This window comes from Phyllostomus hastatus, unplaced genomic scaffold, assembly GCF_019186645.2.
Source record: "Phyllostomus hastatus isolate PE091 unplaced genomic scaffold, TTU_PhHast_1.1 phas_scaffold_442, whole genome shotgun sequence".
NCBI lineage: Eukaryota > Metazoa > Chordata > Mammalia > Chiroptera > Phyllostomidae > Phyllostomus > Phyllostomus hastatus.
The window spans coordinates 4,853,552-4,973,320 of NW_025334030.1; the positions used below are offsets into that span (position 1 = coordinate 4,853,552).

The 119,769-nt window shown below is 50.2% G+C and overlaps 6 protein-coding genes, 2 non-coding genes and 1 pseudogene across 21 annotated transcripts; 2 read left to right on the forward strand and 7 right to left on the reverse strand.

The window, feature by feature from the left end:
- The window catches only part of LOC123807203, a 2,763-nt pseudogene extending 1,892 nt beyond the window's left edge, over nucleotides 1–871 (forward strand).
- A 34,560-nt stretch (nucleotides 872–35,431) lies between these two features.
- Nucleotides 35,432–35,504, reverse strand: TRNAR-CCU. Its single transcript has one exon. It is a non-coding gene; the product is annotated as a tRNA-Arg (tRNA).
- Nucleotides 35,505–36,555: 1,051 nt separating this feature from the next.
- Nucleotides 36,556–42,830, reverse strand: LOC123807205 (caspase-2-like). Its single transcript, XM_045820840.1, has 12 exons — nucleotides 42,696–42,830; nucleotides 42,470–42,610; nucleotides 42,188–42,383; nucleotides 41,992–42,080; nucleotides 41,066–41,176; nucleotides 40,760–40,927; nucleotides 39,986–40,208; nucleotides 39,546–39,662; nucleotides 39,067–39,141; nucleotides 38,462–38,565; nucleotides 37,684–37,941; nucleotides 36,556–36,890 (listed from the first exon to the last, which is right to left on the reverse strand). The coding sequence occupies exons 1-11, from the start codon at nucleotides 42,768–42,770 to the stop codon at nucleotides 37,816–37,818; spliced, it is 1,425 nt and encodes a 474-aa protein (XP_045676796.1). The 5' UTR covers nucleotides 42,771–42,830; the 3' UTR covers nucleotides 36,556–36,890; nucleotides 37,684–37,815.
- Nucleotides 36,945–37,017, reverse strand: TRNAR-CCG. The gene has a single exon. It is a non-coding gene; the product is annotated as a tRNA-Arg (tRNA).
- A 1,017-nt stretch (nucleotides 42,831–43,847) lies between the features above and the next one.
- Nucleotides 43,848–58,662, reverse strand: ZNF213 (zinc finger protein 213). Of its 5 annotated transcripts, XM_045820576.1 has the most exons (7): nucleotides 55,724–58,662; nucleotides 50,103–50,977; nucleotides 47,914–48,414; nucleotides 47,134–47,257; nucleotides 46,863–46,933; nucleotides 46,550–46,673; nucleotides 43,848–45,448 (listed from the first exon to the last, which is right to left on the reverse strand). In XM_045820576.1, the coding sequence occupies exons 3-7, from the start codon at nucleotides 48,310–48,312 to the stop codon at nucleotides 44,790–44,792; spliced, it is 1,377 nt and encodes a 458-aa protein (XP_045676532.1). In that variant the 5' UTR covers nucleotides 48,313–48,414; nucleotides 50,103–50,977; nucleotides 55,724–58,662; the 3' UTR covers nucleotides 43,848–44,789. The 5 variants fall into 5 exon arrangements, with proteins under 5 accessions (XP_045676532.1, XP_045676534.1, XP_045676533.1 ...); XM_045820578.1 differs by lacking the exon at nucleotides 50,103–50,977; XM_045820577.1 differs by lacking the exon at nucleotides 55,724–58,662 and having other exon boundaries at nucleotides 50,356–53,154.
- Nucleotides 58,663–58,737: 75 nt separating this feature from the next.
- ZNF205 (zinc finger protein 205) lies at nucleotides 58,738–69,841 on the reverse strand. Of its 9 annotated transcripts, XM_045820574.1 has the most exons (8): nucleotides 68,734–69,466; nucleotides 65,395–65,532; nucleotides 62,892–63,105; nucleotides 62,499–62,590; nucleotides 62,008–62,128; nucleotides 61,114–61,116; nucleotides 60,208–60,303; nucleotides 58,738–59,955 (listed from the first exon to the last, which is right to left on the reverse strand). In XM_045820574.1, the coding sequence occupies exons 2-8, from the start codon at nucleotides 65,449–65,451 to the stop codon at nucleotides 58,913–58,915; spliced, it is 1,626 nt and encodes a 541-aa protein (XP_045676530.1). In that variant the 5' UTR covers nucleotides 65,452–65,532; nucleotides 68,734–69,466; the 3' UTR covers nucleotides 58,738–58,912. The 9 variants fall into 9 exon arrangements, with proteins under 9 accessions (XP_045676530.1, XP_045676523.1, XP_045676524.1 ...); XM_045820567.1 differs by lacking the exons at nucleotides 60,208–60,303; nucleotides 61,114–61,116 and adding an exon at nucleotides 69,585–69,841 and having other exon boundaries at nucleotides 65,377–65,532; nucleotides 68,734–68,839; XM_045820568.1 differs by lacking the exons at nucleotides 60,208–60,303; nucleotides 61,114–61,116 and having other exon boundaries at nucleotides 65,377–65,532; nucleotides 68,734–68,839; nucleotides 69,338–69,472.
- A 6,211-nt stretch (nucleotides 69,842–76,052) lies between these two features.
- Nucleotides 76,053–86,521, forward strand: ZSCAN10 (zinc finger and SCAN domain containing 10). Its single transcript, XM_045820878.1, has 6 exons — nucleotides 76,053–76,347; nucleotides 81,940–82,412; nucleotides 82,636–82,903; nucleotides 83,093–83,163; nucleotides 83,321–83,378; nucleotides 84,755–86,521. Exons 2-6 carry the CDS (start codon nucleotides 82,011–82,013, stop codon nucleotides 86,314–86,316), a joined length of 2,361 nt encoding a protein of 786 aa, XP_045676834.1. The 5' UTR covers nucleotides 76,053–76,347; nucleotides 81,940–82,010; the 3' UTR covers nucleotides 86,317–86,521.
- On the reverse strand, nucleotides 86,513–86,875 carry LOC123807224 (pterin-4-alpha-carbinolamine dehydratase 2-like). Its single transcript, XM_045820881.1, has one exon. The coding sequence runs from the start codon at nucleotides 86,849–86,851 to the stop codon at nucleotides 86,669–86,671; it is 183 nt and encodes a 60-aa protein (XP_045676837.1). The 5' UTR covers nucleotides 86,852–86,875; the 3' UTR covers nucleotides 86,513–86,668.
- A 5,344-nt stretch (nucleotides 86,876–92,219) lies between these two features.
- Nucleotides 92,220–103,952, reverse strand: MMP25 (matrix metallopeptidase 25). Of its 2 annotated transcripts, none has more exons than XM_045820879.1 (10): nucleotides 103,276–103,952; nucleotides 102,761–102,893; nucleotides 100,815–100,950; nucleotides 100,428–100,720; nucleotides 95,077–95,253; nucleotides 94,909–94,993; nucleotides 94,661–94,743; nucleotides 93,918–94,070; nucleotides 93,572–93,829; nucleotides 92,220–93,409 (listed from the first exon to the last, which is right to left on the reverse strand). In XM_045820879.1, exons 1-10 carry the CDS (start codon nucleotides 103,363–103,365, stop codon nucleotides 93,138–93,140), a joined length of 1,680 nt encoding a protein of 559 aa, XP_045676835.1. In that variant the 5' UTR covers nucleotides 103,366–103,952; the 3' UTR covers nucleotides 92,220–93,137. The 2 variants fall into 2 exon arrangements, with proteins under 2 accessions (XP_045676835.1, XP_045676836.1); XM_045820880.1 differs by lacking the exon at nucleotides 103,276–103,952 and adding an exon at nucleotides 102,979–103,065.
- Nucleotides 103,953–119,769: the final 15,817 nt, after the last annotated feature.

The window sequence follows — 119,769 nt, forward strand, 5'->3', positions numbered from 1 at the left end:
ATCCCAAGTCAGGGCACGTAAAGGAGGCAACCAATTGATGCTTCCTTCTCTCTCTCTGCCCCTTCTTCTCTCTCCAAAATCAATAAACATATCTTCAGGTAAGAATTTTTTAAAAAGCAAATGTGCCCTTCTGGTGTCAAATGTCCTGATTATAGCGGCATTCACAGACAGGTACATATTTGTTTCTTTATTCTCCAAAGATTCATCTTACAAACTATTAAAATCTATATGTGGACACCTAGAAAATACGTGTTGGTAACTGTCCCTATCAATCTTCTCTTGAAAATAGTTTCCAGTTCTGGGAAGTCCACCCTTCATCTCTGCCTTTGAATTTCATCCATGAATTCTTAGGTCTGGATGGAGTGGTTCAACAAAGTAGGCAAGATAGTTCTGGTTCTCAGACTCCCAAATCCAAGAACTCTAGAGATTTCCATGTGACAAAATCCCAGACAGTTCTGAATGTCTCCAAGGGAAAAGCAAAACCAACTAGGGCAGAGGGCTATGTGAACAGAACACCTGACGGAAAAGCCAAGAGTCTCCCTGCACATGGCCAGTCAGAAACCACTGGGATCTTACACAGTCTCAGAAATGTCCGACTCTTAGCCATATTCTTATATTCTACACAAATGTCATCTGTGCATTAGTCATCTCGAACTTCTACATGAGATACAGAATTAATGCTCTGGCAGAGCAGCTACGGTCACTAATCTCCATTGTGGACATCCATCATGCGGAACAGGCAGCACCATGCAGTGTGGCGTCACAAGAACAATTAAATGTGGAGGTCCTCTACTGAAAGTTCACAGCTAACATAATGAAATTAGAAAAGATACAGAACAACTTACAAAACTTGTTTGAGAACGGTGACTGACCCAACTAATTGGTTGGGCCAACTTGAAACCTCACTCTTCCGTTTGAAGGTGCTGCCAGAGGCGGCGTTCTGATGGAGCGCTCCCTGCTGGCCGGAGGAACAAGCAGCAAGGCATCCACAGCCATGTTTGCGCTTGGTGGTCTCCAGCTCAGGAAAGCGGGAGGGGGATAATTTTGGTTCCTGTGCAATAAAAGTTGACCTTGACTCTCTGAGGAAATTTTCAGCGCTGCTGCCTGAAGAAAAGAGACCCATCTCGGGCGGTCTCAGGAAGAACTTGGTGAACTGGATGACTGTGGTTCAGTGGTCATTATGAGTGTGTCAGCAAACACCCTCCACAACATGCCTTTTAGTCCTTCCCACCCTCCCTTACACCCCAGCCCTCAGACAAAGGCATATATCATGTACCAACAAACCTGATGAGGTCCTTTAAAGAATCAGCCGTAACTCTCCAAAGGTAATAAAAAGCCCTGATGGACAGGCTTGCTTCAAAGAAATAACACCAGCATTTTGTCTCTCTTTTTTTTCCCCTCTTCTACTATTATGTCCTGGTTTAAATCATCTGTGTATCTTAACTTCTCAATTGAATATTGGTAAGAATATCAGGCAAAGCAGATAAATCATCCCATTCACTGTGTTGTGTTTTGTTTTGCTCCTCTAACTAATACTCAACTGAGCTGATTGTCACCCACCGCAAGTCAAGAATCTGTGAGACACGGGACTGAAGCACTAAATAAATTTAGTCTGAAAACAAAACTAATCTTTAAACCAAAAGTATAATGTGATTTGATACAGGATGAACAACACTGAATTGTTAAAGATTATAGGTGGATTACACAACTTTTGAAAAAGGATGCCTGTATTAAATGTTGAAACCCATTGCAGCATAATAGCATGCTCTTTATCTTTTGCTGACTAAAATAAAGAAATAACTGGTGGTTCCTAGCCTCTGTTTGCCATATGGGTTGCCTGGTTTTTATTAATAATTATTTAGGTACCGTAAGTTCTGTAATATAAAAGATATTCTGTTTTTATCTGCAACGTACTTTATAATTTTTTAAAGATTTTATTTATTTACTTTCAGAAAGAGGGGAAGGGAGGAAGAGAGACAGAGAGAGAAAAATCAATGTGTAAGAGATACATCAATCAGTTGCCTCTTGCACACCCCCAACTGGGGACATGTCCCGCAACCCAGGCATGTGCCCTGACTGGGAACTGAACCTGTGACCTTTCATTTTGCAGGCCAGCACTCAATCCACTGAGCCACATCAGCCAAGGCACATTTTATAATCATTCCTATGAGATGTATTTTGCATAATTAGATAAGCTAATAACTAAATTGGTTACATCATTTGTATTATTTAGCCAAATGGACAAGAATTGTGCCTGATATACCTGGCTTTTAATAAATACTCACTGGTTAAAAAAAAAAAAACACTTGTCAATTGGATTCTTACAAAAATAACTATTGAAGTATGGAATTTCCTCAGGAAACTAAAAATGTAACTGCCTTTTGACCCAGCAATTCCACTGCTGGGCTTATACCCTAAGAATCCTGAAACACCAATTCAACAGAATCTATGCATCACAAAGTTCATAGCAGCACAATTTACAATAGCCAAATGTTGGAAGCAACCTAAGTGCCCATCAGTAAATGAGAGGATGAAAAAACTGGCACATTTACACAATGGAATACTATGTAGCAGAAAGAAAGAAGGAGCTCCTACCCTTTGCTACATCATGGATGGAACTAGAGAGCATTATGCTAAGTGAAATAAGCCAGGCAGTGAAAGACAAATATCGTATGGTCTCACCTATAAGTGGAAACTAATCAACAAAACAAACAAGGAAGTAAAATATAACCAGAGACATTGAAATAAAGAACAAACTGACAGTGACCACAGGGACTGGGGTAGAGGGATAATGGGAGAAAATAGGGGAAGGGTCGTCAAGGAACATGCATAAAGGACACATGGACAAAGCCAAAGGAGATAGGATCGAGGGTGGGAGGTAGGGATAGATGGGGTGGGGAAGGGAGGGTGGCGAGGGGGTGGGAGGAATGGAGACAACTATACCTGAACAACAATTTCAAAAAGTATTTAAAAAATCACTGTTGACATATAAACATGTGACAGTGTTACCAAATGATATTTTTTCAAGGCCTAGAGGACTTGGTTGTTGTCATATGTTGGGTTATTTTTTTTAACTTATTGGGGTAACGCTGGTTAACAAAATTATACAGGTTTCAGGTGCGGAGTCCTACAACATATCATCTGTACACTATATTGTGTGTTCACCACCCAAAGTCAAGTTCCGTCCATCACCATTTATCCCCCATACCCTCCTCCACCTACCCACCACCCACCCTCCACCCAGGCAATCACCACACTGTTGTCCATGTCTATGATCAGTTCTTTCTCTTTTCTTTTTTAGCCCTCAACCCCCTCAAGCCTCCCACAGTTGTCAGCCTGCTCTTTATTTATGAATCTGTCTCTATTTTGCTTGTTAGTTCATTTTGTTCATTAGATTCCACATATAAGTAAAATCATATGGTACTTGTCTTTCTCTGACTGCCTTATTTCACTTAGCATAATGTTCTCCAGGTCCACCCATGCTGTCTCAAGGAGTAAAATTTCCTTCTTTCCTCTTTTTTCAAGTCCAAGTAATATCCATTATGTAAATGTACCATACCTGTTTTATCCACTCATGTACACTTGGCTTCCAAATCTTGGCTACTGTAAATGGCAATGCAACGAACATACAGTTAACAAGTGATATTTATTCAGAACACAGATGATTCAGCAGAGAATAAAGGATGTAAATATCATTTAATACCTTTAGCTTCCATGCAATGGACATGGTCCTAGCCCAGTGCATTAATGAGGTTAGGGATCACAAGGTTTTCAACACAAATTACCTTATTTAATCTGCACAACTCTATAAGGTGAATATTATTTCTCCACTTTACAGATGGTGAAACTTTGTCATTCTGTGAAGGTTGGTAGCTTTCTCAAGGTCACCCAATTCTCAGTGGTAGATTGGGGAATTGTGTACAGATCTGTGAGAACCCAAAGGTTATTCTCTCAATCCCTATAGAGCATCGTGTATATTTTCCAGCTAGGACACCATCCCCGCTCAGGTGGAGGATAAAACACAGGATCGTGAGTTTTCTCTAACAGAAGGGTTGCTGCTAATAATTATCCTTGCATCATTTCCAAAGTTGTCAAGTCTTGAAAAAGCGATTACATAATTCTGATGACAGGCTCTTTATTATCAATGTTGGGTCCAAAATTGCCCAAGAAGAAGGGACAGTTACTCTCTGCTTGTCTCTAGTGGGGCCCTCATGGCTACAGGATTCCTGTGAAGCCCCGGACCTGTGATTCCCCCAAACACCCTTCCTGCACTGAGGGCTGAGTCCATGCACTACAACCTGTTCACGCAGACTTAGCCTGAAAACCCAGTGAGAGTTCCTCTCCCTCAGACCAATAATCTCTGGCCAGGTCCAGAAAAGTGAATTAAGCCTGGGACTTCTCATGACCGTGAAGATTGCCATTCTTCTTGGGTAGATCAGTGGGACTTCATCAATAACTGCTTGTTAAGGTGCAAACAAATAAATACAAGTTTAACAAAATAACATTAGGACAGGGATGGCTCCTTCAAGGAAACGTAAGTTGACAGTCAGCCTCAAGATCTGCAGTGGTCTCTGGAACAAAGAGAAGATTCGTCCTGGGCTGTGACCCCGGCCCGTGGATGCCTGGAAAGCAGGAAACTTTCTCCTTCTGTGCAAAGCAGCTCTCTGTGACTGAAACTCCTTAAGGGCCAAAGTCAGCCAACCAAAAAGGGGCCTCTCACAACTGGACATTCAGAGGGGGCACAGGACCCCTGTTCCAATGGCATGGATCCCAGGACGAGGTCCCTGCCCTTGCTCTGGGAAACTTTTCCCTGTCTGGGGCAGTGGGACCAGGGCAGACCTGGGAGCATCTAGGTGAAGGATTGCAAGAAAATGGAAAGAGGAGGAGGAAGAAGAAAGGGGGAAGACAGAAAGGGGAGGCAGCGCCAACTCTAAGTGCTGCCTCCCCATCCCAGCTGGGTAATCATGGCATGTAAATGACTGGACACGTAGCAGGGGGCTGTGAGTCTCTCTGAAGTACATAACTGATGGCCTTGAGCCCTCAAAGGTGTGTGACTAGGGGAGAGTGTTTCCCCTCACGGATTTTCTCCCCTTCAGGCCTTAAACTGGCCATAGTTGGGGGCAGAGTGCCCTGTCCTGTGGTGTCCACAGCCTCAGGACCCCCAGGGCTCCAATTAAAGTGTATAAGCATTAGGAACCATTTTGATACTTTTAAAGATTTTCTTTTAATTCCTCCTTGCAGCGTTGGGTTTGATGCTAAATGACTGAGGCCTCTGGGCAGTTCCCAGATCTCTAAGAGGAAGGATTTTGTTTTAAAAGGGGGACTTTCAGAATTTGAACCTAGGACCTTTTACACCCTAAGCGAGACCCTTATCCCAGACCACCAAGCTACCCAAAGTTCTGCTTTATAATTACATGGCTCCCTAGGGATGGGGTGGGCGGGGCCAGTGGCAGGAAGACTCCGATTTCACACTCACCGGAAAGGGTTCTGTTCTGGGGCCCAGGGGCCCTTGCACGCCTCCGCCCCCACCACCCCCCTCCCCGGCCCAATCTAGGGACTCCAGTGCTGGCAACAATGAACCCTTGCCCCCACCCCTAGCTAGAAAGGACAGCCGGTGGGGTTAGTGATCTATGCATCCCCGTGTCCTTGGGTCAGCCGCAAGGGCTCTGGGAACTCAGTGGGGCAATACCAGCAGGAGCTCTGGTCCCACAGGCAGCGCCGGTGTCTTTTGACCTTCGGTCCCTGCGAGGCCTTGAAAAGGCTGCACCCCTTTCGATCCTCACTAAACGCCCTGGCGGAGCTTCTCTGGACTTCAGGGTCCAAGCCAAGAAAAAGAACCACCTAAAGTGAGACTTGAACCCATGACCCTGAGATTAACGGTCGCATGCTCTACCAACTGGGCTAGCCAAAAGTCCCTAGGGATGTATTGTCATATCTAAATGTTTCCAAGTGCTTGAAGGTGGTGGGAACTAGGTTAGGTAATGAATTGGACCTAGGTACACCGGGCAGGTCAACAGCTACAGCTTCCCCCACTACAACAAGGGTGCCCCAAGTCCAAGACTTCACTCACCACCCGGTGGCCTCCAGCTGAGAAACCGGCCTGGTCCCGTGCCCACCACCATGGAGCTGGTATCAGGCACTGGGAGGAGCAGCCCCAGCAGCTCGGAGAAGCAAGAGGAAGGAAGAAGGGATCTGCGAGTGAAAACTTAGGCTAAAATATATCACAGTTACACAACTGATCCCTTGAAGGATGTCTAGATTATTTCCAGGGTTGTTTTTTTTTAACTGTTACAATATTACAGCTATAAACATTCGTGTACAGTTCTGTGTGTATGAGAATAAGTCATAAATCTTCATTTTTCTAGGATAAACACCCAAGTGTCTGTACCATTTTATATTCCCACCAACAGTATTTGAGTGACCCAGTTTCTCCTGTAAAATGTTCAGTAAAAAGAGAGTGTCAGCATCCTCGCTGCATTTCCGACCTCAAGAGAATGTCTTCAAGGTTTCATCAAGTATGAAACTTGCTATAGTATTTTGTAGATAATTTTGGCAATTTATGAATATTACCTGCTTTTCTAGTTTACTAAGAAATTTTAAAATCATGAGTGAAAGTTGGATTATAGCAAATACATTCCCTTGAACTTACTGAATACATTACTAAATTATCTGATGTCAAATCAACTCTATATTTCCCAGGATAAACTCAACTTGGCCGTGGTATATTGTTCATTTTCTGTATAAGTTTTGGTTTTTGGCCTTGTCTAGTGTGGCTCAGTGGATTGAATGCAAGCCTGAGAACTGAAAGGTTGTGGGTTGGATTCCTGGTCAGGACACAAGCCTGGATTGTGGGCCAGGTCCCCAGGAGGGTGGGTGTGCAAGGCAACCAATGGATGTTTTTCTTGGATATCGATGTCTCCTTCTCTTTCTCCCTCCCTTCTCCTCTCTCTAAAAATAAATAAATAAAATCTTTAAATTTTCTTATGGTTTGTTAGTATTTTGTTTAAAAGTTTACATCTATTTTCATGAGATTGTGATTTTTAAACTCTTTTTTATGATCTTCATGTTTAGCTGTTTGGGGGTTCAACCCACAATTCAGGCATGCACCCTGAACCAAGAATTGGGAATCAAATCCGTGACCTTCCAGTTTGCAGGACATCACCCAAACAACTGAGCTGTACAGCCCAGACAGCTCTCATAGTTTTATCAATAACATTATGTTTCTTTAAGATCTGTCTTTGAACCAAGGCATCGCAGGTTCAATTCCCAGTCAAGGCACATGCCTGGGTTGCAGGCCATGGCCCCCAGCAACCGCACATTGATGTTTCTCTCCCTCTCTCTCTCTCTCTCTCTCTCTCTCTCTCTCTCCCTCCCTTCCCTCTCTAAAATAAAAATAAAATCTTTAAAAAAAAGATCTGTCTTCAGGATTTGTCACTAATCTCTATTGTATGCTTCTTTTCTACTTCACAAATTTAATCTTTTCTCATTATTTTTCCCTTGTTCTAACTTCTTCGTATTTATTATTGCTGTCCTTTTTCTAACCTCCTGTCATCAGTTTTCAACATTTCTATTATGCACATTTGAAGCTGTCAGTTTCCCCTCACTGCTGCTTCAGCTCTGTCCGAGAGTTTTCAGTATGTAGTATTTTATCATCGTTTTCACAGTGTTTTCTTTTTTAACATTTGAGATAGTTTTTATTAAATATACAAAAGCAAAATAGATCAAGCAAGCTCTAAGAAGATAGGACTACTTAAGAGCATCTTCTGTGGACCGTGGTACCGCATTGATCAACGTGCTTTCTAAATCCCATTGTAATTTCTTTCTCAACTCATAAAAATTTTAGAAGTGTGCTGTTTAATTTGCAATCATATTGGGATATTTTAGGGTTTTCTTTATTTTTGCATTTATTTTGACTTATTTTTAGTTTACTATTTCTCTCTACTTTTTAATTGATGGTTACATACATCTATTGAGTTTTGTTTTGCTTTTTGTGTGTTTTTCTTTTTAGAAGACCATTATTTTTTATTTTTAGAGCATTTTACATAGTTCCTATTCTCAGAGATATTTTTTCATTATTGTCTTTCATGTTTTTATACATAATAAAGATAGTTGTATTGTAGTCTACATCTGGTAATCTTGGCATCTGAAATCTTTGCAATTTTATTTCCATTGCCTTCCTTGGTTCTTTTATGGTGTTTTGTTTGCACTGGAGTGCCTTGTTTTTTATTGTGAGTTGCCCATTTTCCTTGTAAACATTTTTCATGTGGGGAATTTTGTGAGATCTAGAACAAAAGTGTATTTCACCACAGAAAAGTGTTTATACCAGGAAGAGGCTCAAGAACTTATCAGTCACGGGTCAGTTTAAACCGAATCATTTTGAGCCCCCTCACCCCAATTGGCTGTCTGGTACACAGAATTGGTACACAGAATTGGAGTATTCATAATCTTTGGTTCATGGCACACTCTCAAACTCACCATCCCAAACAAAGGGAAGACCCTGCCAACAGTATTAGTCCAATCTTATGGTCCTCTCCAGTGTAGCCCCCTGCCCCGCCCCTGGTCCTGCCCGAGGCAGATGCTCTTGCTACCGCTTGGCACTCTTTTTTCCATCACATGCTAAAGGAATCAGCCGGCAAGCACTTGGGACTTCATGGAGGACTTTCCCTGAGCCAAGCAGGAAAGGCTGGAGGAGTTAATCCCTCTCCCCTGAGGCCCACCCTCCTCCCACCCCCAGGTACTGCGGGGTAAGATGCCTTCCCAATGAGGGAGTGTTTTGTAAGATTTGGCGCCGGGAGGCGTCCCTGCTTAGGGTTCTGCAGAGTAAATATTCACCCCTGTAGAGCTCTTGGATGTGATCTGTTCAACTTAGTCACAGGTAGAAGATATTGTGGCAAAGTGTGTGGTCTCGTGAATCCGCTGCTTGAAGTTATTTACTAGTGGGTCATGAAGTGGGGCTGTAACCACATGGGATTGTGTAGCCTTGGAAAAACAACACGTCAGCTACTATTGCTCAAATGCTTGGATTTTCTAACTGTTCCATGAAAGCGGGATCAGGCGTTCAGCAGGTGTTCGTGTCTGGGCTCCTCCCACCCACGCACAGTCGGAGCCCCAGAACAGAGGGGACCGGGCTCCTGGTGGGTGCTGGGGCTCAGGGCCTCAGTACCCCGCGCAGGAGCTCCCGGGATCCTTCCCGAGCTCAGGCAGGGAAACCGGGGAGCACCGCGAGGCCACGCCTAGATGAGGGGTGAGGGGTGACGCGCTGGGGGCTGAGGGAGGCTGCCTCAGAGGCCTGCTGCAAAGGAGCCCATCGCCCGTTTCCCCTTCCCAAACTCCCAGTCCCTTTCGCCGAGGCCCTGGCTTCTTGAACTCGGGACTGTGCGGCAAGCCCCAGGCTGGACGTTTAAAAGGTGTCCAGCGCCTGACTAGGGAAGAATGGGTTCCTGATGCACACGAGAACGAACACCCAACTCGGACTAAACAGAATGTCGGGAGGCAAGGTCTCGCGCTTTAGAAATTTTATTTTATTTTTTTAAGGGTAGCGAGAGGCACTTAGTCAGACTTACATAAATTACCTCCCAGGGAGCCAAGCTTCGCGATCCTGCACTGAGATCTCAAGACCGACCCCAGATCTCTGATCGCCGTCTGGAGAGTTAAAGAGGGCCGTCCGGGATCTCTCGCACCCCTCGACCACCCGGTGGCTCCTTGTGGCTGGTGTGGCGCCTGGAGCAGGACCCGCAGAGATGGTGGATCTGCGCCGGGGGGAGACTCGGATTTCAGGCCCGCCTGGAAGGCAGCCCAGCGTTCCCAGGGCCCACAAAGTAGGGAACAGCCCCCGCGCGCCCCACACGGCCAGCGCCGACCCGCACTCCTCCGCCGGCTGCCAGCTCTGCTCTGCGCCGGGACAGCAGAGATCCTCCGGCCGCGAAGCCCGCGAGTCCCTCCGCCGCCCTTGGCTTACTCAGCACGCCGGTTCGCGCGGGGCAGGGGGCGCTCCAGCGCGGCAAAGGTGCGTGGAGGGCCTGGAGCCCCGATCACTCGGGACCCTCGCTTTGAAAAAGACCGCACCTCCACGGTGTGGCACCCCGTGGGTGCTGGCCACAAGCCGGCGGAGCGCGTGCAGAAAACAGCCACCGCCGCCCCTGCTCTCCGCCCCGCACCCCGCGCCAGCTTCTGCAGGCCCCGCGTCCGGCTCCCGCCCCAGACAAGATCCAAACCAAGAAAACGAGGTGCTGGTGTGGGCCCTCCAGTCCCGGAGGCTGGAGGCTGACGCCGAGGGTCGCTTTGTTCAACGGACCAAACCAGCCGGCCAGCAATGGCCCTGGCCTCCGGTGCCCTGCGATGGTCTGACACCGGGAGGGGCTCGTGGAGGGAGGTGGGACGGGCCACCAAGACCCCGCGCCCAGGCGGGCCGACGGTGCCCTCCCCCGGCTCACCAGGGCGAGGAGGTCCTCCGGTCCCCACATGGAGCGCGAAGTCCCACCACCCCTCCGGATCCACGCTGCTGACTCTCCTCCCTCTCCCATCCAGAATGGCCTTTCGCCTGAGTGCGCGCGGTACGGACCGCTGAAGCTCTGCGGCTGGAAGCCCGACCCCCAACTCAAACGCAACTTGTAGGGTTTAACGCGGGACTTGAGCGGCGGTCATTTCTACCTCTGAGAGATCTGTACGCCTAGAGCAATCCACGAAGCACTTCCCCTCACTCAAAACAACCTCCTTTTCCCCCGGGATCGTCTCCTCTCGCCCCGGTCGGTCGCTAGTTGGGGGTCCCCGCGGAAGGAATGCTGTCTGCGTCGCTAGGCCCCCCACCCGCTTGTGCCTACCGTCTCCCGTCTTCCGTTGAAGACACAGAGGGGGAAAGAGGGGCTCATTCGGGATCTGAACCTGGACCACTTGCGCCCAAAGCGAACCAGACCCCCTAGGCCAGGGACTTTCAACCAGTGTGCCACAGCAGACACGCCGATGTGCCACAAGAATTTTTAAAACATGAAACGCCTATTGAATCAGGGGCACTGACCTTGGTTCCCTTAGATTGTCACATTTTAAAAAAATGACAACAGCCAACACAAAAGTTGTTCAGTGTGAATGAACAAAAATTATACCTACTTTTTATCATGTCAGCAGAAAAAATATGTTTGGACATGCTGCAGAATTCTAGTCACTAGTTTACATATGCCATGAGATGGAAAAGGTGGGAAATCGCTGCGCTAGACCAACAAGCCACATTTGCTTTGCCCCGCCCCCTTCTTTTTTCTTTCTCCTTCTCCTGCAGCTGACGCTGGAAAATTTACAGCGATCAGCCCGACTGCTCAGTTGTTAGGGTGCGCACAGTGGGTCCACAGCTACCCGCTCCTTCCTCAGGTGAGCAGCTGAGCTGCTGCAACTCTCAGAAGTCCCCCTGAAACCACCCTCTTATGCCTCCTGCAGGGTGGAGGCCTCCCCCTGGGCTGCCGGTGGGGAAAGGAGAGTCTGAGGGTTGCAGACAGGCCCACAGTCAGGCTGCTCCCACACCAGGGCCAATCCTCTGTCTCCAGTGGGCATCCACCCTCCTGGGCCTGAGGCCTCTAGTTCTTAGTGGGGAGGGAGGGACAAAACAGACACTGGAATTCCCAAACTGCTAAACGTTAGGGTCCCTGTACCCATCTACCTGATCAGATATCTGAATCAGAATCCCCCAAAATTACCTCACGGAGACCACGGAAATGAGTCTGGACAGTGTTGCTGAGCAAGAGGTTAGCAGCAAAAGGAGTCTGCATCAGTCCAAGGGATTATTTTGCTTAGTGTGTAGAGAGTCAAATCCCGGAAGGGTCCAGTTTTCAGCCTTTCTAGTCTTTTAACTCCCTGTGGAGTCAAACCCTTGTGGGACTCCTTCCCAGGGCCTTTGCTAACGAGGAGCAAGAAAGCCCTCTGGTTGGCCTTACAGAGCTCATTCGTCTTTGCTTTGCCCTGGGACTGGGTGGCTGAACTGCTACTCTCTTGGCCCTCCAGAAATGTCCAGAAGGCAGATCCTGGTTCAAGGGGCAGACATCTCAGAAGGTTGGAACCCAGAACAGCTTCCTGGGGTGAGTGGGCCTATGCTTTTATTATAACTTTTTATTATAACTGATTTTATTTTAACTCTCATTGTGCCCCAACAGGGAGCTTTTTAGGCCAAGGTGGAAAATCCAGAGCAGAAAAACAACCTACAAGCATGAAAACCACCTATGAGGAACCAGGAACCCAAATGCTATCACAGCCCACAACTGGTGAATTTTTTTTTTTTAATGCCCACACTGGGGCTCAAACCCATGGCCCTGAGATTACAAGTCTCACACTCCCCTGAATGAGCTGGTGGGGAACCCACACAGCTACACCTTATTGCATCTTTCAGTTAAAGCCGGGTCTCAGATCAGTGTGATGTCAGAGTCAAAACCAGACTGTGGACAATATTTTCAGTCATACACATCGCTTTCAACCCAGACCACAAAGGTCACACGTAGCCTGAGACCTGCAGTGGTGCTGGGTGCCAAGTTGGGTCCTGGTCATTGTCTTTGCCCGGAGTCCCTGGGTTCTGGAAACACCCTGAAGCCACAGGAAGTGGGTGAGTCAGCTTAAGGCCACTCCAGGCATGGGGGAACCTGGGACAGCTTCCACAGGGTAACGGAAAGCAAGTGGATTCCTTCTCCCCTTGAAATATTTTGCTGAACTCAGACTCAAATCCATCTGAGTTACCTAGTGGGAGCAGGCCCTCAGGATCCAGCTTTTGCAGAAGGAGTGGACAGAGCCAGGAACTGATGATTTGGGACAAGAGACTGTTCAGTTTCCTGCCCAAAGGGGTCAGGAGGAGTGTGAGGTGGGGAGGTGGGAGATGCTCAGCGAATTGAAAGGGGCCTCAGAGAGAAAACCCGGCTTCCACTAGACCAGCTGTAAGAGTGGGGCTGGGATGGATGAACAGGCTGGAAACTCAGAAAGGAGTTTATGTTACAGTCTTAAGGCACTGTTCTAAATGCTTTGCAAAAAAAAAAAAAAAGTGTTAATATCCCAAATAAATCTTTGAGGCATGAGGTGCTAATATCCTCACTATACAGATGAGTAAACTGAGGCCCTTGAGAGCCCAAGTATTATAGGTCCAGATTTATGGAGTCCAGATGGGGATTGAGGAGCCTGGTCCTGTAACCCTCCCCTACCCCTGAAGGAACTGCCCAGGATTTGTGTCCTGGGTGTTTCACTCCGAAGGGGAGGCTCCAGACCCCAGACCACAAGCTAATTGGCCATGAAACTTTCCCAATGCAAGATTTCTCAAGGGAGCACAGAGTTCTCCAGAGACTGAGATTCAGGAATGGAACCATATTATAAAAATATTCTTTGTGCAAGGCAAGGGCTTGCCAGGTATTTGAATCCAGGGCTTCTCACTCTCAGAGCCTATAGAGTATCCCTAGATTAACATATTCATCAAGGTCAGTCTCTTTACCAGCCTCTTCCTTTCTTTGAAGAAAGTGGTTTTGCCCCGCTGGTTCTGTGGGGCCTGTAGCCATCCATTCTTCTGTAAATTACTGGCTGAGACGGGCCTTGAGCTGGGGTTACAGTGAGTCTTATACCTGCCCAGGGGACTTCAGGGACGGTCGAGCTGTGATCAGGGACACGGTTTCCTAGGTGCTGGAAGGGGTCATTGGGAAGAAGCACTGCCAGGCTGGAGCAGGGGAGGTGAGCACAGAGGGAGTGGGACTGCCTGCATTTGGGAAGGCAGGACAGAAAGCCCCAGAAATTGACCCTGGCTGGTGTGGCTCAGTGGATAGAGGGCCAGCCTGTGAACCAAAGGTTTGCAGGTTTCATTCCCAGTCAGGGCACATGTTTGGGTTTCGGGCCAGGTCCCCAGTAGGGGGCATGCGAGAGGCAACCACACATTGATATTTCTCTCCCTCTCTTTCTCCTTCTCTTCCCCTCTCTCTAAAAATAAATAAATAAAATTTAAAACCAAAAAAAAAAAAAAAAAAAAGAAGAAGGCCCCAGAAATTGGAGTCAGGTTTAATTTTAAACACATTTTTTTTCTTATTCCCTGTACTATCCTCACTGTCACTGGGGCTCCTGACTTCCTCCTGAGAGTGCAGGGGAGGGAGGAGGGGCATTGCTTCCATGGGTCTGAAGACAACATGTCTGGAAAAGGCTAAGAGGCCACATCTTGGGGTGTCATTTGGGCCCTTTAATTTTGTGGGATCCAGTTTGGTCTGATCCCTGCAATGGGATGGTATGATCTGTTCAAGCTGGGGACCCAGAGCAGATGGAGGCCTCAGTTAAAGCCACAGACCCAGGGCCATAGAAGGAGGCCCAAGGTGGGGTGTGGGGCGAGTCCCTGCGATAAGAGCCTCAGCTCAGCAGGCCCCTTCCCCACACAACCATGTAGGGCCCTGCACTCCAGGTCTGACTCTGCCTTTCTATGTTTAAACCACCTCCCCCCAAATTAACCCTCCAAACGCAGGGAAGGAATCCTATCCAAGTACAGTATTACCTCCTCCTCATAGAAAGAAGATCCTGGAAGATTTTCTCTGGAAGATCTCAAAACAGAATTAGTTGTTGAAAAGCCTGAGAAAGCCCAAGGGGGATCAAACCCACGAATCATATTAAAAGAACTCTCTGGCCTTTGATCTGAGACCTCAGGTGACTTGGTTGCTGATGTTCCAATGCTGCAGCGGGAGAAAACGCAGGGAACGCGGCAGCGGCTTCAGTCTCGGGATAGTGGCTGACTTACCAGAGCTGCCGCAGCTGTGGAGACGGGTCCACTTCTCTTTCAATCTCGAACAGGCCTCCACTCTGCGTGTTCGGTTGGGATGGTTCGAGGTCTGGGGTCGCTGAGCGCGCAGCCCCAGCGCCCGGAGTGTGACGAGTGCGGCTGCCTGACTCTTTGTTGGCTGGCGTGGTCCTGGGCCCAGCCCCAAGGGCATCATCCTGGGACAAGGCGACAGGCGGAGCTGGGTTGAGGGCAAGGAGGGATCTGACAGGACAGGGCACGGCAGAGAGAGGTGGGGCGATGCCCGTACTCCTCGCCTGCGCTGAGCCCTAAACACAGAAACGAGCACAGCAAAACGCTGGAACGGTCGTTGCCGTGAACGCGGGTCCCCTTCAACACCGCGGGCCGCTGCGCCTCGAGGTACCCACCAGCTCTGGGCGCCGCCAGCGTGGAAAGGGTGGGGGTTCCTGGAAAGGAAGCTGGCACCCGGCGGCCTAACGGAGGAGGCACTGGCCTCCTAAACCAGGAATTATGGGGCCCATCCAGGTACAGAACGTTGGGGCAGCCTTGTGCTGGGGTGGTTCCCCTGCCAAAGATTGTCAGCTGCCACTGAAAGCTGCACCTTCATGATCCGGGACGGGTTTTCTTTACAGCAGCGAAGACCAGAAAAGAAACAGGCGGCAGGCAAGAGTGACCCACGCTGTTCAACATCCCCAACCATTAGACCTGCCTAACTCTGAAATGGCCAGAATTTTTACCAAACACTCACAAGCACCTACTATGTGCCAGGATGCTGTGTTAAGCATTTTTTTTCAAACCTAACTCATAAATGTTTGCTGTATATGCTGTTATCACTCTCGTTTAACAGATGATGAAAATAAATAAGGCCTAGATGGCTAAACTTCGCATCCAGAGCCTGGGGTGGGAGAAATGAAATGCCCCACTCTGTGTACCTGAACTAGAAGGAAGCGTTTTTACAGTTAGGGTCCGTGTCAGCATGTGGTCCCGGGACCTGTGCCCCGCCAGGGAGAGTCAAGCCTCAGGCCCAGCTCAGTCCTTTCCTGCGGCCGCAGACATGGACCGCGCCTGCCACGTAACATTTTCTGGTAGCACATTAAAAAAAAAAAAGTAAAAAGAAACAGTTAAGATTAATTGTGATGATATATTTTACTTAATCCAATATATCCAAGACATTCCAAGACATAATAAGATATCTTACTGTTTTTGTACCAAGTCTTCAAAATCTCATGCATATTTTACACCTAGAACAGCATCGTCTCAATCAGACTGGCCATATTTCAAGGGCTCCGAAGCTACACGTGGCTGTCGGCTACTGGTCTGGAGAGCGCAGCCCTAGGCCAGAGAGCCACACAGACTTTTGCCTAGTCCAGCTTCAGCTGCAGCTTGGGACTTGTTATCATCCCCGTGTAAAGTAATAGAAAGCAAAGGCCCACAACTTGGGCTCAGACTGGGACTTAAACCTGGAATCTCTTACACTCAAAGCCAAGAATCATACATAACCCTGGTGCAACGAGCCTCCCACCTGAGTTGCCCAGGTCTCCCCGCGCTGGGCGCTGGGCCTGAGGTTGAGAGTAGAGACTCAGCCATCTTTGGAATGAACCTGAGCCATGGGGAGATGGGGACAGTTGTGGGGAAAGCCCTGGAACTGGGTCTCCTGGGGAAGGGTAAGACGTTCTGCTGCTGAAAGAAGCAGGTGGAGGTTTCTTCTCCCAGTCCGGAGGTGAGCAGGCAGACTGTCCTGGGTGCTCCAACTCCTGTTCCTTTTCCCCACAGACTCTGTTCTACTAATAGGACACTGAGGGTGAGGGCTGGTGTGTCTGCTCTACCACACTGCCCCTCTTTTATCCCTCTCCTCATTCTTGGAGTCTCCCAATCTCCAGAGCCTTGTCCTGGGTCCCAGCTGGGAAGGAAGGTCCTGATGTCAGGCTCTCCTCCATCTAGTGATATAATCGTCATTCAAGGAAAGCATCACAAGATTGAATTGTGAGAGAATGGGAGGGGAGGTGTCCAATCATATGCCTTGGGTCTCAAAGAACTCAGAGGTCCAGGGTCAGGAGGCAGAGGACCCCACTCCTGTTTATTTAATTCACATCTGCATGCCCTCCGGGAAGGTTCAGAGGGGTAGATCCAAGGGCCACCTCTACCCCAGGAGTCCTGACAACCAGCCTCCTCAAAATAGGTTGGAAACCTGCCCTTCCATCGGGGAGGGAGGCCATCCGAGCACGTTGTGTGAGGTTGTGCAACTGCAGGCCTGACTCTGGCCCGCTGTGGATGACAGGAGGCCACCTAAACCCCAACAGGCAAATAAATAAATGCAACCTGGGACTTAAGTCTGCTGTCCACCTCACCTCACCCTGTCAGAGGCCACCCAACCGCCTGAGGAGGGAGGCCCTTCCCTTCTCCACCAGGGCACCCCCTCGTGCCTGGTTCACGGCTGCCTGTAACCCTGCCCAGAAGGTGCTAAGTGTCAAGGTGAACCTGGTTCCAGAGAATCCTGTTCACAGGCTCTCTCCAAACAGGGAGCTGTGGCCCTGAGACTAAAAGTCCACATCTTACCAACTGACTTGGCCATTGGCTCTGTTTCAAGAGGAGAAGGAAGTAATCCTGAGGCACAATAGGACCACCCCCACCCCACCCACTCCCCAGGCCAGTGCTGACCCCAGCTTGACTCCACTGTTCCTCCCCAGCGCTGCCCAGGAGGCTCATACTGGAAGCTGCGAGGGAAGAGAGAGGGACGGGACCACCTGGTCTGAAATCCAGGGATGTGGCAGGGCTGGCACACAGACGCAGACAAACACTGGGAGGCCAGTCCCTAATGGCACCAAGCACCCCACCCCCACCCCCACCCCCACCATCCAACTCTACACTCAGGTCCCCGGTCCACAGGTGGGGGCAGCGGCGCTAAACTGCCTCCTTCCCTCCCATTTCTGGTACCAGAACTGAAGCCTCCTCCCACCTGTCCCTGCCTCCAGGGAGGGAAGCTGGGACCCGTCTTGGAGAATGGAGGGCGGAATCATAGGAGTCAAGGGTACAAGAGACAGATGGAACGAGGCATCCTTCTCCACAGTGGCCCCTAGGGGATGAGTCTCCCTGGGCCTGCAGCAGCTCCTGGGACTCAACCCCTGATGAGTCTCACTTCCATACCCTCAACTTCCTCCCCCTGCACTCTGCCACACACACCCAACCCTAGCTCACCCCCACCCTGCTTTGGGCAGATAGCATGACATGAATGGGAAAGATACAGGGGACCCACTACAGGCCTGGAGGGAGGACCTGTACTCCGGAGATGCTTCCTTTCCAGTAGATTCTTGTAACCTTTGACGAATTCAAGGGAGGACACGCACAGTGCCCCAGCCCTGCGCATTGGTCCAGCCCAGGATGCTCCTGTGGGAAAAGGGTTGCCAGGCCAAGGAAAGGAACTTCGAGGGACCCAGATCCCACGGGGGCTTTGGACACTGAGCCCAGGGGATGGCGGCTTGGCTGAGGACAGGAGACCCTGGGTCTGCCCAGACCCTAGTCGCCTTCCTATAGACAGGTGAGGCAGCTTTGACCTGGGCCCACGGCCCCAGCCGGCCAGGTGGGATGGCAGGAACGCCTTAGTTCCAGGTTTGGGTCACACAGGGAACTCGTGTGCAGTCTTGGAGCTGCATGCAGCTCAGCAGTAGCCCAAGGCCCCTGGATCAGCCTGTGCTGGAGGGAGGTCCTGGTGGCAGGTGGGGGGCGGGCAGTGGATGGAACTGCCTCTGGAACTTTGGGACCTGCAGTGTTGAACCTCACCCCTATCTAGAAGCCGAGCCAAATACTCCCACCGCATCCCTCTTCCCTCCAGGCAGGCATCTGGGACATTGCCCAATCTGAGCAAGGGGGAGAGAATAGACAGAATCAAAACACCTACAAAAGACAGTCTGGTTTGCTGATGCAGGGGTGTGACTCTTGCTTTCGATAGAAGTGGTCCCAGGTTCAAGTTCTATATGAGCTCTATAATTCAGCTATGTTTCTTCCCAGGATGATCAGTTGCTATAACCAAAAAGGGCCAAGGTCCACTCAGGGCCAGCGTGGGCCTGAGCTCACTTCTGCTGGCCAGAAGTTGCCGTCATTTTAGCAGGGGGTGGAGCAAGGGCACGTAGTGTTTCCCTGAACTGCAGACTCCAGTATTCCGGGGCGGAGGGAAGCAGCAGGGTGCCCAGACTTCAGATATGACCCAGTTGGCATCCCAAATCCGAGAGATGGGGGCACCACCTCTCCGTCCAAGCCCTGTCTCACGCTCAAAGGGAAATCCAGACTGCGTCAGGCAAGTGAGAAAGCAGAAGTTAGAGTCACCAAGGACCACAAGCCAAAGGGGATCTTTTGCCCACGAATATTGTTCTTGCTTTAGATGTGAGAGGTCCTGAATTCAATCCCAAGAAGCCTCCTGTTCTAAAGCAGGCAGTGTGGGGCCTGGCTGTAATGTCGTTTGGAACCAAGAGAGAGGGACAACTTCAGCAGGCCCGGGGTCTTGACTCCTTAGTGTTGGGGACAGCCAAGAGCTTGGGTTTGCTAGATCAGGTGCTACTCAGACACAGACAGGGCCTTCCGGGTGGGAGTGGGCTCAGGGTGCAACTGCCTCCAGAACAATCGCCCTCCGGCCCCCTCCCAAGGAGCCACCAGCAGGAGCTCCCTCTGATGCCAGGTACTTCTCTTCCTCAAGCACGTGACCGCTACACTCAGGGTGATGTTTTGGACCTGGTTTGTGGTTCAAACCACACTCTGTTTCAACCACACTCTGCGAAACTACTAACTCAAGGCAGTTCAGTTCCAATTTTTGATTAGGCTATATTTTTGCAAAGCTAGGTTCTTTATGGTTTCTGTAATTAAGAGCAAGCAGTGCAGGAAAATCAGTGTGGAGCAGGACCTAAGAGCAGCAATAACCAATCTGGTTCCAAGGTTGGAGAAGCTCTACAGGGCCCATCAAGTGCACAAATCCCATCAGAAAATAATTACGGTTATTTTAAAGGAATGTAAAAATTTTTCTCAGAAAGATACTGTACTGGGTTAGATGGTGTCCTCCCAATACTGCTGGCCACCCGGAATTTCAGAAGGTAGGGTCTTTGCACATATAATGAACTAAAATGAGATCATACCGGAGGAGGATGGGTCCTAACCAATGATTTGTGTCTTTTTTTTTAATCTTCATCCAATGTTTTATTGTATGTTTATTGATTTTAGAAAGAGGGAGGAGAGCGAGAGAAACATCGATGTGAGAGAGAAACATCGGATCAGTTGTCTCCCATATATGCCCTGATGAGGGATTGAACCTGCAACCTAGGTATGTGCCCTGACTGGGAATCGAACCTACAACCATTTTTTTTTTTTTTTTGGTGTATGGGACAGTGCTCCAACAAACTGAGCCACCCAGCCACAATCAATAACTGGTGTCTTTATAAAAAGACTATATGAAAATACAGCGGCTCATAGAGGAAGAGGCTGGAGTGATGGGTCTAGAAGCCAAAATGCTAGGAGCCACCAGAAGCTAGAAGGCAAGGAAGGATTCCTCTCCAGACCTTTGAAGAAGAGGGTGGTTGTTGGTCCATGGGCCTCCTTCTCATCTCAGGTGTGAGAAAGCCCAGAGGAGTCTAGACTTGAAGCCTTGAATATTTTCAGATGTAGACTGGGATGTACAGGGAAGAGCAGGCGGGAGACCCTCTCCAGAGCTCTGGGGGGACAGCGCCTCCAGGGCCAGAAGAAGTGGGGGCTGCAGATGAGGACACCAACCCAGGAACAGAGCCTCCTGAGGGAGAGCAAGGAAAGCCCCAGGCCACTCTGGAGTAACCTGTGCACCTATCCCTCAGCCTCAAAGAGACCTACACTTCTAGTCCAAATATGCTGCCAGGCTGAGCAGAGTGGCAGCTGCAGTGCACACAGACTCCTCTGGACAGAGGGATCTGGGGACCATGGCTCTACCCTATACCTTGGGCAACAGAGAGAGAAAAGGACCCACAAGTTCAGCTGCGGTGAAGGTCTCAGTTTGCTGGGTGTGGAAAGGCCAAACAAACCCAGAACGAGGGGAGGCAGAACAGAGCTCCAGACCCCCAGAGCTGCAGCTGGTGCCAGGTCTGGAGACACTAAACCACCCTCCCCCTCAGGGCTATGAACATACCCCAACCTCCTGTGGGGCCATTTGGGAGCAGGAAAGGCCAACGATATGGTGGGACAAGGAAATGGACAGGTGCAGGACAAGTTCAGGTGTGTGATTCAAACCTCAGGTGCTAGAGGTCTCAGGTTCGAGTCCCACCCTTTCTACTCCTTTCCACAGTATCCATCTGGAATACGTCTGTAGCTCCTGAGCCCCCAGAGAGAGCACCCAGCCAGCCACACTGAGCCGATAATGCCAGGGCCCTGGTCCAGGATGCCCTGAACCATGTTCATGGTGAGCCAGGCTCTGGCCAGAGGCCTTACACTACTACTTATTGTCAGTGATGACCAGTGCAGTGTCAGGATGCCCTGAGCATTCACTTCACGAAATACACCCCTGCACTTTGTCCCCAGTTTTTCCTCTTTTCCCCTTTCCCTTCCTAGGATCTGAGCAGAAACTGCAGGCCTATTTCAGCCTGTGGCCCAGTGTCCTAGCAGCAGTTTCCATATCCTGCCCCGCGTTTATCTGGCCCCTAATGATGAACGTCGTCATTGCCCCAACCTTCTGCTGTCCACTTGGAACAAGAAGCGATCATCCTCTCCTCCTGCCAGAAGGTGTCAGTGGAGGCCTAGTAGAGATCAACTTCCTGCCAGCAGTAAAGGAGGCCCCACCCGCTGTGAACTACCTACGCAACAACGGGGCGGCTCCGTCTTTCCCCACCAGAGGGCGCTTTGTCAGACGAGACTGGTAAACCAAAAGACAACAAGTAAGATCTATCTCATAATACCGAAAATATCCAAGATGCAGTGAAAATCACTGGTCATGCTAAGAACCAGGAAAATCTCAACTCGAAGGAGAAAAGATAATCGAGAAATATCAACTCGGAAGTTGAAACCACCTGACGGGGGGTAAAGGCGGTAAAGCAGCCACCATAAACACACTTCGATGAGCAATTACAAGCGACTTGAGACAAACTCAAAAGTAGAAAGTCTCAAAGAAATATAAGATATAAAGAATAACCAAATGAAAAACTTAGAACCGAAAAATACAATAACCAAAATAAAAAACTTAATGGATAGGCAACAGCAGAATGAACAAAGAAGTAAGAATTAGTTGGCTTAATGATACAATGATAGAAATTATCTGGTCTAGAAAAAAAAAGAAAACAGATTTTTTTTAAAAGCAGAGCCTCAGGGATTTGGGGGCTTTAACAAAATATCCAATATTTGAGCTATTGGACATCCAAGAGAGGAGAAAGATGGAGCTAATAGTATTAGAAGAAATAGTAGCTGAATTTTTTCCCGTGTTTTTAAGAGAAGTTTTAGGTACACAGCAAAATCGAGCAGAAATACAGAGTTCTCATAAACCCTCTGCACAGCCTCCCCTGAACCTGCATATTCTGAAAATGTCTGCCCCGGCTGGGTAGCACTCAGCTGGCTGGAGCATGGCCCCCAGGAATCGACAGATGAATGTATGAATGGGTGGGGTAACAAATCGATGTCTGTCTGTCTGTCTATCTCTCTCTCTCTCAAAAATCAATAAATTTTAAAAAACCACTTATCTCCCTCTACATTTTTAACATATTTTAAAGAATATATAGTATTGCTTTACCCATCAAAGCATTTTGCTTTTTTTTTGCAAACATCTCTACAAATAACGTCCTTTTGTTTTTAAATATCCCCAATGCCATGCGCATATCCAGCAACATTAACTGGAGTGTTCTCTCACCCCCAGTCCCTGTACGGGTTTCAGCTGCTCACACCTGCTGTGCAAGGACTGACCTGCTTCTTCCAGGGCTGCCTCACTTCAGCCCCTGAAGCCTGAAAGACTGGATCCCGAAGCAGAGACCTGGTGGCAGGTAACTAGCTGGGCACCCCGGAGTCTCCAACCTTCTCTCAATCAGGTCCAGGTGGCAGGTTCCAGCAGCTCAGAATTACCCAAAGGGCAGACCAAGAACGGTTGGGGCAAAATAATTTTTAATTTTTTTAATAAGATAAATTGTTTGCAGCCCTGGCCAGTGTGGCTCAGTTGATTGGAGTGTTGACCTGTACACCAAAAGGCTGGGGGTTCAATTCCCAGTCAGGGAACAACACCTAGGTTGCAGGTTAGGTCCCCAGTAGGGGGTACATGAGAGGCAACCACACATTGATGTTTCTCTCCTCTTCCTCCCTCTTTTCCCATCTCTCTAAATAAATAAATGAAATTTTTAATTAACAAATAAATAAATATCAGGAACTGTTAAAAAAAAAAACAAGTTCAATATTTGACTGTTCCAAAAGCAAACACAAGTAAAAATAACATTTAGAAATTATGTTTAACCTTAGAGAAACATGTTTTAAAATACCAAATTTGGGTGGGAGAGTTGTGGTGGGAAATGGAGACAACTGTATTCAAACAGCAATTTAAAAAAGATTAAAAAGATAAATAAATAAAATAAAATACCAAATTTAACACTCTTTCCTCCATAGAGCAAAGCCAGTGTACTAAACCACAACACTGAGGTGGACTTTTTAAACTGATACAATTTTTAAAAATGAAATTCAAAGAAAAAAAGCATTCTATTCTAACCCTGGAATCTCATCATTTATAAAATTATGTGCTCAAATGTCAGTGAAAAGAAACAATTGGCAAACTTGAAAACAAATCTTTCACTGAACAAATTCAGATTCCAACAGAATACAGCACTTTATACCCAGGGAGGTATCCTTTTGACAGCAAAAACGCACAAATTGCATGGACCTCTGAGCAATTCCTGGCATACTTGGTTTGGGTACAATCTCTTAAATGCACCGACAACACATCGTCTGGCCGGCAGAGTGTGTGCCCCGCCACTGCACCCTGCCGCTGCGCTCCGCCGCCACGTGGTGACGCTGCCTCCTCTCCTTGAACCTGCTTCCCTCCTCAACTTCCTCTCTGGGCAAAGCCGGTTCACTGGAATCTGAAACCAGCTACCAGAGAAATGCCATCCAGTTTTTCCTTTGGTTTAGTCAACAGAGCAAGCCACTACTATTATCTCCTCATCTACAGTTATAAGAAGTTAAGTTTCACTAAACACTACTCAACATGGGACGGCCCCTCAGGGCAGAGGAGACCAGACCACTAGCAGAAAGGATGAAGGGGTCACCCTGGGTGGGCATGCCATGTGGTGAACACAAACGAAAACGCTCAGGGACCCTGGGTTCCAACAAACGCAACCACCAGCTGCTCTTCAAAGGGGGGCTAAGTGGGGCTTTGAACCCCGGGCCTCTCACACTCTAAGTGAAAACCATATTCTTAGAGCAACAGGCCACAGACAGTCCTGTGGTTAATCCTTGTCCTCCTTGGTGAGCTCAACCCAGCTGCGCCCTCGAAGATCTAAAACTGGCCTCGTTTTCTTGCCCACAATCCGCCCCTCTCCATTCCAGTGGGTGTCCACGAAGGATTTGATTCAGATCCCCATGCACAAGAGAGGAACGAACGAGGTTCAGCATTGCCACGTGCTGAGACTCCAAGCTGATAAGTCTGATAAGTCTGCAACCAGGTTTTGGGGTGTCCTTGCTCCCCTGTTCTCCCCCCACCCATGGAAAACTGAAACTATCAGTTTGGGAAAGTGCCCTGAGGTCCTCCTTTGTTCCGCTAAGGGATGGGCTGTGGAGTGAGGCTGGGAACGGATTTCTCCCCTTCCCCCACACCCACACCCACACCCCTAGGCTCCCAGAAGTTCCCAGGACCCCACCACCTCCCACGACACAGACACTGAAAGGACTGTGCACTGATCCCGAGTTTCCCACTTACTCCTGACCCGGGATCGGACTTCTAGAGTCCAATACCAGCCTCCCAGCACAAGCTGCAGCCAGGAAGGCACACAGGACAGAGGGATGTGTAAGTGGGGAGCGAAAGGATGAGTAAGGATGAGGAGGAAATTCACAGACCCCTCAGGACAGACATCCCACATTACCAGTGCCCCTGACCTGGGGCAAGGTGTTGGGAACCGCCCTGACTGGTATCAGAGGCTGAAACCCCCGCCTAAGCTAAGGCTAAGGGAACGCCCTTGGAACTGTAAGCCAGCAAGGAGACAAAAGCTTATCTCCCTGGCAGGAATGCTGCTTCTGCTGCTTTATTCATGACTGAACCCCCAAAAAGCTTGGTCGGTTAGCCAAAGACGGGTAAGATTCCCACGGGGGAACGACCCAAGCCAGGCACGATCACTTTTGGGAGGCCCCCCAAAAGAAGGACTTGGGGGGGCTGCAGCAAAAGGGGGTGATGGACCCTCACTCCTCGGCTTTGACAAAGTCTGAGTTCTCAGCCTCCGGAAGAAAATCTCCTTATCTCTCGGTGGCCTTAGTTCCCGCGCTCCACCTAAGCCTGAAACAATGACGGGGTAATACAGCTCAGTACTGGGAAGTGCGGATTTCCCGGGGTGATCAGGCCTAAGAAAGAACATGTAAATTACTGTGAAACCTTCTTTGTTTAGAACGCTCTCAGTTGAATGAGAAGGGTCTTAGGAGGAAGTTATTTTGTTCCTCAGCCTTACAGCTCTTTGACCCCCAACTCAATAGACCGGCAGAGTTCTTTGTTTTCTATAGTTCCTTACTTCCCCTGGTGAGTGCTGTACTTTACCTGAATTATTATGCAGGATGAGCCTAATAAAAGCAGGTATGGACGGTAAATCAGCGCGCTCCCCACTAGGGGGGGTGGCCATTCTGTCCCTACTTCCCCACAGAAACTAGTTTGTCTCTGTGCATGTGTTGTTATTTCTCGCGTGTTTATTGTCGAGCCATCCACAGCGTTCCGTGGTCACTGCTAGCCGGTGACCCACGCGCAACAGCAAGGTGTCTCCTTGTCCACTGAGCACACCTAGATACCTAGACCCAGTCTGGCTACTGGGGTCCAGCTGGGATCTGCGCCCACCACGTGGCCTGTCTCCCATCTATCCCCACAATCCCAGACCCCACTCCGCACTGCTGGGGGCTCCATTTATGCCCTAAAATAACCAGAAACAACAAACTATGGGTTCCTCTGGAATCTGAAGCTGAATCAAGAATTAGACCTGCTGCACAGGGACCTTCCTTTGCAGCATGCATTTGCTGTCCTAGACTGCCCTCTCCCCATTCATTGGACAAATGACAGCTGAGCCCAGCTCAAGCCAGGCCCTGGACTGAGGCTAGGTGTAGAGGGAAGCAGACCCTGGTGAAGAAGTGGGAAGGGGGCCCTGAGCGAGAATCAACACAGAAGAGGTCTTTGCAGAGGAACTCTCCTGCTTGTGGAGGCAGTAGTCATTTCCCCTTCAGGACTTGGAGTCTTAAAGGGTTCTAGCCACCAGAGAGGAAAGCCTTGGCCAGGGAGCCTGGTTTCCCCTTGACACCATGGACCTCAGGGTTGGGAGAGGCCTCCCTGCACATCGAAGTGGGCCCTGGGTTCTGTGCAGAACTCACTCAGGAACTCAGTAGTCAGAAGGCTTGAAAGAGGCACCCAGATCACCACCCCAAGGCCTAAGTAGGGAAACCCAGGGAGGTTTAGATCAGAAAGACAGGCCCACTGGCCTGCCTGCCAGTCTACAGACTCCAGGAGGGGGGTATAGGGTGGGAGAACTCTGGCCCTGAAGCAGCCTGCAGGGAAGGGGGCTGGGCACCTCGGAGGTAATCCTGGGCCAGACTTGGCTTGTGATTGGGATCAGGAAATTCTCCCCAGATTGGAAAACCCCAGAAATTCCCTCAGTCTGTATTAGCCATATCTTTTATTTTCTGTACTCTGATGCTCCGATTGCCGCCCCGGAGTTAGCAAATTTGTGGAGATAGCAAACAACTCCTCCCAGAGCAGGCATTTTGCGTGCAAGCCAACCAATCCACAGCCCCAACCAGCTCTTCTATCTGACTCTCGCACTCAGGGCCACTGTGCACCTTCCAGAATGACCCAGAGGCGGGGAAGCATGCAGCCCAGGACGCACCTGCGCCCCACACCCTGTGGATATCATCAAACTAGCCCATCTAAACCCGCTTCACCTGTTTCACCTTCTGTGGAACCACAATAAAGGCTCTGGCCCAGGTTTTCCCCTCATTCACTCTGCTTCTTGACCAACCTTGGTGCTTCTCCTGCGGCTCCCTGGTGAGGCCTGTCCTCCTGCTCCTGGGACCTATGAGTAACAAGCCATCTTTTCACTGGACAGATGTGTGGTCTCACCACACCTGAATAACGACATAGCGCTGTAGTTCGTCCAGCATGAAGAAAAGATACCCATGTCTGCAGCACACCTTCAGGAGCGTCGTGGGGACCCCAGGCCCTTGGCAGCCCCAACACTGAGGCACAGACCCTCCCTCCCCATGTTCAGTCTCCCGCTGCAGTTTTCTCCTTTCCCGTGGCTGTGGAAGGCCCTTCGGACAGCCCCTCAAAAAGGAAAGACACTTTTGGAAACATGGGCTCCTCCAGAATTCGAATTTATAGCCTTTCACATCCAAAGTAAAAATGTATTCCCAGTCCAAGTTACACGGTCACCCCGGATCCTGAGACTGTCTGGCACACACTGACCGGGTCTCCCTCTTGCGGAGAAAGGCATGGCTGCGGGGGCTTTGCCCTCCTCTCAGTCCCTAGAAGCAGGGTCCTGCACCTGACCCAGGAGGAGCAAGAAACTGTTGGAGCACAGGGGGCCGGGGCACTGGTGGCGGGGACCAAGCTTCCCTTCCCTCTCTCGGTAGGGGGAAGGGGGTGGTGAGAAAAGAAATCAAGTGTCACAGGTTCGATTCCCAGCCAGGGTACATGCTTGGGTTACATGCTTGGGTTGCTGGGGAGCAACCGCACATTGATGTTTCTCTCTCTCTCTCTCTCTCTCTCTCTCTCTCAAAGTGAATAAATAAATTAAAAATCTAAAAAAAAAAAAAGAAATCAGCCCTGGCTGGTGTGGCTCAGTGGACTCAGTACCAGCTGAGAACCAAAGGAACCGAAAGATCGCTGGGCCAGGTCCCAGTTAGGGGCGTGTAAGAGGTAACCAGTTGATGTATCTCCTGCACATTACTTTACCCTTCCTTCCTTCCTTCCTTCCTTCCTTCCTTCCTTCCTTCCCCTCTCTCTAAAAGTAAAATAAATAAAAAATTCAAGATGGCACTCTTTGAGATTTGAACCCAAGATCTTTCACACCCAAAGCAAGAACCATCCCCCTAGACCAAGAACCCAACGAAAGAAATGGTCCTGACACTTGTTATTGGAAACCTGAGCCCCAGGCTCCGCCCTCCTGGTTTCCCAGTTGCAGGAGAGGTGAGAAAGGGGCACTGACACACTTGGCTTGGTTTCCATTCCAGAAGCAGGGGAGGAGGAGATGCGGTGGGCTGGAACCTGCCCGGATGGAGAGCTGAGGCCCACCCTTGCCCCCAGACCCGCGGAACCTGACTCCCCCAGGAGCCTGCCCATGGCCACCAGCTCCAAGCAACTGGAGGAAGGTGCAGGTGTTGAAGGAGGTTGTGTGGCCTGGGTGAGCATGGGGGGCTTTCATGGTGGACTCCAGGCCAGAAATTTCACTCAACGTGGGACACAATTTCAGAACCCTGAAAATAACCCTCTGTCGCCCGCCCCCCAAACAGTCTGCCCAGATGATCATCATCTCGGGGTCCCACACAGACTCCAGGGCTCCTGTCCTCAGCTGAACTCCCTCTTGGCCTGGCCTCAGCCCCAGAAGACCCTCACAGCTCTGGGGTCTATGTGGGACCCCCATGCAGGGGTCAGAGATGAATTCGGGGCACAGTGCTTCCCCAAAGGGCAGCTGCTCCAACGCCCCCAACTTTTCTTCCCTCTTGCACTGGCAAGGGACCCAGCGTCCACCCTGGGGTGGAAGGTCTTCCTGGCTTTTTCCCATGGCAAAGCCCTGAGCCTTCCTGATTTGCTCCACGTCCTAAAAAGCCCAAGAGTGTGAAAATAGAGTCCGTGATTGGAATCAAGTAGTTCCCACACCCTAAGTGAAGACCCCCCAGCGTTCCTTACTGGCCATCTTTAGTGACACTCATCCCGGTTCCCTTTCCTGCCCTCCACTTCCGGCTCTCTGGAGGTCCTGGGGCACAAAGGCCCACGAGGGACAGCAGAAGGGGGCCTGACAGCTCCCTGGCTTCCTGCGGAAAGCACCAGCAAATTCAACACTCCAAGCCCGGAATGCAGCGTGCCCAGAATCCTTTGGACACTCTAGGCAGCTTCAACTAGCTTACGGGGTGATGAACCCTTACAACTACCTGCCCAGCTTCCTTAGTAAAGCATGAGAACCTTAAGTTCCAGGTCGTGGGTTTGAGCCCTGCCTTGGGTGTGACTTTTGCCCCCATGGTTTTACAACTGAGCAGAGGTGACTGGGTCTGTAGAAACTAAACCTCTTCCAAAGAAAAACCTGTTGCTGCTCCACAGAGGCCCACACGCAGGAGCCGACCTCCACCCTCACCAGGACGACTTGCTTCTGAGTCCTTAATGTTTTGTTATATATTTTTTGTAACTTAAAAAATTGAAATTGACACAAAAGTGTCTGGGAGCCTCTCAGAGGGGTTTTCCTTCGAGGAACTTTGAAATTCCCACCATTCTGGCGGGAGCTAACCAGGCCAAGAATTACTGCCAAAGTACTTGGACTCTCGCTCACTTACGAGGTTGAGTCTCAGCTCTGCGGCTGAGCGAGAACGACATTAAAGGACTTGGAAGTGGATTTTCAGCTAAAGGTAGAATCAATCTAACTCGGGCCTGAGCCGTTACCTGGTGCGGTGCCCTCGGTCTCCGCAGGTGCCCCCTGACCCAGAACTCTCACCCCCTCCGCCGTATTGTGTGTCGTCCCCCGCCCCCTGCAGCTGCCTCGGTTTTCTTCCCTTGCCGGACAGAGACGCGGCTGTGAAGGGAATCCTTCACGGGGGTTAAACAGCCCTGTCCCAGCCCCTCTTCCCTTCTCAAGTAGAAAGGAAATGGGAAATCGTGGGATACTCGGAGTAGAGGTAGGTGGCGCTGCTCCCGCGAGAAACAAGCAGCGAGGAAAGTGCGGGGGGCCTTTCTGGGGATGGGGTAGGGGCGCTGCTGGCCCTGAGGCTGCGTATCAGTGAGTCAGATGTCACGTCTTCCTCTGAGTAGCAGGTTCCCAGAGGCCCATTCCTCCCGGGTCCCCTGCACCTCTGGCACCTCTGGCGCCAACTCTGGGTCCTGGCTCTATGCCAGAAAAACGAGGCTTTCATATCCTGGGGTGCAATGGGGTGCGGGGAGAGGGCTGGGGAGTGGAGAGGTGCCAGCCGGGTCCTTGGTGTCTGGTCTAAGGCATCCTACAGGTCCCCCAAAGAGACTGTATTTATCGGATTTCTCAGAGAGAACAGAGATTATACACACACAGCAGTCTTGCTTCCCATTTTGAGTTGGGAGATAGAGGCAAAATTCCTTCCTCTCCAGGGGAGCCTCAGTCTTTTTCCTTAAGACCTTCAACTGATCGGACAAGGCCTACCCACACATGGAAGGTAACCTGCTTTTCACTCAAGTCTACTGATTTAAATGTTAATAGCATCTAAAAAATACCTTCACAGCAACATCTAGGCTGGTGTTTGACTAAACATCTGTGCACCACAGCCTGGCCAACTTGACACAGAAAATTAACTATCACTGGGTCCTATCAAATGCTGGGTTTCTTTCTTAATAATAGGAGATGCAAGGGACAAAAGCACACCTTCTACTTTGATGTGTCCCAGTCGCTCCTAAGCTCCTCAGAGATGCTGGTGCCCCACCTCCCCCCACACCACCACCACCTGTGCCTGATTTCTCGCCTTGGTAAATCCAAGATGCGTACTCAGCGGGTGAGTTTGTGCTCCGATACTGTAGGCGTCCTAGCAGGCCTGTATCACTGTCTCTTCTGAATCCTTCCTTCACAGTTTGCCGTGGTATTGCTGACACCTCCACTTCATGTAACGTAGGCCATTGCTTTTTCCACATTTCCAAGAACCATGGCAGCAGTGTGTCACAACCAGTTTGAGGGACCTTGCCAGGATGCTAAGTCTTGTGCCACGGAAGAGTGTCTCATACTGATAATCTCTCCCTTTTCCAGTTTTGTATTCTCCCTGCCCCAATCCAGAACCCTCAGGATCCACTCCAGGTAAACTCTCCTCATTACCTCTGACATGTTATCCAGATCCTCCGGCTCCTTTGCAGTCCCAAGATTTTCCCAACTGGGTCATGCTGAGATGTGACCCTAGTATTTGGTCCTGTGACCTGGAAGGGAAATAGGAGCAGGTCCTGAAGAAAGCCAACATTGTCCTATGAGGTACCTGCCTCATTTGAGGTTCTTCGTAGTCTTCAGACAAGGGGTTGGAGGCCCGAGCTACTTTAGCAGGCCCAGAGAGCTCAAGGTTCTCGATGCATCTACCCAGCGAGGCCCATTCCAAGTCTGAGGGTCCCTTGTTCACTATTGACACCCTGACACGGGCATAAGAGACACACTGAGGTTGAGAATTCCACTTCTTCTCAAGTTCTACTTTCACACTGAGGCCTTGAGCCTGGTGTTCAGCTTTCCTGGCCTTTCAGATAGAAGAGATGTGGGTGGACTTCAATGCTGCCAAAGAGGCCTCAGACTTTCACACTGCTTTGAAGTGGTGATTAGTCACCCTGAGCCTGTTATTTCTTTGTTTCAATTCATTGAAGACACTCACCAGGAGCTACATAATTCCAGTCCTTACAGTTACCATTTCTACTGTATCACTGACACGTCACTCCATCCTAGTCAGACACAGGCAACAGCCTTTATAATTGCACAGCTTCAGCATGCCAGGGTCTCTCTAAACTCTACCCACCATCAGTGATGTGGTCCTTGGTGCCAGGCAGTCAGCAAGTGATTCAGCTTCAGAAACTCATTCTTAGAGTCTGGCTCCAACTGTTTTAGGACAAGTTTCCTGGAAGCAAGCCTGAAATAGGGACTTTTGTGTAGTGAGTTTATGAAGGGGACACAGGACACATCTGTAAGGATGTGGGAGAAGCGGGATAGGCCAGGTTACACTCTTACCTCTCCACTTCAAACTCACCCTTCTTGACTCTGTTTAGGGAGACTCTGCGTTGCCAGCTGGTCTTTGTAGGTTTTCCAAGAGGAGGAACTAGAGAGACTGAAAGGCTGGAGGAGGGAGAAAGGACTCACTACCTCCTCTTTCCTGTTCCTATTGCCCCCCACTTTTTTTATCCATGCAGCAACAATTCATTCCAGAAACCACAGCTGAACCCAGTTTGAGGTTATCCCAGCACTCACAGAATTGGCCTCATCACAGCTCATCCGAGACTGCAGCGCAAGCTGACTGAGGTCCCCTCCTCAGAGGACTGCGTTACAGCTCTTTTCTGAGCTCAAAGACACCCACGCTAGTGGAGTGGCATCTCTTTTTTGGAGATCTGCTTTCAAGCTCCCTAAATCCTCTCCAAACTTCTAACTTCTAATAATCGTACCTCACCCTGGCTGGGTAGTTCAGTTGGTTTGTGTGGTACCAAGGCACCAAGGCTGCGGTTTGATCCCAGGTCAGGGCACAGGCAAGAGGCAATAAATGCATAGGTGGAGAAGCAACTGATTAATGCCTCCCTCTCCTTTCCTCTCTCTCTAAAATCAATTAAAGAAAAAAATCTTACCTCTTCCCTTGGTCCCCCAGCCCTGTAGGTGGTAGCTACTTTCTCTGAGTCCCCTTTCTGCCTCAACAACAACTCTTTATATCCACTTAATAATTTTTTCATTAATAATCTGTTAAAATAATGAGTGGGTTTTCTTTACCCCCAGCTTTCTTGAGATGTAACTAACAAACAAAAATCATATATATTGAAGGTACACAATATGATGATTTGATACAACCATACATTGTGAAATAATTATGACAACCAAGCTAATTAAAATATTCATCACCTCACATGGTTACTGTCCATGCGTTGAGAACACAAGACCTACTCTCTCAGAAAATCTCATGTGCACAATATGTTATTACTAACTGTAGCTGCCGTTCTATCCATTAGATCCCCATGACTTATAACTAGAAGTTTATACCTTTTACCAACCTTTCCCCATTTCCCTTACCCCCCAATGGCTGGTATTCTGCCTGCTGATGGACCATGGCTCAGTAATGAACCTGGACTTGAACACAGTATTGAGACCCTTGCCAACATGAAATGGCATACTGCCAGTTACGGCGCACAGTGATCAAGCCGAGTATCACCTGGCAGATAATGATGAAGTGCTGACTGAAACCAGTACCTTGGGGGACCACGTGGCTGCCACACTTGACCGTTACGGCAGTAAAGGTGACTACAAGGACTGGCACAGAAAGGGTTCTGAGTGTACTGGCTAGCTTACAGAAAGAAAATGACAAGACCAGGCCTTTAAATTTCCAGCCTCAGTCATGTTCAGATACAGGGACATTTTACGGCAGTCATATAATAATCTTATAGCTATAAAGGCTAATCTATAAACTGCAGGGCTAATATTGTTAAAATTTAATACATGATTGAATGATGCATATTACAGAATGACAATGTAAGTGGAGTGCATAGCCTCAGCAAAGCTTTCATGTGGAAGAAATGACACGGATTATGGAGGAGTAGAGCCAAAGTCTTGGGGACATCTGGGTGAGCTCAGACAAAGTTGGGAATCTTTAGTCATGGTTTTAAACCTCTAAAGCAGCCCGTCCTCTGCTATCTGAAGAGGGTAGCTTTCCTGAGTTTGCATATCCTACAATAATCTCACCTGGAGCAGGTGTCTTGCAAAGGGATGCCAGTTCTTCTAAAAGCCCACACCAACCACCCTAGTTCCCACTTGCCTCATAACTAGCCAGATCAGCATGCTGCAGGCAGCGAGTACAAATGCTAACCCAAGAGAAAATAGCTTATATGCCAAAAGTATTGCAAGTTTTGCTCAGTCGTGCCAGCAAAGACCTGGAGAATATGTGTGGAAATGGATCTAAGGGTGTTAGAGAAAGGTGGATGGGATATAATTTTTTTAAAAGATTTTATTTATTTATTTTTAGAGAGGGAAGGGAGGGAGAGAGAGAGAGAGAGAGAGAGAGAGAGAGAGAGAGAGAGAGAGAGAGAGAGAGAGAGAAACATCAATGTGCAGTTGCTGGCATGTACCCTGACTGGGAATTGAACCTGTGACACTGGGATATAATTTTGCACGTAGTGAATTTATTGATTTGGGTGCGGTTTCCAGAAAGCCTGTATTTAGCATGTTATCTCATGCAGCTGAATGTGGTTCCACCAGGTTTCTTAGTTGGTTGGCTGAGCACTGAACTCAGTGGTAGCCCGTGTTTAATGAGATTAAGATGCACCCTGGCTGGTGTGGCTCAGTAGATTGAGTGCTGACCTGTGAATCAAAAGGTCACTGGTTTGATTCCCAGTCAGGGCACATGCCTGGGTTGCAGGCCAGGTCCCCAGTGTGGGCCATGGGAGAGGCAACCACACACTGATGTTTCTCTTCCTTCTCTTTCTCCCACCCCCTCTCTCTAAAAATAAATAAATAAATATTTAAAAAAACAAAAAAGCAAAAAATACACTTCATCATGAACTATTTCAAACATGCACTAAAGCACAGACAATTTTATAGTGTGCCCTCATGTCCCCCAGCCTAAGCCATCGTCAATGGTGGATAAGCTTGCTTTGTTTGTGCCTCCATTCAGCCCATTACATTTTTTCCAGCTTTACTGAGGTTTAATTGACAAATAAAATGTATATATCTTAAAGGTGTGCAAGGTAACAATTTGATATACGTATACATTGTGAAATATTCATCACAGTTAACAAACATGTCTATCAGCTCACAGTTACCTTTTTTCTTTTTTCTTTTCTTTTTTTTATCCATATACCTACTGTTTAAACCAGGGCTTTCAAACTTTGTTGACCATGACGCACAGTAAACCACACACTGAACATCATAACTCAGTACACAAACATCCTCAGACACACAACTGACAAGACAGTTTCAAGAAATGGTATTTATCTTCATTATGTACTTACCTTTTCTCGTGTGTGAGAATGCTTAAGGTCTACTCTTGTAGCAAATATCAAATATACAATACAGTATTTTTTTAATAAAGGAACTTCCTTTTTTAAGATTTTTAAAAATTTTTACTTATTTATTTTTAGAAAGAGGGGAAGGGAGGGAGAAAGAGAGAGAGAAACATCAACGTGTGGTTGCCTCCTACTGAAAATCTGGCCCATAACCCAGGCACATGCCCTGACTGGGAATTGAACCAATAACCTTTTGGTTTATAGGCCAGTACTCAATCCACTGAGCTATACCAGCCAGGGCTATAGTACACTATTATTAACTATAGTTACCACCTAGCCCATTATTTTAAGGCAATCCAGTTGTTGTATAACTTAATCTCTAAATGAGTGTTTATAAAATATGAGGACTTTTAAGTATATATGCAACCACAATACAATTAACACATCTAGAAAAATAAATGACTGCTGTATCATCAAGTAGAACATATGGTTATTAAAATAGTATAAAGGAAACCAGTACTTCCTCTGAAACTGTACAACCTTTATGAGAGGGTAAGAATGTACAAAGTTCAGGTGGAAGGTGTGTCTGGGCTCATTTTTTTAAATCCTTGATTTCTTTTACTAGTCACACTTGGAAAGGGTTTAAAACTCGACTGTTTTTAATCCTTTACCCCGGGTGGGACTCGAGCCCACAATCCCTGGCTTAGGAGGCCAATGCCTTATCCATTAGGCCACCAGGGCTGACAAGTGGTATCCTGCAGTGATATTAGGCTATTATCTTTTTCATCTCTCCTCGTGTTTCCTGTAAGTTATATATCGTTTTCTGGTTTTATCCCAACCTTCCTCGTGCCCCTCTATTTCCACATTCGATCCACACTCCCTCTCAGATCTTTTGCAACATCCTTGGGCTAAAAGAAACTGCGCACGTGCGGACGGAGCCCATGCCGGCGTTAACTCGGCTGGCTCATTGAATTGGGATACGATCCTCACTTACAGTGCTACAAGTGAGGGGATTAATTTCTGAAGAACCCTTTCCCGCTCCTTGTAGGAGAATCCGGGGCCCGGAATAACTAGCAGCAGGAAGACATTTGTTAATGCAGCATGTAGCAGCCGGAGGAGAGGGGGACCAGTCAGACACTTGGAAAAAGTGCAGGTCTTTGTCTCCATCTTACACCCCACATTGCCCTTAGACCCAAAGTGTTATCTGGGCCCAGGTCTCCATGGTTTTTAGCAGAGCCCAATAGCCTTAGGTCATTGTCCTTAGGACTCTCCGTAACAGCTCTGTATCTTCCTGGCTAGCCCAGTGGCAGAACATGAGACTCAAATATCACCAGAGAACCCTGCGTTTACTTTCCTACCATAAGATGGGTGTTCTTTCCCATCTTTAAAATGCTTATCTTCATGATGTTTTTCTTCTTTATATTTATGAGCCCTCAATAAACCACAGAAACTTCACCAAGACGGAAAAGGAAAGTGATATTCCACAGGACCCCAGATCAGCTGCACCGAGCATCCGGGGTACCATTCTCCTAGCTTTCTCCTCACGTTCTCTTGCGGGGGGAAGTTCTCATCCACCTCTGTCATTGGCTTAGCCAGAATCCCTTGGAGAGAATTCGGTTCCGCGGGTAGGGACATTTTTCCAGGGTAAAATGATGACTCAATCCTGGGCATACTCTTGATATTTAAATTTTAATATATATATACATTCACATAGTAATTTAAGGGTACACTCTCAGTGCAAGAAATAGGAATAATGTATTCAATTTTTTTAACATACTTTTATTGTGGTAAATATATATAGTATTAAATTTGCCATTTTAACCATGTTTAAATGTACAATTCAGTGGCATCAATTACAGTCACAATATTGCGCAACCATTACCACTATTTCCAAAGCTTTTTCATGACAATAATCTCTTACATTTTATAATGCACCCGACCCCAACAGTCCAAACCCTCATCTAACGCAGTTTTCCTCGTCTGAACTATGTGTCATGTAAACAATTTCCAGCGGACTCCTGGGTCCCTGGGCCGGTGGCTTCAGGGTCTGTAGTTGTCTGGCTTCTTCCACCAACGTGAGTCCCCGCAGCGGTGCTGTCAGAGTAGGTCCTAGACCCGCGTGGGGAGCTGTCCAGAGAGGGAGAAAACATTAAGCAGATGGAGAAAAACCAACCTCCACAGCGACCACGAAGGGACTTGAACCCTCAATCTTCTGATCCGGAATCAGACGCCTTATCCATTAGGCCACGCGGCCCTGTGAAAAAAATGCTCCACAGCTTTTTCCATGAAGCTTTTTGTCTAGGCGCCTGCGCGGCAGGCATTAGTGTGGATTCTCAGAGTGGATAGGAGCTCTGCTCCCCCTACCCCCTTCGAGCTCCATGTGGGCGGGGCTCCGAGCTGGGTTCCTCCGCTCAATTTAGTTTAGCCCCGGGTCCTGTTGTGAATTTGAGACCCGGTCTGGCCTCCACTGCCCCTCCTACCTGAGAAGGTCCTTTCCGATATCTTTCCCTACGTGCTCCCAGCCCGCGTTGGGTCAGAAGGTGCCCCCTGCTCCCGCCATCACTGCTTTCCCCATCACAGCACCGCTAAATCTGCAGTGCTTTGCTCCAGGACTGTGGCCCCAAACTGGAGTCTGACAGTCGTGAAGGCAGAGCACAGGTCTTCTGCTTTTCTACCGTTTGGTGTGCAGGTGGGCTGGGAGAGTGGTATGTACCCAAAGCTGCCCTTTCCCAGGACATCCAGCCCAGCCTAGCCCATTCTGGGTTTGTCTCAGATGCTGCCCACCCTCCCCGCACCCGCATTTCCCCCAGGCCCAGCATCTGGTTTCCAGGGGCACAAATGTGCCTTTACAAAGTGACGGGCACATTGCATATATTATTTTACTTACTGTCCCACCCCCCTGAAAGCAGGCACTACTCACGTATGCAGTGATCAACAGAGGTTTATTGCATGCCAGCTGTGCCCAGCACCCTGCTGTGATGCCCCATTTGTAGGTAAAGTAACTGAGAAGTGGGTGGGGTCTATGGTGGCACTGGGGTATGGCCACCCACTGTCAGCACCGGCTGGGAAGCTGCAGGCAGAGCCGGTGCCTCAGCGAGCTGCGGATCTCCAGGCAGGCTTTGCGGTGCTCATCGCAGTCAGGACCCAGCACATCCAGCTCACACACCTGACGATTGACCTGCGAGGACCACACTCAGCCTGTGCCGGGTTTTCTGGTGCCCAGCCTGACACCCAGTGCATTGTAAGGAGAGCTGTCTTGGTATCTTTGGGCCACATAGGGCCCAAAAGGACTAGCCATGAGTCCCCTGGCTCTTGTCAGATATGCCCCACACCCAGCATGAAAGGCTCCCCACCCAGTTACCTCCCCCTCCAGCCAGATGGACTGCATTCCACACCGGCCTGAATCTGAGGAGCTTCAATTCCCTGCCAACTGCAAAACTATTCAAACAAGCCAATCACCTCCTCCTGCAGGAGCCAAGGGACACAACACCCCCTTACTACAAGCCTGCACCCCGCAGCCCCTGCTGGGGCACTCTGTGTTTTAGTGCAATCCTGAGTGTCCCTGCCTGGCATGCAGGGCACCCTCCCCAGGCTGTGAGTGCGTGACTAACAACTGCTGTGGGCGTTGTGTATTCGGCTGAGGAGAAGGATGCATCTAGCCTCTCCTCCCGGTGGCCAGCCCGCCTCCCCCAACACACCTCCGTCAGCAGCTCCAGAAGGTCTCCCCCAGGGGCAGCTCTGAGGACCTCCACCAGCGTCTGGATGAAGTCGGAACCCTTCTCATCCCGATAAGCTACACAGCCTAGGCCAGGGGACCAGGGCCAGGGAGTCAGACTGGCCCACCAGCTGCCCACCAACCCCCAGGGGCTGACTGATAGTGGAAGTGGGGGCAAGTAGACAGGACCCCAGGGCAAGGGAATGGGGCAGGGAGCGGGAACTTCTTGTTTCTAAAAGAAGTCGTTGCTTGATATTTATGCAGTGAATACACATTCACTGTGAACACACCATGTGCTGGGCACCGGGCAGGGCCCTGTACAGGCAGAAGTACCCTGTCCTCATGAAATTTTCAGCCTGGAGGGAAAGATGCAGGTACAGGGCTTGGCATAGTTGGCCCGCAATGCATGCTCACTGGCATTACTGTTATTATAAATAATAAACATAACAGGAAAATGGCCTAATTGCAACCAGATGGGTACTCTTGTGCCACAAATGCCAAACCCCAGTTGCCACCAAAGCCACTCCAGATCTCCAGCCAGGATGCTGGGCCCTGTCTAACGGGGCTTCTGGATGGCCATCCCCTTACCCTCAGCAGCTGCATAGACCGTTAGGATGTCTGCTTGGTCACGGCTCCCTGGAGTGCGGCCCCTGGAGCTGCTACCTGAAAGAGGGATCGAGCCCATTTACCCCGCATCCCAGGACTCCACCAGCCCCAGGTTCTCCCTGAGTCCAGGGCAAGGGCAGCACAAGGCGTGGAAAGAGTGCAGAGTGGGGAAGAGATATCAGAGTTCAAATTTCAGCCCTGCCACTTACCAGCTGTGTGGCCTCAGAAAAGCTATTTCGCCTTCCTGACTCTAGGGTTGTTTCAAGGTTCAGTTAGGGGAGAAGCCCTTGATTTCAAAGTCCCTTGTGATTTAAGATGGTTTTTCTTCCCATCCTCTTGGCAAAGAGGGGACAGATGTGGCAGCAGGGCCCCAGCTCAGAGCCCTGGAAATGTGCTCTGGATAGACAGCTCTGCCCAGCCGGCCCTGCCCAAGCCATGCTCCAGAAGGAAGACAGACCCACCTTGGACATCGGCATAAATCTGGAGGACATCGGCGTGGGACGGGGTGGCTGGTGCTGCCCACAGCCAGCGCCAGAACCAGGGGAGAGCAGTGGGCCCCATGCCAGCATCCCTGTGTCCTGGGAAAGGAGGGCACAGGCAGGTCCTTTCATTCAGCAGATATGTGGGGAGGCTTCCGGGGGTCCAGTCCCCAGCCCCCAGAACTCTAGGCAGGCCTACCAAGTTGGAAACATTCTGAGCACAAAATGAAAAGTGCTGAGAGTGAAATGCTCAAGTTCATGGACTTGACCTCTAGGAGACACTGGAAGAAGGGGCAGGAAAAGGGCTAGTACTCAGGCTTCTGAGAGGAGGTGGGCCAGCTGAGGAAATTTAGGGCAGGATGAGCCAGGCTGGAGGCCAGGACCTGGCTGAGACTCCAGAGAGGGCCCCAGACACCACTCACTCCCACGGCAAGCCTGAATCAGGAAGATCTTGGGGCAGCCCCGCAGGGCCCTGCAGCGGCTCAGCTCCTGTACAAATGCCTCTGGCTGTACCTCTTGCCCATCAGCCCCCAGCAGCTGCCCCTGAGGCCCCCCATGAGCCATCAGGGCCACGAGGGCACAGCTCACGGGGCTCCTGCGGGTGTCCAGCCGCTCCTGGAATTGGGCCAGCTCCTCCTGGAAAGCCTGACATGGGAACAAGATTCAGGCCTGGGCCATAGCCACTGCCTCTCCAGTTCCTGGAGGCCCTCCAGGTAGGCTTCTCCAGCCCCTGCTGCCCTTCTTGCCACCTCCTGCCAGCCTCAGGACCAGGAAGGAAGTCCTTCTAACCCCTGCCGCGAGGCCTGGCGTGGCCTCACTGGAGGTAACATGTGGTTGGTTCTGCAGCTGGTTCTGTGGCACCAAAAAGTTAAGAGGCATGAGGGGAGGGCCATGAGTTGGTGGGTTTTGGGGAAGGATACTGAGATCCTTCCAGGAAAAGCCTGAGGGTCCAACCGGGGCCTTGAGCAGGATGGCAGAGGAACAGTCAGCCTGAGAAGCCACAGGAGCCATGGAGACTGGGCTTCCAGAGGCAGCGAAGTGGATTCCCAATGCATGTAGCAGGGAGGATGGAGGTTAGACTTGGGGCTGCACTTCCTGCCCACCATGGCAAGAGGCCTACTAGAGAGTCCCCAGGATCCTGGGCTGGGGGATGCCTTCTTTTAGAGCACCACCAGAAGTTCAGGGCTGCTGCTCACCTGAGCTGTAGGGTCTATCCTCAGGGTGGTCTCAAAGCCCAGGGCCCGGCATAGGCCCCCCAGTGCGTCCACATCGTGCTGGGCCCCAGGCCGGTCCCGGATGACAGCTAGCAGGAGGGCAGCCCTGTCCCCAGACTGGTCGTACTGAGCGCTGGGGCTGGGTTCTGCCTACAAACAAGTTAAGGTGCATCGAAAGTGGTCTGAGGACCTTTCCTCTCGTTGCCTCCCCCACCTAGGATCTCCCTGAGCCTCTGTCCCACTTGCCACTGCTGCCACATGGTTGGACACTCTCTCCTGCCCCCTTACCTCAGGCCGCCAGGGCTCCGCCTTCCCCAGGCACAGTGCCCCCCGCAAGGAGCTCCGAAGGACTGGGCAGTAGATGGCCCCTGAGGACTCTTCAGCTGTCCTGCCGAAGACCTGTGGAGGATGGGGCCAGAGGACCCTCACGGGGCTGTCCCAGGGGAGCGTGGTAGGGAGAGAACCAGGACCCAGGCTCCAAGGAATGACCAGGCCAGACTCGTAGCTACTACGGTCTCTTCGGGGTCCCCTGCCATTGGAGGGACGAGGAAACAAATGAAGGAGGAGGAGGGTACAAGGGGGCTTCTATTTCAGGTTCAAGGTCATAGGCCCTCTGGACATGGACTATACAGTGGCCATACTATTGACCGCCACCTTTCAGGGGAAGGCACCAGTCTGGGCAGAGCTGAGGAGCAGAGCTGAGGTCCAGCTCTCACCTGCAGGATTACCCAGGGCCACTCAACCATCCAGTGAGAACTTGGGGTGTTGAAACCAGACCCGAATCACTCCCAACCCTGCCCTCCAAAGACCTGCAGTCTGATGGAACAGTCAGTGCCTGGAGGAGGGGACCCGGTCTGGGAGAGGTATGAGCATTGACTCAGGGAGCGTAAGGAAGGCTGTCGCTGCCACTCTGGGACCGCACAAGGCCGGCAAGGACAACAAGGAGGCATGGCCAACAGAGTGGGGCTGGGGCAAAGGCATGGAGATGGGAAGATGTTGGAGTTTCTGGGGAATCCTGGGTGGGTGTAAGGAGGGGCGTGGGCAGGGGGTGAAAGGCAAGGCCACAAGTCTGACACCACTGGCGTAGACAATGAATGGCAGAATGGTGTTGTAGAATAAATGGATGGGAAGCACGTGAATGAATCTGTGTAACAGGCTCAGGGGAGGCAACTGGCACAGCCCCTTCCCTGGGACGCCCCATCTGGGGCCCCCACCTCCGTCAGCAGCTGCAGCAGCGACCAGTGAGGGCAGCGGCCACAGAGTTCACACAGGCTAGTGAGGAAGGCTCCGGGCTCGGGGGCGGCTGGGTGGAAAAAAACAGCGTTGGCCTGAAGGCAGAGGCTCGGCCTCCTGCCCACACACCCTTGATCTGCCCTGCCCCACAGTGGGGGTCCCAGCCCAGCCACTCACCCCTAGGAGCACTCGAGAGCAAGAGGAAGACTTTGGGGCAGCCCCGCAGGGCCCCACAACCACTCAGCTCCCAAACCAACTTCTGTGGCTGCCTCAGCTGCCCACTGGGGGCCACCAAGGCCACTAGGACACAGCCCACAGGGGCCCCATGGGCAACCAGCTGTTTCCGGAACCCAGTCAGCTCCTCAAGGAAGTCCTAGGGCAAAAATGAAGGGCAGGCCTGGGTCTGGGGAGGCCACACATGGGGCTGAGAGTGCAGGTGGTAGGAAAGCTAGGACTCACCTGAACCAAAGCCTCCCTCCTCCAGCAGCTCTCAAAGCCCAGGGTCTGGAACACACCCTCCAGGAAAGCCACTGTAGAGGCTGACACCTCAGGGCTGCTGAGTGTCAGGGCCACCCTTGGACCCTGCACACGGTACTTCCCCTGGGGAGAGGCAAGGCCAGAGATGTGCTTGTGGGGCTCAGTTGGGAGCCAGGCGTGGGCTGGGCCAGGCGGTACCTCCCATTACCTTTCTTCCCAGGCTGTCTTGAGCATCTGCCACTTGCGCAGCCACCCGCAGTGTCCCAGACACCAGGAAGGCCATTGGTGCCAGGCGGATGCTTCCTCTGAGCACAGAGCTCACCCGGTGCCTTGGATCCCAATCCTTGCCTTCTCCCTGATCTCTGACCTATCAGCTGCATATGAGCTGAGCCGGACTCTGCCCCCTTCCTTGGAACCTTGGGTCCTGAGCCCCACTCCTTGCTCTGTTCCTTGGGTGCAGCAGTCTGCTTCCTGGCTGGTACTGACATGCCCCTGCCTGACTAGGAGCCTGTGCCCAATCCTATTCTTAGTTCCTGGGCCACCTCTTATCTGATTTCATTACGCCCAGCGTCTCCCTTCTGAGCCAGCAATCAGCATCCAAAAAAGTTTGCACTGTTCCTGCCACCTGTCACCCCTACTCACTCATGCAAGGTGCTCAGACATGCACACAGCAGCCTCAAGCATAAAGTACAGGGAGTGAAGGGTACTGTCCCAGAGGCAGAAACCCTAACTGGACCCAGCTGTCCATGGTAAGACCCCAGTTGCTTCATCTGAGAAGTGGGGTCTGTCCCAGCAACCTCAGGAGGTAGCAAGTATTTAACTGGGGGCAGTGGGGCTGGCTGAGGAAAGGCCCAGGGGGCAGAGAGGGTGGCACACAGACCAGGGAACAGAACGTTTTGTCTCCGCCAGCCCCACCATTCCTCAAGTGAGTGCTGAGGCCACCACCGGTAGGGGTGGAAGAAGCTCTGACACGAGTGGTCAGTGGGCAGTGTGGGGAACGGGGGCCGCTTTGACTCAGCAGCCCCCTTCCTATGGATTTGAGCACACCACCACCACCCTGACCAGTCGCCCTGCCTCTGAGCCTGTTTCCTCATTCACCCACAGGGAGAGAGGGAGTGGCCTGGCGAAGACCCCTGCCCAGCTCTTTTGGGATAGGGAGGAATGCCACCAGCTGTCATCCTGAGCTGCCCCTGGCTAACACAGGACTAGAGTCCCGAGGCTCATGGCTGCCCTTTGGGGCCCAGCCCACCTGGAAGTCAGGAATGTGGCCCCATCTGGTAGCTGCCCCAGGACGACCAGGTCAGGAGACCAAGGGGTACGAAGTCTAGGTTCCTCCACCAGCTAAGAGAACAGCCTGGAGGAAGTTTTAAATTTTTTTATTTTTGAGAGGGGAAGGGAGGGAGAAAGATATTATTGTATGCCCAACTGAGCCACACCGGCCAGGGCAGTGTTCCATGTTTATTCAAATCCTTTTGCTACCCTTTTGAGGCAGGCTGGGCCAGCGCCTTTGGAGAGCCCGTGGTTGTCCCTGTGATCTGCCCACGACGCAGACGTGGGATGCACTGCCTGAGGGGTCAGTGCCACAGCACTGACGGAGCGCTAGTGTGAAGTGCCACAACTCCACGTCTCTGGAGGTGAGTGTGGGAGCAGTGGGTTTCCACTGGCCTGTTCATTCTGCACAGTAGACCTCCAGTCTCTCAAGGGGGAAATCAGTGGAGATCAGTGCTGGCAACTTCCATGTCACCAGGACAGGACAGAGTGGTCACGGAAACAGGCGGGGGTAGAGGCCAGAAAGCCCTTTTGGCCCCACCCAGGACCTAGATCCACAGGTCTGGGACAGCCTCCTAGAGCCTGTCAGCACCTTAGTGGTCAAAACTTGTCCTCCACCCCTGCAGGAAGGCACAGGTTATTAGGGCAGAGGGCCTGGCCCATGGACCCAGCCAAGAAGTGGGGGAACAAAGAGCCACGGGCAAGGCTGAGGGGAGTCTCTTGGATAGAGGACCCCAGGCCCTGAGGGGGTTCCCACACTTCCCTGCTGCCTCAGCCTTTCTCCCATACTGAGGCCACTTGCCAGGAATGTATGTGCTGGGGCTTTAGGAGGCCAAACAGCAAGAGAAACCCCCAGGGCGGAAGAATGGCTACGAGGTCACAGGGGATTTCCATTACATGGAGGTGATCACCAGGTCTTGGGGCAGTGTGGGGCAGGCAGTGGGGGTTGTGACTGCAGGAGGTGGCAGCAGAGAGAAGTGGCTATCCTGCTGCTCCGCCTCCCGCGAGATCCCTCTAGCCCTTACCCCAACCCTCACCCCACGGGTTGGGCCATTTTGGCATGCAGGCTCTGGTGGGCGATGAGGTGGGCGCGCTGCTTGAAGCTCTTGTCACACTCGCCGCAGCCGAAGGGCCGCTCACCGGTGTGCACGCGCCGGTGGTCCAGCAGGTAGGAGCGCAGCGAGAAGCTCTTGCCGCAGTCACTGCAGCCGAAGGGCTTCTCACCCGTATGGATGCGCTGGTGGTCCGCCAGGTAGGCGCTGCGGCTGAAGCTCTTGCCGCACACGGAGCAGGAAAAGGGCTTCTGGCCGGTGTGGACGCCCTGGTGGCGCACCAGGTCTGAGGAGCTGCGGAAGCTCTTTTCGCACTCCTGGCACTTGTGCGGCTTCTCGCCTGTGTGCGTGCGCTGGTGGCGCGCCAGGTCTGAGCCCCAGCGGAAGCGCTTGCCACACTGGCCACAGCTGTGTGGCTTCTCCGCTGCCAGGTCCCGAAACTGGCGCCTGCGTGTGGGCGGCCGCCCCCGCCTTGAACCAGCCACGGGCTCCAAGGGCACCCCTGGCCGGGCCTCACTCTCCCAGGACTCAGCCTCCTCAGGGCTCCAGGCCACAGCCACATCGTTATCGGCCTGGCCTGGGAGCACCCTCACCGCCTCCTCCAGCCGGGATGGTCCCCTTTGTCTCTTGAGCCCCAAACCTGCAAGTGGAGAGGAGGTGGCCTCTTCAGTCCCATCTGGTCTGGGCTCAGAGCTGAGGCAAGGCAGAAACAGACGCAGTGACAAGCACTTTGGCTGTCAGGTTCAGAAAGTCCTAGGTGGGACAGACCTGAGCCTCGGTTTCCTCATCCATAAAATGGGACATAATAAAAGGCTGGCAGAGAAACAGTGCAGAGGCAAGAGGCAGAGGCAAGGAGTCTGCTTATCCTGCCCCAGTGGCATTAATTATACCACTAACCAATCTATGCCTCCCTTCAACACTGGGGTCCAACACTCCACTCTCTGAACCCGGCTATTCAAACTCCAAAACTGAGCAGATGAAGGTAAAGTTCGTAAATATTCCAAACTCTCACTACTTATTACCAGAAACTGAGGAACCACATGGGTTCAGCTACTGTGGTTCCTCTCACTACACAAACTTTTGGCTCGTTGACTCAAGAACAGAGTTGGATCCACAGGGATCCCAGCCCACACCCTTGACTTGTGTGAACTAAATGAGATGACCCCCAGTGCTCAGAACGGCCCTGGCTTGAAGAGGGACCCGGCAGTGAGGCCTCTACTGCACTGGGCCCAGGCCTCGGTGCACGGCATGTGTTTTCACTGCTGGCACCCCCTCACAAGGCAGCCTGGGGGGCCTTGTGACCACCATTTGGACTGAGTCCCAACTCTGTCCCTTTGGTGTCTATTGATCGGAGTCTCAGGTCTCTTGTCTATAAAACAAGGACAACACTTATGCACCGGTCTGTGAGAATCACCTGACAAATTGTCCATACAGATGCTCAGCAGAGCGCTAGCTTGTTGTAAGCACCCATCATATTTCAATATATGTTCACAGCCAGAGAAAAATGAATATTAACACACAAAAAAGAAATTAGCCAGGGCTCTTGGAGAGAGCTGGCGAAAGCCCACTTTGGAGCCAGCAGAGAGGGAGTGAGGAGGAAGACTGAGGATTCCAGCAGGATGTGCAGAGGAATGTGGCCTGCCTGGCCCCCCCTCAGCTACTAGGACTCCCCTAGGAGGCTGCTGCCTCCAGCTCAAAGGAGCTAAGGATCCCAAGGGTCCTGGCTGCACCTACTGCTTACCCAGGGCAATGTTCCGGGAGTTTTCCCGCTTTATGTCCCAGAAAAGATCCCGCTGAGCATGGTCCAGGGACCCCCATTCTTCCTGGGAGAAATAGAAGGGAATATCTCCAAATGTCACAGGTCCCTGAAAAGAGGAGAGAAACCCTACTCAGGGATACCTTGCTCAGGACTCCCCAGGCAGCTACGGGTGGGGAGAGGAAGAGGGTTGGGATGTGGAACAGGATGGGCCCAGGAGGCAGCAGGGTGGATTGAAGAGGTTTCGAGAAGGAAAGTACCAATGGCCTCAAAGGGAATGAAGGGACTGGTAACTCACACGGATCTCAGAGGCAAGGCAGGCATTTGTTTTCTGTTTGGTTCTCCCCTCTTTAAGAGCAGGAAGCTGGACTGAAAGAAAACAAGCCTGAGAGGGGCCAGCTGAAGCCAGGAATGAGAATCCCCACAGGCTTCTGTGCACGTGCAGGCACACACATGCACGCACATGCCTAAGCTTCATGGAATAAGTACCTTCCTGCTACTCCTGGGGCGATGCCCGGGAAGGAGCCAGACCCCTGCCCAGCTGCTCTGCAGCCTACAAGCTTACTCACCACCATGGCTGTGCTGCTCCCAAGGTACAGGTGGCTGGTTTTGTGCTCCCACCTTTGGGGGAGGTCCCTTGGCCTGGGATCCCTGGACTGCAGCCTCAGGTTCTACCTCCTCTGAGGGCACGTCCTGTGCAGGAACCACAATACGCTCATCAGCACTGAGACCAGACAGAGGAGACAGAATTTAATCCCTGGGAAGGAGACACAGGACATATCCCTCAGGAGGCTGGGGTTTGGGGCGAGATCAATACGGGACCCCAGGAAAGTCCAGCGGAGAATGTGATACCAGGCACTGCCATGTGCCCTGATCAAGCACAAGGCAAGAACCAGCACCCAAAGGATAGAATCACAGAGCCATTTAGCAAGGGAGTGTGAGGGGAGACCTTCCTGTGAAGGGCAGAACCCCACACCCCAGTCACTCATTAGCACATCCCCAGATGCTGCCAGGGTCAAGGACCCAACACCCCATAAGACAGCAGGGTTCACATGGACAGCTCTACCTTCTCATGCCCCCTCTGGTGCTCTCACTATGCATAGCACTATATTCCCAGTGCCTGGCCTAGAGGAGAACATGAATAAACATTTGCAGAGCCTATGTGGAGCTAAAACCTGCCTTCCTGGAACATGCCCACTTTGATCTTGCTCTGCCCTCCAAAGTCACCAAAAAGAAACGAGGCTTATTTGGACAGTGTCTTTCAGACAGGCAGCACCTGCCTGTGAACATTCCCTCTGGCTCTGAGTGCCCACCATCCCTGGCAGACTCATGTGAGAGGCGCCCCTCACCTGTGGCCACGCTTTCACTGGCTGCTTCCGCAGGTCCTCCACCAAGGCAACAGCTTCCTCGCCACTCCCTGGGCACCGCTCTCGCACCCAGTCCTGGACACTCCCAGGTAGCACACTCAGGAACTGCTCCAGCACAAGCAGCTCCAAGATTTGCTCCTTGGTACGCAGCTCAGGTCGCAGCCAGCGGCAGCAGAGCTCCCATAGCTGGCTGAAGGCCTCATGGGGCCCACCCACATCCCTGTAGCAGAACTGCCGGAAGCGCTGGCGGCAGGCCTCAGAATCCCTGCCATCCTCTTGCTGGGCAGAGTCCTGATCCCAGGAGGAATCTTCCACCTTCACAATGAGAAGCCCTTCTCCCTCCCCTGGGGCCTGGTCCTGAGGCTCCGAGGGGGCTGCCATTCCCCTGGCCTAAGGCTCAGGGTTGGTGGGCCTCCACCCAGGAGCCTGCCCTTCAGTGTCCCAGAGGGATTTCCTGTGGCAGCTGGGCCAGCATCTGGACTCCTAGGGAAAGAGCAAAATAGCAGGAGCAGGGGAGGTACAGAAGCAAACACCAGCCTGGAGGGACATCCAAGGACTTTGGCTTCTATCCTTTACCAGCCCTGAGGCCTTTTTTAGGCTCTCCAGTAATGTCTTGCTCCTGTCACAGTCTCCTACCGATACAGGTCCACAGCCCCTTATCCTCAGCTCTGAAATCCCAAACTCCCAGGTTTTTACCATCTGGCCTACTGATAGGAGCAAGTGTGTAATCTCCATTTATCACACTTAACGTAAATGTTTATATGTTTTATGGCATAAATATTAATGTATTTGTTCAGTTTGTAAAAATTTATCAAGCTGTCCTTACTATGCATATTTCTGTGTATTACACTTCAATAAAAAAAATAATTAACACGTTTGATTGTTGAGTGTTGCCCTAGATTCTGCTGGCAAGGGTTACCCAACATACCACATGTACTGTATTATCTTTCTAAAATTTGAAAACATTTTTTAATTGAATAAATTGTGGTGACATTGGTTACTAAAATTATACAAGTTTCAGCTATACAATTCTACATAATCTGTATGGTGTTCACCCCAAGTCAAGTCTCCTGCCATCACCATTTATTCCCCCCTTTACCTTCTTCTACCCCTTCCACCACTCCCCTCCCCCCTCTCCAGCATTCCTCCTCATACTGCAGTCTAGTCCAGGAGTCTTCCTTTTTTATCTTTGCTTAATCCCTTCACCCTTCTTACCCAGCTCCCAACCCCCTCCCCTCTGACAGCTGTCAGTTTGTTCTCTGTATCCTTGAGTCTCAAATTTAAAAACCTTTGAATTCCAATTACATGTGGCCCAGGGGTGTCAGCGATGGGTTCACAGGCACCAGGCACCTTCCTAAGCCATTTATCCTTGGGTGCATGTGAATGTATGACATATATTTATACCTTATATTGCCACTCTTCACAAAAGTCCTGAAACGTGTATTTTGGAACTTTGTTTTTTTGATTCTATAAAGAAGTGATACAAACCACTGTAATAAAAATGGGGGGATTTACACAATACAGAAATACATAAAAGAGAAACTCTCCATTCCACAACACTGTGCACCCTCCCATTAACAATCTGACATTTGAACTCCCAGGCCTTTCCTTGTGCATTTACTAAAAGTGTACCTACAGAAATGAAAAAGTGTTTTTGTGTTTTCACGTAACTGAGGTCTTATTGCACAAACTATTTTGAAATATGCTTTCCCACTTAACAATGCTTCTTCATTAGCTGCTCTAGATTTGGCGGTTTGGATGTATTCCAGTTTCTGAACCAATACCCGAGTAAGGCATTCAGGTTGGTTCCAGTCCTTTTCTCGACTACACACTAAGCACTTTGTTCTTTCTTTTTTTAATTTTTATTGATTTTAGAGAGGAAGGGAGAGGGGGAGAGGGGAGGGAGGAGGTAGAGAGATAGAGATATATAGAGAAAGAAACATATTTGTTGTTCCACTTATTTATGCATTCATTGGTTGCTTATTTGTGCCTTAACTGGGGATCAAACCTGCAACCGCCGGGTATCCGGACGACGCTCTAACCAACTGAGCTACCCGGCCAGGGAAAGCACTTTATTTTTGTACTCTTCACAACATCCCTCAAAGGTACTCGCTCCATTCTCATCCTCTAGTGACCGAGGACGGTCCGCTCGGAGAGGGCGAGGGACTCACCAGGGTCGCTTGGCAGGACGCGGCGGGCGGAAACGCGGACCGGGCCGGAGCCCCGTGCTCGGTCCCCAGCAGCCTCGCCTGCGCGGAGCTGAGAGGCGGCGGGGCAGGGAAGGGGTACATACGCCCGGGCTCCCCGCAGCACTTCCCCCACTTCAGCCTCTGCCTGAGGGCGCGGACCCCACCCACCCGGAGACCCGCGCTCGACCTCGGAGTCCGGAGGCCGTGTCAACGGTCCCGCCCCCGAGCCACACACCTCCCACAGCCGCCCAGGCGTTCCCTGTTCAGCCTCCAGATCCCGGTACCGGAAGTTCGCGCAGAGCTCTCCGGGAAAAGGCACAGCGCATGCGCGACTCTAAGTACTTGGAACTACACTCCCCAGGAGGCTGTTCTCCCATTGAGCTTGTCATAAGCCGTGATAGATGACCAATGAACTTGGGAGAATTTACAGGGCTGACCAATTAGAAGGCAGCGGTACCAGACACGACAACACCCCTGACGGTGGGTTATGATCTACTTTTAGACTCCTGCTGTAATCGCTCTTGGTTTATCCTTCAGATTTTTCTGCTGCTGTGACTCTCGGTGAGCATGGGAAATGCAGCCCAGGAAGGAGCACGGAGCCTTCTGTGGCTATTCTCCATACCCGAGCGTCGGCCGGGGTCGCTCGGCAGGGTTTTCTTCAGGCGGGGACTCTGACCCCAGGCAGTCCCGTGCTCTTCCACCGGCAACCCGAGCGGAGGGAGTCCCCGGGCCAGACTGAATCTAGAGCCGGCGAGCTGTGTCCGGAAGTTCTGGGTTCAACTGCCCACTTATTTGGGCCTGCTCCTACTCTTTCTACTTACTCCTCTACTTGGAGATCTGAGGCTCCAGATACTTTTCTGAAATAGAAAAAGCTTTATGTTGATTATGCAAGCACTGCATGCTTAGTGTGGAAAATTAATAAAATATGGGAAATTATAAAGGTATCGATATTCCCAAGGCTAGGTTCCTCACACTGCTCAAATGTCACTCCCTCAAAGTGGCTTTTCCTAACTAAGCAGCACATACACACCCGCCATGGTTCTGCCCTTATTTTTCTTTCTTTTATCAGTACCTGGCATATTTGTGTAATATTCATCTCTTACTACTCAACTATGAGCTCCATGAAGTCACACTGTTTTCATTGCCCTACTCCCAATACCTAGAATTGTTTCTGGCACAATATTTGTTGAATAACTGAAAGTTTAAAATACTTCTAATGAGGCCATTCAGAAATAAGCACTCAGTATTTTAGTCTGTTCTACATCTATGAATATTTCCTCTTTAAAAAATTATTTATTTTTAGAGAGGAAGGAAGGGAGAAAGAGGGAGAAAAATGTTTCTCTCCACCAGCTGCCTCCGGCACCTCCAACTGGCGGCTTGGCCCACGACCCAGTCATGTGCCCATACCAGGAATCCAACTGATAACTCCTGGGTTTGCAGGACGCCCAACCCACTGAGCCACACCAGCCAGGACATGAATATTTCTGACAAATCTGGAATCATTCTATATAAGTAACATTTCCTTCCTTTTTATTGAATCTATTGGGGTGACACTGGTTAACAAAATCAAGTCTCCTTCCATCACCATTTATCTCCCTTACACCCTCCTCCACCTAGTAGAGTTTTGTTGACTCAAGTCTATCAGGGATATTTTTCCATATCAACATTTATAAATAAAAGAATTCATCTGTTTCAAGAGCTGCACACTAAAGCTCCCATAGATGGGAGTTCAATATTTTATGTAAAGCCCCTTACTCTTAGACATTTAGTTTCCATTTTTTCTACATTTCTACATACCCTTTGTTGCATTTGCTTGAGGAACTTGCTGGAGAACATGAGCCAAGAATGGTCTATGAAGACTGCTTAAGTGGATGCTACTGGGCTCCCCCTCCCTTTAATGGCCTCAATAGAAAGCCACATGGGGAAGAAGGAACTTGAAAGTCCCCTTTCACAGGTGTGGGCCCTACAGTGTTCTTCCAAATCCCTCTATTGGCAAAAACCAACATCAAATTGTCTAACAAAAGAGAAATGTCTATAGGACCTGGCCAGCTTCAGTATCACAAAGAGCAGGACAAAAAGAGTGTTTTGGGGGCTGAGACAAATTAGTAACAAACACATACCATATATTCTATTGGGAATTATTGGTTGATGATAATTGCACACAAATATATTGAAATTGACAACCTAATTGCAGCTTCTTTTCCTCTGATAGTGTTTTAGTTTATTTTTCTAGCTAGAAAATATAATCTATAATTTTAAACATAAAATTTCTGCCATAAGTGTATACTCATTTCCAGAATTTATATTCATTATGGCCTTAGTCTAATAGTATTGTCCAGAACTCCCTAAACAATGTTAGGACAGCAGACAGCATTGCCTTGGTTAATGAAAATACTTTTAATGATTTATGATTGTTTATTGTTTGTCTCTGATATATAGCCATGATCATATTAAGAAGCACCTATTCTCATTTGTAGCAAAAGACTACTAGTTGTTCCCCAGCATCAGTTTTCCCCTTCTATAGTAAGAATTTTTGGATGGGTACATGTCTATTCAGAATAAAGAACATATTTTACCAGCCTCTCCTGCAGCTAAGTATGGCCATGTAATTAAATAGAAGCCAATGGGATGTGAGCAGACATGACACATAAGTCTTAATGGAAAGGGATGGGTCATGTCTTTCTAGTTTGTTTTCCCCAACTGCTTGTAGGAATTTGGATGTAGCGGCATGGATCATGCAGATGAGAGTAACACCCAGGGGTGTCAAAGCAATGAGATGGAAGGTTCCTGAGCTCCTGGATGACTGTGCAGCCACCAAACTAGCCCTGGATTTATACCCAGGCAGGTGATGTTAGAGAGAAAGAGATATCATGTTTCAGCCACTGTTATTTTGGATTTCTATTACAACCAGAATGTATACCCTGTCTATCACTACTGCCTACTAAGAGTTCTTTCATTCAAAATGGAAATAGAGCCCTGGCTGGTGTGGCTCAGTGGATTGAGTGCCAGCCTGTAAAGCAAGGGGTCACTGGTTCAATTCCCAGTCAAGGCACATGCCTGAGTTTTGGGCCAGGTCCCTAGTAGGGGGTACACAAAAGGCAACCACACATTGATGTTTCTTTCCCTCTTTCTTCCTCCCTTCCCCTCTCTCTAAAATAAATAAATAAAATCTTTTTTAAAAAATAGAGCCCTGACCAGGTGACTCAGTTGGATGGAGAGTTGCCCTGTGCACCAAAAGTTTGCAGGTTCGATCCCCAATTGGGATGTGTATGGGAGGCAACTGATTGATGTTTCTCTCTCACATTGAGTTTTTTCTCTCTCTCGCTCCCTTCTTCCCTCTTTAAAATCAGTAAACATATCTTTGGGTGAGGATTTAAAAAAACAGAAATAGAAAAAGTAGATATTTTTATAATTCTGTGGGATATTGAATATTCAGAATTTCTGTCTTCTTAACTAAATTTTTTTTGTTTGAATAAATGTCGATAGTTATTTTTTCTAGGAAATCATCATTTTCATCTATAATTTGAAAATTATTAATATAAAGTCGTACATAGTATTCCCATTTGATTAAAAAATTTAAGGCTTTGGCCAGGTAGTTCAGTTAGTTAGGGCATTGCCTTGAAAAGTCAAAGTTATAAGTTTGACCCTCAGTCAGGGCACATACAAGAATCAACCAAAGAGCCCTGGCTAGTGTGGCTTAGTGGATTGAGTGCTGGTCTGTGAAACAAAGGGTCGCTGGTTTGATTCCCAGTCAGGGCACATGTCTAGGCTTCAGGCCTGTTCTTCAGTTGGGGGCATGCAAGAGACAACCACACATCGATGTTTCTCTCCTTCTCTCTCTCTTCCCTTCTCTCTATAAATAAATAAAATCTTTGTAAAAAAGAATCAACCAGTGAATACATAAATAAGTGGAAAAACAAATCAATGTGTGTCTCTCCCTTCTTCTAAAACTGATAAATTTTTAAAACTTTTAATTTAAGCCCTGGCTGGTGTGGCTTAGTCAGTTGGGCATTGTCCTGTGAACCGAAAGGTTGCCAGTTCGATTCCTGGTCAGGGCACATGCCAGTCAGATTTGGTCCCCTGAGGTGTGTATGGAAGGAAACCAATCGATGTTTTCTGCCCTCTCTTTTTCCCTCCCTTACTTTCTCTCTGAAATCCAAAATAAAATATATATAAAATTTTTAATTTAAAATCAGCATGTATAAATCCTTGGTTTGGGATCCTGAAATGGCACTTTTAATAGTGGTGGAGCAGCAAGCAGGCTAGGAGCCTGGGTTTCTGTTGACTGTGTAGATTAGGGCTCCCACACCGGTTCTGCCATAGGCTGCCTACCTCTGGCTCACCGCCACACAATATCGTGAAAAATACACTTCAGTCTTGTTTTAAGACCCTGTTATTTTGGATCTCTGTTATCTGGAGTTGAGCTGAATCCTGACTCACTACCTCACAGGGTTGTTACAAGGATTAAATAAATGAGAGAACACAAGTAGACCACTTAGCCCAGTTATTAACTCTTAACATACAGTAAGTGCTCGATAAAGAGTGGTCAGCCCCAGAGAATTATCATCACCAGGAATCTGTCATGGGTGTGACCATAGGAACACAAGAGCATATGAGAGGCTGCAGGAATTAGGCCCTCTGGGCATTTTTCCACTTTCCCTTCTAGATTTTAGTTCAACTTTGGTCTGGTCAGTGGCCTGTTCACTTGTATTAACCTTCACGGCCGGCCTAGAGATTTATTAGTTGAAAACAGAAAAACTGGAGTGCTCCTGGAGTTTCAGGTCAGAGAGTAGTGCATTTGGAGCCCAGGCAGGAAGCCTGCCTGACCACATGTCACAGGCTGGATCAGGAGCATGAGCATGAAGGTTGGACCATCCTCATAACCTCCCATTCTCCACTCTCCATGAGAGGGTTCCCCAACCCCGGGCAGTGGATCGGTACTGCTCGGTGCCGGTTTAGGAACCAGCAGTGAGCAGACAGCAGGCAGGCAGCGTGTGAAGCTCGCCGGGGCACCCTCTGACCCGCCTGCCCCCTCCCCCACCTTCGTCCTTGGAAAAATCGGCCCCTGGTGCCCAAAAAGTTGGGGGACCGCTGCTCCATGAGACACCAGGGAGAAACCTCAGGCCACTGCCCCTCACAAGTCTCACCTCTCTAGCTTACCTTCCCTCCCACCAGGGTTGCAATTTCAACTCATGGAACATCTCTCTCTTCCTGTCAGGGCCTTTATTCATTTCGTTTTCATAGCTTAGAAGGTTCTGCCCCCAAATTCTTGTAAAACGGCATGTTGTCATTCTTTTAAGTCTCAGCTTAAATGTCCCCCTCTTGCCTTCTCTATTGGTTCCTAGAATCCTCCATTACTTCACCCGTTCTTTCTTTCTGGCATTTGTCACTTCAAATTAATGTATGTGTCATTTATCTGCTTGCCCGTCTCCCCCACTACAGCCAACCCCATGAGGGCAAGGCTTTTGTCTGGCTTTTTCATCAGTTATTCCTCAACATTTAGCAAAGAACCTGAAACGCGTTCATTTTATATTTGAAAAATGAATGAGTGAATGCAGCAAAGACCCTGTCTAACGTTTCCATGCCTTTTACCACCCCCTCACCTTGCACTGGCCTCCTCAGTTTACCCGGCTCCCCCTGAAGAGGATCGCAGTCTCCCAGGCCATTGTCGCACTCGCGCCCGACTCTCACTGGCAGCACCGTCAGGCCCTGCTCCGGGCTTGGAGCGTGCTCGAGTGCCAGCGGAGGCGTCCGGGCTGGGGCCAGGTGCACAGGTCGGGACTCTCCCTGCCCTGCGTACGAGATGGTCACCACTGGGGCCAAAAGTGGCTGCCAGGCTCAGTCTCCCGGGGTCTCTGGGACAGCAACGGGATGCTGGGGCTCACAAGAGAAGCCGGTAGTGGCTCTGTCCCTCCATCCGCAACCCGTCTAGGACGGCAGGAGGCTCGGCATTTCTGTGGTAGACCCAGGGAAGGCTCTAAAGGCTCAAGGGTTGGCAGCGAATCCCAGGAGTCCTATCATGGGTGGTTGGTTCTTTCTGCAACTGACGCGCGGAATGAAGGAGGAAAAGGGAAAGTCATGAGTTTAGGGACAATAGCGCTGTCAGTCACGCGGCTTGGGGGCATAGGGGGTGGGGGCCAAAACTGTCCTCAGAGGTTGTCAGCGGTGATTGGCCAATTTTAATAGTGCCCGCCTCTCTCTTCGTCTGGACCCTTGATTGGCTAAAGGCGGGGCCTTCCAGAATTGGCTCTCCGAGCAGTGAGACCACCGGGTGTAGGGGGCTCTGGAGACCCCAAGGGGTTTTCAGACTCACTGCCTGGTGTGGTTACTCAAGCTCGAGAGGAGCTGTCCCAGGAAAACTCTGCGCTGAAGCCGACGCCTCCGCAAGGCAAGGGCTGCGTGACCAGCTGGCCCCTGAGTGTCCTCAGCCAGCACCTGGGCTGAGTCTAGGGCTGCATAGAGGGTGGAGGAAATATTCTATCGCCCTCCTCCTGACTGCGTGGAGGTCAACGGTAAGTATTCAGGTCGGGTTCCGCAGTGCCCTGAAACTGGTATGTCAGGTGTGAGAAGCAAGGAGGAAGCAGGCTACACCTCTAAGCTTTCCTCTCAACCGATACCCAGAAATACCAAGACCCCCAGCCTGCTATCTCTCAGTGGTGGTCCGTCAGTCACCAAATCAAGAACACCCTTCATCCTGACATTCTAGGCCCTTCCACGATGCCCCAGATACATCCTTAGTCTTAGTGGCTCTTCTCAAAATATTTTCCAAACTGCCAAGTTCCACTCTTAAATGCTCTCTCCTGGTCTGTGCCAGGATGGTGACCTCTGGACAGACATCCAGGAAGGAATGGACAGAAACCTGTGGGGTTCTTGAAATCACACTCCTCTGCACCCTGCTATGAAAAGGGAAAACCGTTTCTCCTGGATGCTGTGGTCTCTGAGCTCTTCATAGGCCAGAGTGGAGCCTTTATATGACTCCTTCACTCACCTGAGAGACCTCTAAGTGGTTCAAGTCCTGACATGCTAGCTGTGAAGCCCAAGAAAGCAAATAGCCACTGTGCGAATGAATATTCTTTGCTAAGCTTGTGCCAAGTGATGGCAGCTCCCAGTGTTAAGTCTCCTTCCCACCTCCGTCTCCTTCATTAGAAAACCAGCTCCTGGGGGTAGCAAGCCTGCTTTTGTGTGTGAGCCCTATCAGCCCTCACCCTGAGCCAAGCAGAGAAATCCCATTTCTGGCTGTGAGCAGAGCCATGAAAACAAGCAGAAGGGAGGAAACTGCTTTCTTTCTTACCAGCAACTTAACCCTAGATCCCACTGAGACCTCCCAGATGCCACCGAGTCCTGCCTTGGCTCCCACTGGTCAGCAGCTTCCTGGCATCCCAATGATTATATGCTCCTTCCTCTCCCCATCTCCAGCTGAGTCCAGCATGCCAGGTCAAGTCTGCTGTCTGTCTACTCTTTTTAGACAGCCCTGCCTCATAATATCATGCGTTAATTACAGTCAATAGCTGTTGGGGTGTGTGGAAATAGGGGTATTCTTTACAGGGTAAAATCCTTGGCTCTGAACCTCAGCTTCCAGCTTTCTGGTTGTATGGCTTTGCGAAAGTTAATGGACTTCTTTCCCAGCCTGTTTCCTCATCTATAAAACTAGAATAAAACCCACTGCTCGGCACTGTAGGTGACATATATAGGGTGCTTGGCCCCAAGCCTGGCAGGGTGGCTGCCCAACAACTGGCAGCTATTATTACTATTCTCAGTCTGCCATCCTGTTCAAGCCACTTCGTCCCTTAGGAGCCGGGAGCCAACCAGGGCTGCAGCCACCCTGGTGGCTCCATGATCCAAAGAGATAGGTGGGATTTCAATGACCTCCATGATGCAGACATCAAGGTCAGAACTGCATGTTATCCCACAAGCTAAGCTGTGAATCTTGGATAATAAGCAGGCTGAGCCCACCCCTCCCAGGAAAAATAGTAGAGAATAGGAAATAGAAACTACAGAAGTCTAAAACCAGAAGGCCAGGAGTAAAACCACCAGGCACAGCTGAGTAGGGCAAATTATAAAGGACATGTGCGAAGAGGCCAAGGAGGGACACTGGTCCCCAACAAGTGTGGAATTCTCGCTGGATCACCAATGGGCCCCAGTAGCAGATGCAAAATGTCCAGCCATAAAACTTGGCCTTGGTGCCTGAACCAAGAGACAGGGCAGGCAGGAGACAATAAGTATGAACTCCCAAGCTGGCTCTGTTCCACCCCTGGCTCCCAAAAAGCCAAGGGAGCCAGGGCTCAATGGGCAATGCCCCTGGGATGAAAGTGAGGCAGCTGCAGGGCACCCAGCAGGGGGTCCACAATTCCAGAAGTGGCTGGTTAGATTCAGGTCTTAAAACCTCTATGCTAAGAAGCTTCTACCTGGAGAATTATGGTCCCAACCATCTGGATTGGGCTCCAAGCCAAGTCAAGGATGGGGGAAGAGGCCCCTAAAAGCAATGACTCCGCGATGCCTTTTTGAGGACATGTCGTGGACACAGGAGCCTCCCAGTCTGGGGTCAGCCACCAGCTCCCCCAACCACCCCATACCTCCCTACCCCAACCCACCCCAAGACGGAGCAGTAGGCCATGGCTTGAATTCCAAGGCCTTTAATTTACAGCTAGCCTGCCTGCTTTTCACCCTAACTCGTTCCCATGTTGCCGTGCCCCACCCCGTGCCAGCACCTCCCAAACTCCCTTCGCTCCCTCTCACTGCCATTATAGCTGCCCTCACTCCTCCCCAGGGCCTGGTGCCTCCTTCTCGGCCTCCTAGGTGGGAGTAGATGGGGGCGCTGCAAGAGCGCCCGCTGCCCCCAGCATCAGCATGGCCAGGGCCTTGGGCCCTGTGGTATGGATCTTTTCATGCCGGTGCAGGTTGGAGCGCCTGCTGAAGCTCTTGCCGCAGAGAGGGCAGGAGTAGGGCCGCACACCACGGTGGGTGCGCTGGTGGGCGGTGAGGTGTGAGCTGTGGCTGAAGCTCTTGCCACAGTCAAGGCAGTGATAGGGCTTCTCCCCGGTGTGCGTACGGTTGTGTGCAATGAGGTTGGAGCGCTGGCTGAAGCACTTGCCGCACTCGGGGCATGGGTAGGGCTTGACCCCCGTGTGAGTGCGCTGATGGGTGACCAGGGCTGAGCTCTGTGTGAAGCACTTACTGCAGATGGGACACTTGTGGGGCTTGGCACCCGTGTGCGTGCCCTGGTGGGTGACCAGGTCCGAGCGGCGGGTGAAGCGCTTGGCACAGCGGTCGCACACATAGGGCTTTTCACCTGTGTGGATGCGCTGGTGCTGGATCAGTGTAGAGTGGTGGCTGAAGCTCTTCCAGCAGGAGGGGCAGGTGTAGGGCTTCTCACCAGTGTGAATGATCTGGTGCTGGATGAGGTGCGAGCTGCGGCCAAAGCGCTTGCCGCAGTCTGTGCAGGCATAGGGCTTCTCTCCCGTGTGGGTGCGCCGGTGCGTCACCAGGTGTGAGTGCCAGCTGAAGCCCTTGCCACACTGCTCACACTTGTAGGTCTTCTTGCAGGCATCACCATCAGGGACCAGGGCCTCCTTGCTGCTCTCGGGAGTATCTGTATCCCCCTTGCTGGGTTGTTCTGGGAGGCCTGTGCCAGACAGGACTGGTTCCAGCTGTGTCTCCTCTTGGGGACCTGGCTGCTTGTCGTCTTTGGCTGGCCCCAATCTCTGGCCACTGGCTGCTTGTCGCCCACGCTGCAGGACATCCTCCTGGGCTCTCCCTGCCCTGGCCTTGAAGGACTTCCCATCCCCAGGGACTGCTGGGGATGAGGTCGGCTCTTCCTTTCTCACGTCTGCCATTCCTGGAAAAAGAGTTTCCAACCAGAGAGAAGCTTTTGTGAGGGACTCAAGGGAATTCTGGAGGTGGAGAAAACTGCAAGGACCTCAGGGGAACCTGGGAAATGAGAGCCACCCTCTGCAGAGGAGGGAAGGCTAGCCCCTGCCCCAGGTAGGGCCATGTGTCCGCACCCCACAGGAAGCAGAGCCTGCACTGACAAGGGGCACCTAGGAGTGACAGTGACAACCCACTGCCTACCCACTACCTCTGAATGCACCTCTCTTCTCTTCCTCTCCCATCTGCAGGCACGAACTTGAGGCCTCACCCTTGCCCTGTACTCGGGAGGCCCAGAAAGTTCTGCTTAAAGGAAACCCTGGCCAAAAAGAAATGCAGTGCTCAGTGACAGAGCTCCTGGGCTGCCCAGCAGGAGACACCGCCCCCTTAGAATTGACAGAGCAAAAGGGGAACGGGTGCAACTGTGGAAATACCAGGTAACACCACATGACCTCTAACACTGCTTGGGGTCACATGGCCATCCTCTCTAGGAAGCACGTTCCAGGGTCACTACTAGACATACTCTCTTCAGGGCTGAGGCAGGGCTCTGCTTTGTTTCCCTGAAGGAGCACCAGCAGTAATGGGGAAGGGGCTGGGTCAGGTCAGCTGCTGGCAACCCCCTTCTTCACACAGCCCTGGCTGTGGGCCCAGCAATGTCTCCCACTCCTGCACCCACCCCTTCCCAGAACGATCAACAGTAAGGGCTCCTGGGGAGGGCCTGGGGCAAAGAAAGGGCCTGGGACATGAGGGGCCAGGAATGCCACCCAGAAGTCAGGGACTAAAGGTCCATTTGCCAAGTCCCTGGATGAGGGCCCGAGAATTCTGGTCAACTCAATAAGAGAGCAGAGAGCCTGCCTCCATGTCCTGATCCAAGCCCCATGGAAGGAAGAGAATGTGTTGGACAAACTGGGTGGTTTAGGTCAGCGGTCCCCAAGCACCGTTTCTTCCATGCACTGGTAAGGGGGAGCTCAGGCAAGTTTCCCTCAGGGACGGTTCCTAACAGGCCAAGGACCGGTACTAGTCTGTATCCCAGGGGTTGGGGACCCTTGGTTTAGGTTGTTGGTGAGATCTGTCATGAGGCCACAAATGGGTGCTAGGTTCCCTCTGATCTCCCAGGACTTGCCCAGACCTGCTGATCGGGGCCCTGTGGGTGTTAACAACAGGTGGTAGACACACCTCAGATAATTAAAGGAGGGAGCAGGGTGGCTGTGATGTTGGGGCCCAACAGGGACAAGGGAGGGTCTCGACCCACCACTGAAGTCAAGGGGTGGCATGACCAAGCCCCAAGCTGTGCTTGCACTAGCAGTTGTGCAACAGGTGTGTGCTGACAGAAAGACTAACTGAATGGATGGGTAACAATGAACGCACACTGAGGTTTCCATAAGATCTCATTAAAGTTTGCCAAGAAAACGATAGTCTGAAAGTGAGGAGTCAAGCCTGGGGACATAACTATTTACTGTGAGAAACACCAAGAGAGCCCAGGCCCCTCAGAGACGAGGACATGCCCCTCAGCGCAGACGTTACTGACGCTATGTCCCCCTACCTCGGACACACAGCCCTGAGCCCAAAGCCCGGTTTTCTGCTCAAACACATCTAACACTGGGCTTCGAGGGAGCTAACACTGGGCTTCGAGGGAGAGGGGTGAAACCTCGGAGAAAGCACCACAGAAGAACCAAAGAGAAGTGGAATCTCTAGGCTGGCACTGTCTCATACAGCAGCCAACTAGTCACATGTATCTATTTCAGTTCAAATTTGAGCTGATTAAAATGAAATAAAATTAAATACTCAGTTACTCTAGCCACACTTCTAGAGCTCAACAGCCACTATCTGACTCATGGCTACCGTTGCAGCCCGTACACAAAGCATGCCCATCACTAGGAAGGTTCTGTGGAAAAATACCACCTACGTGAACAATGAGCAGTTTTTAAGCCTTGGAAAGCTGGGAGATGATGGCAGGACAGACCCCACCTCTGACATCCAGGGCCTCAGGAAGTGGCTACCCCACACAAATGCCAGCCCTTACCCAAGGCCAGCCCATTTCGCTTCTGTAGGACATCCCGGTAGAAACTCTGCTGCGGGTGGTCCAGCCGCCCCCACTCCTCCCGGGAGAGGTACAGAGCCACGTCCTCAAAGGTCACTGGCATCTGAAACAACACAAAATTCCTACCCTGCAGGACAAGCCACAACATGGTGGAGGGGCCTGTTGGTGCCACGTTGAGGCCAAGATGAGATCCTGACTCCTAACCTGCTGCCCAGGTCTATGGGTGAAGCAGGAGTTGCCCAAGGATGGCTTTTTAGGACAAGAATAAGGTGACTGTGTACAGCAGAAGACAGGAGACAAAGATAAAAGACGCCTTCTTTTCTGACACCACGGCCAAAGCTCGGGATCTCCAGCGCATTCCCCTCTGGCCCTGACCCTCGGGTCCAGCGCTGAGATCCAGAGGATGATCCAGTCAGAGACACCGTCCCTCTGTGCCTTTCTATTTCCCTCCCAACCTTGGACGGGGCACTCACCTGGGACCAGGCAGTGAGGAGCGCTGCAGCCATCTGCCGGTCTCTGGTCCTCCCCTCGTGGGAAAGCACAGGGATCTGGGGGGAAGGGAGGGCTGAGAGAGGAGAGAGGTCCTCAGAGAGGCCACCTCATCCTCGGGTCCTGCTGCTCCCTGAGCAAGCTCATGCCTGGCAAACCCACAGCTTCCTCAAACCCCACCTTCGACCCCACCCAAGAAGAGGGTCAGTAGGCTCTGAGACTGCGCCAGGGTGACCTCTGAGAGCAAGTGGGCAGACATCCAGGCATCTCTCCTAAACATGGCAGAAACCTCTTCCCCTTCCCACCTGGGCTGTGAGCCTCCACCTCTCCCCACAGCTGCTGCCCAGGAAAGCACCTCTCCACATCCCTCTCCTCACCTCCACCAGGTAGAAAAAGAGCTTTCTCCTTACAGCCCTGGCTCAGGCGCCTCCAACTCCAAGCTCCTTGAGCCCTGTCCTCCTGTGATGCCCCTTCAGGGTGCAGCTCTTGCATCTCTGTCTTAATGTAGGGTGACTCCTGAGTGGCTCCAAAAGGCACCATGTCCTTTGACTCGGAAGGTTCTTCTTGACAAGGATGCCCATGACCTGGAACCTAGGAATGGCAGCCCTCATTAACACTGGGATGGAGACTGGAAAAGTGCCATGTCCTCCACACCCAGGGGTCCCTACAGAGACAGACACCTAATGTGGCCGAACACACAACCACATATAAGACACACTTGAAGGACCGGCCTCACTTCCTTCTCACAACCCCAGGGACCTGTGCATACCCTGCTCACCCCCAAAAGGGAAGGAAGGCAGGCCTATAAAGACCCTGCAAGGTGTGGTCTGGCCAAGTGCCCACAGGGCAGCTGCATGTTTCAGTTCAAGCCTTGTACCTCTAACAGTAGTGTGGTTATTATTTTTAATATACAAGGAAACTGAGTGCAGTGGGTTGAAAATCTGATAACTGGTATTCTTATAAAAAGAGGACACAGAACATGAAGGAGGCCATGCATCTCTTGGTGCTGTCATAAGCCAAGGACACCTGGAGCCCCAGCAGCTGGAGAGGCAGGAACAATCCTACCTACAGCCTTGGGAGGGAGCCCTGCCAATGCCTTGATTTTGGGTTTCTGTGAGAATAAATTCTGGTTGGTTTAAGCCAAGTTTGTGACCCTTTGTTATGGTGGCCCCAGGAAACTAATACACCCAGGCTCAGAGCTCAGACAAGAGTCCAAGATCATGGAGTGGCCCAGCCAGGGTTTGAACTCAAGTGTATCTGACTCCCAAGTCATCCCTAGGGCCACCATGTCTTTAAGGTGACAGGGAGGCATCATGTGGCCTTGGGCATATCTGGCCTGACTCAGTTTGGTTGGAGCAGTTGGAGTATTTTAGTTTGGAGAAAAAAGCCCAATGGTGCCACAGGTGTGCCGAAGCCCGGTGCCCACCTTGGTCAGAAAGAAGGAGAGCTCCTCTCCAGCTCACCCCCTTCAGCGCTGCCCCACCCAGTGGGACTTCAGGGTCCTCTCAACTCCTCCCCCCTTCATCACACCAACGTCAGCCCAGTGCTCTGGAAAAGGAAGGAGCAGGCTTTAGTCAGGTGACCGGGGCTCAAATTCACAGCCGCTCCTCACTAGCCATTGAAACTGGAGCAGGCCTGCTCTTCCCTTCTACTTCCACTTCCACTTCCCTTCTACTGGGAGGCCCTTGGTGAAACCTCATTGTCATTCACTGCAATGGAGACTGGCCAGCCTTCTACAGGGAATTCATGCCTATCCCTCTTGCCCCATCCCTCCCACCTCCATCTGTGTTAGGGTCTCAAAGGGAAAGACCACAGGGCAGGAGTCAGGGTTCCTGAGAGCCACGTGGATAAGGCAGGCTCCAAGACCCAGCTGTTCCACGTTCTGCACAGACAATGCATGACAGAGCTGCCTGCTCCAGAAAGTTCTGGGTAAACACAGAACAGTGCCTGTAGTTATTGTTATTACTCTACTGTGTGAGCTGATAAAACCCAACATCAGCAGGGTTTTACAATGGCATTTTGGAAAGGAAACCAAACAGTGGTAACAATTCTTTGTGCTTCTATGGTAGGAAAAACAAAAACTAATACTTGATTTGTGTGTGGGCTTACAACCACTGGAATTACTGGGTGAGGGGATACAGGTCTCTCTGACCTGGGTTCCAGTTGTCATGGGTGTTCTTGTATTATGTGTCACAGTAATGATCTCCTGCAGGTGATGAACTGCTTACAGAGGACTCTTGTGCCTATAATTTCCTCTGAGCCTCCCAACCACATGGGTGATACGGTTGGAACAACACGTACATGATCCACATTTTATAGATCATACTCCTGGTTCCCAGAGGCCAGGGTACTTGCCCAAAGTCACACACCCAGCTGCAATGGACTCATTCTTCTGATTCCAAGTCTGGTGACTCCGGTCTCCCCACAGGTTGTAATTAAACACACATACACACAGAGACAACATGCACAGGAAGGCCCAGATGCTCAGACCCAGAGAGAAGGGGCCCCAGGCCACGGACAATATATGCATGTGGGGATGAGGGGAGACTGAGGCTTCTCTGTGTGTTCTGGGTGCTGTTCAGAGAGCTACCCTCACCAGTGGGACCCCTACAGAGCCTACTGCTACCTCATGTGGCCTGTGGTCTGCTGACTACAGAATGCACCAGGCCAAGCAATGCGGTTCCGCAGAAGTCAATTCCCAGGTAGAAGGTATTTCCCATTATACCTTCCCTCTCTTCATTTCCCCTTTCACAACCAACCACCAGCCCTGCGCCCCAGTGAGTCTAACTCTTCATTGGTCCAGATGCCTTGCTGTGACAATCCCATCCAACTCCAGTGTTTTCCAGAGCACACCTCCCTTACCTGGCACCATGTCCATACCTCTTGGACTCTCTCTTTGTCCTGGGGAGCCTGCGTGCCTCCACAGTCTGCAGACATTTTCTATCTCAGAGCTACAAAGCACAGCTGAGTTGTTTCCCCTTCTGTTGGCCAAACCCCCTCCAGCTTCTGGCCAGGAGCCTGGAAGAGCAGAAGAAAATCAGCTAGCGTCTCCTGGACACCTCTGAAGTACTCCCAAAATCCCCTGGAGGGCCAGATTCATCCCTATTCCCAATCAAAAATAGGGTCTCCTGTCCGGCTGGTGTGGCTCAGTGGACTATGCACAGGCTTGTGAATCAAAGAGTTGCTGGTTCGAGGGCACATGCCTGGGTTGTGAGCCAGGTCCCCAGTGAGGGGAGCTGCAAGAAGCAGCCACACACTGCTGTTTCTCGCCCTCTCTTCCCCCTTCTCTAAAAATAAATAAATGAAAAAAAATTTTTAAAGCCTCCTTGATGCCTCCCTCTCTGTTTTTTGGGGTCCTCGCTTCTACAGAATGCTATTTTGTATTGTTCCTTTTATCACTGAAACAATAGCCCTGCATCTGAGAGCGATCAGCTCAGGGAAAGCCAGGACTGACTAGGAATCTGTATCTCCTGTCATTAGAAGCCGAAAGATCTGCAGAGATCTTACAAAACAGGTGCTGTGTGGGGCCCCAACTGCCACAGCCAGCTCAGCTGAGGAATCCAGGCCCTGCCATCTCCCTGGTCCAGGACACACATACACCCTGTGCTCCACCTGACTCAGCCCTGCCTGGGGTCCAGAAATTGAGCTGCCCACTCTCAACGACCTCCCAGAGGCTGTAACCTCCCGCCTGGGTTCGGGAGTCCACCTGCCTCAAGGTCCTGGACAAAGAATGTCCCTCCCATCCTTCCCCTTCCTCAATCTGGGTCCAGGCCACCTTTTCTCCAAGCCCTCCACCTTTGACCCCGTTCCCTCCTGCCAGCTGGCTGCCTGCGCTGCTCTCTGGATCCATGTCCCCTCCCCAGCCCCCCATCCTCACTGAGTTGGAGGTGGATGGGACACCTCAGCCAGCGGAAAGAGGGCCCCTCCCCTGGGAAGGGATTCTCAGCAGCTTGCACCGGGGAAAGGGAGACGGGTGGAGACTGGGATTAAGGACAACAGGAAGTCCCTCCCAGATCCCGTTCCCCACGTAGCTACAGTCCTAGAGGGTTCCTGGTTTCCAGCGTTCCGGGGTTTAGGGCCCGGAGCCCAGCTGCACCTGCTCTTGGCCAGGTCACTCCAGATCCACGCTGGCAGCTCCCAATCACTTTTCCGGACACATACTACTCATAATGCCAGCCAAACAGGAGCGTCAATATGGGAAAATACATTTTATGGGAGGATTTTGATATTTGACGTTTCAGAGAGAGCACTGCAGCTGCCCTCACAGGAAAAAGGGCACTTTGCTGGGTGGAGACTTATGATGATCCTTTTCAGCACCCTTCCGGGCTTCTGAAGATCCATAGAGTTTCTGAAGGTCCATGAAGACATCCCTGGATTTTATTTAAAGCCCCCAGGCTGGTCAGCAGGTCCTCTGGTTCCCCACACAAGACTGGCACAGAGTTCTCTCTCCATAAGAGGAAACTTAAGAGAGGCCTAGGATCTCCCCCCTACCTCCATTCACTACACCTGCAAAAGATGTGGGATCAGTCTGATTTTTCTAAAGGTTCCCTACCCCCAGCTCACTCTCAAGACTAGTATTAGCAAGAATAAAGGGGTCTTAACCACTATCATGGGGTCCTAGACCCTCAGACATCCCTGGTGGCTTCATATTCTACCTCCCAGTCAGGAAGCAGGTGGGGGTCAGCCCTGCGGTCAAATCCAGGAAGGCCCGTTCCTCCAGAAAAACATTCCCAAGCCCACTGCCTTCAGCCCATAGGAGACCTGTGAGATGTGTCCACTTCACCCAGTAAGACAGGCATGACTGGCCACTATACCAGCCCACAGGTCACAAGGGCTTAATTTTTTAAAAACTTAGTTTCCAACATTTAAAAAATTAGAAGAATTAAAATAAAAATGGATTTTCTTGAAAAATTAACCCTGGACCCAAATTCCCTACATTTGAGACCTGCTTTCAGATTGCCACTGCAGCATTTTGAGATTGCAATTCAACTTTTGGAGTTAAACATGTTTCAGGAGTCCTAAGATTCTGATCCATTCTATTGTCACTCTAATGAAGTGACAAACCCCTAGGGGTTTCCAGGTGTTTTAATCCTCAAGGTAAAGAGAGATGTACAAAGGTACAGCAAACATCAATATTATTTTCAAGCCAGAGAGAGCTACAAAATGAGAAAAAGCCACAGGGAGCCCTGGAAAAGATGAATTGCATCGTCTGTGAGAATTTTTCCATCTGGGAGGAGCACAACTGTGTCCAGAGAAGGGGCCTTGCTCCTGAGATGGATCATTTTAACCCAAGGCAGTCCCAGGAGTGCACCAAGTCCAAAAACAAGTGGGTGTGTCCTGATTCCTGGGCAAAAGTTTCTCTACCAGACAAAAGAGACACTTCAGGGATACTGGGGAAGCCCAGAGATTTGGATCCCACCAGGGAATTGCCTACACTAGACCAAATGAAGTCTTAATATTTATTTAACTGTCCAAAACCTATTTATTGAGCACCTGCTATATGACCGACATTAGCCCCTTCTTCGAAATGAGAGGAAACCCTTCCAGGGCTGGCTCTAGGACTGAGCAGGTATAGGAGGAAAAGCTCTCACATTTGCTGTGTGATAATTTCTATCCCTGAAAGAGTTCATAAAGTCACCCAGGCAGGGTGATTAAATAAGTAATACAGAGATCAGAACCTAAATGCATCCAGCACAAATGGCCATAGCACAAATGGCCGGTTCCTTGGGTTTAAGACCAGAGTAGGGAGGGACTTCAGAGGCCTCAAGAAACCATATTTTTGGCCTGGCTGGCATAGCTCAGCGGATTGAATGTGGGCTGCAAACCAAAGCATTGCAGGTTTGATTCCCAGTCAGGGCACATGCCTGGATTGCAGGCCACATCTCCAGTGGGAAGCCATGTGAGAGGCAATCACACATTGATGTTTCTCTCTCTCTCTCTTTCCCCCTCCCTTCCACTCTCTAAAAATAAATAAAAATAAAATCTTTAAAAAAGAAAAAAAGAAACCATATTTTGTTTAAATGGGGCAGCTGGGGGCCTAGTATCGCCAAAGCTTGAGGCCTTTTCAAGAGAAGCCAAAAAGAATTAGATTTCTATGTGAAATTTCCTGACTTTTAAATGTTGATGACTAATTTTTTTTTAAAAAAAGAGCTCCATACAACTCCAGCAGAAAACACCTGCTGCACAGCTCACAAGCCACCAGTTAAGGGATGTACTCACCTCAGGAGCCTGTCACAAGGATATCGATCATGGATGAAGGCGCTTATCCGAGCTTCAGGCACGGGAAACACAAATGCCAACTCTGATATCAGGCAGCTTCACTGAGCTTGAGTAAGGAGAAATGCTACCTTCAGGAAATAAATCATGATCTACCCTCGGAGACTGGCTTGCGAGCTAACTCAGGTCTTAAAGAGGGCTTCACACACACACACACACACACACACACACACAAAACCACCACCCAGACTAATAAAAAGCAGAAAAAAGAATAATCTGAAGTAATAAAAAACAATCTTGCACTGATTAAGGCGGCCCAGGATGAAGACAGGGCAATGCAGATGATCTAACCTTAGGAAAGAGAGACCACAGGAGGGAAATAAAGGAATGCGGGAGAGGCCATGAAAAACAGGAATAATCGAATAAACAGTAGAGAAAATGTTAACCATCGAAACAGAAAAAAGAGAAAACCAGTGTAAGTATTAGATAGGAGGGGTTCCAGGAAAAAAAAAAAAACAAAAAAACGTTTTCAAAGATGAAAAATAAGAAACCCCAAGGCTACTGGAGACCAGGCTGTGAGAGCTCACGCGGCCCGCAGCCCTCTCACCCCCAGAGGCACGGAGACTCCGCGGTGCGGCCCCCTAATGCGAGGCGACTGGAGGGCACGCATTCGGAGCCTCTGAAGGCCCCTCAAGGCCGGTTCTCACAGCCGGTGCCTCCCAGCTGCCCAGTGCAGAGCACGGATGCTGGGAGCGTGTCGCCCAGGCAACGACGCTGCCCCGCCCCTCGGAGACGTCGGTTATTGGCGGACGCCCCTACCCCGCCTCTCCACGATACTATCTAGCCACTCTTACCTGCGCGCTCCCGCCCCCGCCCCCGCCCCCGAGGGGACTGCACGGCTGAGTGGGGTCAACTTGGTGCCTTCTGACTGTGTAAGGTGTGCCGACTTTTTCCGTCCCCCATTCCAACTTCCGGTTTTCCCGGCTGTCTCACGGCGCCAGCTGTCGATCCCGGGTGCATCACCCGAAGCGGTGTTGACCGCGAGGCGGACACTCCTAAACTCTCGAGTCGGCTGGGGAAATTGAGGCTGTCTGCGCGAGGGCGTCCGCCCGAGAGTGCGAGCGTGAGCGCGGGGCTACCATGCTAAAGACCTGGAGCACAAATTCCGCCCAGCCTCCCAGGACTAGAGTCTCCTCCCACACTCGCCTATTCTGAATTTTGTTTCAAAAATGAGAGTATACCATATGTCGCTGACCTGCCCCCACTCTGTGTGTCTGTGTGACACATCTTAGAGGTTGCTCAATATAAAAAAAAAAAAAAATGGAGGGAAAAAACATGCATCGTGTCAAAGACAAATACAGCAGAACATCAGTTAAAGCGGCGGAAAGATTTTACTCGATAACTACTGATAGCAGGGGGAAGAACTGCGCGCCATCCAATTTGGGCGTTTGGGAAAAGGGAGAATGAGGGAGTGAGAGAACCGGATTCAGTAGAATCAGAGAAGTGAAAAATCACAAAAAGCCAGTCAGTGTAGATGTGATTAGGCCTGGTGTGTCTGTCTGCTAGCTATGAGATACAGAAGTCAGTAGTCTATCCCACGGAGCAGGAAGACAGAAGACCTGTCTTTCCTGGCGAATGCACTTCAAAGGAATGACTCTCGGGTCCGAGACAGATGGCATCTGCGTTGTAAGAGACATATATTCACAATTATAAGCTCTTTTTAGTAAATGCTCTAAGAAAGGGAGGTCAGGGGCCAATCATCAATCATTTGGCTAGAACAAACAATAAATTCTGGCAGCAGTGCAGTGTTGAGGTTTTTTCAGGCAGGAATATTATTGGCGGGGGGGGGGGGGGGGAGGAATGAGGAGGGGCGGGGCTAGGGTCGTCCTGGCCTTATGCTGTTAGGAGCCCGGCAAGAGTTTGATTAAGTCTCTTAGTACAGGTTTGGACGCAGTGGTTGTGTGTCAAGAGTTCGGCACTTCTCCAGTGGTGCCCTGCTGTTTTTTAACTATGGCTTATTCCATCGTAAAAGGTCTATCAGTTTCTTTAACCAGGTCCCTATTCACAATCCTATTCTTGTTGTCCTTGTCTTGCAACGGGAACTACCCAGCAGTTATGATCATGGGGGCTTTGTTCCTTCCTAGTGAGTGAGCAAGACTGACATCTGATCTTGCAAACAGGGCAGGCAGAGAGGCTGCCAACCCCAAGCTTGGCTCCTGATATCAGCCATGATGCTGGCCTGGCAGACACATTTTCCTGCCCTGGGTAAGCTCCAGGAGGACAGAAGTCTCTTTCCTAGAGAGCAACACCGAATGTTTCCTTTCACAGTTTTCAAGGCTGGCATTTCAGCTTCAGCCAAGCAAGCCACTAAACTTGACAGAGTAGACTGGATGTGTTCCCCAAACACCCTCATCCCACCTTCTGGAACACTCTCTACCTGGAAGCAAAAACAGCTTACAGTACAGGAAGGACAGGGACACTGTGGAAACTAAGCTCAGCAGTCACTCTGGTTGGCCTTTTGAGAATAAATTGTTACCTTTCCTTAGAGGTTGGTACATTTTTAGAAAACTATCCCCAAAATACCTGTAGCTGCTGCTACCACCACTAATACTATCTGATACCTAGTGTTCCTCAAGCTTGGGTGGAGTTTCAGGCTATATTCACTCATATAAAACACTGAAGCAGGTGGAAATGGGGACACTCAGAAGGCTTTCTGACCAGCTCAGCATCGGGAGGCCCCTAATGGAGGTTCCTCACAGGAGTAGATGGCAATGGCACCTAGGAACCAACTCTGTTGTCCTTTTCGGCTGATGTCTTCAGCCCTTCATCCTGCTGCAGCTCTGACCCCCACCCCCCAGCCCTCAGGCTCATTCCTCTACACATGATGTAGTCTTTCACAAGAATCTTTTATATTCCATTTACTCCACTGAGTATGAAAGAAGAGTGGATTTCCATTTGTTTTTACTTTATTTCATCCTTTTAAAAATTCCATTTATGTGACTTTTACAATGTGAAAAAAAATCAGCTAATGATAAAAATCTGGACTCCTTGGAGAAATGGCTGATCCTGAGCCTGAGGCAACAAATGTACTAGATGATCCCTGGCTAGCTAGGCTCAGTGGGTTGAGCACTGGCCTGCGAACCAAAAGGTCGCTGGTTCAATTCCCAGACAGGGCACATGCCTGCATCCTGAGCCAGGTCCCTGTTGTGGGGTGTGTGAGAGGCAACCGGTTGATGTTTCTCTTCCTCTCTTTCTCCTTCCCTTCCCCTCTCTCTAAGAAAGAAAGAGAGAGAGAGAAGAGGGAAGGAAGGAAGGAAGGAAGGAAGGAAGGAAGGAAGGAAGGAAGGAAGGAAAAGAAAGAAGAGAAAGAGAGACAGAAAGAGAGAAAGAAAGAAGGAAAAGAAAGAAAGAAAGAAAGAAAGAAAGAAAGAAAGAAAGAAAGAAAGAAAGAAAGAAAGAAAGAAAGAAAGAAAAGAAAAGAAACTGTATGAGTTTGCAGATGGTGATAGGGGAAATGGTTTAAGTTCTCTAGACAACGGTGTGGCAGTCTTCTAAAGATGAACATCTACATACCCTGTGACACAGGGATTCACTCCCAGGTACAAACCCAGTAGTGACTCACATGTGTGGTCACCAGAGACATATAAGAACTACTTGAAGTAGCTCCAAACTAAAAACCACTCACTGTCTAGCCACAATAGAATAAATAAATAATGCAATGGGGTATGCAACACATGGATGAGCCCCCTGCTGTGGAATGAGTAAGACCAGAAGAAGAGTTCCAATTGTGTGACTTCATTTACATGAAGTTCAAAAACAGATCAAACAAATTGGTTGTGGATGGAAGAATAGTGATGATGGGGGAGGGGAAGTGAAGAGAAGGGGGCACCAGAGGAGCCCCAGAAGTGTTGGTAAGTTTTTATTTGATCCCCATGCTGGCTAAAAGGCTGTTTTCACTTGGTAGAAATCCAGCATGCTCTTACTTTATTTTAGCTTCATGTACATTTCTGTATGCTACATTTAAAATGTTTAAAAAAATAAATGAGGAGAAACCAGTTCAGTCATTGCTATGGTCCAGGCAGGAGATAATGGTGATCTGGACTTGGGTGATGGCAGTGGAGGTAGAGAAACAGGCATATTTGAAAAATATTCAGGATGTCAGACGTATAGAACTTGGAGACTGGTAAGATGTAAGAATGAAGTAAAGTGAAGAGGTCAAGAATAAATCCAGATTTCTGGTTTGAGTGACTACATGGACTGTACTACATTTACCAAAATAGAAAATACCAGAAAAGAAGCACATATGATGTGAAACATTAATTCATCTACACTCAGTGAGGATTTACTATGTGCTGGGCATTAGGGATACATCAATGAACAGCAACAAAGCCACTCACATGGAATTTGCATTTATTTATTTGGCTGGACAAGTCAGTTTTGAACATGAAGTCTTAGAGACTTTTATGAGACAACCAAGTAGCAATGTCAAGTGGACAGAATTGAGAGGTAAAATATGAATATAGGGATACTGCTACAGAGAATGGTTTCTGAGGCCACAGAGGCTATGAAACCTCCAAGGGAGGTTATTAGTTATCTCTTGCTATGCAACAAATGATCCCAAAACACTATATCTTAAAACAAATACTTGTGCCCTGGCTGGTGTGGCTCAGTGAATTGAGTGCCAGCCTATGAACCAGAGGGTCACTGGTTTGATTCCCAGTCAGGGCACATGCCTGAGTTGCAGGCCATATCCCAGTGGGGGGCAAGTGAGAGGCAACAACACATTGATGTTTTGATGTTTCTGTTCTTCTCTTCCTCTCTCTCTAAAAATAAGTAAATATAAAAATTAAAAAATAAACCAAATATGGTACTTGTTATCTTAAGGTTTCTGCACCCAATGGGACTTAGCTAGGTGCCTCCAGCTCAGGGTCAAGTTATACTCAAGTTGTCAGCTGGGGCTGTAGTCTCATCTTAAGGCTTGACTGGGGGAGGAGAACCCACATTCACTGGCCTTGATTTCTCAAAACATAGGCTCCCCACAGACATGACTCCCCCTGGGGAGGAAGCAAGAGAATGAAAGTATGCATATGAAGGCCCCCAAGAAAACCACAGTCTGTTTACAACCTAATCTCAGAAGTGACACTCAACACTAACCAGACTGGATTCCATTTATTAGAAGCAATAACTAAATCCAGCCCACTCTCAAGTGGAGTGGATTCCACTAGGGTGTAAATAACAACAGGTAGGAACCAATAGAGGCTGGGAAGAAATGGAGTGAGAAGAGGCCCCTTAGGCCAGCGCTTTTGTAGGATGTCAATAGTTAATGGTCAGGCAAAGAAAGAAAGATTGGTGGAGAAGAAGAGACACTGGAAAGGTGGAAAAAAAATAAATAAAATAAAATAAAATAAAATAATAAAATAAAATAAAATAAAATAAAATAGTGTGGCTCCTAAAAATCAGGAAAGTTCTAAGGAAGATGGAAGTTCAAATCCACTGAGAGGTCAAACTGGGAACCAATGAACCATAAAGACATGGTCCTTGGCTTAAAGTCCAACGGTCAGGGTAGACAAAAGCCAAATAGACAAAAAAGAAGCAACTGAATTACAGACTATTAAGTGCTATGAAAGAAATTAGAGTGCAAAGAGAGAATGCTTTTTAAAGAGCAAACAGAAGCAGTCTTCCCAAGGAGACTGAAATTTAAGAATGAAGAGGAACTGGCAAAGTGGGGTTGGAAGTGAAAGCACCCATTCCAGGCTGAGACGGCGAGGTGGGATCAGATAGGCATGTTCAGGGATTGAAAGGTGGTGACTGAAATGTGGCAGGTAAAGGAAAAGAAGTTAGATGAGATCCATGGTAGGAGAGGCCTTGGATGGGCCCTAGGGTGAGCATTTGGGAAGAGCCTGGAGCAGCAGAGTGAAAGGAGTCAAATGTCTTGCCAGAGCTACACAGCAGCAAATGTCAAGCTGAGGCCTTTGAATCTTCAGACTTCCTGCCAATGAGAGACAAGGAGATGGGAAACTTGGGGGACGGCAAATCTGCAGACACCGAAGAAAGGTTGGCACATGCCAAGGCTCACCTTGTGTTCTTCTCAATATCCCTAGCACTTCTGTACCAAGGCCAGTCCCCTTGAGGGGACTTGGTGTTTCCTCAGTGAGGTGTCTGGCTGTGCCATAAACACCCTGCAATGACTCCTTCATGATTGAGACTGCCCAGAGGGAAATGTTGGGGGTACAGCTGCAGGAGAAGGTGTTATTAATGCAGTTTAGAGACATACACTTAGACCACTGAATTAACCAGAGGCTATTCAAGGGATTATAGCACTTTTTAAAGTTTATTTTTAATTTTTAAAAATCTTTTTATTTATTTTTATAGAGAGAGGAAGGGAGGGAGGAAGAGAGGGAGAGAAACATCAATGTGTGGTTGTCTCTCATGTGGCCCCCACTGGCGACCTGACCTGCAACCCAAGCATGTGCCCTGACTGGGAATTGAACTGGCCACCCTTTGGTTCACAGCCCATGTTCAATCCACTGAGCTACACCAGCCAGGGCTCGGATTATAGCACTTTTAATAGGAATTTTTCCTAGAGTTGGAGGAGTTTTCCCTTTGCCCTGAACTATTCTAAATGGAAAAATCCTATAGAAGTTGAAAATACAGGGAAATTTGTTTTTCCTTTGAAATTTCTGAAGATGAAGACACCATCAGTCAGCACTGTCGGGCACTTTTGCTGACCTACCTGATACAAAAAAAATTCTAAGGTAACAAGGAGAATAGTTGAAGTTTACATTTTCGAAATAATTTTAGGAGATATTGAAACATATCCCAAGTAGGTAGATGAATATTAAAAGTTCCTTGGGAACGTGTTTATCATTTACTAGAGATAAAGCAACAATCCAGCAACTTAACAGGCATTTTTGTCCGTTCGTGGATAATACTCTGGGAGAAGGGAATGTATTTTCAAAGATCAGGAAGAATGTGAAAGGAATTAAATGTTCATTAAGCCCCTTTTTTTCTGCAAAGCAACTTCAGTTAATGAGAAGTCAAAAGGAATCTCTTCCACAGGGACCTAGTCCCGCCCAGACTGTACGCCCCGTGGCGGTAGCACCTGCCCGTTCCACTCAGCCCGCGGCCCTGGGGTCGGGGACAGTGCGGAACACACATTAGGGACGCAATTTTCCGAGTGAATGACTGGTGCAAGCACGTGGTGAGCCGTGAGCGGCAATACTAGTCAAAGCCCTTCTGCAGGCGGGCGGGCGGAGGTTTACAGACGAAGAAGGCCAAAGGTTAAGTGTTGGTTTTCTCTCACTCCAGGCCTTTCCGCCTGGCTATATTTCTGGGTCAAGCAGTCTCTGCTTTTATAACATATTTCCAGAAAAAGTGTGAGCCTGAGTGGGGGGCTGGGGAAATCCATGTTAACAGCGACCTCCGAATCTTCCCGGGGCGTTCCCCGCCAGCTCCCGCAGGCTCTCCGGACACTGCAGGCCCAACGCCCGGAGACAACCTGGTGGGATCCTTACCGGGACAGGTCAAGTTCCTGCAGTTCTCCCGGCCCAGCCGCCCCCACTCGCAGGGGTCAAGTACGTGGCCACGTCCTTGAAGGCCAGAGCCATGGGCGCACAGGTAAGTTCTGGGGTCAAAGGCAGGCGCTGCAGCTCTGAGGGCGGGTCTCAGGACCCAGGTCAGGTTCTGGGGGCGGTGCCTCCTCCTGCCCCTCCCCTCAGCCCCGCCCAGAGGCGGGCGGCAGCAGCCCGGGACTGGGAACTCAGCCGGAGGAGTCCGCTCTGTGGGGAGCCCCGGGTCCGGGGCGCCCGGCAAACCCTGGAGTACTTTGGGCTCCGCGGTGCTGCTCCTCAGCCAGTTCGTCCGTCCCGATAACATGTCAGGCGCTAGGCTAGGCGAGGGGAATGTGGAGCAGACAAGGGAAACCCCACTGTCCGCAGGGAGCTTGAGGTCCAGTGAGGCCCACACTAGACAAATAAAGAAACCAGAGAAGCCCCGGTGCTAAGTGCAGGAAGACAGTGACCCTGCAGAAGAGCCAGACCAAGCACGGGGTCTGACCCCTACATGTTTGGTTCGAGGGGCGGCTAGCCCCCAGTCTCTGGCCACTGCGTAGGTGGCCCCAGGTCCCCAGGACAGGTGGCCGTGGAAATGCACCCTCCAGGCTACCACCTAGAGCACAACCCAAAAAGGCCCCTTAGAGCAGAGAGAAAAGTTTGATTTTGTAGTTAGAGTCAAAGGTGAGTCACTTCCCCTCCCAGGAGCCTCTGCTTTGTCATTGGTAAAGCTGGGGTCAAAAGCCACCTGGCAGCATTCTTGAGAGGATTTTAGGCGGCAGTGTTGATGGCTCCCTCCCTTCCCCCATTACCCAGTCCTATTTTCTTTTGAGGGCCCACCACTGTTTTCTCCTGCACCCTGGCGTGTAAGCAAGCCCCTGAGGTCAGGGCCTGTTTACTTCTGTGTCCTCAGCACCCACCACTGTGCCTAGCACAGGGCAGATGCTTGGCAAAGATTTGTTGCATGAACGAAATGCCTAGCAAGGAGCCCAGCACACAGCAGGCATTTTAAAATGGTAGCTCTTCTCTGTTCCCCCGACCCCCAACAAAAGTACAGGCGGACAGACCCCCCAAGGGGCATAGGACCAGTTCTGATTAGGAGGGGGGCAGTTCTTACTTAGAGGGGTAGTTAGATTCATAAGCAGTCTGAGGTTGGAATCTGGATTGACCCCATCTTTATTTCTCTGGCCCCGCCTTGCCTTCTCCCCCACCCCCCACCCCGCTCCCCAACTGGGAGTTTAAGGGTTAACTCTAGGATGCCCCCTCATCACCTGCATGGGACTGGGGCTGGGAACTTCCTGTTCCATTTTCCTGGAGTCCTTCCCCAGGCTGGCTGAGCCTGAATCTGGTCCTGTGGGCCTCAGAGAACCCCAGCACCTCTATCTCTGGAGAGGGGACCCTGAGTGGTGAGTGGCAGAGAGACCTGGGGTGCAGGCTGCCAGGATAAACGTAGGGGTCATAGCAGCTTGGAGAATTTGGGGTGGGGTGGGGGTGACGGTTCCAGGCCTGGAAGGGGGATTAGTTAGCTGGAGGAAAGTCTTGGGAAGGTGTGGGTGGTCCATGCTGGGGAGAAGCCCAGAGCCAGCCAGATCTGTGGACCTGTGGCGGAGGGGACGTCAGGGAGGTTGCAGGACTTCCTATGACATGGGCTTGCTGTGTCCCCTGAAAAGGGAAAGGTAGGCTCCACATGCCCCCGGGAGGACTGACCAGCCTCATCCACTCAGCTCAACACGAGGAGTGGAGCCCCGCCAACAGAGACGAGCCACTCCTGCCAACTGTGTCCAGAGAGAAAGGACGAGTTCGTGGCTGAGGAGTCCCCACCCTGGACTCTCCTGTTGTGTGGGTGGGCTTTGTGGCAGCAAGTCTACCGTGGGCTCCAAATTATGTTGGTCAAATGTTAGAGGGTGAGTGTAGAGTTTCCCCAACGTACCTAGCCCAACCCCCACAGATATGCATATTAACAAAGCTTTTGTGTGCTGGAGAAGTGGAGTGGGGGAGCCTCAAAAGCCAACTTCCCTTGAATTTGAATTCCACTTCTTTCAAAAACCTTTTGGTGAGACCTGACCGGGAGATTCCGGCACCCCTGGGTACCTAGACCTGATGACTGGAATTTGGAAAATGCTTATATTTTCTGATTCATAGTGCGATATTCTAGCTAAGACAAGACAAATCACACAGCGCTGGAGGAAAACTGGGTCCTTTTCTGTTTCTGAGCTTTGGCACAGCGGTCAAGATCAGCATTCTCACCTTAGAGCAAATCTTGTCTTCACCTGGGGTGACCATGGAAAAATTAGTCCTCCTGCCTAAATATAGTCTTTGCACTCGTCAAATGGAGAAATAATTTGCCCCGGGGGCTGGAGTGGGATTCACCCACCCATATAGCTAAGCACTCAGAACCTCCCAGCTGTTAATGCAGGGTCCTGATTACACGTGATCAGTTCTCTAATTATTTTGCTCTTGCTACCAAAACACAGTGAAACAAAACCCCATTTTTCTGAATATTTATTAAAGAGCTTTTCAGCACAATTTTGTATGCATTCATCAAAAATTACAACTGCAAGGTAGCCATTATATTCTCATTTTGTTATTTCTACTAACAAACATTGAAGTCACTGCAAGCGCTGGGTGAACAGTTACTGAAAAAGAGCCAGTCTCTTCTTGAAGACCAAGGGAAGAAACAGTCAGCCAAGACTGGGACACAGAGTAACCGGCAGGGGCAGGGACTGGTGGCTTATGTGTTGTGGAGTCCCAGAAGTGAGGGGACAATGGGGTGAAGGAGCCAGAGGTAAAAGGAAAAGCCCTGTGTAGGGTCGATGACATGGTGCAGGAAAGAATGAACGTTGCAGAGACTGAGGCTGGGGTCCAGAGAAGTGCTGGGGGAAGGAAGGGGAAAGACTGGAGAAGCTGGAAAGTGGGGAGAGGGGAGGGAAGCTGGGAAGCTGCAGGACTGTGGGGGAGGGGGAGGCTGGAAAGAGGGGGTGGGCCTGGTTAAGTGGTCAGGATACAGGCCTGAGTCTTTGTTTTAGCTTCTCTCCCCTCACCCCACTCTGAGGCAGAAAGTGTAGGCCCAAGCTTCTAAAAATATACAAGTTTTCTCTGTTCTACTATTTCACACTCCACTTATCCTACCTGAAAAGGAGGTTTAGAGAATCCTCAGCCCTTTCTCCTCTGAGTCCCCTTTTAAGATCTTGGGCTCAACAAACTGTTCAAAGCTCTGGACTAAACTGCCTTTCCCCTGGCTCCATCGACAAGGTTGGGTTACCTTCCTGGGTAAATGTTTGTACTTCTGAGCATTGGTGTCCTCATCTGTAAAATGGGGACAACTGTTAGCTGTGCTTGTTTGTATTATGACCTAGTAGTAATGAGAATGATGGTAGCTAGTCCTTGTGCACGCCCACCACTTTGTCCCTTTAGGTGCTGGAAAGTGATGCTGAAGGCTTTCTTCTCATTCCCCTGCCCCATGTCCATGGGGTGGGGGTGGGGAGGCAAGGTTGGGAGAAGCTCATTTGTAGCCCTGAGGCTGGAAAGCAGGGAGGGCAGAGAGCAGTTGGGACTTGGGTTTCCATATCCATAAAATAATTCCTACCTGCATTAAAGTATAAGTGTTCCTCAAGTTCTGTAACAAAAGTACAGGCCTGTTCAAAAAAAGGGTAAATCTTCTGGGTTGTGCTGAAGGACGAAACTGAGTCCTTGTGAGTATGACTGAACTCGGGGCAGCTCCCCCTTTGGTAACTGGGCTACCCCCAAAAAGAAGGGAGTAGCCCTACAGAACCCTTTGGAGTTTGGGAGGAGAGGAGGAGGGGGCAGTTGTCCATCACATGGACCCAGTGGCCCCTGGTGGCCAGTTAGAAGCACTTTTTATTGCTGGCCAGACTCACAGGGATGGATTCCTCCCAGAGGGGTAGACCAAGGAAGACTCTAGAATTAAAAAATAATAATAATAGAAAAGAAAAGGAAATGACTGCCTCTCTTGCCCATAACCCAGTTCCCATGGGCACACCCACTTGGGACCTCCAAAATGGGCAAGGCAGCTTTGGCCTGCATTGGGCACACTGACAAATTTATGCAAGCTGTGAGCCTCTCTCTCCCTTGGAGACCCATCCACCAACCCCAGTTCCTTGGCTTATCTTGACTTCAGTCTCTGGAGTTGGGTGAGGAGGTGAGTAGACTGGAAGGAACACCAGGTGGGGGTGGGGGTCAGCCCTGCACTGGTCAGCTGAGTGGCCTTGGCCTTGACTGCTTCCTGAGAGACACTTCCAGAGCCATAAAGCAAGGGTCAGGATGTCTAGTCAAAGGTCATACGGGTGGGGACCCAAAAAAACCCTGGATTTATTTATTACAATATCGTGTATTTATTCTGACATGTTTAAACTTCAGTCACCTTCAAAGTGCTCTCCATTTGATGCAATACACCTAATCAAGACTTTTTTTCCACAGCTCAGAACAGTTTTTGAACTCATAGATTTTGATGCCTTTTAGTGCTTCTGCCATTTTTTGTTTCACCTCCTCCACATCAGCAAAATGTTTCCCTTTGAGGATTTTTTTCATCAGGGAAATGAAATAAACTTACTCAGGTGAATAGGGAGGGTGGGGCATGGGGATCATGCCATTTTTGGTCAAAAACTGCTGAACACTCAGGGTGGTATGGGCAGATGCACTCGTAAATCACCCATCACGAAGTGGGCAAACTTGTTGACAGTCTTCCAAAAAACTCACTGAAGCTGAACACAGCCTCTCACAACAACGCTATCTGGCACACTGATACAGATGGGTTCCTAGAACACTCACCTAGTGGGGGAAGCCTGTACTACAAGGGGCCCACCCTCCAGAAGATAATGCCAGTTTTTTTGGGTCCCCCCCCACATGCATAAGCTTCTCCCCTAACCGTTTATCCTTAAAATTCATAAACTTCCAGATACGTTGAAAGAGCAATTGCTACAATTTTGCATGTTGATCCATCAATATGGCTGAACCCTCAAGCCCCTTCACTTCCAAACCCTTCAACATCTAAGAATAAAGATATTTCCTACATGCCACAAAACTGAAATGCCATCTCAGAAATTCATTTCCATTGTCATCTAGTGTCCCATGTTCAAATTTTCCCAATTGACCCCAAAATATCTTTGAGAGCCTCTTAAAACTCAGGATCGGATCGAGTTTCATGCATTTGGTTGTAAGGAGTGTTAGTATCTAGAGCGAGCACTTCCTACAGACACTCATTTTTATGACAGACTGAAGAACCTGGGCCAGCCGTTCCAGATCATATCCTGTCTTTAGGGTTTGTTTGATTGTTTCCTTGAGGGATCATTTGACTTGTTCTCTACAATGCCCTTTACACTGGAAGTTGGGTCTGAAGGCGGAATTGGATTGTGATGGAACATTTTTGGTAAGGACCCATCTTCGGTGGTGCCATGTACTCCCCTTGGTGTGACATCAAGAGGCAGGGAAAGCCAAATTGTCCTCTCCCAGGGGAATGCCATCTTTGGTTGCTGGGGTAAAGTGAGGTGGAGTTCTAACTCCTGCAGGAGAGAACAGTAATACAGAGCTGTCCCTTTTCTCTGCCTTTTGGTGTGTTGGTCTGGCTGAGCCATTACCCATGGCCATTGTGAGAAACAATTCCTCTGGAGGCTACATCTTTAGGCATCTCTTAATACCACAGGTGTGGGAGCAGAGAGGGAGAGAGACCCAAGAGTGGGAAGAGCTGTGGTGAGGTGTCCCCCAAGGTGAAGGATGCTTGTAGAAACTGTCCCTGCTGAGCGGGAGCCAGAGCAGCTCGGAGGAGTAAAACTGGAGGAGGAGGAGGAAGAGGCTGCCAGCCCGGAGGACCCCAGGCGGCCAGAGATAAGGCTCCGACCAGAAGTGGCTCACCAGCTCTTCAGATGCTTCCAGTATCAGGAGGACATGGGGCCCAGGGCATCGCTGAGCCGGCTCCGGAAGCTCTGTAGCCACTGGCTGCAGCCAGCACTACACAGCAAGAAGCAGATCTTGGAGCTGCTGGTGCTAGAGCAGTTCCTAAGCGTGCTGCCCCCACACCTCCTGGCCCGGCTTCAGGGCCAGCAGCTGAGGGATGGCGAGGAAGTGGTACTGCTGCTGGAGGGTGTCCAGAGGGAGTCCGTCGACGTGGGGCCACTGGTAAGAGGGTGGCAGCCGGGCGGGCTGGATAACTGGTGGGACGGACAGGGACTTTATGGCCCCATTAAGAATCACTGAACATTCCACTTTCCTGCCATTGCCAATTTCTTCTTAACCTCCTAGCTCCTCCTCTTCTGACTCTCCTTTGTCCTATTTCCCTTGGGAGTCAGTAAGACATGGATTGCCACCCTGTCTGTTGCCTGACATGGTACATTTTTAACAGGATTTTAGTTTTAACACTGGCAAGAATTGTCCCCGTGCAGACATCACCTTGGAAGAACAAGGGGACCCTTCCCAGGTGTCCATCCATAGCCCCAAAAAGGAAGTGCCCCCAGAAAAGCCTCCAGCCCTAGAGCCAACGAAAGGACTCCTGCCATCCCAGCCAGGGCCCTCTGAGTCTGCTGAGCTGGGGGCCTGGAGACGTCCCACACATTCAAAGCAGCCACTGAGCCCAGGTTCCAAGAGGACATTTCAGGCCCTGCAAGAGAGTGGTGAGGAGCTACTGCCCGAGGGAAGGTGGGAACTGGGAGGCCAGGTGGGGAGACAGGTGGGCAGCCTCTGGTTGACAGGAATAGATGAGCGCCAAGATGCCTCTCAGAGGCACTTGGTGAGAAGCGCACGTCCTCACAGCCTCATGGTGGATAAGGCTGGCTTCTCACAGCTCTTTCTCTCCCTCCCAGTGCTGTCAGCCCCCCAGGACCGTGAGCTGTGGCCTGAGAACTCCCACGATCAGGAGCTGGCTGCTGTTCTGGTGAGTTGGGCTTGTCCCCTCACTCCAGGATGTTCGTCTGCCTCTGCAGTTTTAGCAAATCTATGTCTTCCTGAATTTAAGCCAAGAAAGCTCTTCATTTCCCTCAGGTCTCAGAGCCTTGTTCCTCACTCGTGGGTTTTTGCCCCTCCTTTCACAGGAGTCCCTGACCTTTGAAGATGCCCCAGTGAAGAAGGCGTGGCCTGTGCACCCTCTGGGTAAGAACCCCTTCCAGGGCTTATGACCAGTGAAGCTCTTCCTTTTTCTTGGGATGTGATTCTTGAACATCCAGACCCTCAAGACCCTCCAGACATTTGGACCTAATTTGGCTAAAATGGGCTATTGTGATGAAAACATATAGATATCTTCTGGAGGGGTGTGTGTGTGTGTGTGTGTGTGTCCAGAAAGTATCTAGCCATGTACTATGAAAAATGGAGGCATTTACTGAAGAAGGTACAAGATACAAGAAACATTGCATGTAGGGAAATGACACCTCAGTCCCCTTCAAAGTTGGCACCTTGGGACTTTACACAAAGCTCCCAATTGCCACCAGCTGCCTCTTTGTATTTTCCTGAATCTCATCAACAGTCTGAAATCTCTTCCCTTTAAAAGGTGATTTTAGTTTTGGGAAAAGGCAGAATTTGCAGGGCACCAAATCTGGGCTGTAGGGAGTGCTCAGTCACCTGGGTGATATGATGTTTCTCAAAAACAGTCTGCATGAGATGTGATGCATGAGTGGGCACGTTGTCGTGATAAAACTGCCTACCACTGGTTGCCCATAACTGCAGCCTTTGAATCATCTGCACAGTTTCAGCGGAGGAATGTTCAAGGTTAATGCAAAATTTAATCAGATTCGTTGCTCTACTTTCTCAGTCATTTTGAATGCAACTGCCACATGGTGCAAATGCTCACTCATCAGCATCTACACCCCCACTGATTAGTATAGTGAAGTCATCGTTGCTCACAAATGCACATTCCAGTCCATGCTCCTTGGCTGCCAGGTTACATCAGTGTCGCACAAACCATTCTTATTATGTAAACAATGGTTGGACTTTTTCTGGATAGGCATCATATATATAGATATGTATATACACACACACACACAGACGTACACAGGTGGGCAAAATGAGTATGTGAAACCAAGTTTATTCTTGTGTTATTACTTATCATTGTATTATTTTTCATACAATCAACTGTAAGCCTGTTTTTACCCCACCCTGTATAAATATTCAAAGCCTCAGGTGTGTGGTCTAATCATCGACCTCTTTAACTCTGAGCTTTTAAAATCAGTGGCCATGGGAGTGCTTGCTAATGGGTGTGGGGTTTCCATGTGAGTGAATAACCAGGTTCCGACACTGGGGAGAGGTGACAGTCACACAATACTGTGAATGTATCTCACGGCCGGGAATTGTACACTGTTGAACAGTTATGGTGGTGAATTGTATGTCACTTGTTTTTTACCCCACGCCCTCTGCCAACCCACCAGCTTTGCAGGATCCTAGGTTTCTTTCCACTTCCAGGCAATGAGGTCCTGGTGGTTTCTAGGAGCCCTGGGAATAGGCCTGACCAATCCTGATTTTTGCTTGTTTTACAGGATTTGGAAGCAGAACCCCAGATGGGGCATTTCAAGAAGAGCCCAGAGGGGTTGCCTGGTCTGCTGCCATCTCCGCAGAATCTCAGGAAGGTAGTCCAGGGGCGACAGAAGAGCCCCATGCGCAGTCACTTGGGCAGGGCCCTGAAGTGAGCAGCCCTCATGCAGGAGAGTCCCCTGATGGTAAGAGTGATGATGTTCTAGAGGCCAAAGTGGCCGGAGGGGCCTCTAATCCGGAAGCAGAGACGAAGTTCATCTGCACAGAATGTGGGGTGAGTTTCACGAAGCTGGCCCGCCTGGAAGGGCACCAGTTGCGGTCTCACCCCGGAGCGCGGTCCTTCCCATGCCTGTGCTGTGGGAAGACCTTCGGCCGCAACTCTATCCTCAAGCTGCACATGCGCACGCACACGGACGAGCGGCCACATGCCTGCCACCTCTGCAACCACCGCTTCCGCCAGAGCTCACATCTAAACAAGCATCTGCAGACACACTCCGAGCCTGCCTTCCTGTGTGCCGAATGTGGCCAGGGCTTCCAGAGTCGGACCAGCCTCCTGCAGCACCTGTTGGCTCACGCCCAGGACCAAAAGGCGTCCTGTACCACGGAGACCAAGACCAAAGCTCCAGAACTGGCTGTTGTCCTGTGCTCCCATTGTGGCCAAACCTTCCAGCGCCGCTCCAGCCTCAAGCGCCACCTGCGGATTCACGCCAAAGACAAGGGCCACCAGCGCTCCGAGAACTCAGACAGCCTACACCGGAGCCCTGATGAGCGCAGGCCCTACGTGTGCAGCGACTGCGGCAAGGCTTTCCGGCGCAGTGAGCACCTGGGGGCCCACCTACGTGTGCACACGGGCGAGCGGCCCTTCTCCTGCCAGGTCTGCAGCCGCAGATTCAGCCAGAGCTCCCAGCTGGTCTACCACCAGCGGGTGCACACGGGCGAGAAGCCCTACGGCTGCCAGCAGTGCGGGAAGCGCTTCGTGCGCCGAGCTAGCCTCGCCCGCCACCTCCTGACACACGGTGGCCCAAGGCCCCACCGTTGCACCCAGTGCGGCAAAACCTTCAGCCAGACTCAGGACCTTGCTCGCCACCGGCGCAGCCACACCGGCGAGAAGCCCTGCCGCTGCAGCCAGTGCGGCGAAGGCTTCAGCCAGAGTGCCCACCTAGCTCGCCACCAGCGCATCCACACAGGGGAGAAGCCCCACGCCTGTGACACCTGTGGCCACCGCTTTCGCAACAGCTCCAACCTGGCCCGCCACCGCCGCAGCCACACCGGTGAGCGGCCCTATGGTTGCCAGACATGCGGTCGGAGTTTCCGACGCAACGCCCACCTGCAGCGGCACCTGGCCACCCATGCAGGCACAGGGGATGCGGTGTCCGGGCAGGCCGAGCCCCCTCAAGAGTGCCTAGAGTGTGGCAAGAGCTTCAGCCGAAGCTGCAACCTACTGCGTCACATGCTGGTGCACACGGGGGCCAGGCCTTACTCCTGCACGCAGTGTGGCCGCAGCTTCAGCCGCAATTCCCACCTGCTGCGCCACCTGAGAACCCACTCCCGGGAGACCCTGTACTAGCTTCACTCAGGTTCCTCCAGGCCTACCCTGTGGGCCTCTCCCTGCCTCCTCTGCAGCCGAGGCCTGCAGGAGAGGTCCCTGCACCACCCTCCTTGGCCACAGCCCACCCCCACATCCCTCTGGCTCCCGTTAACCCTGCATTAGTTCTTCCCTTCCCGGGAAGCATCTGTTCCTGCCCTCAGGAGCGTATTTCAAAGTGCCCAAGTAAAACAGCCTTTAAAAAAATAAAAGATTTTTGTATTTAAGCACTGATTTTTACAGAATGTGGTATGAAGATGAACTAAATTTACAACTTAAATGGTTCATGTAAATTGTCTTCAAAATACATTACACCTAAGATGTTAATAAGATTTTATATGCATTTTGGAAGAAATCTCACAGAAACAGCTGCTGTTTCAATGAAGCTAGCCCATTTCACATCTCTTTTGGCCAGTCCACCGCAGTCAATTGAGGGGGTTGTGTGCACTTTGCTGTTTGTATGAAACCACTCCCGGTGATGATTTATCTTCTCTGTTTGTAGGACAACTCGAGTCATGAAGCGAATGCCTGATTAAAATGTTTTAAGGAGAACTCTGTGTCGATGGCATCTCTCATTTAATTCCGGCCATCCTGCTGCTTTAAGGTCAAGTGTGACTTGGTTCCTCTCCTCTGCTGATGTGGCCATGCGGCTGGGGTTCCAGCCTCCCAGGGTCGCCAACAAGCCCTGTGTTGCCCTCAGCACCTCCATCATGGCCACTGCAGAGGCCTGTCCTAAAACAGCCTTCTCATCTTTTACATTCACCTGAACGCCATCTGCTGTCTTCCCCACTGTGCCACACTGTGGTAGCTTTCTCCCTCCCCCACCTCAACTCCTTCAAAGGCAGGATGGATGGGAACAGATCTGGGGAGCATTCCCTCACCCCAGAAAGGCCCAGAGTGGGGGGTATGAGTGGGGGTGGCCAGATGTCACAGCCAGCCATGGCTAGGGCCAAGGAATCTCACCTTGGAAATTTTTCTCTGGAGTCGACCTTAATCTGTGCTGTCCAATATAGTAGTCTCTAGCCATAAGTTCCTGTTTAAATTAATTAAAATGGAATAAAACTTAAAATCCCAGATTCTGGATGATTATGGGAAACCGGTTGTTTTGGAACATTGGTACCTAATTCAAATGGAAAATGCTAGCAGTTGAAATGAAACCTGCCTGCTGCCAAGCTGATTGTCAGTTGGGGACCCACGACTACCCGTGATCCTCTAAACCTGAAGCTGAATAGCCAGTGTGCCCCGCCCTCCTCTTCCTACCCATCAGGCATTCTTGGCCTGCTCCCCTCTCCCATGGACAGTTTTGTTTTTGTGTTTGTTTTTGAGTGAAGCTGAAACTTGTACTTAACCAGAGTTCAAGTTCATCATACATTAATCAGCTACTAGAGCCTAGTATCTCTTTACTTTGGTGTTACAATACTGGTAGTTCTCTCTCTCATTTATTTTTCAAGATTTGATTTATTTATTTTTAGAGAGAAGGTAGGGAAACATCATTGTGAGAAACATTGATAGGTGACCTCTCTTACCTGCCCCGACTGCAAGCCAGGCCTGTGCCCCAACCGGAAATCAAACCAGGGCCTTTCACCTTGTGGAACGACACACGATCCACAGAGTCATACTGCTCAGGGCCTGATAGTCTTCTCTTAACCAGGAATGAAACCGAAAATAGAGGAAAATATTTGATCAAAAGAGAGACACAGGGATTACTTGTGACCCAAGCGTCTAGGCAGCGATTCTCAAACACCGCCGCAGGAAGCATTCTGGTGCGCCACAAGGATTTTAAAACATGTGCTACCTGACTAGTCAGGGGCACTGGCCTCTTTTCCCTTAGATTGTCACATAAAAAATGACAACAGTCAACACAATAGCCATTCAGTGCGAATGAATCAAAATTATACCTAATTTTTTTGTCAGATTGGCAAAAAATATAGTATATTTTTTGGTGTGCTGCAGAATTTTAGTAATTAGTTTATGTGTGCCATGAGATGAAAAAGGTTGGAAATCACTGGTCTAAGGGGAAAAAATTAAAGGCATGGTGCAGAGAGAATTAAGGATGAGGAGGAATTCAATTCACTAACTTGATGATAATGCCAGAGAGAACAAAATGAGGTCAGTTCTGTATTGATAACAGGGATTAAAAGAAGCAAGAAATAATCTCAAAGAAAAAACATTGAAAATATTGAAGTGGCTTTATAGTTGCCTTAGATATGGACTCAAGACTAATTACTAACATGGTAAGGAATATGGCTTTTGTGGGCATCACATTCCTTATCGCCAAAGTGGAAGTTCTGGATTAGATCAGGGGCATCCAATGCCGTCCTCCTCCTCCGGCCTTCCTTCTGAGCACCCCGGGCACGCAACAGATCAACAGAGTCCCTTGCAGAGACTACGCAGCGTCTGGTGCCCCTCCTGTACATAGCCGAGTGGCCACTGCCCACCAACCCCTTTGTTGCTCAGACTGGAACCCGTTTGCTTTTAGTTTGCTGCTACATCACATGCCTTCCAGGGACAAAGTGCTGCGTTCATGTAACAGGTGTACTCAATTAGTATAATTTTAAAATGTTTCATTTGGAAATTTCTTACATTTTTTAAAAGAAATACAAATGCTAGTAGGATCCATAGAAATCACTTTAATTTACAATACAGTCAAAAGTAAATTCTCAATTAAATCATATGGTTAGCATTATCAATTCAAAGTTAATGCCTACAGAAGCCCTACAGGCACACAACGAGTTAGTCTTCTGTTATTTGTAATACACATTACACAGTGGTATATTTCCACACAATTTACCAAGGTTCCGGCAAAACTTTTCAAATAATGGAACATTACCAATATCTACAACTAATCATGATATACAAATATATTGGATAATACATACTTTACAGCCTGATTTATTACTTTTAAAATGTAATCATAAACCAGGACAAACTACAAGCCCCTTGAGTGAACTCAAACATTCAAGTAAGTAAGAACATAGGCACAACATTAGCAACTGAGACGGGCCAGTAAGCCAGGACAAGCAGAATAGGGAAACAGACAGCTGAACCAACTGGCCCAGCAGAGAGCGATTTACAGCCAGAGACAGAAGGTCACCTCCCTAGAAGTAATATCTGGGCCCAGTTGTTTCAGCTCTAGGCCCAGAAAAGCAGCAAAGCCAGGTGGGTGATGCCAGGACCAGCTGCTGTGACTGATGACCCCCTGCCCTCGCTCTGATGAATCACTGGAGACCCCAACCCTGAAAGGGCACACCTGGAAAACTGATGACTATTCTAGAGATCTCCCCCAAGACTTCCCCTAAACTCCCAGAACAAATAAAAAACCTCCAAAACAAAAAACCCAGCTCCTGCTCTCCCTCCCAGGATCGTGTCCTCTCCTTTCTCTTCCTCCTCTTCGGCCCCCAGAGGCACACACCTCCTAAACTCTAAAGGACCCATGAGGCATGCAGCCGGGGGAGCAATGGGCAGCAGCAGCTCATCCCAGGCTAAGCCCCCAAAACCTGTCTCCAAAGCCTCCTTTTCTCTGACTTTTCAGTGAGCTGACAGCAGCCCCACCCAGTCTGTCTCTTGTTGCTTCTTCAATCCTAGGCCCTTCCTTGTTTCACTGTCCCCAGCTTCAATAAATGTACTCTCATAGTCACCTACACTTGTGAAATCTGTCCTGCTCGAAGTCCCACTATGGCCTGGTTTCTGTTCTAGGGTGGACTTTACTATAGACCCCATTATGTAGTTCCTGCTGCTGTTTAGAAGTAAGGAAATAAATCCCTGTGTGGATGGAGTATATTCAGGGTCCAGCCAGGTCCTGAGAGAAGCTCACACGTGGAACCGCCTACGTTCCTGCCAGAAGCTCCACAGACACGAAGACTTCTTGCAGAGGTTCAGCCCTGCAATTTCCCCCTGTGGCTAAATTATGGTAGTTGTACCTCTTGTTGGCTGACTGGACTCTGAGGCCAGCACCAGGCTCAGGTGGTTCATCATTATGCATGAAATTGAGGCCAGAGCTTTGGCTGCTGTGTGCTGGTCTGGAAGACCAGGAGGCTGGTGCCAGAAAGACTACCACCTCCTTAGCTCTCAGCCATCACTCCATGCTCACCCCACCCCCACCCAGGGGCTGTGTACACACATGGCAGCACCAAAATGGAGAGAACAGAAGCGAAGGGGAAGCATAGGAGGCTGTGACAGGTGGCTCGTGCTCACCTGATTGTTTTCTGACACTGAGCAAATATGGTGTGTGCATAAAGGCCTCATTGATGTTGTTCTGGGGAGAGGAGGGTGGGTAGGCTGCAGACCTGCTTCTGCCTGCAGTGGTTTGTAGTCTCCACTGTGACCTTCCTTGGAGCCAAGAGCTCACCTCAATAACCTGGCCCAGGTAACTAAGCTTCATGTTGCAACATATTTAACCAGTGGCCCAAGACAACTCTTCTTCCAGTGTGGCCCAGAGATGCCAAAAGGTTGGACACCCCTGTTAGGCCTCACCTGACCTATAGGGGATGGGTGGGGGGAATTAGCTGGTTTAAATCCCCCCTGCTTCTCTCACTTTTAGTCTCATCTCGTGTTCTCAGCTTGCCATCTCCCCATAACTAGTCAAGCCATGTGCCCAGGGACCAGGTGTCTGGCATTTCTGCTCTGTCATCAGTATGCCCTGACTGGGACACCTCCCTCAGGCTCTCTGTGCACTCACCCACTGCACAGGTGTGAATTTTGTCCAGTGTAAGGTACCCTGAGGGAACCACCCTGAGGTGGCACCTTCACCATTATCATCATCATGAAACTACCCCACCCAAATTATGCAGAGCACGGGAGTGCAGGCATAACCCACCTGGTCTTCTCCTTTAAATTGGATAGTATCACAGAATGTGTCTATAAGCCTGTGCAGTGAAGAGGTAGAGTCGTGACCAACTGCAGGCACTGTCCCTACTCACTGGGACTGCAGCCCACAGCCTCTGCTCCAGGCAGCACTGTGGGGCCACAAGGCTAGATAGCAACCCAAGGAGAGGCCACTAAGTGACTCCAGCCATGGGGGTGACTCCTCTTGACCAAGGCCATCAGCTTGGCTCTGTAGGAGACATGAAGAGATTGGCTCTGGGGAGAACATGGCAGAGACACAGAGAAGCCACAAGACAGAGAGGGGCCCATTCCCCTTGCCCAACAGACCTCCCCACCCTCACCCCAGCTTGTTCAAATGCAGACTCTTGGCCCCACCCGGAGTGAAGGGTCAGGGTGAGGGCATGAGATCTGCATCTTTGAAGTTCCCTGGATGATTCTGGTAGGAAATATTGCAGAGGTACAGTTCTGGAGGCACTGATTTAGCTCCTGAATCCTGTGGAGAGTGGGGAGTGAATGAGATGGCTCTGGTTTCACCCACTCATCACCCAGGAGTGCTGAGGAATCGGTGACTCCAGATTAAGAGTTCTCCTGCAGGCAACTGCAGACACCCCAATGTGGAAACAGAAAGAGGTTTTTAAAAATAAGAGGGTGTTCTTCTCAGATAAGGTCAAGTTAAAGGAGTTCATCATCACCAAGCCCTTATTATATGAAATGTTAAAGGGACTTATCTAAGAAAAAGATAAAAAATATGAACAGTAAAATGACAGCAAACTTACAGATAATTACAACCACACCTAAAACAAAAGCAAAAGCAAACTAAACAAACAACTAGAACAGGAGCAGAACCACAGAAATGGAGATCACATAGAGGGTTAGCAACAGGGGAGTGGAAGGAGGAGAGAGGAGGAAAAGGTACAGAGAATAAGTAGCATAGATGGTAGGTAGAAAAGAGAAAGGGGGAGGGTAAGAATAGTACAGGAAATGTAGAAGCCAAAGAACTTATATATACAACCCATGAACATGAACTAAAGTGGGGGGGGGGATTTGGGTGGGAGGGGGTGTGCAGGATGGAGGAGAATGAAGGGGGAAAATGGGACAACTGTAATAATATAATCAATAAAATATATTAAACAAGCAAACAGACAAACAAAGAGGGTGTCCTATTAAATGGGAACAGTGCTGGGTCCGGGGTGGTGACCTGCAATGAGGTCCAGGGACCAATTTATGGAAGGTGACCCTTGTGGCCACTGATGTCACCTAGGATAAGCATCACTGTTGCCCAGGGGTGGTCTCAGGGCTGGGACCCAGTTCCTCACCCACATGGTGTTGACTGGGACCTGGTGGAAGCAGAAGAGAGTGAGAAACTTCTGGAAAAGGAGGAGGGCTGGGGTTCAGTTTCCCAATCAGACCGGTCCTCTAAAGCCTCGCTCCCCAATCCTTTGGGCTCTAGGGACCGGTTTTATGGGAGGGGAATGCCAGGAGGCGTGGTAGGAGCTCAGGTGAGGTGGGAGACCGGAGGCTGAGCTCAAGTGAGCTTAGCTTCATTTGCTCGGCCGCTGGCGGGGGGAGGGGTGGAGAGGTGCAGGGCAACAGGAGGCGGAGCACTGGAGAACTTCCCTTGCGACTGGCTGCAAACAGGTAGCGGGGCTTGGGGGCCCTTCCTCTAAAGACCCATACAGACGTGAGCAGCTGTTGCCAGGCAGGGCGAGGGCTACAGGGCGTCAGCCGGCTGAGCGCTTGAGAAAAGCCAACTATTCCGGGAAAAGGACAGAGCTGAGGGGGCAGCCCGCAGCGGCACGGACCATTTCCTGTGTTGGGCTCCAGGGCCAGACTTTGTCTCCCTGTCACCCATCTATACCCAGCTGAATCCATGCTGATCTCGCGCCTGGGAACAGACAATAAGGCTTAGCAGCGATCACAACCCACTACAGACGCGCAGTGGGAAACCCGGCCCCCTCAGTGTAGCGTTTTCCGCCCCCTCAGCAGAAGGTGATGCCCCCCACCAACACTGGCAGAAGGGGCAGCAGGAGGGGCATCGACGGCAGCCCCGAGGCCTGGTTGATCTCGCACTGACAATTGCAGGGTCCTGGCTTGAGAGTCGCTTTGGGCAGCCTGGGAGAGTGAGGGCCAGCGCTGGGGGCCGGGCAGTCCAGCCATTGGGGGCCCATGGGTTGGGGGGAGTCCGGCTCCGCCTTGACGCTGCCCTTGGGAAAGCGCCAGTAGTAGACGCCCTTGAAGAAGTAGGTGTCACCTGCGGGGTGGGCGAAGACGCTGCAGGGCTGGTCCAAGTTGTCCCAAGCCCCGCCCCTCTAGAGGGTTCCCCCAAATCCTGCAGGATGACCCCCAGCCCCAACCCCAAGGGCCAGTAGCTTGCAGTCCCGGGGCCTCAGACCCTCCCCGCGGGCTCTCCTACCTGTGTTGCTGACGGTGACATCGTCGGGGGTGTGAGGCGCCCCCTCCCAGAGACTCAGGTCGCGCGGGTAGCCAGGGTCTGGACGCCCCGCCGCCTCATCGTACCGCCAGTAGCGCTGGCCCCGGACCAGGTAGGTCTTCCCATTCAGCGGCCACGAGAACACGGCGTCCACCTCCTCCCCCGGGGGCAGCCCTAGCTCAGCCAGCGGCCGCGCGGCGCCCTCTAGCTGCCGATCCTGGAACACCCAGAACTCGGAGCCTGCAGGCAAGTGGCTTGTTGAGCAACTGCTCCGGTGCCCCACCTGTACCCGCCTGTACCCGCCTGTACCCGCCTGCGCCCCACTCACCGCTGAAGAGGAGGATTCGGCCATCTCGGTGACGGGCGTAGGCAGCCTGGATGACCTTCACCTGAGCAGGCAGCCCCTCCCAGAAGCGATGGAGCCGGGCAGGTCGGGGGGACACCAGCTGTCCTGAGGGTTGTACACGCCAGAACCAGGGGCCTATGGGAGAAGAAGGAGTGGGCGTGGGGCATGAGATGGCAAAGGTCTTGCCCCCCACTCCGAGTGTGTTGCTGGAACTTCGTGCTGGGTGATAGGTTCATGTGGAAATCAAGGGTACAGTGGTTCTAGGGTGACCGGCTGGCCCAGTACTTATCTTCTACCACCACTCCCACCCCCAACCTTGTGGGTTTTTCTCCCCCGCTAAATACAAGCAGAAGTTTATTTAGCAAGTCACGCAGATAGAAGAGGTGAGCTCTGGAAGAAGCAAGCCAGCTGGGCTGCTTGGGCTCAGGAGGCAAGTTACAGAGGGGGGGAAAAAGGCCCTTGGAACTTAGGAGAAAGAAAGCAAAGATACTGGCCTCTTGGGGAACGGGGGAGGGGGAAGATTCCTGGGGCTTCAGAGGGAGAGCACGTACTGAAGAAAGAAAGGGAGTGAGGAAAGGCAGGTGGAGGATGCTCAACACAGAGAGCTGCCCCATCCCCCAATTTGAAAGTCCCTCATCCTGGGAAACTCCATAGGCCCTGTAGGCTCATGCTAAGTGGGTAGGAAGCCAACTCTATGAGGCCAGGGAAGATCCGAAGTGACTCACCTTTAAAGAAGAAAGTTTCTCCACGGATGTTGGCTATGGCATCAAAATTGCCATCACATCGATCAGGGACAGGGAGGGAGGGTCTGAGGAGGAAAGGAACAATCAGGAGAAAGGGGACAGGGCTCCTCCCTTTACTTCACCCTGATGACAGTCCTGTGGGGCAGGGACTCTTACCATACCCATCTCACTGAGGAGGACACCAACCATGGGGAGCTCACACAAGATCACAAAGCTGGAGGGGGACTCACCTGTCTGGGGGCAGGGCAGGGGGCAGGGGAGGAGGAGCCAGGGGTGTCCTTGTAGGCTCATCATGTGGGGTTTGGGGCGCTTTCCCTGTAAAGAAAGTCAGACAGGTGTGGGCTGCCTGACCCTGCCGCAGCGCCCAGCAGAGCCACTCGTCCCCTGACCCTCTGTACCATAGAGCTGCTGTAGGCCTTCTCGGTCGTCCTGGGATAGGCGGTACTTGGAGGGATGGCCCACGGGGCCCTGGTAAAATGGCCTCATGATAGAGTCAGGCGCAGAGGAGTGGCCCAGGCCCAGGGCATGGCCAAACTCATGAACAGCCACAGCAAACAGGTCAGTCCCCTCACCATCTGCGGAGGAAGGGAGAGTGGGCTGGAGCTGTGGCAGCTGGGTAAGGGGCAGCAAGGAAGCCCCTGGGAGCGGGGTCTGCTGGCAGACAAGAACAGCCAGGAGACCCTCTGGAGATGTCCACAGCCTCCCCGAGTCATTCCTTCCTTCCTGTATGAATTCACTTAATCAGGAAATATTTTTATTTGGCAGTGCTAGACACCGGGATACCAGGCTAAAGAGATCCATAGAACAGGTTAGGGAAAGTGCAGGAGGAGACAGTCTGGAGAGAGAAAGGGCAAGCTTAGAGTGATATAGGCCTGCCTACCAGAAGAGAAGACTGGCATACAAAAACCTGGGGGGAGGGGAAGCAAAAGCCTGAGGATGCATACTGCTCTCTAGAGGAAGCCCCAGCCCTTGGAGTTCCCCACTCCCAGCTCCAGGCTGTGGTCAGAGGCCCCCCCCCCCCCACACCGCATCACTCCCACCCACTAGGAATGTTGCTGAGTACCCTTGGCCTCTGTTCCCAAGACCTTCAGAACCCCACAGTCTTTCCTTCCTGCCCCCTCCTTCCATCTGCACCCCTGTAGTGCCCACATTCTCTTTCTTTATTTTCCTCCACCATCTCTCCCTCCCAAAGCCTCCACCCCTCCCCACATCCCTGGGGTCCTGGCCTCTCCTCCCCACCACTGTGGCCTTCATCCATCTCCTCAGAACCCAAAGTTTCAGCATGCACTCTCTGACCACAGTCTGCTGGCCTGGGCGGCCAGCCTCACTCTCAGCCTCTCTGAACACAGAGGCCTCTTCCTTGGGGACCTAGCCCAGGCGCCAGACGCAAGCATCTTTCTGCTGCCCATTGCTGGCCAAATCCCAGCTCCTCATCCACCTATGAGCTGCCTGCTGGCTCCAGTTTAGCGGATGACAGGGCCAAAGGAGACAGACACAGCAAGACGGGGGGCAGCACATAGGAGGCATAGATTTCCCCAGATGTTCATCTATTTCAATGGAAATCTCTAATTAGGGTTAACACTGTTGAAAGTGGGTTTATTGGAAATGACCTGGTGTGCTGAGAAGCAACTTCCTTTCAGACACTAAAGGCCACTAGATGAGAGTTTGAGAATAAAATGTGTGTGTCTAAGAGGAGTAGCAAACCCTTGTCCTCATTAACTTCTCACAAAACCTCTACTTCCGACCCCATTTTACAGGCCAGGAAACCGAGGTGCAGAGAGTTCAAACTAAATGACAGAGCTGAAATTAAGGCTGAGTACTCTGATGGCACGTCCTGCTTTCAGCAGTGACTTCAGGTGGTCTAGGTCACACTCAAATGTACTAATGAGTTCCCCTGTTGACTGTGGGTTTTCTCATTGCTCTGAGTCCTTTTTCTGAGAAACCGGAGGAAGTTTGGTGTCTTAATCAGGTGCATCTCCCATCTCTCGCCCCCACGCCCTCCCTGCCTTGGTTCTCCTTTGGCCGCAACCCTTCCTTGTACCCTTCTCATGCTATGTGGCTGCAGGGAAATTTGGGGCCTTGGCAAGAAGCTCCTTTGCTCTCTGTATTCTGTCCCTCAAGCTGCCGCCCAGGCCCCAACTCTTAGATGACAAATGCATTTTCTATTCCATCAAGACAGGTTGCCCTATGCACCATATTTTCGGACTATAAGACACACTCCCTCCCAATTTGGGAGGAAAAGGGGGTGTGTCTTATAGTCCAAATGTAACCTTACATTTACATTGGTGAAATATTATTTATGTTATTAAATATTTTACATTTCTTGCTTCAATTTTTTTTCCTATTTTCCTCCTCTAGAACCTAGGTGTGTCTTATGGTCCAAAAAAATGCGGTAATCTGTAACTTTCTGTGCACCCGGAACAGAGCTTCCTCTCCCCCGTGCTCACCTCCTGCCTTTTGCCCTGCTCTATTCAAGGACCCTGCCTCGCCTTCTCTAGGACAAGAGAAATGCATCAGTCCATTTCTGCATCCATCCATGTGGCTGTCAATCCATCCATCCCCAAACTCTATTAACTCGTCCAGCATCCCTGAATGCTCAAGATTCCCTCATCCTAAAATACTCCCTGGACCTGCCTGCCCCCTATCCACACCCTCCCTTTCCCTAGCAAATTATTTCCTCAGCTCCTCTCATGCCCAGCCCCACTATGGTCTGGGTCATTTCCCCATCCACCATGCTTACCAGCACTAAGGTGACCAAATCCAAGCCCATGTTACTCACTGGCCAGATTTGCCACGTCACCCACTGCTAAACACTTCCTCTTCTGCTCTTGATCTTGACCGCCTTTCAGATTTCTTTGAATTTCTCTTCCCTTGATGCTTTCCCCTTTACTGTGGGGCTCACCACAGCGCTGAACTTGACTTTCACATTCCACACTCTCCTCCTTACCCCATACCTCTTACTCTTAAACCTGCCACCAGGCCCAGCTCTGACAGCAGCTGGCAACAAACAGAGCTCTGCTGTGTCAGGCCCTGTGCAGAGAGCTGGAGGCGAATTACTCATTGAATCCGCAAGTTCACACTACCAGCAGGTGCTGTTATTATCCCAGCTTCTCAGATGTCGTAATCGAGCACACAGAAGTCAAGTAACTTATACATGTAGCCAGCAGAGGATCCCAGCCTTGAGTTCTATGTGTGTGTGCGTGTGTGTGTTAAAGGTTTTATTTACCTTTAGAGAGAGAGGAAGGAAGGGAGAAAGAGAGGGAAAGAAACATCAGTACGTGAGAGATACATTAATCTGTTGCCTCTCACACGCCCCCAACTGGGGACCTGGCCCCTACCCAGGCTTGTGCCCTGACTGAGAATCAAACCTGCGACCTTTTAGTTGGCAGCCCAGCACTCACTCCACTGAGCCACACCAGCCAGGGCTAAGGTCATGTTCTTAAATGCTGTGTTACACAGTCTCACTATTGTGGATGCTAGCTGTACCTTGCCCGAATCTGCTCTGAGCCTGCGTGCGCATCCTCTGGTCGTCCCCTTCCCCAGAAAATGGCTCTCCCTCCCAGGCTACCTCTGCCAAGCAGGTGGCAGCTAATGGCTGATTTGGGTCTAGGAGAGCTGGACACCTCACCTCCGGCCAACCCTGTGGCACCATTTGTGCTCCAGACCTTCTGGTGGGGTCAGACTCCTCTGGAGCTGAGATCACATCCTTGCTCAACTTCTTTCCCTAGCCTTTTTATGTTTCCCTTTCCCCTCAAGAACGTGCTCCTGAGAAACTGCTTGTGTAAGAATTTCCATCCAGAGTTTCGCTTCTGGGGAACCCAACCTAAGTCAAAGGAATTCAAGCTCTAGAACAACATACTGAGCCACTGAGGCACCAGCTGCACTGATTGCCCGTAAACACTGTAAACACGTCCCCACCTGAACTCGCCTCTACCTTCCCCCACCTGGGCCTCCTCCTCCCACATTTCCCATCTGCATTAACAGGGCTCTGTCCTGCAGGGGCCAGCACTCCACCCTCCTGCACCCTTTCCCCCCAGGACCCAATCAGACCCCAATCTTGCCCATCCCGACTAAACTTCCCTCAGAGTTACCCACTGCCCCTGTTCACCACTTCCCATCTCCCCCCACCATCTCTCACTTGACCCTGCAGCAACTCCCTGCCTCCCTGCCTCCCTGCCCCTATCTTGCCCTGCACTGCAGCCAGTGGTCTTTCTAGAAGGCAAAACCTCCCACACCTATTGCCTTCAGAATCCTACAATCCAGATTCTTCCTCGTGCTCTCCTAGGCCCTTTGTGGTTCGATACCTCCCATCCATCCTCTATGGTTTCCCTCCTGACACTGGATTTTTTGCCTTCCAGCCCAAATGTCCTAGGCCATTTCTCACCCCAGTGCTCCCATCTCTGACCACTCCTGACTACTCTGGACTCAAGTTGCTCACTGGCTGGCCCTTTTCATATTGTACCCCAGGAAAGTATGGTTTTGTGTGATAGCAAGCACTCCAACATGTGCGTGTAATGAACAAAGTCACTGCTTCCTTCAGCTGAAAGCCCAGACCCCACCTTTCCTCTGAGCACACACGGGCTTGAGAACTTCCCTGCTTGACTTCCTGCAGTTGTGTCATCACATGTAGGATGTACCAACTGCTAGTAAGATGGGTTCTCTTCTGACTCAGCTGCTGGACACTTCCCCCTTCCCCCACCCCAAGATTTTGTTTATCTTTAAAAATTGTATTTGTTTATTTTTGGACAGAAGGGGAAGGAGGGAGAAAGAGAGGGAGAGAAACATCAGTGTGGGGTTGCTTCTCACAAGCCCCCTACTGGGGACCTGGCCCACAACCCAGGCATGCGCCCTGACTGGGAATCGAACCTGCAAACTTTTAGTTCACAGGCCGGTGCTCAATGCACTGAGCCACACCAGACAGGGCTGTTCGTTTGTCTTTCGAGAACGGGGAAGAGAGGGAGAAAGAGAGGGGGAGAAATATCGATGTGAGAGGAACATCGATCAGTGGCCTCCTGTACACATGCCCAGACAAGGGACCAAACCCCAAACCCAGGCATGTGTCCTAACCAGGGATCAAAAACTGGCAAAGTTTCGCTTTGTGAGAGGATGCCCAACTGAACCACACCGGTCAGAGCTGTTTGTGCCTCTTTAAGTCCTCAACCCGAGCTCGGAGCTGAGTACCCGACAGGCCTCTATGATGGGTAATTTTTTATGTTAACTTGGCCAGACTATGGTGCCCAGTTGCCTGGTCAAACACCAGCCTAGATGTTGCTTTGGAGGCTATTTTGTAGGTGTGATTAACATCTACAATCAGTTGACTGTAAGTAAAGCAGGTTACTCTCCCTCCTGGGGGTGGGTCTCGTCTAATCAGTTGAAAGGCTTAAGTGCAAAAAAAGATTTCCCAGAGAGAGAATTCTGCTTCGAGACTGCAACATAGAAATCCTGCCTGAGTTTCCAGCCAGCTGGCTTGCCCTATAAATTTTGGACTCAAGATCGCAACATCGGTTCTCACCTGAACTTCCAGCCTGTGGGCCTGCCTTACAAACTTTAGACTTGCCAGTCCCACAATTCTGTGAGCCAATTCCTTAAAATAAATTACTTCTCACACACACACACACCCTATTGGTTGGTTCTGTTTCTCTGGAGAAACCCAACTGATACAGCCCCCATCGAGAAATGTAATTTAAACCTAATTCGTAAGGACAGACAGGCTTGGGAAGAGGACCTCCCAGAAAAAGGAATATTGTACCTTTTGACCCAAAAGTCCAGATTTCCTCATCGTCGAAGTGAGTGTCCCCAGAGATGGAATGCTCCCCGGGGAAGAAGGCATGGGCTAGGGTACCCCCCTGCCCATCGAAGGGGTAACTGTCCTGGTGGTAGGCCCGGGCAAAGTCGATGAGGATGTCAGGCTCTGCTGGGCTCTGAGAATCCATCTCCTGGAATTTGAGGTCCGACTCAATACCCCAGGTGGTCAAGGCATGGTGCATGAGATTCCTCACAGTCTCCTGGCTCAGTGCAGAGCTCCGGGGGAAGGATTGTATCCTGGGGGAAGAGGAGAGAGGAATGAGGAAGGTCAGGTAGACAGAGACCAGGGGCCAGCAGGCAGGCCCAGGGCAGGGTGGGCAGCAAGACCTACCTCCATGTCAGAGTTCGCTTCTTCCAAACACTGCCACTCAGAGCATAGCGGCGGCGGCGCCTGACCAGCCCCGCCACCCCCAGCACATCGGGCAAGGAGCAGCGGGGCTTATGCATGGTGGCCATCGTCACTGGGTCTGTAGGAAAGGTTGGGGGAGCAGGATCAGCGGGACAACCTGACCTAATCATGGTACCAGCTAACTTCCTACATGGGGAAACTGAGGTCCAAAGAGGTTAAGAAACTTGCCCCACTTGGATTTGAATCCAGGCAGTCTGATTCCGGAAGCCAGTCATGCCAAATTATGACACTGTCTTTCTGGGCAGTGTCACCCTCTGCACCTAGCCCTGGAGGGACTGGCTCTGCCTCCAGGTGGTGCTCAGAGCCTCAGGCAGGGATCTTGGGATCCTGCCTCCCTGAGCTCTGGCAATTGGACTCAAGAAAGGAGACCTGGGTTGCAGTGAAAACTCCTTCCTCTGAGGCTAGAAACCCCTGGGAGGTTAGGTTACCCACACCCTACACCGTAGCTCCCAAGACCCCATCACATCTAGATGAAGTCTGAAGTGCCCGTGACAGCTGGGTCTCTGGTTTCCTGTGGCTAGCCATGCCCTCCTGGATTGGAGATGCCTGGAATCCCCTTTCCCAGCTGGGCTCAGTTCACAGAAGTCTCTTCATCTTCAAAGGAACATCAAACCTCACCTCGTTGGTTGAGGTCGCAAAGCATAGTGGAGCACAGGTAGATGCCAAACACTGCTGGGCAGCAAGCAGGACAGAGAAACACCTTGCCTTTCCTCATAACTAGCCAGGACCCCCCAGTTCTCTCTTCCTCCCCATTCAACCCAACAGAGGAGCCTCTCAGCTCTGCCTCCAAACTGCACACCCCTGGAATCAGCCACTTCTCATCACACCTTCCACCCTAGCCCAGGCCATCATCATCACTTGCCTGGACAGTGCAATACCTCCTTCCCGGCCTCCGTGTTCCCCACCCTCCATTCTCCATCAGCAAACAGAGGAAATGCAAAACTGCAGAACAGATCAAGTTGCCTCCTTCCTTCAAACCCACCCATGGTTTCTTACTATGTTTTGGAATCAAACCCAAACACCTTTCAAGCCTCCTCCCTGCAGTCAGGCATTTGCTTAGCTCCTCAGTCCTCTCATCACAGGTGCACAGCCTGTGCCTGACACAGGGCCTTTGCGCTGGCCTGGTACATGCTTCTTCCACATCTTCCCATGCCTGGCTCCTCCTCTTTGTGTCCTATGAGTTCTTGGTGTTATAGGAGCTCCTCTTGACTCATGACAGCACTCAGAGGACCCTGACCTGACTAGAACAGCCCCTCAATGCCACTAACATTTTATCTTCTTCCAAACACCACTATCTGCCCTGGCCAGGTGGCTCAGTTGGTTGGAGCACCATCTTGTACACCAAAAGGTTGCAGGTTCAATCCCCCATCTGGGTACATATCTAGTTGTGTTTTGATCCCCGGTCAGGGTGTGTACAGGAGGCAACCAATCAATATTTCTCTCACACATCAATGTTTCTCTTTCTCTCTCCCCCCCGCTTCCTCTCTCTTTAAAATCAATAAATGTATCCTTGGGGTGAAGATTTAAAAAAACTTTATTACTATCTGAAAATATCTTGCATATTTCTGTGTACTCTAGAATGTACCTGTCTCTCTCTCTGTCTCTCTAGAATGTCAGCTCCGTGAGAGCAGGGACCTTATCTACTTTGTCCACTGCTGCACTGGTGAAGGTTGAAATGCCCTCTCATGTAAGAGATTCTTGACAATATTTATTGAAAGAGGAATTCTTGAGAACCTCTTGGGTTATGAGCTGAGATCAGCACTTTCATAGCTCCCATGATTCAGGTGCCTGCTGAGGTTTAAGAACAGCTGGATAATGGTCAAGCTGGGTGCAGAGGCAGGGCTGGGAAGGGGTTGGGGGCCACCTACCCAGGACGCCAGTCTCAGGCAGCCCTGCAAACCTCTGCATCACCTTGATGGCATCCCGAAGCTTTGCAGGGTTCTGCAGCTGGACCTGGGCTGGATGGGGTGGTGGCAGGTAGCCATAGCGTGTCAGCCAGTCCTGGACCATAGAAGTGAAACAGGTGAGTCAGGGAGGGCAGAGCGGGATGGGGTCCTGCCTTCCCACGCCATCCTGGAAGCCTCACCTCTCACCAGTTGGGAACCCGGGCTTCCAGCCCCAGGTGCCTGCCTGGTCTCCTCTCAAGGTCCTGGCCCTCCACCCCTGGGTTTGCCAGTCTTCATCTAGTCCTCACGCCCCCACCCTAGTCTCAGATCTTTAAATCCAGGCCCCAAACCTGACGAATCCAAGAATCCTGGTCCCCGACCCCATCCCCAGTCACTCACTCTGGACATTTGAATCAGCCCTCACCTAGGTGGCCGACAGCAGCTTCCGCCTCCCCGGCCCTCTGCAAATCCCAGGAGCCTGGAGACCCAGCACTCACCACGCCCAGACTCACGTCCTGCGCCGCGGGCTGCTGAGCGAGCGCAGGCAGCGGCAGCAGCTGGAGCAACAGCGCCAAGAGCCGGAGCATGGCTCGCTCCTGCCTGCGCAGCTGTGGGGCTCGAGGGGGCCTGACCAGAGCCGCCCTGGGGACCAGGGGGAGGAGCCCGGAGGAGCTAGGGTGGGGACCCGCGGTGCAGGATAGGTGGGGAGGGCAGGAAGCCTGGGGACGAATGCCCTGGGGAGCACGGAGCAGCGGGACGTGGTATCCAAGGAGGGTGCAGGGAGGCTGGGGTCTCCGGAGGGCTGAGAGAACACGGGAGGGGTGGAAGTCCGTATTCCCGGTCCCCGGCGACAGCCTCTCTGGGTCCCGATCTGTCCTGTCCTGGAGCACCCCGATACTCAGTGACTGCACGGCGCTGAAACGGCTCAGCCTTGGGATGTCCAGCGAGAAGGTGCGAGCGGGCCAGGCGGTGGCCCCGTCCCCGGTCGGGACCCAGTGACCCTCCTTCGAGCTCGGGGCGGGGCCGGGGTGGGGGTGGGGGCGTAGAGCCCCAGCCACGGTCGCAAGTTTCTCTTCCTAGATCCCAGCTCCGGTGTGGCCCCGGGGGCGAGGTTCGATTCTGCTTTCTCAGGCTGCGCAGCCCTGCGGGGGGAGGTGCGGCTCGGAGTCCTCCGCTTCCCCGGACCGCGGTCCCCGGAGACCCCACCCAAGGAGGCTGGTGAAACGCGGGGGCTGTTCCAGCGTCCGAACCGCAGCACCCTCCGCATCTCCGCGGGATGCCGGCGTGCCCCACGCGGGTCGCTGCCGGTGTCCCCGGCGTGTCCGGGGCGGTGCCTGTGGTCCCGGTGCGTCCCCTAGCCCCTCGTGCTGCGCGGCTCCTAGGCTCCGCGCACTGTGGTCCCGCCATCTCCGGATCCCAGATCCAGGGGCTGCCCGGGACTGTGCCGCTTCTCCGCAGGTACGAGACATCTAAAATCTAGTGACAACCACGAAAGAACTGGCGCGCCAGCTTCTTGCCCGGAGGCAGAGATTTAGGGACCCTGAGAGTCGCGCCTCGCTTCAACCTGCCGCCCGCAGGGCTAGGAGGCTGGGCGGCTGGAGAAGCAACAGGAGAAATCAGAGGGAGGCCTCCTGGCGAGTGACTGGTGTGGTACAGGGCTGTCTCTGCAGCAGAAGAGCCAGGGGACCCCAGGTGTTTCAGGCAAAATAAAAAGCAAGCAGGATAGCGAGCTGGAGATGCAAACTAAAACACCTGAGATCGTGCATTACTCTTCTGGGCTGCCATAACAAACTACCACAGACTGGGTGACATAAACGACAGAAATTATTTTCTCACAGTTCTGGAAGCTGGAAAGTCCAAGATCAAGGAGCATGCAAAGTTGGATTCTCCTGCCATTTTAAGACCTCTCTCCCAGCTTGCAGGTGGCTGCCTTCTCCCTGTGTCTTCACATGGTATTTCCTCTGTGCCCATGCAGCTCCGGTGCCACTGTGTGTCCACATGTTCTCTTCTTTAAAAGACACTAGTTAATCCCTGATGGGTGTGGCTCAGTGGGTTCAGCGCTAGCCTGAGAATGGAAGGGTGGCTGCTTAGATATGGGTAAAGGCACATGCCTGGGTGTCCAGTTGGGGACAGGCGAGAGGCGGCCGATCCTTGTGATGTTTCTCTTCCTCCCTCCCCCTCTCACCTCTGTACAGGCCCTGTCTTCAGATGCAATCACATTCTGAGGTCCTGGGGTGGAGGCCACAATTCAACCTGTTACAGATCCCACACTCCTGCGTGTTTCCCCTCTCCTTTCTCACTATTGTCACTCTTAGAACACTTATGACAGCAGATGTGTGGGGTTTCTTCCCACACCAAGTAATTCTCTGTGACACCAGCTGGGTGTCCTACAATTCATTTCTGACACAAACCAGAGTCAGCACAGACCTGACAAGGGAAGGGCTCAGTCCTAGAAGACCGCCCCAGCTTCCGATGCCAACCGCAGACAGTGGGTCCCAGGGGACCCACAACTTCTGCTGACTTGACTACAAATCATAGGTTCCCATGACACTCATTATTTGCTAGTACAGGTCACAAGACTCGGGGAAATATAAAAGATGACACAGGTAAACAGCCAGCTACATCGGGTGAAGTCTGGAAGGGCCCCAAGCAGGAGCTTCTTCCATGTAGAGCTGGGGCTCGCCACCCTCCCAACATGTCAGTGTGTTCAGCAACCCTGAAGCTCTCTGAACCCCATGCTTCTGGGATTTTTATGGTGGCTCATCACAGAGGCATGACCAATTCATTAGTAACTCAATCGTCAGCCCCTCTCCCACCCCTACAGCATGGGTCATGGGGCTGAAAGTTCCAGGATGCTAATCATGGTCTTTTGGATGACCAGCCCCATCCAGGAGATATCAGGAGTCCACTCAGGATCATCTCATTAGAACAAAAGACTCTCCTCTATCAACCAGAAAATCACGAGGGGTTTAGGAGCACTGTGTCAGGAACTGGGGGTAGAGACCAAATATCAGAACAAAAGATGCTCTTAGTGTTCTTAGCACTTAGGGAATTACAGGGGCTTTAGAAGCTCTGTGCCAGGAACCAGAGGCAGAGACTGATACATATATTTTCTGTTATTTCACAGCCCACTCCTGGCCTCTGACCACAGAACACTTACAACAAAATGATATACGACTCAAAAGATACTGGCACATTACTGGAACTCCATACACTCGTATTCATTTCAGTCTGTCATCATATCATGTGAAAACATGGCCAGAATGAGGCCACTCAGGTTTGCGGACTTCCATTCAATCTTGTCAGGTTCCAAAAACACAAGTGGTCTCCGCAAACATGGGTGCACCTTTTCAGGTATCTGACATAATTGTACTAAGAGACAATATCATCTTTTGCTCTAAGCCTCTCTCAAGGTGTTAATGTAATATTGGACTTCCCTCATTACATAAGACATTTATGCATAACTTTTCACTTAGCTGCTATTCCTCTTCTCCGTTTATACCCAAACTCTTACAACATTAGACTCTTCTAATGTTGTTAGGTTTGGCTGTAGCACTGCTGGTCTAGATTGCAGGCAGCAGCAGCAACCTAGCAAGTGCCTCCCCCTCAGTCCTGTCCTGTTCACATAAGGTTACACAGATGCGGAGCCTGTGGGCTTCTACCACCAGGCATACAGCCACATTCACTGTTAACACCAATTCTGGCAGATGTGGTGAAGGCACGTCCAGCTCCATCAGGCCCTTAGGAATTCTGACATAAGGGTTTAAATTACAGGGTCTGACACAAATAACACACCTTTTTATTAAAAAATATTTTTTAAAGATTTGTATGTATTAATTTTTAGAGAGGGAAAGGGAGAAAAGAGAGGGAGAAAAAATATCAATGTGTGATTGCCTCTTGCATGACCCCTGCTGAAGACCTGGCCTGCAACCCAGGCATGTGCCCTACATTGGGAATCCAACTGGTGACCCTTTGGTTCTCAGGCCAGCACTCAATCCACTGAGCCACACCAGCCAGGGCTACAAAATCTTTTATTACAAAATCATAAGCATGTAATTCTGTACCATAACAATATCACACTCAAGTAAACCATATGACATTTTAGGTGGAATGTTAAAATTAAAACTATAAATTATTACATCCATATTATTATCCTACCAACCACTGTCAAGCAGGCCTTACTTCTGCCGGACGCTGTATTTTGCAACCTCTTATTTAGAAATCATTGCTGTTTCAGGCACTTGCATTTGCAGCCCTGGTTATATGACCACTGAATCACGTGTGAAAAAAAAATTAAGGAAATGCAGAAAAAAAAGAAAGAAAAAACTTGAGTCATTATACCAGCATCCTTTCCTTTTCAGAAGAATTGCAGTGTCAAACCAGCATAATTCCCCATTCCCTTTTCTCCGGATCCACCAGGAAAACAGAGAAATCTATCTAATGGGGAAAATCCTTAAGTCCCACTCATGTTTGTGTTGAGTGTTAGCCCACACTCATGAAGGTGTGTAAACCAGCTCTTCAAGCCTTTATCTCCTTTCATTTTACACAACCAGTTTTTCTTGCCCATTCCAATTCTCTGTCAAATAAAACTCTGAGAAGGACATCCCTCTGCTCATTATTGGACATAATGGGCTATAAAGTGTGGTCCTTGGCCTGAAGAAATGATTGGCCATAATAATTGGTGCACTATCTTCTGGGTTTTTTTAAATAGCATCTGAACATTGGCATCTACCCCTGGGTAAGCAAAGCCCAGTCCAGAGTCAGTGTCTGTTCTCATCAAACCCATTTCTAACCCTCTGAGGAGACCATGACCAGTCTGACTCACCAGCTGTGATCAAGGTCTTCCCCCTGGGGAATTGCCACATAACCCACCTTCAGTCTTCATGTACACTTATGTTATGGGCCCAGGTGGCCACCTCAAGCAAGCACTCAGAGATGTCTGCTTGCTGATTCTAATCACCTTCTAAATCTGGAAGGTGGGGTTTTCAAATGTGCATCAACATGTCCTACTTCATTCACCCCTCAAATTCCCACAGGATCTTCACAGGGGCCAAGTTCCCATTGCCCTCCTGCCTGCTCAGATGGCCAGGCCATTGGCCACTACCCATGAGCTGGTAGAAACCAAAGTGTGGGGAATTTTACCATTGTTCAATTTGTCCATCACTGCTGGGAAAACAGCATGCAGTTCAGCCCACTGAGTTGATCTGTTTTTACCTTCTCTGATCAGAGCGGTAGCCTTGCAAACAGGACGTTGTCCATTCACCGTGGAACTGCTGTCCACAAACCAAGCTGCTCTTTGTTGGTCAGTCAAGAGGTATTTATAGGGCACTGTTCTAAGTGACAATAGAAGCCTCCTCACACCATTCAGAAGTTCCATCAACCCTCACATTTCTAGTCCTAGGTGGTAAAAAAGGCTTCCTGCTTGTGAGTATCTCTTTGTGTCTTCAGCAGCATGATCCTGTATAAGCCATTTCCATTTCATTATCCAACTCTTCTGGGCCCTGCAATACGCATTAGAGCATATCTCTGACATGACTGAAGACACTGTGAGTAGTTAGGTTTCAAGAGGATTTTATGTCCTTCAGTCATAGGAGTAACTTTAATTTATGTCTGATAGCAAGGTAATAAATGCCCCATAAATGAAAATTCTCTTGTCCAACATCCCAGAAGTCATCAGGAGGAGGTGCTCACGGGATGTTGCCAGTAGCCCCAGTCCACACTCCACACACGGGCTATCACAGAGAGAATCTATTCCAGCTTCTGTTCCACACTGCATGGGCTCAGACAATCGCACAGGTTCCCATTTAGCATGTCCAATTAATGTGGCTCGAAGGGCAGATTTACACGCCTGTTTTACAAGACTGGGTAGGGAAATGTTCCCCAGTGAGATACAGTGTTCACCCCCCTAACACAATCAGGTAGAAGATTCGCGACCACTTCACAGAAAGCCTGCTCAAATGTACTAATTCTACTAACTCTTATGTGAATTCCATCAACCCTCACATTTCTAACTGTAGCCCTGATTAGGACTTCATCAAAACCAGCTCCTGGTTTTACAATGCTAGGTAGAGGAAGTGTTCCCCGGTAGGATACAGTATTAATCCCCATAAAACATTATGTAAAGGAGACATAACTTCTTTTTTAAAAAAAGATTTTATTTATTGGCTCCAGCCATGTGAAAGGTGGGCAGTTACCAGGCAGTTAAGTGACTTGTCCAAAACATGAGAACAAACGAACCTTTATTTCCTTGCCTCTGCCTTCTCCTGAGTCAGAGGGATTGATTTATTTCTCTTGTGCACTTCGGGGCCACTGTCAAGGAAATGAAAAGTTCATCTTCAGGACAACCAAGAAAACACACTTGGCATCCACCGACAAGCCCCTTGGGGTGAAAAGGAAAGGGCAGCTCTCTTGGGTGTGGTGCCACCAAAAGAGTCAAGTCTTGGGGGAGAGGAAAGATGATACAAAGATAGAGGGGGTGCGTGGGATAAAAAAAGAGAGAGAAGAAAAAAGGATTTTATTTATTTATTTTTAGAGAGAGGAGAAAGGAGGGAGAAAGAGAGGGAGAGAGACATCAAGGTGTGCTTGCCTCTCGCGCCCCCTACTGGGCACCTGGCCCACAGCCCAGGCATATGCCCTGACTGGGAACTCAAACCAGTGAAGCTTTGGTTCGAAGTCCAGCAGACAGTCCACGGAGCCACACCAGACAGGGTGAGACGTAACTTCTTTGCAGAAAGCCTGTTTAAATATTCCAACTTTTATAATCTTATCGACTCATATTTTTATGTTCTCTCAATCTAGTCAGGGTCACAGTCAGGGCTTCTATCCACAGTCAGGGCTTCACCGAGAGGTTTTGGTACCATAGCGCATGGGGCTCCTGAATCAAGGAGCCCTGGGAACTTTTCCTCTTCACTACCTGACCATTTTAGCCACTCTTATGCAAAAGGGGATTGGATTGGAGAGAATTCTGGAAAGATAGTGAAGTAGAAAGCACCAGGAATCTGTCTCCCCACATGGACAATAATTACACTGACAGAATCTGTCCGAGGGAACTCGGAAGGCACACAACTGTCAGGGGGAGATTTGGACAGTAAATTGCGGTAGATCTTAGCACAGTAGCAGCTACTTAACCAGCACCCCCAGCCATGCGGCAGGCAGCTGTGCGTGTTAACCAGAGCAGCTGGCACACAGCTTTCGGGAGCTTGTTAAAATGTCAATACTACCCACAGCAATCTACAGATTCGAGGCAATCCCTATTAAAATCCCAACGATGGCCCTGGCTGGTGAAGCTCAGTTGCATGGAGTGTTGTCGGTAGCCGAAGAGTTGCACCTTGAACTCCTGGTCAGGGCACATTCCTAGGTTGCTGGCTCAATTCCCGGTCCAAACACATATGGGAGAAAACCAACTGATCTTTCTCTCTCATGTCCACGTTTCTCTCTCCCTCCCTTCCTCTCTCTCTAAAAAGTAATAGTAAAAATGTCCTCAGGTGAGGAAAATAAATAGATAAAATAAACCCCAATGATTTTTTTTCAGAATAGAAAAACCATGCTAAAATTCATATGGGTCCTGGCTGGTGTGGCTCGGTTGGTTGGGCATCATCCTGCAAATCAAAAGGTTGCAGGTTTGATTCCGGGTCAGGGCACACGCCTGAGTTTCAGGTTCAGTCCCCAGTTAGGGCGCATATGGAGGACAAACAACCAATGTTTCTAACATCAATGTTTCTCTCCCTCTCTTTCCCTCTCTCTAGCAAATTAATTAAATAAATACAAATAAAAATAAAGTAAAAAAAATTTATATGGAATTCATATGGAAGAAGGCACAGGGACGAATCTAAGGACTTCTTGCCAAGGTGGAGGCATAGGTAAACACGCTTAGCCTCCTTGCACAACCATAGAATTACACCCAGACCTCAAAAACATATAACACCCAGAACCATCAGAAAATCGAGCTGTACGGAGGTCCGACAACCAAGGATTTGTAGAAACCACATTCACCCAGATGGGTAGGAGAGGCAGAGAGGCAGTGTGCCACAGAGAGGCAGCTGGGGCTGTGGCGGTGTAACTATCGGTCCCACATTCACATGTAATGGATAAAAATAGGAAGGGTGCCTTGGGAGCAAGCACTCCCAGCCCCAGGCCAGACCACACAGCCCAGGGTTCCAGCACAGGGAAGATAAACCCCCATTACCCCTGGCTGTAAAAACTAGTGGGGGTTGGGGCAGCAGAAGAAACTGCTGGTGCTTTGCCACTTAAAGGGTCTGCTGGGCTGAGGACAAAGGCAAACCCCACCGCAGCAGCTGGAAGGGCACCAATTGCATACAGAAAGTGGGTGAGGTGACTGGTGGCAGGAAGAGGACCGAGCAAGCCTCCAGAAGCCAGGCAATGGCATTGTCCCCTCTCCAGGCCCCAGCCATACACACACACAGAGCCACAAAGGGGTCAAGCAGGTTGCCCCGTCCTGGTCCTGGCAATTACCTAAGGCTCCACCCCACACAATTTACAAGTGCCTTTTCTACATAGGCTATGCTACTAAGACAGAGAGCAAAAGCAGCTCTACCTTGTTGGGAACCACCCTTCCTGGTTTCAGAAGCTGTAACCCCCCATGGCTAAGGCTGAGTGAAAGACCTTGGGACTATAAACCACTAAGGAGACAAAGCTTATCTCCCTGGCAGGGGCGCTGCCTCTGCCCCTTTACTTCACCCTGCTTGACCCTGAGCCTGACCAGTTAGCCAATGGCGGGTAAGGTTCCTCAAAGGAGGGATGACCTAAGACAGGCACGGTCACAAAGGAGCCCTCAGGGAAGGACTTGGGGGGCTATAGAAAAAGGGAGTGATGGACCCTCGCCCCTTAGCTTTGACATAGCCTGAGTCCTCATTCTGTCTGCAAAAAGTTTCTTAATATCTTGGCTGCCTTACTTCCCCAGCCTGCCTTAAGCCTGAAACATTGCCCCAGGTGGGTGCAGCCCTGTGCTGGAAAGGGTGGGTTCCCTGGGGCAATCAGGCCTAAGAAATAATGCATAAAATCCTGTGAAACCTGCTTTGCTAAGAATGCCCTCAGTTATCTGATAAGAGTCCAAGCACAAAACAAGTTTGCTTCCCAAAGTTTTATAGCCCTTTAGCTATCTCACCCTGACTCAGAATAAGCCCTCATAGTTCTTTGAAATGGAGAAGCCAAAGAACTTATATGTATGACCCATTGACATGAACTAAAGGATGATTGCTGGAGGAAACAGGGTACCAGTTGGAGGGGAGAAGGGGGGAAAACTGGGACAACTGTAATAGCATACATATTCAATAAAATATACTAAAAAAGAAAAGAAGGTACAGGGACTATTTTAGATTAAAAGAGATTAAAGAGAAATACAGCTATGCAACATGTGATTCTTGATGCGATCCTGAATCAAAAAAACATCATTTAAAAAGGGCATTACCATAATAAACAGTAATAAAAGATTATTGTATCTATCATATTTTGTAAATGTTCAATTTATCACATGTGATAATGGTATGTGCTTATGTAGGAAAATACTTGTGTCCTCAAGAGATGCTGAGTAAGATGCTGGAGCACCCTATGATTTAGCAAAATGTGTGTGGTATGTATAGCATAACAGAAAGAAAGCAAATGTGGCAAAATGTGAGCCTATGGGGAGGCTATTCATTTACATTATTCCTACAATATAATTTTTCTTTCTTTTTTATTGTATTCTTATTTATATTATTTCTATTTCTTATTTCTATTTTATCCTTATTTATATTATTCCTGTAATAATATTTTTCTTTCTTTTTAGAAAAGATTTTATTTATTTACTTTTAGAGAGGGGAAAGAGAAAGAGAGGGAGAGAAACCTCCATGTGTGGTTGCCTCTTGCACGCCCCCAATGGTGACCAGGCCCACAACTCAAGCATGTGCCCTGACTGGGAATTGAACCAGTAACCCTTTAGTTCCCAGGCCAGCACTCAATCCACTGAGCACACCAGCTGGGGATATTCCTGCAACTTTTCTTTACATTTGAAGTTTTTCAAACCGATGCATTCCACTGATACATATAACATAGATGCATCTCAGAAGCATTATGCTAAGTTTACCAAAGAAGCCAGGCACAAAAACCACATGCTATATATGATTCCATTTAGAGAAAGCATTGTGGTAAAGACAATATGATAGTAACAGAAAGCAGATCAGTGATCGCCAGAGGCTGGGGGTGGGGAGAGAGACTGACTGCAGAGATCGAACTTTTATAGTGATGAAAGTGTTCTGTCTCCTTGAGGGAGTTGCAGCTGCACTGAGTTCCATTCCACCCACTCCTGTTCCTGACTCACCACGGTTCCTCTCACAGCAGCACGAGTGGGTCAGGGAGGCACACAGCAGCCCTAGCTTTTAAAGACACTAGAAAGACACCCATGGAACCGGAGGTGGTGATTCACTGAATTACTCTCACCAGCTGCAGTGTCAAAATACTTGGAGAAGGTGTGTGCTGATTTGATCAGGAGCCCAAAGGAAAAGAATCTCAAAGTGAAAAGACCAGCTGGAATGCCAGCAAGACTGAGTGAGAATCCCTACAAGAAAAACTCCCTTTGGGGAGGGTTCTAAGACTCGGGAGCATTTTCAGACAAGGAGCCACAGGCGGCCCACTGACTGACACAGCCCTTCTGACACTGGCAAGCAGATCATTCCCACCAGTGCTGAGCCAGGGGTCAAGGTTAAAGTCACCATCACAGGTGTTTAAATCAATCTTTTTAATAAATTGACTGTCAGTTGCTTTAAAAAAAAATGTGTTCTATATCCTGATAGTGGTGGCAGTTAGGCTACTGCACATACTTCTCCAAAACTCACCAAATGAAACACTTAAAATTGATTAACTTTAATATATAAAAACTATTCCTTGTAGTGGGTTGGATTGTGTCTTCAAAAAAGTTAAATCCAAGCCCTAACTTCCAGTCCCTGAGAAAGTGACATTATTTAAAAATAGGGTCTTTTCAGATGTGAGCTAAAGGTCTCAAGATGCCATCATCCTGCAAGTAGGATGGGACCTAAATGTCATCACTTGTCTACTCAGAAGAGAAAGCAGAGAGCAGTATGAGCCCAAGGGACACGGAGAAGACCCAGAGGGGAGGCCTTGTGAAAACAGAGGCGGAGATGGGAGCGGTGTGTCTGCAAACCCAGGAGCGCCAGGGACTGCTGGCGGCACCGGAAGTGGGGAGAGAGGCACGGAATAGAGTTCATCCCGGGAGCATCTATAAGGAACCAACCCTGCCCACACCTTAATCTTGGTCTTCTGGCCTCCAAACTGTGACACAACAAATTTTTTGTTGTTTAGTAATCTGTTATAGCAGCTCTATAAAATAAATACCTCAACAAAGCTGATTTTTTTAAGTTGGGAAAAAAATTTGGAAACATCAGGTTAAGTGGATAAAACAAGCTGCAGAACAATGTATTCAGTGTGAAATTTTTATTTTATTATTTTTTTATCCTCACTGGAGGACATTTTCCATTGCTTTTTAGAGAGAGAGGAAGAGAGGGAGAGAAACATGGATACAAGAGAGAAACATTAATTGGTTACCTTTTTGCACCCTCCAAAACACACCCCAGCGAGGGACTGAACCCCAGTTGTGCTGTGACTGGGAATTGAACCAGAGACCTTTTGGTCTGCAGGACCATGCCCAACCAATTGAGCCACACCAGCCAGGGCTAATTGTGAAGTAGTTTATAAAAACTTTTAAATGCTTCCAACAAGACAACTTACGATTCACAGACTTTGTATATACCGTAAAAGCTGAAGGCACCTCAGTCTGGAACTGTGCCATTCCTATTGGGTCCCCTTGATAGTGGGGCAGGGTGGGCAGTGGGGCATTCTGCTGGCCTCTGGATACCCCACATAGACTGCCCAAAGCATGTGAGGTCTCAGAAAGCTTCCCCACGGAGGAGACCACAAGCTGAGTTTGGAACACTAGAGGCCCAGCAGGGCTGGGAAGGCGGGGAGAGTGTTCCAGGCTCAGTATGGGCCTGGAGGCTCCAGGAAGCCAGCCTGTCTGGGCCCAGCTGGAGAGCAGGTGCCGGCTGGGTCGACATCACCTCCCCCATTTAGACATACCCCAGCCTCCCCAGGGCTTCCCTGGGGCCACTCTGTCCCTTCCTATCCATCTTCCTCCCGGGATCAGCAGGGAGGCCGAGAGCCAGATTCAAAGGTCCAAAGTGTGACTAGGGCTGGGAGCCAGGCAAGGGTCTACCATCTAGGCACAGGCCAATCATGTCACCTCCCTGAGCTGGCTTCCCATTTGAAGGGATGACCTCATCAAATTGCTATGTGGGTAAAACACATCATATCATGGGTGGTGAGATGCCTCTTGTGGCCAACCTGAGGATCACTAGCATAGCCTAAATGTTTGTCCTCCACCCTCATTTAATCCTCACAATCCTGTGAACTAAGAGCTGTTTTTACAGATGAGGAAACTGACACAGGCGTACATAGCTGATAAGTGGCCAAACTGGGACCTGGACTGAGGCTGTAAGATGTAGCGCCCACGAGCCAAGCTCCTTTGCTATTCTACTTTATTGGTTCATTTCTGGTTTATGGGTTGACACCCAGCCCAGCTCCTGGGTGGACTGTGGACCTCTTGGGAGCCAAGCCTTGGCCACTTCATCTCCAGATGAGCCCAGCCCCTGCCCGGCAGGAGGAGGACTCAGGGAAGGTGTGGTGAGTGTGCATGAGTGCGGGTGGGGCCCAAGGTGGCCCTGGCATTTGGAGTGGGTCCGGGGCAGCACCAAAGGGAGGGTGGGGTGATTCTAGCCCTGCAAAGTCCACCAGGCTGTCCCCACAGATGCCCTGGGAGAACATGGAGGCCTTGCTAGGCAAGGTAGCCCCCTCACAGCCTTTTGCAGAGGAACTGGCCCCTCTACTCTGTAGGGGCAGGAAATTGGTCTCAGCCCCAGAACTCAGGAGTGCCAGCTCCTAAAACACCTCTCCAAGTATAACAGGGTGCAACCAAGAGGGGGAGCCCAAATAGAGATTTGGAATGGGGTCCAGAACTCAAGGCATCCAAGGAATATTAGAAAAACATATAGGATGTCCTCACCCCTCCCCCATCAGGGTTGAGTCAGGGGAAGGGACACATGGAGCAGGGCCATTCAGAGCTGTTTAGTACAGCCACAGCTTTGCAGCTAACCTCTGGCATGGTCATTTAACATATCTGTAACCTTTAACTGGTTTCATGGATAAGTTAAATAGCTGTGGCCATGCTTTGAGTCAGGGGGATGGAAGTGACTTCCACCCAAGATGTAACTGGGGGGCAGCTCCCCCCGGTTACAGCACCTGCGTGAGAGCTTGAAGAAGATTGACTCCATGACATGGGGCCACACCTGCCCAGACCCACTGTGGCAGCCCATGAAAGCTGGAAGAATATGGGAATGCTGGCAGGTGTTACTGATTATGGGAGGAGTCAGAAATGGGGCTGCAAAGAGATTGGCACAGGGATTTAAACCAAGACTTGGCAGTCATGCAAGGGGAGGACCACGTGGATTTGGCAGAGTGGGGACGTCACAGCTTTGGTGAGAGTGAGGACCACATGGCTTAGGAAGCAGGAGAGACTTTGCCTGGAAGAAAAGGGGTGTAAGGACTCTTGCTGGTGGGCTCTGAGAAGGTGCCACATGGTTTTGGATTAACTGGAGATTGTGGTGTGACACAGCTGATGGTGCCGGAAGCCTGCATCACGGACTTCTGCTTCTTTTCCTGAGATATGGGACCCCAGACTAGGGCAGGGGAGAAGGAAAGACTATGTGCATCTGTGGGTATCCTAAAGGACTTTAGTATTTTTTTTAAGATTTTATTTATTTATTCTTTAGAGAGGGAAGGGAGGGAGAAAGAGAGAGAGAGAGAGAGAGAGAGAAACATCAATGTGCAGTTGCTGGGGGCCATGGCTTGCATCCCAGGATGTGCCCTGGCTAGGAATCGAACCTGCAACACTGGTTCGCAGCCCACGCTCAATCCACTGAGCTACACCAGCCAGGGCGGACTTTAGTATTTTAATGAAGACATTAAGTCATTACTTTAAGTCTGTATAACCTTTAAATAAATATTTCCTTTCCTTTTCACAGATCTCTGGCATTGAGAGACGTCTTTCCTCTGGCGGTGGGCATAGCGAACCTAGTGGGGGGTCCTTTCGGTAATAGCATATCATACCCCCCGTTGGGTCTGTTCTGTAACACAAGGAGTCCTTGTACCCATTTTCCCACAAATCAGTAGTCCCAGCTCCTGTCTTCCTCCTATTTTTCTAGGATCCTGCCAAATAGGCCCCTGTTCCCCCTGACTCAGGCATCCTGACCCCCAGCTAGAGAGGTACAGGATCCACTGGTACTGGCTGGAAAAGCTGGTTATGCACACTTCCACCCATCTTCACCTTCCACGACGTCATGTCAGTAGCTTAGCCTGAACTCACCTGTGGAGGGAATACTTACACCACAGAAACTGACAAATGCAACAAATCCAGGGTTTTTTGTCCCCCCCCCCCCACAGCCTGTTGTTAGTTACCAGCACACCACTGCTCCCAGCTTTCCATTTGTCCCTGCTCACTGGGACCCAGGAGATCTGGAAGTCTGAGGAGACTTGTGACAAGCCACAAGGCCATCGTTGGGGCATGACCCGCATGCCCAGGCTGCATGGGGCTGGACCCTGGAACCAGCCCTGGATCCTCCAGTCTCCATTCCAAGACTTCTGTCCCCAACTGAGCATAGCGCCCAGCTCTGCATGGTCTGGGAACTGAAAGCCCCCAGCTGGGAGCCACATGGGCATGTCTCTTTAGGTGTCCTCTTCTGTAGCATGGGAATCAGTATAACAGCACACACACAAAGGTCACACTTCTGCAGGTCACACTCAAGCTCTGTCCATGTGACCCAGCCAAGTTAGACCCTCCCTGAGCCTCAACATCCTCTTGTGTAAGATGGAGATAATAGTTTGTTTTATTAGGATGTCACAAAAGTAAACGAGTTGTACCTATAGAAGAGCTGGTTTAGCAGAGTGCTTAATACGTATTAGATTTGTTGTTGCCATTGTTAAGATTTTCCATTCCAAGCCACAATGAGATGTCACCTCAAACCTGTCAGAATGGCCATCATCAATAAAACAACAGAGAACAACTGTTGGCGAGGATGTGGAGCAAAGGGAACCCTTGTCCACTGTTGACAGAATTGCAAATCGGTGCAGCCACTGTGGAAAACGGTAAAAATAGAACTACCATATGACCCAGCAACTCTGCTTCTGGGTATAAGTAGCAAGCTTTGTGGGATCTATAGTGGTCCTAACTAAAAACAAGGGGAGAAATATAGGAGACTGTTCTGTGTGGCATGGGCCCAGACAGGACCCACGCCCATGGACAGGTTCTCCCTTGGGGAATCAGGCCTGCATTGTACCTAGACTGCTATGAGACTTGCTTTTGCTAAAACTCCCTCACCCTGAATTGAGGTAGAAAACATTTACTGCATATCTTTAAAGAAACTTCCTAAAATCTATGCTAACCCTTCCTAGGACCAGTGTAACCAGTTCAACCACTTTTCCCTTTGCATTTGCAAATATCCCTCTTCTGTGATGTGATTAGTGGCATCCTCTCCTTTGTTTTCTGTAAAAGGTAACCACTTGAAGCGAACCTGTACATAGTAAGTGAGGACCATCCCGTAATGTGACCAGAAAAGCAATAAAAGCCTGTCCAGACAAGGGCTGAGGCTTTTTCTCCCCTTGAGAGAGAAGCTGCGCCGTCTCTTTTCCTCCACAGGACTTGGTAGTCCATGTGAATATGTCTCGTCTCATCCATAACGCCATGGACCCTCTGAGCCGGAGTTTGTATCAGGTATATATCTAAAAAAATCCAAAACACTAATTTGAAAAAATATATTCCTATATGTTCACTGCAGCATTAATTATAGTAGGCAAGACATGAAAGCAACCTAAATGTCCATCAGTAGACAAATGGATAAGAAATTGGTGGTATTCATATACAGTGTAATATTATTCCGCCACTTAAAAAAATGAAATCTTAACCATTTGCAACAACATGAATGGACCTAGAGGGTATTAAGCTAAGTGAAATAAGTCAGTTAGAGGAAGACAAATACCATATGATTTCACTTATATGTAGAATCTAAAAGACAAAATAAATGAACAAACAAAAAAAGAAAAACATTCATAGATACAGAGAACAAACTGATGGTTGCCAGATGGGAGAGGAATTGGGAACTGGAGAAAAAGGTGAAAGAGATTAAGAAGTACAAATTGCCAGCTATAAAAACAGTCATGGGGGTGTAAAGCACAGCAGAGGGAGCACAGTCAGTAGTATTGTAATTACAGTGAGTCGTGCCAGGTGGGTACTAGACTTGTGGTGAACACTTCAGAAGGTACATAAATATCTAATCACTATGTTGTACACCTGATACTAACATATGAGGAGGGACCAAAAAAAACAGAATTTATTCATAAAACATTGTGTGTTTACTATTACATGTTTAAATTTCAGTCATCTTTAAAGTACTCTCAACTTGGTGCAATACACCTATTGAGACTTTTTTCCACTGCTCGGAACAGCTTTTGAACCATCGATTTTGATGCCTTTTATTGCTTCTGCCATGTTTTGTTTCACTTCTTCCACATCAGTAAAACATTTCCTTTGAGGACTTTTGTCAACCAGGGAAACAAAAAAAGTTCCTCCGGACAAGATCGGGTGAATAGGGAGGGTAGGGCATAAGGGTCATGCCGGTTTTGGTCAAAAACTGCTAAACACTCAGCACGGTGTGGGCAGGTGTGCCCGTAAATCACCCATCATGAAATGGGCAAATGTGTTGTAAGAGTCTTCAAAAACAATTCACTGAAGCCAAACACACCCTCCCACAACAACACTAGCTGGCACACTGATACAGATGGGGTCCTAGGACACTCACCTAGCAAAGGAAGCCTGTACTACAAGGTGCCCACCCTCCAGAAGATAATTTCAATTTTGGGGGGGCCCCCCTCCT

Bases quoted from the DNA above. Each gene is read 5' to 3' on its own strand.
- ZNF213 (XM_045820578.1), bottom strand. From the start codon at position 48,312: ATGGCAGCCCCCTCGGAGCCTCAGGACCAGGCCCCAGGGGAGGGAGAA. The intron at 46,934-47,133 runs GTGAGTAAGCTT...GTTTTCTTTCAG, and splicing joins GGAGCAGCACAGCCATGGTG to TCCAGCTTCCTGCTCTTAAA. The intron at 45,449-46,549 runs GTAAGCAGTAGG...CTCCACTTGCAG, and splicing joins CTCCCGGAACATTGCCCTGG to GTTTGGGGCTCAAGAGACAA.
- LOC123807205 (XM_045820840.1), bottom strand. From the start codon at position 42,770: ATGGCCTTCCTGGTGTCTGGGACACTGCGGGTGGCTGCGCAAGTGGCA. The intron at 41,177-41,991 runs GTGGGGGCCCCA...CATCCTCCACAG, and splicing joins TGCTGCAGCTGCTGACGGAG to GTCTTCGGCAGGACAGCTGA. The intron at 40,928-41,065 runs GTAAGGGGGCAG...ACTTGTTTGTAG, and splicing joins CGGAGCCCTGGCGGCCTGAG to GCAGAACCCAGCCCCAGCGC.
- MMP25 (XM_045820879.1), bottom strand. From the start codon at position 103,365: ATGCTCCGGCTCTTGGCGCTGTTGCTCCAGCTGCTGCCGCTGCCTGCG. The intron at 102,894-103,275 runs GTGAGTGCTGGG...TCTATGGTCCAG, and splicing joins AGGACGTGAGTCTGGGCGTG to GACTGGCTGACACGCTATGG. The intron at 94,744-94,908 runs GTGAGTCCCCCT...TTTCCTCCTCAG, and splicing joins CCTGCCCTGCCCCCAGACAG to ACCCTCCCTCCCTGTCCCTG.
- ZSCAN10 (XM_045820878.1), top strand. From the start codon at position 82,011: ATGCTTGTAGAAACTGTCCCTGCTGAGCGGGAGCCAGAGCAGCTCGGA. The intron at 82,413-82,635 runs GTAAGAGGGTGG...CATTTTTAACAG, and splicing joins CCGTCGACGTGGGGCCACTG to GATTTTAGTTTTAACACTGG. The intron at 83,379-84,754 runs GTAAGAACCCCT...CTTGTTTTACAG, and splicing joins GTGGCCTGTGCACCCTCTGG to GATTTGGAAGCAGAACCCCA.
- ZNF205 (XM_045820574.1), bottom strand. From the start codon at position 65,451: ATGTCTGCAGACTGTGGAGGCACGCAGGCTCCCCAGGACAAAGAGAGA. The intron at 62,591-62,891 runs GTGAGGAGAGGG...CTCCTCTCTCAG, and splicing joins TCTTTTTCTACCTGGTGGAG to CCCTCCCTTCCCCCCAGATC. The intron at 59,956-60,207 runs GTGCATTCAGAG...CTCTTTTTCCAG, and splicing joins GGGAGAGGAAGAGAAGAGAG to GAATGGCAGACGTGAGAAAG.
- LOC123807224 (XM_045820881.1), bottom strand. From the start codon at position 86,851: ATGACTCGAGTTGTCCTACAAACAGAGAAGATAAATCATCACCGGGAG.